General features: G+C 37.7%; 1 protein-coding gene across 1 annotated transcript; it reads right to left on the bottom strand.

Annotated features, from left to right (window-relative positions):
• Window positions 1-282: 282 nt before the first annotated feature.
• LOC145978662 (H2.0-like homeobox protein) lies at window positions 283-86,662 on the bottom strand. Its single transcript, XM_083111424.1, has 4 exons — window positions 86,365-86,662; window positions 42,789-43,019; window positions 25,660-25,871; window positions 283-951 (listed from the first exon to the last, which is right to left on the bottom strand). Exons 1-4 carry the CDS (start codon window positions 86,552-86,554, stop codon window positions 772-774), a joined length of 813 nt encoding a protein of 270 aa, XP_082967550.1. The 5' UTR covers window positions 86,555-86,662; the 3' UTR covers window positions 283-771.
• Between the last annotated feature and the right edge of the window lie 57,517 nt (window positions 86,663-144,179).

The following is a 144,179-nucleotide window of genomic DNA, read 5'->3' on the forward strand; positions in this document are numbered from 1 at the left end:
GTTCTATCCTTGGTAAATTACTTAAAATATTGGCACATTTCACGGGTGAAGTTCTTGTTATATCGGGTGTTTCAGAAATAATTGAAGGGTTACAAAAATGTATTGCAAGTATTGAACTCAAAAGAATGAAACCAGTCCAGAATAAGAGAGGAACTCAAGCAGTTTTTTTTTACCCCTACAAATGTTCAATGTGTGCACCACGGTTGACATGGCACTCGTCAATACAATAGTCTAGCTCTTGCCACAGTCGCATCAACACGAGCCTGTCGATAGTGTCTCCCTTAGGTCTGCTATATCACGCAGCATTGGTGGGACGAATACCCTGTTTTCGATGAAACATCACAAAAAGAAGTCACAAGGTGTAAGGTCCGGTGATCTAGGGAACCAAAATACTGAACAAAACACTGTGAGTGATGCGAGTGTCGCCTAGCGGCAGAAATGTGAACTCTCAGTTTAACAAAACATACACGCACGAACTGTTTTCGTTCCTCGTTCGTTCTGGACTGGTTTCATTATCATAAGCTCAGTAGTTTGCTTGCAATAAATCTTTGTAACCCGTCAATTATTTCTGAAACACCTACTACAATATGTACCCGTTGTTAGCATAATTCGTGAGGAAATAGTCATAACGTTCATCGCTTGTTTTCTTGGTTGTAAAAGCAAGAAAATACTTGAGGGCAGTTCGAATCGCTGGTGCTCACAGACACTTCACACTCTTTGGCAGTTGTTTGGTTGTTTGTCCTGACTCCACTAGTTTCAAGAAGAGCAGTTTCAGCTGCACTTCTTAAGTTCGTCGTCGTGTTCCTGTGTGGAGTCTGGCTTCCTACCTTCCGGGCTCTCTCGCAGTCGCACCTGCTTCTCGTCATTCTTTTCCACCTGTGGCTGTTGCTGCTGCTTGGCTTCTTTGCTGTGTCGCCACTTCATCCTCCTGTTTTGAAACCACACTTTCACCTGCAACGAGAACCAAAGAATGTCCTTATTCATCCTGGACGGAAGAAGATACACTTTTGACTTCATGGTCCCTGGATTCAGATGTACACAGGAAATGTGCAAGGAAACTGTTTAGCATTTAAGGCAAGAAAGAGCTCATTACTCTGAAGGAATTGGTTAGGATGACCAAGAGTTGATTGATCGGGACAAATGGAAGACATGTTGCTGCGGCAATAAACCTTCTGGTTAGAAATACCCGAGAGTTAGTTAAAGCGCATTCAAATTATTAGCAATAGATGTAATAAAATGTTACAAAAGCAATATGATGCATCATTTCACCCTAAAATATTTCCTGTTCAACATACTGAATTTTCATTTCTTCACTCATCAGGTGTTTATGCAGAAATCTTCATCTAAAGGGTGTAAGTTCGTATTTTGGGAGGGTATAAGGCTAAATTTAGAACCAAAGTAACCAGAAATTGGGCTTTTGTGAAAATTTTTAGGGGGTCGTTGTGTGTGTGTGTGTGGATAAATCACCGCCAATCATTGTTGCTGAATTTTATAACACACAGATTAATAATCATTTTCTCGTTGTACAATAAAATTAGCTGCTTTCTGTAGAAAAAATATTTATTTATTTTTTATTTTTTACGAACCATTGAAAATAATTCTTCAACTGTCTACAGTCACGAACACTTTTGGGTTGTAACGATACCGTTAAGAGTCAATGGTATTGTTACAACCCAGAAGTATCCGTGACTGTACAAGGATTTACGAAGCGAGAAGTATTGGAAACGTGTGGATTTTCCATTCTAAGAACTTCATGAACTAATTTAGTTATGTATTACAGTGTTTATTTTAGGTGACATTAACAAACATCTAAAATTACCTTTATCTAACACGCTGGCTTGAACTGAATTGTTGTTTGGACCAGTTTCTATGTAAATTTTGCAATAATAACAACAATAGTAAAATATTATTCAGAATACATAACACGAAATCAGTTTTCCTCTTTTACACGAATCTGAAGCGCGTGGTCCAATTCAGACATTTTCAGTAGATGCATATCTTGGACCCAATTATTGCACATTGATTTCGTATTATGTACGTAATTTTTCTTTTTATCTATTAAAGTGATTCAAAAGTTCTCAGATACAAACAAACCAAACGTTTATTTAAGGTAAAAAATGCATATAAACAAAATTTGTTTAGTGTTCATTATTAGGCAATAATGCTATCACTAGGTATGGTGTTGGTCTATCTCTCTCTGCCAATTGTTGAATTCTTGGCAACAGCTTTCGGCTGAAATCTGGCGGAGTGAGCCAATATTAAATCAACAACAAGAACAGCCCCGTTCGTGACCTCTTCCACTGAAGTGAAGCTCCATTCCTTGTTTGGGATGTAGGCTGAGTGTGGAGTAACTTCAAACCCCCCCCCCCCCCAAACCCCTTATCCGCTAGCTTAGCCTGAACCACTCTGGAAGTTGCGCTGAGTGTTACCGTGAAACGACAGTAACCTCTTTCGATTGATCAGTGTTAGATAGCGAGTGTGCAGAACTTCAATCATCCGATCTAAAGTGAGAATCATAGGACTTAAGACCTTCTGTAAACAAAAGCACGTGTACCCTAACAGTGTTGCAAACTTATGAAAAAAAAATAGTCCACATAGCCTACAAGGTGTAAAAACAAGGTGTAAAAACATTCCATTTGTCAACAGATGCGGAATAAGCAGTGTATCACTGAGTGATGACCTGTTGAAAGTTATTGAATGTATGTTAAAAAAAAAAAAGTTAAAAAAATGTACATCTTGCCTGGTGGCCAATTTTCAGACTGATCACCGAAGTTCCCTGGCTCGAATCCCGGCATGGGTGTTATTTGTGAGTATCCCTTCATCAATTTCATCTGACGATGACTCATTCTCGTCATCGGGATTAGCAAAAAGTGGAAGAAAAGCAACGCTAAATTAAAAAAAAAAATTAAATACAAAATTTACATCTTATCCCCCAGGAGTAAGACGGTTCCGTACCAAAGGATTAATTTTCTCTTATATTTTACTAAAAAAAACCTTGCTAGAAGAATGTGACACATTGAGATAAATTACGTTTTGAAACCGGGGTTTCTTTATTAAATTTATTTGATGTTGGAAAGTGTTATGATTTATTATTATAGATAATGAAAGTAAGCTAATACATATGATTTGATTGACTAAATTAATAATTATGCAGCAAAGGCACCAAGAGAAAATAAAACGGCAACTTAGAGAAGCATAAAAGTGGGGAAAGAAGACTGTAGAATACAGAAATATTTTGAGGCAGTCACATTTTATTGTACGCTACATATAAAATAAAATGCATATTTGGGGGTGAATTTTTAAATATTGTCACATTTTTTTTTTTCTCTTGTTGTGAGGTGTTCATTTTAAATCAACCTCCCTCACCCCACGGCCTGCCCTCCTTCACCCGCAAAAGTATTCCGGAGTGTGAGGATGTCACCATCCGGATGGTGAACACCTCTGTATTATATATAGATCGACTCCTGCGTTACACCCCCTTCGCCATCCCCGGTGGATCGTCACTGACAGTGTGAAATCACACTATCATATGCCGACAATCCACATACCACTTCCGTTTCTGTACTTGACTTAGTGAGAAGTATTGTGGTTGGCAACAACAGCCTAATAACGGATTTCTTCCGCATCATGTAGTCCGTTCTATGAAAGTACGCTAATGGAAGAAAAACGTGTAAATTACATTGGATTATACATTTTAAAATATATTTTCATTAAAGGTCTCTGTTTATAATAATAATACGTGATTATTGTATAAATTACAATCGATCACGTGAACAGCAAGAAAATAGCGCTAGTTTCGAACATGGCGACTTCCATGCCTGGAAGGTCTCCCGTGTTTTCAGAGTAGTCTTTCGGAGATACAGCCGTTTGAAAAGTGGCAGGAAGCAGGTTTATGTGACGTTGTGTCGGTGCTATCCTGAGCAAGCAGTGAAGTTGGTGTCCAAGTGTAATAGTGTGTCTGCGTCTTTGTGTTTTCGGTGTGGTGAAAGAAAGGAAAACGACCGGTCAAGTTGTGAGTCCCGCGAAAAGAACACGTTGTTGCTCGTATAAACAAGTACACCGATTTTGAGATAAGCGCAATACAATGCAAGGTGCTTTCGTATTCTTTCAATAAAAGAGCCGTCCTGTCCACTGTGGAGAAGATGTTGATAGTGATGATTGATGACGATCTCCCCAATTTTAGCAGTCGACGTTGAATCGCCTCTTGTGCCACGTTGAGTTCCTTTTTGGCAAGCAAATTTGACAGACCGTACTTTGACAGGATGATGTCTAGCGCCGAAAATGCCTCAAGTTCAAAAAGGAAGCACTGAATCAAGGTAAGAAAATACATTACTTGCATGAGACTTGCGTAAATAATGTGCGTATTATCGTCTTCTTGTTTTCTAGTGCACGAGAAACCGAGAGAAAGATAAACAATCTCTTTTTATTCGCCGGCTTATCTTTGTTTAGCTAAAACTGGCGGTATATTTGTTGCACAAAGGAGAAAACAATACTCCACATGTCAACAATGTTGGGCAATGATTTGGTGGAAATAAAACCAAAAGGCTTGAATTACTGAAACGAATCTCTCTCTCTCTCTCTCTCTCTCTCTCTCTCTCTCTCTCTTTCTTGTATAACTTTGGCGCTGTCATACTGAGAGAGGGGGGGGGGAAGGGGGATCTGTTAACCCAGTGTCAGATAAATTGAACTTTTGGCGTAGGAAAATATGTTTATTCTTGAACAAGAACAAGTATTTAATCACTTGTAGAAAATTTATTATACTTCAATGTGTAGATTATCAGTTAAAATAAGAATACGTTTTTCCATGTTACGTAAAATTAAAGGTTGCGAGTGAGCAGCATATGATGGCCGCACCATTCACGAACAGCTGGCGCGGAGTGATACGTTACTCGAAGTGAGACGGTTGTTTACAGAAGGTCGGAAGGTTCGTGATTCTTACTTTAGTTGCTGAACGTACAGGTTGTAATCCAATTCCCGCCGTCTGGATCCAGCTCCAAGGTCGTCGGACCCTCTAAATATAATCAGGTGCACACCAGGGTCTTAACCTGACCTTTCGAACCGCCGGACACCTCGTCAGGTGTTTGGATGCTGTAGCAGTTAACTGCAACGTGTGTCACCTTCCTTTCACTTCTAGAGCGGAACTGGTTCGTTCGGCTGGCGAAAGATGGTAGGATGTGAAGCACCGTACTCGGTAGACAATCTGCGAGTGCTGGACGGCGTGGACCGGTTTATATTGTTTCTAATTATAATTTAATATAATTCATCTTAAGTAATAAATTGTACCTCTCTTTTTAATTTAAATTAAAGTTTTATTCTGGCTTAAATCTCCATAATTAAATTTCCAATGACAGAAGGACTTCCAGACCACGGCTTGACCTCCAAGATGTGGTTCTTGGAAGTGTCGGAACCAATCCGCTACAGCAGATTTTCTGATCACTTCACTGCCTTCCTTGCACTCAAACCTTCTTTTTCCGATATTGGCGAAAAGTACCTCAAATTATAATATTTTCATCAACCATCCTGAAAATCAGTGATTTACCCAAGCGCTCCTAAAATTTTCTCGACTCTTAAAATTTTTCACGAAGGACCCAATTTATGATCACTTCGTCTCTAAATGTACTTTTACACTTCCCCTAAATTCGAACTTACACTCGCAGATGGGAAATTCTGGATAAACTTCTGCCGAAAACGTGATATGAAAATCACATATTTATGTCCTATTTACACCGAAGTAATAGTAGCTTATATGAATGTTGTGAAATGTTGATATATGAACCTTTGAATCAGTCCAGTAACTGTTGTCATTTTGTTGTAGATTGTGAACACTGTATTTAGTTCCTCTTCTCTTATGCACATTGCAGGGTGAGTCAAGAGTTCATTAACACCCCTTATAACATCCTAAAGGAGTTATGATGGGTACAATTGGTCATGATTGAAACAGGTTAGGCCCATGGGGAACCATAGTTGTGTGTGTCAAACCGAGGCCCGCCATTTTGTTGGCAGCCATATTGAACTCAACTCGATAATTTGAAATGGAAAGGGGGTGGGTAACATGACATATAAACTCAGGCTAGAATTTCTCGAGGCAGTGGCGAAGATTTTTCGACGAATCTTTAACCAGTAAAAAGTTATGCTCATATCTTCCACTCGTGAAATCCCTTCAATCTGTGGTCATTGTTCCCCTTTAAGTAGACGTTTCTCCTACTCAGGTGCAGCATTGTGCGTGAGCTCGGGAGGTGCGCCTGGGGTGCCTGGGCACTCCCTAATGTGCCTACATTTTTTTAAACGTAAAAAAAAACTACCTTTAAAATTATGAAAATAATACCCGTGTTAGGAAAGTAAGGAATTTCATTTGAATTTCCTTCTCCCTGGATACGTGCCTGCACATATCCTTCTCCCGAGCACATCCTTGACTGTTAATGCAACATTCTTCAACTCACAAGGCTTATTTGTTTATTTACATTTAGAAGAAGATTGCAGTCAGGGGTGTCCGCGGGGAGGGGGGGTCATGGATAGACTGGTTCCGAGTTACTTTTGCTACTATAGGAGCACCGTATTTGATCAGTTAGATGGAGAAAATGAACAATTTAGGGGCTGGGAGAGATGAAGAAAGTGTTCAGCAAAGCTAAATAGTGACTTTCAGTAAAACGATAGCAGTAGACACGCTGTCGAGATTAAATACTTTAAGGGGATAATTACATGATCTAGGGGGGGGGGGTAATGTGCTAATGGCCTTGTGGATGGGCACCCCTGCAGCAGCAGTCAAAACCGCATCCACAAGAACAAATGTAAGCCGATTTATGGAGGAGCTATGCGTCAATTTATAACGTGATAATAATATTGGTTTAATGACGACATATACTAATTCTGGTGTTGAGTAAGGTGGAAAAAGATTATTTGGACAATTTATCTTACAGTTGACCGCTGAAGCTCCATGTGGATAATAATGCAATCCATAGGCGTAGCTAGAACTTTATATTTGGGTGTGCACAAAGAAAAAAAAAGAGGTCTTGTACCTTTTTAATAGCATATTTTGCAACACAATCACTTGGCTCTTTAACTGCACTGATGTTTGTAAAGGAATATAAATTCACTAAATGCCAGTGTTGAAAATTTCTGAATATATGTAGTAGAAAAAATCAAATTGCATAGAAATTACACAAACACACACACACAAAATGTTCATAAATGTTAAAAACAAATACATCAAAATACACGTCATCTATAACAAGAGAAGTAGTTGTATTTACAATATAACCAGCACGAGAAAGTATGAACCCCCCTCAGGCAGATTTGCCTACACTTAAAACTAGCTCAACATGCCCATATGAGTTTTTGCTCAAGTGTGGAACTCTGTCTAATCCAAGATTTTTGTAAAAATGCCCTCAAAAATTTCCTGAGAAAGTATGACCCCCCTCAGATTGATTTGCCCACACTTACAAAAGTTGCATCAGCCAGATTTTTGTCCATAAACTTGTCAAAAATATGCCCTTCTTGATATTGTTTTGGATACACTTAAAACTAGGCCACCCTCACCCACATACACACCCACACCCACCCACACACATACCCACACCCACCCATATTCATACATATTTATTTCCGGTCTATTTCCGGTCCATTTCCGGCCATTTCTGTCCACTTCCGGTCCACTTCCGGTCTATTTTCGGCTATTTCTGCCCACTTCTGGTCCACTTCCGGTCCACTTCCGGTCTATTTTCGGCTATTTCTACACATTTCTGCCCACTTCCGGTCCACTTCCGGTCTATTTTCGGCCATTTCTACCCATTTCTGCCCACTTCCGGTCCACTTCCGGTCCACTTGTGGCCTATTTCTGGTTTATTTATATTGCATCATGTTTTGCAACAAATTATTATGCAATAAATTATTAGACATGTGTTGTTTTCTGATTGGTTGCTTATGACATAATGTGATGATGTGTTTTATTCTGATTGGCTTATTGTTTCAGATGTTTTCAATGCGGTCTGTGCTTAGGCTATATAAAGAAATTTTGCATTGCATATCAGCCAGTATTGTGAGAGTTGTTGAAGAGAAAGGGTGTGTTGTTGCAGTGCTGCTCATATTTTTAAACACAAAAATATTGCAGATTTGTATAAATTGAATTACAAATCTATTTGATTTAATATACAGAATTTTTGACAACCTGTCATAGGTTTATTAAGTATAGAGTTTTGATTTGAACCCCAAGAAATTTTATATAAATACCAAAGCCAAAAATATTAACACACATACACACACACACACAAATCACACTGCTGAACCCAACTGATATTTATTATTAAGCATAGAATTTTGATTTGGACCCCAGGAAATCTTATATAATAAACCAATAATAAAAATGCCAAATCAAAAACATTGTAATCAATGCAAAAAAATATATCCAGCCCCAATTGGGCTAAGCATCAAAAGATTTGTAATCCAGACAAATGCAGAACTCCCACTAAAATATGCCCCAAATGCCATAGAAAATATAGCATGGAATATTTCACATATAAACATAAAGGTACTTGCTCTGCACAGTCATCAACATTGCCCCCACAACCATCTACATCTGGTCTGAAAAGAAAGCATGAAGCACCTGTTAATGCTGGACCGGCAAAACAGCCACGCTATGAACCACCTATCCATAGCAGTTTTAATGGCCAACTTAGAGATTACCGGTTTGTATCAGAGCAAAAATGTGGTATTAAGAATTTTTTGAACAGTGTAAATCCTGATGTGCAGGCAATTCTAAATGCACAAAATGGCTCTTATAAGCTGTCCCTCAAATTGTTTACACAATATCAGAAACCAAATGGCACAAAATTTACACAGCCCCACATAACAGAAACTGTACCGGTATATTCAAATGCAAATTCAGACAAAATAATAAGCAGTTTGATAGATCAATTGAATATTAAACACTCTGAATTTGCTGGAAAAGAGTCAGGATGGAGCCTATGCGGTTCTCCACACAAGCTCTATGTTAATATTTCTGAATTCAGCCCATTACAAGGTTCTACATATTTGCCATTACCTGCCAATATTAAAAACAAAACAGCCGTGGTTAATATAAAAAATAATGATGAGAAATGCTTTTTGTGGTGTATTTTAGCTGCTTTGTATCCAGTTTCAAGGAATCCTCAGAGAATAAGTTATTATAAACAGCATGAACATGATTTTGATGAAGCAATGGAGGGTTTAGAATATCCAATGTCTGTTCAGAATATTGATAAATTTGAAAAAAGGCCAGGAATATCAATGATAAACAATTATCTATTAATGTATTTACTTGTTCTACTGGCCGTGGCAATTTTATCATGTGGCATACATACTTTACCATGGGGTCATTGTGATTTGAAAAATGGCAATCAATGCCCAATTACAGAGCATGATTTGAAATAAATAAACATGCCTATGAACTTATTTGGGTTCAAAAAACAGGCTATTATGGACCTGCCAACACCACAAGCCTCTCCTGATATAATATCTAAACTGAGTGCTTTGTTAATTATTCATCTGAACAGCATACTTACAGATGTTGATGATGAAACAGGTAAAATATTGTACATATTTAACAATAATTTAAATCATTACCAATTACCTGTAGGTGGTCAATTACAATTTATTACAACTCCTGAGGGTAATGTTAAAATTTCAGTAGGGAGAAATATTTACAGAATTAAGCACTCAAACATGATTTCTGGCACTGTTTATACTGTTTCTGCTGGTGACTGCTTATATATTGAGGTCCCTGGATCCTATGACAAGCTTATACCATTTTTTATAGAATTAAGAATTAGATATTCAATAATAAATAACCGCTAAAACAAAAATGCCTAATGATATATTTGGCCATACAAGACATGAAGATCACAGTGATGAGATTCTGATGCTTGATGTCAGAGTCAAGAAATTAAGAAGTGATTTACAAGCTTTACAAACCACACTCAATGCCAGTCTTCAATTAGAAATTACAAATTTGCAATCACAATGCATGGACCCTCTTCTTAAAATTGATTCTGAACTCAAATTGCTGCTTCAGAAATATACTGACTTGGCCACATTAGATAATTTTCAAAGTTTAGAAGAGGCTGTAGCAGCTCTTCAAGCCAAATTTAAGACCCAGGCTACCAACTCTGAGCAATTGAAACAACAATTGGAAGAGCAGATAAATAATATCCAGACACAGCTCCAAACAATTGTCAAAAGCATAAAATCACAAGAAGATTTTGATCTAGTGATTTCCACTCTAAAAGAACAGATTCAGTCACTGGAGATGCCTAATCTGGACCCCTTAAACAATGCCATAGCCGAGGTTAAAGAAAAAATTGAGACACTTGAAAATTTTATGAACAACTTGCCATCTTCTGATGCTTTGAGTGCAATAACTCGGAGTGTTGCCAATATTAAGCTGCAACTTGAAACATATGAAGATTTTGGAAAAATTCAAAGTACCATAACCCATCCTGAAGGTACAATAGCAGCAGTGCAAAGTGATTTGGCAAATGTACAAGAAACTCTAGAATCCCGCCTGCCTGGGATTGTAGATACCCTTGTTAGTGTCCAGCAACAGATCACAAAGCTTGAAAACCTCAACACTGAATCTGAGCTATCTCATTTTCATCACTTGATTGATGATATCCAAACAAAACTTGAAATTTTACAACAATCAACACCTACTCAGGCAGATATAGCCCTGCTCCAAGATGCTATGCGTGGTGTGGCTGATGCTTCTGAATTAAACAATGTGAAATTGGCACTTGAATCTTTGCAAAATACTGTGTCAAATCTGCCTACATCACAGGAACTTAAAAATATTAAGAGAGCAGTGAATCGCATATTGAAATCAGAAGATATCAAGAATATCCAGACAGAGATCAAACAACTCACTCAGACAGTGGCCATTCTACCAACCAATCAACATATTAATGAACTGCATGCCCTGTTTGAGGATATCAGAAGACAGGTCCATGATCTTACTGCTCAAAATTCAAAATTGGCAGTTGTTGAAAATTTACAGCAAATTGTAGCCAATATCAAGCAACAGCTAGGGACCATGGAATCCAATCAAGCAAATGCTTTGTCTGTTTTTGCCACCCAGCTACAAGAAATTGTGCAACAATACAAGAAACTTGCTGTGGACATAAAAATCAAGCCAGGCCATGATGATGTTGTTAGGACCATCAATGAGCACCTTGAATCTGTAACAAGCAGATTGCTTACAGCAGAAAAAGAAATAACAGGCATAATCGAGAATCCTAAACATACAGTAATTCTTGAATTGTACAGCATCCCCAACAAAGAATATGATTCACCATTTACACCAGGAGGCAAAATATATATGCTGTCCCCTGCACAATTTTATTACCAGTTTTTTGTTGGGGGCACACTTAGACCAATCAAGATCAAATATTGGCTACAACCACAGGCACACCACTACCCTACATTATCAATAACAAATGCTGATAACAAAGTGAAAATCACCAGTGTAGAATTGGAGGATTTTACAGACCCCAATACATTAGAAACAGCCTATGCTGAAGATGATGGCTCTCTGGAATTTCATATACAAATAGGGGACAAATTATATTTAGAAAATCCTGTAGTATCAGCTGCTGAACACCCTATAGTTGCAATATTCTTGTTTACATATTATGTCTAGACAAATTATTGTTGATGAATTACACAGACAAGCCAGACATAATTATAAGAGACTGCCAGTAGTCACAAAGGGCATAGATGATTTATGGCAGAGCGACTTGATTGAGATGGCAAGTGGACAGCTGAAAAACTTAGACAAAATCAACAAGGGCTACAAGTATCTACTCACTATCATAGATACATTTTCAAAATTTGCCTGGGCTGTGCCACTCAAATCCAAGACTGGAAAATGTGTTACAGAAGCCATCAGGACAATCATCAATCAGAGTGGAAGATCACCGCGCTATTTGCAAACAGATAATGGCAAAGAATTTTATAATTCTGTGTTTCAACAATTTATTAAAAGCCAGTCAATACAACATTATTCGAGTTACAGTGATCTCAAGGCCTCAATTGTAGAGAGATTCAACAGAACCTTAAAAAATCTTATGTATAAACAATTTACACTTCAAGGTAATTATAAATGGATTAATATTCTTCCAGAACTTCTACAAAAATATAACAATTCTGTCCATTCCACAATCAACATGAAACCCTCTGAAGTAACTTCATCTGATGAGCAAAAATTGATCAGCACTGTTTATTATCCTAGATACCAGCCAACAACAAGAAAAGCCAAATACAGGGTGGGTGATCAAGTAAGAATCAGCAAATATAAGCACTTATTCAAAAGAGGTTTTACAAGAAACTGGAGCACTGAATTATTTACAGTGGTTCAAGTTAAACCTGGGACCCTTAACACATATATAATAAAAGATCACCGAGGAGAAATTCTCAAAGGCAGGTTTTATGAAGAAGAACTCAGCAAAACTAAACAGCCTGGCACATATCTCATAGAGAAAATCATCCGCAGAAAAGGCAACAAGTTATTTGTCAAATGGCTAGGACTTCCAGAACACAGCTGGATCGAGGCAAACAAAGTGATAATATGAATACCTGGGATGTTATAAAGAGGCTGCCAGAACCTGAACAGCAGAATAAGAAAAATGGAAAATTGCTGCCTGATAATATTAGGTGTCTTATTGTTGGGCCATCGGCTTGTGGTAAAACTACACTAATGATTGATAATTTTTTATTGGCACCCAACTGGTTAGACTGGAAAAACAGGCACTTGTATGTCTTCTCTAAGAGCTTGGAACAATTAAAATATCAGCAGCTGATGAAGCTATATGATGGACTGGATATTGCCATTTTTGAACCAGATGTTAAGCCACTCTACGAATGTCTCGATAATTCTGTTGTTGTGTTTGATGACATTATACTGGATAATCAAAACAAGGTTAGAAATTTTTTTACACAGGGCCGGCACAAAAACATTGATTGCTTCTACCTTGCACAGACTTTTTCAAAAATACCCGAGACAATACTGATCCGAGACAACAGCAATTTTATATGTGTGTTTCATCAAGACCATACCAACCTCAAACACATACATGATGAATATGTAGGTGGGGACTTGAGCTACAATGATTTTTCCAAGATTTGCAGTAAGTGCTGGAACCAGGACAGTTATGGGTTTGTCACAATTGATATGACAAGAACACCTAATACTGGCAAATACAGAAATAAAATCAACAATTTTCTAGATATTGAAACATATATAAATAACCATGAAAAGGCCAATCATTGATGATCTTAAATTAAGAGATTATCTTGTAAAAAGATTTAAGGGATGGAAATCAGAGAACCGAGGAATTTATGAAAAACACAAACAAACAGAGCAGCCTGTTATTGATGCTATTAGTGAATTAGGTAAAAATATCAAAACTGTTACAGAGCAAAATCAAAATTTGATCACAGAGCTTGTACCTGTAGCTGCAAGAAACATATTAGATTATCCATTCACCCCACTTTCTAGTATTCATACACCTAGTCCTATTGCTCCTCGAAGAATTGAGGCTAGTCTGGATCCTATTGAATTGGGTCTTCTTGCTCAAAAATATTTAAGCACACCTAAAGACAACAAAGATGAGGTCTTTGGCTTATATGCTGACACAGAGCGTGATGGTAGCATCATACATAGAATTGGCAATTTCAGAGTAACATTTATGGGAGATGATCTGATTGTTTATTCAGAATCTCGTCTCGGAGAAAAAGGTGCTTTTGTTAAGTATCCCGGAACACCTGGATTGTGGGAACTGATGACTAGGAAAAGGCCTGGCAGCTATACAGATCAAGATTATGAACATTACAAAGAAATATTAATAAAATCAGATGCTCTATACCAGAACAATGATCCCACACAAAAAAGAGTCAAGTCTAGCAGTGGAGCAAAATACAACAATTTAATCAAGCCCATATGGTCACAGATCAAGACTGGTAGTGGAATCAAACAATACAACACCCTGCCCAAAGAATTTGTGTGGGTTGATGATGTCAGGAAACTTGTAGATAGGTTATTGGTGATAGCTGGGGAGGAAAATGCTGGCAACCACAATTTTTACAATGAAAAGGTTGGAATTATGGACATGATAAGCACCAAATTGTCTAATTTTATAGTGAATGACACTAAGGGGATTGGATATCTTATAAAAATTATTAATACTCTACCACCTAAATTTTGGAATATTTCTGAGGGTCGGGGCTTGGTTAATGACATCATAAACAAGCTGCCATTTGAACTACATATTCCAGGCTATCAGTATTGTGGTCCAGGCACAAAATTGGGCCATAGATTAAACAGAGGTGATCCTGGTGTTAACCCCCTAGATGCTGCTTGTAGAGACCATGACATAGCATACAACACACATTCTGATATTGACAAGAGACATGTTGCAGACAAGAAATTAGAAGAGGCTGCATTTGGTAGATTTGTAAGCAAAGATGCTTCTTTGAGTGAGAGAATAGCAGCATTGGGGACCACCATAGCTATGAACACCAAACAAAAACTGGGGTGGGGGTTGTGAATATGTATATATAATAAACCTACAATGAAGGCCAAGGGTGTTATGTATTAAATACCTTATGCAGGTCTTAAATCTCTTAAAACTATTGATAGTCTTTTAACCAAAAAACAGCGCAAGAAAAAAAATTCTTGTATTGCCAAGGTCCATGGTATGAAATTGTTGCTTAGTACCCCTCAATTAAAAAAATTACAACAATCTAGAAAAAAATCACATGTGGGTGGTTTCATATTTACTATCCCGGCCATCTTAGCTGCTCTCGGGGCTGTTGGGAGCTTAGCTGGGGGATCAGCTGCCATAGCAAAAACAGTAATAGATGCCAAGAAAAATAAAGCAGAATTAGATGAATTGAAGCGCCATAACCTGGCCATTGAGAAACAAGGCATGAATACGTTTAAAAAAAACAAGAGCCGCTTACAAACCAAGATATTGAAGCTTTAATCAAGCCACTGGGCATCAGAAATTTTAGAGGTGTGTACATGTCTGATTCTTTACCAGAACAACCACTCAACAAAGAGTGTGGCATAGTTAATTTGGATAAGTACAAAAATCAGGGCACTCACTGGATCTGTTATCTTAAATATTTAAAAAATGAGGCATTTGTGTTTGATACATTTGGAGGTGTTCCACCTGAAAATTTAATAAAATATCTAAATTCAGCTAATCTTTATTACAATAATGCCCGTGTTCAAAATTTCAAAGATGTTAATTGCGGACATCTGTGTTTATCTGTTCTTAGATATATGTCTCAAATAAATAAACCATCAATTGAAGATTTTCAAAAGGCCTTGTGGTATCTGAAGCATCATGGGGGTATTCCATCTCACCAGCCAAAATTCAATATTGAAACTTAGATTACATGATGACATAGTGTATCCCAAAACAATAGCTCTCAGAGCATTTTATGGCATGTACTTGATCCCTAATATTACACACCACAACAACAAAATTGCAGTTATGGATCAAAAAATTGTCATCACTCCAGGGCAATATAATCTATCCACTCTAAATGCTCAATTACCCAGAGGTATAGTTTTAACTCAAAATTCTGTCACTCACAGAGTAGAGATTGTATCTGCTACAGAAACAGTGGATCTAGGTACTATAGGAGAGCTGTTAGGCTTTGAGAACAACACAAAACTTGAACCGGCCATCAAACACACTGCTATTAATATACCTAAATTCTTAGCCATAGAGACTCTAAATATTCACTGTAATGTGGCCGAGGGTATGATCACCAAATCAAATGGCATAGGCACTCACAAACAAACTGGCATCATTGCAACATTCAAACCTAATTCTGAATTTATGGAGCCCATCATCTACACTCCATCCCCAACATTATATTTTCCTGTGTGCCATAATAGAATAGATAACATTGAGTTGATGGTCACTAATGAAAAAGAAGAATTAGTTGATTTTGCTGGAGCCACAACAACTGCAATCATAGAGATTAATATTTAAATAAAAATACATACAAAAAAAAATGGAAAATATTGAGAGTTATGAGCTACAATCATTCCCCCCAAACAGGAGGACTTTTGCAAATTTAAATCAACCCAACACAGAGATTGAGGTTGATCTTGATGTAGGGGATGGCTTTATACACCCCCACAGAGCAGATCTATACATCAAATTTGATGTTGTAAAGCTCGATGGTACAGATTATCCGGCAAATTCAAATATAAGATTGGTGGACAATTTTGTGCCACATCTGTTCTCTGAAATTGAGATCAGAAAACATGGTGTTGTTATAAACAGAGTAGATTATCCCGGCATTACCTCCACAGCTTTGGCTACACTAAAATTATCCAAAACCGAGGCTTCTTACTACAAAATAGGTGGATTTGAGGCTGGTGATAAAATTATATGTAAAAGCCACACAGTGCTGTTTCCTATGCGCCTGTTGCCAGGATTCTTCTCAGATTACAAAGATATTATGTGGAAGGGTGGTTTAAGAATTACATTTAGAAGAGCTGCCAATGATAATAATGCTTTGATGAGGTACAGTACATTAAACTCTACAGGGGGAGCTCTGCCTAATACCCTACCTGATGCGGGCAAATGCATTATTCAGACTATGGAGCTAAGAATGCCAGTTGTTGAATATGAAGCCAGTTATGCTCTTAAATACAAAGCTGATATCCTAAAAAAATCCACAGATTCCTTTACAATTTTATACATATCAATGTGTACAGAAGCCTGCCACTGGTACCTATTATGGGTTTGATGCTACAAATTCATTCTCCAGTATACAATATGACATGCCAGATTTTGTGGTGGTACTGTTTCAGACTGGAAGACACAATAATCAGGAAAAAAAATTCAAGTAAATTTGATAGCTGCAACATCAAGAACATATATCTTAAAAATGGCAGAAATGAGGTATTTCCTAGAGAAAATTATAATTTAAACATGTCCAAGGATGATTTCCTCAAATTATATGAAGCATTTACAGCATACAAAAGGGTCACTACAGGCAATACTGACATGTATTACACACCAGATGAATTCAAAGAACAGAGACCCATGTTTGTCATCAACACTTCAAAAAGGAAACAAGTTGTGGTTAATGACAGGACAAACATTAAAATTATCTGTGAATTCCACGATACACTCCCTGATGACACCATATGTAGTGTTATTCTTATAGGCGAAAAATCATATGTTTATGATGTAAGAAATGAGAGAGTCACAGAGCAATTCTAGAAGATTTCTGCATATTACATTGTTTTAGTACTAGATATGCAAGTTGAGCCTGGTGCCCAATTGAACTTAAACCGGAAGTGGACCGGAAGTAAATATGTGTGGGTGGGTGTGGGTGGCTTTTTGGCTTAATTTATGTGTAGCCAAAAAAAATATCAAGAGGGGCATATTTTTAACAAATTTATGGACAACAATCTCACAGAAGTGCCTTTTATAAGTGTAGGCAAATCAATCTGAGGGGGGTCATACTTTCACGGGAAATTCCCGAGGGCATTTTTACAAAAATCTTCGATTAGACAGGGTGCCACACTTGAGCAAAAAGCTCATATAGGCATGTTGAGCAAGTTTTAAGTGTAGGCAAATCTGCCTGAGGGGGGTTCATACTTTCTCGTGCTGGTTATATTGTAAATACAACTACTAAGAGACGTCTGTCAAACGATACAATGTTCTTAAACTCATCAATAACTTCATTTACATCAATAGACTAAGCTTTTTCCTGTTCCACAAATAGCAATAGCAGGGCTTCCAATCTATCCTGCTTCTGAGTTGCTCTTAATTTAGTTTTAACTTGGGAAAGCTTGGAGAAAGCTCTCTCACACGTGCAGCTTGTGACAATGTATAGAAGAAAGGCGCTGTAGTACAGAGTAGAAATATCTTCTTTCTCCAATGACATAAAAAATCGAAAATCTATAGACACTCGTTTCATCAGCGATAATGCACACGTTTGTACCAAGTAATGACATTTTCAACTTCTTACAAACTGCCGCTTATTTTCTCTCTTATTGAAATATCTGTCTTTAATTCTCTTTGATAAAGCAGCCCATTAGGGTGTGCCTAGGCACACCCGGCACACCCCGTAGATACGCCTATGATGCAATCTGAAATTGAAATCTTTTATTATTTTTTAGTTGCTGTCAGTGGTAGCACGATTGTCGACATTATTGTAACAGTTTTAAATAGTAACAAAGGTTTACATTGAACTGCAGTTTTGTTCTAGTTTACTCGGATTTTATAAAAACTTAAATATTGCATTTGTCTTCAAAATTGTTATTTTTCTGTCGATCTTATTTATCTTTTGTACTACTAATACACTAACTGCAATTATAATGTAACTAATTTATATTTATCTGTTTTGAGTGCAGTAAGGGAAATTGTAACTTTTCTATTTTTGTGATGTTATTTTCACGACATATTTACTCATTTATGAAAGACTATGTCGCTTGAAGTTGTGTCATGTAAATTTAAAAATCACATGTAAAATTAAAAATCACAAAGAGACATTCTGTTAACTCCACCAATTGGCATTACAATGGCTAAAATATATCAAAAACATTAATTTTCAAATCTTGATTGCATCTGAAAGTTTGAACTCTACCGTTAAACATGATATATTATAACACATGATATTAACTATAAAGTGACCAGGTAGGCATACAATATAATATTTTATGAAATAATGCTCATTAGAAAACGTGGAAAAACTGAACATACAGATTTATTTAATGAGAGGGATTCAGCTGATATTACTTGTAAAGACATAGCCTTGTATTTTATTACATTTGTTAGAGTTGGTTATTCTGTTCCAATGTTGCTTTTCAAAAATATCGTAACAATGGTAGGGAAATCTGTTCTAGAGTGATGTTAAAATTTCACCTTCATGTACGTACCTAATAGTTTCTGTGAAAAAGTAATATATGAAGTAACAACAATTAGGCTAACATTCTCTAAATAGGAAATTGAAATTCCCTTTAAGGCGCGTGACTAATCTACGCTCGAAAGCGTACAACCGCAAGAAATAATTCATCACGCGGAAAATAAACGCATGAGGCAAGAGTGGGAGTCCTAGATAAGTAATAAAATCAGGGTTTTTAAACTGTACAGCATACAATTGCGACAATATGTTGTAGGAATCGATTATATGACTTCAAAGTTATTCGAAGCATTATGTTCAAAGTACAGTTATTTTTCTGTAACCTTAATATTTAGTCCTCGTATTTAATCGTTGTGTCGGTTTATTTCATTTTGAAGCAACAGTAGCGATAAGAATGAATGATGAATCAGATGAAACTAATGAACAAACACACATAAATAAACATCCATCCCCAGACCAGGACTCGAACCATGAACCTTTGGTGGCAAGATCAGCCACCGTGGTGGCTGTTTTATCCTCGTGTAAGTACGTACATACTGTAAAATGTGAAGAAAAGAAACTGCAAATATCAGATTTCAATTACATTGTAATTTTATTTCATGTTTGGTTTGGTTCTTCGCGTGATGTCGGCTACGTTGAGATATTAATTATCTTAAATTGATACTTTTACTTTTCTTTCAACTTACTTAGTTCACTCTACTTCAGTTCTGCTATCAGTTTACTGAAGTTTAGACTGTTTTGTCTTAGGAATTCAAGCCGCTATTTTTTGTCCTTTACAAGTACCTCACATACACTGTCTTCAGACTTGCAGGTACTACAAAGTCAATTCACTCCCATTAAATGTCACTTCTCGGTTATGATAGTGTTCTACTTTCCACAAAATGAAAGGAATGCTTGTCAAAGATCTGTTTGTCTGCTTCAAGTTCAATATTGACTTAAAATTGGCCACATATCAAGATTGGGTTGCACACACAGCTGATTATTCCTAACTTAAACTAATATTTACAACCTTATTATAACAATAACAGCCTTAACTAACTATTTACAGCCCTTAACGCAACTATTCACAATACCTAACCTAACTATTTACATCTCACATCCAGGTAGATACCGCATTAAGCGGTTGAAGTCTTAATCGCGTGTAACATTATAGCACATAAACGTTGTTCACATCAGGTAGTTACAGTTTGTAGCCAGTTAAAAACATCAGAACCGAACGAAAGATATGAAGTTACGAATCACAGAATAAAATTTCGATTTCTTCTGAGTGTAAACAGCCACAATTGTGTAAGCTTTTCACGAAGCAAAGTGAGTCACGTCTTTTTCGCTTCAAGCTGCTGCTTCTTGGCAAAAATTTCCAAATCGCGTCTATTCAAGTTAGGATTTTCCAGGATAAACTCTTCTGCTGAAGTTTCTAATTCACACAACTGTTCATCAAATTTTGCAGCAATCTCATTGACAGCTGAGTGGATCTTCTGGTCAGTTCACATTCCGAACTAGCTCCAGTCCAAATCTACTTTCCTGATTTTCCTCAGACAGGAAGAGGTTTTCTCGCCCGTCTTCCTCTGCAAAGATTCCTCTAATTTTGTACTTACTTCGTTTAATTTCCACTTGAGGAAAACTTTTTTGCATTTTGAAACGGAGACTTTAGTTTCTGAATAGTCTGCTCCACTTCTTCTCCAGACCTTCGGCACGTTTCCCTTCTTCAATGTAGATTTAACAGATTTGTTGGAAACTGAACCTTTAGATTATATACAGTTTTATACAAGATATTTCTCTCTCTCTATTACATTTTACACATTCCATAATTATATGTTGTGCATCTGCACTTTCCCAGCCACATTCACAATTCTTTTTGTTCGTTATTCCAATTCTGGATAAATGTTGCCTAGTAGTCAAATGACCAGATCTCTGTCTATTAATTAAAACAATTACATTTCTTGTACCACTGACAAGATGAAACCATGGTTTGTGTGGTTTGAATTCAGCAAATGGTTTGTATGATTCTCCAACTGTTACAAGTTCATTTCGACACGAATCAAACCATTCATTCAAAATTATCTTCTTTACTCTAGGGAGAAGATCAGTATAATACACTTGCGTGCAAAGAAATAGACCCACTTCACACTTTTACCAAGTTTTATTTAGTCAATTTGACCTTTACGTCGTAGGATAACTGTTGTTATTCTTGTACTTATGTTTTAAATCAGGGGTGTGTAGTTGTAACAACCAACAGCGACTGGGAAATTATGCGTAAAATATTTTTTTTTCTGAAAAACATTTTATGTCAAAAGTATGAGGTGGGTCTATATCTTTGCACGCAAGTGTATAATAATATGTCCGTAATATTTGGAAGGCACGTTGTTTTTCATCAGCATGGGAATTGCTTGTAATGCTTCAATCAACTGAGCATGGACATGTACAAGCTTCCATGCAACGAGTTTCAACAATCGCAATCCCGACTAATGCTTTTGACAATTGAAAAGTGGAGCTGATAAATGTATTGTTATATCGGACATTTTAATGCACAATTATTCACGTCTCTGCACTGGGAGAAATGCTAGATCGATGGATTTATGGCTTCTACCGTAATTTTTAGCAGCGTCATTAGGATCGAAATTTACAATATTATCATTTCAGTGTTAGTGTTACTTCTAGTTACAGTTTACTCGAGAAATGCGATCTTTCCATATGAATGAATATATTGTCTATTTCGGTATATCTACACGAAAGCCAGAACTCAACCAAAGAGAAGAAACTGTATGTATTATTTTGTGTGGTTGAGATTTTGATATCTCGAGCTTCCTATGCCGCAGCCTCTGAACTGGCCACTTGATCATGGCCGTATATAAGGGAAGGGCTTAACAGGTTCAAAGCCCTGCCATTGGTTTAGTGAACATTTTGCACTAATTGCATAATAAAAGAAGTGGCATCTTAAAATTGGTCAAGACACTTCATTCATAGAAGCGCTCACGGGGAGAGGGGGTGCCAGGTGTATATAGGAACCTGCTAATGTGTTCTTTAAAAAAATTTCAAATGTAGAAACTAACATTAAAATAATGAAATTAGTATCCTTGTTTTAAAAAAAGTAAGGAATTCCGTTTAATTTGAGATGACTCTCCCTCTCCCTACAACAATGTGACAAGTAATAATAGTATAATCACGTAGTAAAGATGAAGTTTTCACTTTGTAAATCGCACAGAGCTCCTCCACAAATAGACCCGCACTTACCCGGTGGAGGCACATAGTGGTTCGGATCCCACTTTAACTGCAGGTCCATTCTCGATTAGCCTTACTGTGCAGTGGTGGCGATTAGGGGGGGGGCGAGGGGGGCAGTTTCCTCTCCCCGATTTTGGATTGATTTCGTGTTTTAAGTCCACTTTATTCACATTAAGGCTAATCGAGACTGGACCTACAGTTTGAAGTGGGAACCGAACCACTATGTGCCTCCACCGGGAACCGAACCCGGGACCCCTTGATTACAAGACGACGACGCTAGCCCCTCCCTGACTTTTCGCCACTTTTGCCCCCGCACTATGCTAAACCTTATCTGAAAAGGGGAAAATATACTGTCTTTGTCCCCCCCTCCCAGTTTTGTCACCTTGCCCACACCCCCGGTTTTGGAACCCAATCGCCGCCACTGTTATTGTGCATAAAGTGGACTTAAAACATCAACTCAACAACAGCAGCAACCTTCTTGTCAGTTCACAAGGCTTATTTCTCTCTTATATTTTAAACATGACATGAAGATTGCAGTAGCAATCGAAACCTCACCCACTAGAAGAACAAAAAATGATTTATTGAGGAGCTCTGTAAAACTTTAGAAAGTGACAATAATAGTGGTTTAATAACGGCAAATAGTAAAACCACTGAAGTTCAAAGTGGATAATAATACAATCTGAAAATTGATATTTTAAATATATTTTAGCCACTCTTGAGTGCTCTTATATGTAACGTCGTGATAACGTAAAAGAACAATTGGTTTTAACTATGAAGTAGACAAGTACAGTCACAGTCACTTCTGGGTGACTAACGATTCCATTGAAAGCAAATGTAGCGAGTCATTACAACCCGGAAGTGTCCATGACTGTACAATCTTCTTTCATCGTATGATGCATTTGGTGCATTTGAAAACGTGGAAAAAATGACCCTACAGATTTATTTAATGAGAGTAATTCAGCTGATATTGCTTGTAGAGAAAGAGCCTCTTATTGTATTACATTTGTCAGAGTTGGTTGATTTTCAGTTGTTTACTTTCATTATTTCATAATTGGCAGAGAGAGAACTAAATATGTGCTTACAGGTAAAAACCAAGTGTTAGGTAGTAATAAAAAAATAATTACTGATAACAACTCGTTGGAATCAGTTTCCAAATTCAAGTACTTAGGAATAATACTAACAATGAAAATTATATTAAAGAAGAAATAAAAGCAGACTTAATTCAGGAAATGTGTGTTACTTTTATCTTCATAAACATTTATCTCCTTGTATAATATCTAAAAAAACAAAAGTTAAAATATACAAAACCGTAATTTTGCCTGTATTATTTATTATATGGATGTGAAACTTGGTTCCTTACATTAAAGAGGAACATAAATTAAGAGAATTTGAAAATAAAATGCTTAGGAAAATATTTGGACTTGAAAGGAATGCGGAGACAGCCGAGTGAAGAAGGTTACATAATTTAGAACTTCACAATTTGTATTGATGTTCAGGTACAATTAGAATAATTAAATGAAGAAGACTTAGGTGGGCAGGCCTTGTGGCACGAATGGAAAGGGACAGAAGAGTTTACAGGATTCTTGTTGGGCAACCTGGTGGTAAGTGACCTGTAGGAAGGCCAGGCCAAGACGAACATTAAGATGGACCTAAAGGAGATCGGTAGGGTGGAAAAGATTGGATTGATCTTGCCCAGGATAGGAAGGGACAGATGGAAATCTTGTGTTGCTGCATCCATAAGGCTAGAGAGTTAGTTACTTAGTTAATTTCATTATTTTAGAAATATAAATATCGTCGCAATGATAGCAAAACTTGTGTAATCAATAGTCAGACACTATAATGCTAAAATTTCATGTTCATATACCTTATAGTTTTCTTGTGAAGATGGAACATGAAGTTACGACAATTAGGCTAATATTCTCCAGGCAGCCAATTGAAACAACCCTTAAGGCACCCCAAATAAATTACGAACTCGTATACGCGTTTGGGTATGACAGTATCACAAACAAAAACTATGCGTTCTCTCAGATTGCCAGTATCACGTATATTTTGTGCATATGCCATTGCCTTCAAATGTTCGCAAAGGTAAAGCCCAAACGTATCATATCCGAAGAACGTGTAGGACATTGAACAGGTCCCCGACTGGCAGTTTATCTACAGGGAAATTTATCATGAAGAAACTGTCTCACAATGTCCCTATAGTGTGGTGGTGCTCCGCCCTGTTGAAAAACTAAGAAAAGTATCTTATTCCGTAAGCAAGGAATAAAAACACCTGTTCACTTAACAAATTCACGTAGTCCTCAGCCTTGATGAAGAATGGAACAACCAATCGCGTCCTCCACACCACACCATTAACTCACCAGCGGCAATCATTCGGCTGAGATCTGTCCAACGTGGGTTACTAGATGACAAGTATAGCATATTCTGCTTATTTAACTTCATCATGAACATAAAAATTAGCCTCCTCACTGTGAAGCACTTTTCATTCCAAAGGAAGAGTTACACTGTAATTTTTCGAGACAACCATACACAATACTCCCTCTGTCCCATAATTATAGTCCGGTATGCCAAAATGGTGACTTTTTATTTATGTTCTTTTGGATAGTTGATCGGCCAATTTGTACTGATCCTTGAGTAATAACGTTGTATGATTCATTCCCGTGTTTCATTTTCTTCTTCTGTATTCACCAATGTCACAGTTTGCATATCGGACAATTATTATGGGACAACAAACAAAAGTGTACCGGACAATAATTATAGGACAGAGGGAGTATTCAACTATTCGGGGATGTCGCTGATTGAAATCACGTGCAATGGCACGTGAACTTCTCTCCTCAGACATCAGTACGTGGGGTTAGAGGCATTTTAATGTTTTTTCTGACACCTCAAAAAGAAGAAAATGGTTACAAACGTGTATTCATAACTTTTACCTTTAAATATACATCGAAAACCTTCACCACTACATTTCTCGTGAAATTCTAACCTGACTTCATTTATCATCCCTCTTTCCCTTTAAAATTTTAGAATAGAATTCAATATGGCGGCCAACAAAATGGCAAAACTCGGCTTGACACACACAACTATGGTTCCTCCTGGGTCTAACCTGTTTCTATCATGACCAGACCCAGCGTAACGTCTTTACATTTTATAAGAGGCGTTAAGGGACTTTTAACTCACCCTGTAGATTAATAAATATAATAGAATATTAACATGAAGCATGGCTTTGTGCGCTAGCTTTTATAGCTCTTTTCAGTCCTACAAGCTGGCAAGGGAAGTGGGTGCGGGGAATACGCCGCAGACCAACCAGACAACAACGGAGGCGCCGAGACACGACGTGGCGAGAATAAGTACTACGTGCACCTCGTTCTACAGGCTGCTGCGTTTCCTATTGCGCTGGATTGGTCGTTTCCCCGCTCGCCACTTCCCTTGCCAGCTTGTAGAGCGCCCGCCAAAAGACCTATAGTATTGGTTCAAATGAACTGAGTGAAATGTACTACGCAAAGCAATCATAGTCACCTGAGCGTCAGTGAGGCCTAAGGTGGCAGCGAGTTGTCTTCTGTCGGGTTTGGTGATGTACTTCTGCAGCTGGAACCTCTTCTCCAGCCCCTTCCGCTGGAGATGAGAGAACACCGCCCTGGACCACGAACGCTTCCGTTTGCCCCCCGCGGAGGTTGCCGAGTGGCTCGTGGGTACAATGTCGGGAACCAGCGTCGAGCCGCCATGGTACACTGCGATCAGAAAACCAAGACTCATTAGAGGTGCTGGGCATACCAGAATACAAAAAATGTTATATGCTAGTAAAAGACAATTATATACAGCGTGGTGCAGAAGTAAGTTGACAGTTTACAGATGCCAAGTAGGTTTAGCATTGCCATTTATTACAGCAGTGACATTATGTAAATCCATGAGCGTAATGTCTGGGCTCAATGCTACCACTCAATGAACAATACAACAAATACAAAATAAAGACTATCAACCTACTTTTGCACCACCCTGTATATTGAAAGCTGAAACACTGGAGGATCAATGTGATACAGAAGCATAAAAAATGTGTACGTATTATATGTACACACAACAAAGTATAGAGCAGCTTTTTTTGCACAGTATTGATTACTCGTACAAGTTCTCATATTTTAAATGTCTGCATAAACTGATATACACGGTGGTCATAAAGTATTTCCCTCCTTACATTTCTTTTTTTAAGAAACTTTATTTACGATGAACAACCTATAACGGAATATAGGTGATCCCGTGAGTTCACCATCATTCCGTTAAGTCTCTTGCAGTTTTGTTCAATCTTTTGAAATTAGGGAAAGACTTAGTGGCCACTTTGTACAACTCCTAGGAAGCTTGAGGTTGCAACTTTATCACAACCTAGTTCTGTCTAGTTTTATAACAAAAACTATTTGGTTTAACTCGACACCAGATTTTCAGATGGGAGAACAAATTATTGGGTTTCACAGCTTCAGACCTAATTACCACAGTGAATTTCAGTTTCAAATAAGTTTAGAAATTACTTTTATTAGAATCTACTTACGTGTATATAGGATAATGAAGACAGAACATACAGTTGTACCAAAATATATATGTGAATGTTTTTTTTTTTTACATTTTAAAGCAAATTAATAAGCCTACAAACAGATAATAAACATTAAGTGGAATTACAATTATAAGCATGGAAACACCGAAACTCCATCGTTTAGTGGGTAACCCGTTGTCAATTTGAACTATACATCAGAATATTTAATGCCATGGAAATTGTGAATTTGCTCTGCGTGGTTGCACATGTGCAGGATAAAATAATATTGTTTCCCTTGATGCTCTCTATACACTGTAAAATTTTGTGTATGTTGTGTCACAACACTGACAATATTGTATTTTTAATTTCACGATTTCTCGTGAAGACTGAATGCTAGTTAAGCAATACATATTTTATTGTTCAAGTTATTATTATTATGTCGTTAAAAACAAAATCAAATGTTGAGCCACAAATAAGCAGAGACGTTACAACGTTGAAACCAGTGTTTCGCGGCCTTGTACCTTACAATCAATACTAAAGATTTATTATAAAATTAAACTCTATTGCACAAGAGTTCTTTGGTTTGCCAAGAGACTACTCATTGGGCGCCGTATTCCGGCTTTGGTGGCAGGAGATGGTCAGCCACTTTTGCTTTCAAGTAACTCCCTAATTGTTCTCGCGATGCTGTGTCAACACAGAAATTTTGGAGCTCACACCGAAGATCGAACACGGAGCCACTCGCACCGAAGGCGAGATTTCCGATTATTCTGGTAAATACCAAGTTTTATTACAACACATGGTAAGTTGGCCGCGGTGGCTCAGTCGGTAACGCATCTGACTACCATGCTCGATCCCCGGCCGGTTCAAATCCGGGAACTTTTCTAACGTTAGAAGCGGCCCCCGGCGCCCACCCAGCGTCGAATGACATGGGTACCTGGGGGGAGCCCTGGGGGGGTAAAGGCGGTCAGGGGCGTGATGCTGATCACATCACCCCCACTCATGACCGGATCAAGAAAGTGTGGGACGTTACCCCCACACCCCCTATACGCCTTCATTGCGTGGTGCTAAGCACAGGGGAGAACTTTACCTATTTTTACATGGTAATAAAACAAAAGAAAATAATTTTCTTCTTTTTAATTTGTATTTTCTTTTCTCTAATTCGTAATTCTGTAACTCATAAAATTTTCACTAAATTTAGTTGTTATTAACTATTCAACTGAGGTTTAGTTATATAGTACCCGGCATACTTAAAAAAATATCGGACCTTAATCCCTTCACAATCTTGATGGCTTGAAGTATGTTCATGTGGGTGTCCTTACATGAATGCCTCTTCACGATTCCAGTTTCTTTCCTTTTGTTCGGAACTATAATAAAGTAATTATCTAATTGACTACAGTAAACATCCAGTTACAGCTTCAGTTTAGAAGTAGTTTTCTCAGGACAGATACGTATAATAATTGTCAAAATATATTTTGCAATTTGGCAATATTAAAGGGAAACAAGTGTGTGGTGTCTCTGCTAATGGGATTCTTACCTGCATTTTTCTCTTCCACGCTGCATTAAAGTAGAAAATAATTATATTAAAAGTTATATAAATCAACAACAACATACCTCACAGAAAATCAAAAGATCATATTCTCAGAAAAAAAATTGTTGTGAAATCTAAATTGTTAAGGAACATACTCATTGTCTGCATTCTTGCGGAAGGTTACAGTCAGATGCTACAGCGAGGTGCTGGCTATCAGAGAGCAATTGTCGCTACCCTAGCTAGTCGGAGCCACAAGTTCGTTGCCTTACGTCATCGTCGTCATTTTGTTGGCTCACCCAGTGGCGCAACCACAGGGGGGGTGGGGGGTAGGGGGCATCCCCCAACCTTGGACGGAAGTCAATTCTAGGGGGGCAAGGGGGAGGGCAAACATTCTAGTAAAAAGGTAAAGTGTCCCCCTGTGCATAGCACAACGCCATGAAGGCGTATAGGGGGTGTGAGGGTAACGCCCCACACTTTCTTGATCCGGTCGTGAGTGGGGGTGATGTGATCAGCATCACGCCCCTGACCGCCTTTACCCCCCAGGGTTTCCCCCAGGTACCCATGTTATTCGACGCTGGGTGGGCGCCGGGGCCGCTTTCACCGTTAGAAAAGTTCCCGGAATTGAACCGGCCGGGATCGAACCCGGGACCTTGAGCATGGTAGTCAGACGCGTTACCGACTGAGCCACCGCGGCCACTTCAAGTAAAAGAAAAAAACAAGGCTAGCAGAATCTAAAGCCCCTATCACAAAGAACTGGATTTCTAGTTGGAATGCCCTAGTTGGCTCTGAACTAACTTTCTAGGTAGCAATCATGGCCGCCTGGTTGACTGCTTGACTGGTTTGGAGAAATAGGACATGTTCTAATTGCTACTTGCTTTCCTCGACTGGATTCTGTGGAACAGCCAATCAGAGCAAAGTTTCGCCTTGTGAAGATAATCTGTGAGTGCGCAAAGCAGCGTTTTTGTAAATGAGTCTTATGTCAAGACTGAATAAATAAAAAAAACAACATGTGTTCCATCATCCAAGTTCTCAGTAGTAAGTGTACATCTCTTTCTTACCCTTAGGTTATCCGTGGTGTACGAGAAACATTCACCTGGGGGAGGGAGGGGGGGATCTCACAGGTCCACACTTTATTGATTGATTTGGTGTTTTATAAGTCCACTTTATGCACAGTAAGGCTAGTCGGGACTGGACCTACAGTTTAAAGTAGGATCCGAACCACTATGTGCCTCCACCGGGACCCCTTAATTACAAGGCGACGACGCTACTACTGGGCCATGAGGGAGGCCCCAACGCTTTATTTTATCACTAAAATTCAAGAAACCATTTTGTTTTTGGGTAACTGCTTTCTTCGGTCATTATGGGATGTGCAGCTATTGACTAGTTATAATAATTTCAAAAATAACATCATTAATAAAAATAATAACCAATTATTGCACTTGTGTCACATACATGTATTTCACCATTCACTAAATCTCACAAAAAAACAATAATTTTTCGTTAATGCTTTTTTATGTAGGTACAGTTATTTATTAATTTTAATAATTACAAAAATTACCATCACAACCAACCAATTGTACACTGTTACTGGTATGAGAGTCTCGAATAACGCGCCTGATAGGTCCATCAAGTGCATTTGTCCCCTTTTATGTTCTTATGAACAGAAATAATACAAAAATATTGGGAACACACTAGGGAACAATGTAATTTATTTTCAATTTTTTATAAAAATTTTCACAGTTGAAAAATCGAAAAACTTGAGGTGGTGGCCTGATAGCTCCCGTACCCCTGTAAGCTAGGGTTAAACAACCCCTGACAAATGTTACCAGTGCTTTTCCAGCTCTAATACAAAGCAGAACACTCAATGCTAATAACTTGCAGTCCCTGTAGGTAGTTGTCACGTTATGGGAAGAAAAACCTCTTGGTTTCATGCAGTGCACAGCAAGGCGTCGTCTCAAACGTCACTCGCATTTTTATGGTCAATCTTTGTGTAACGGAATTCACACCTCATGATTTTTCTACCAATTTGCTACGCGCAGGACGTTTCGAGGCAAGAACAAATACTCTTCGTCCAATGGTAATCGCTCTCTTGTCACGGTCAATTTCCCGTAAACAAGATTGAACGACCTCATAGGATTTTAGACCGAAAGGAAAAACAGGTTATATGTCGTGAAATATCGTGACGAATCGTAGCTAATTGGTTGATGACGTAAAAAAGACGAGAGGAAAACGGCTGGAATGGGGTCGAAGGTGAGCGTTCATAAATTCTGAGCTGGTTCGGGAGTCCCTGTTTACCCGATATTGCAGGGACCCTCTTTTTTGCATTGCTCGAATTCATCACACTCAGGCTTGTCGGGGCAATCGGATAAATGACGTCACGATCCATTAACAGTTGTTTAAATTCGGTGCTTTTTGTCATGGTTTTTGGTTCTTCCAGGTGGCACCTCGAGTTACACACCTGCCGAAACGTGGCTCCATTGTGCGGCAACACTTGGCGGGTTTTATATGGTCAAGTGGACACGAATTACTCGCTAATTATTCTCCGATTATAGGAGCTGTGGTGGAAACTGCATGCAACTTCGCCTACAACGGCCGTCCATGTGCACCGTTTAGTTCCAGTGCGTGGTTGAAATTCGCATGTGTGGAGGTTCTCGGCAAGAACAATCTTAATAGCAGCGAGAAAATGTTGGAGTGCCTATTTGTACATTGCAACTGATTGACTGATTGATTTGCTTTATTTCACTACACTTTTTGTGCCACTTGTGGCTAATTTGCGAAGATGGGGATGAGTGATGATATGATGAAATTAATAACTGGACACCCACATACATCCATGTTCATGCCGGGATTCGAACCGGGGGCCCCTTGACATTGCAATTGAGTTTTGCACTCAATAAAGTTAACGTTCCCCGTGCATAGCACCGTGCCATGAAGACACATTTTTAGGGGATGCGGGGTTAGGGCCCCACACATTCCCGATCTTGGCCATTTTTGGAGGTGATGTTAACACCTTATCTCTCGGGGTTGACTCCAGGTACCCACTGATTTCAAGCTGGATGAGCCACAGGGACGCTTTATGTGGGGACAAGGTCGGAAAAATTCCGACTTTAGATCACCCACTCCGGGAATCGAACCCAGGGTCTCCCGCGTGGCGGTCAGACGCCCTACCTACTTTTTAGAAATATATACGTATATATAAAGGGAATACCCTAAGTTGTAGTATCGCCCGTTATTTATGCTTTCTCAGATTTTCACATGTCAGTTTTTACTAATTTTTAAGTTTTCTCAATTTGAACAAACACAAACATCAATTTCCGAACCGGGATTCGAACTCGGGACCTCTGGCTTCGTAGCGCGCTGGGCTGACCACTCCGCCACGGAGACAGACACTGACTAGATAACCGCGGCGTTCGTATGGAAATGAACGTCACCCTGGGTGTAGCTAGTTTTGGTGAGACACACGGACTGGAAGATACCTTGATGCAAAATCATCAGGCAACATTCGACAATATGGTCTTATCCGCAATGCAAATTCGAGTGCGGGATAGATATGCATTTTTGTGTTCCTGATACGACTGTACTCTGTCCCAGGAGTCAGTGGAGCAACGCCGCGTTTAATGGTAGAGAAGGGGAGAAAGCGAATGTGCGGAGCAAAGCAGTGCGCGCTGCTGTAAACGGCTGGTAGTTGCAGTCACGTTGCCCCTGGAATCCTTTTCCCTCTCACACCATGTGCGTCGCCAGAAATTTTTGTAGAGTACAAATAACAACAATTACTATTACTATTCTTATTATCATCATTGTTATGATGTTTCTATTACAGTAATAAAGACAGTGTTTTTCACGGTCAAGTCGCCTGTGGAGCGGAGGCTAGCGCATCGGGCAGTGAGAGCGAGTTTGCCGGCATTCACACCCACATTACGAATTCTTATAGGGAAGTTAGAAGGCATTTTACAGCGGAATTCCCAGATGTTCGTGTTCCACACAGTTACAGTATTCGAAAACTTGTGAACAAATTCAGGGAAACAGGGTCTGTTCTTGATAAGAAGCGAAGGGTGAAACGGCGTGTGATGGGTGTTTTTTTATTGTCTCTTCATCAATTTCATCACTCGCCCTCATCATCGCGATAGCCAAAAGTAGCAGAAATGCGAAGTACAACAAAACAAATCAATAAATTAAAAAAGTTGTTATTTTTGTAATTGTGAAATGCTAAATTTGAGTTCATTTTGTTTTCATTCTCGAGTATGATATATCTCGCAGTTCATCATCACGATTACAATCCATATGAAGTCTAGCTGAACACGATTCCGTTGACCTCCATCAGTTGCAGTTCGTGGCCTTTCACTCCATTCTCTCACAAGATTTCTTCAGCTGAGGTTTTCTTTAAGAGCATGATTAAACTCAAGATCGCACAGTACTGATGTCTACACATTCATCCCCATAAAATGCCTTCAGTCTCAGATGAATGTCAATTTGTAGCACATTTTCTGCTGTTAGAAACTCGATCACTGCACGCTACTTCAGGCACTTCACCAACATTGCATGATTACATGCTGCCATTTTCCTCGCAATAGTTCGGCACCCCCTGGCGATAGAAGTTTGAAACCTTCAATGAAGAAGCGGGAAAGTCTTATAAGTGCAATGTGTGTTTGCTCAAAATCCACAATGCGTTTACAAGGTAACAAAGGAAGCTTAACTTTTCAGCACGCCCTCGTATATATACTTTATTGTAGATCCATTTCAGGATTGTAATGTTGTTGATTGACATTCCAAATTACAGTTTGCAGAATTTTAACACAAAATGAAATTAGGCGTGCCATATTTAATGCAAAATATTGAATTTTTCACGAGTTTTGTATCTCTTAAACCAATTGAATCTCAAACTCAAAATTTTTACTGAAGTTACTTATCATGGAGTACTGTATTGTGTACAAATTTCAGATTTTTAAACAATTGCCCACCAGAGGTATTTAACCCTGAACTTGGAATTTTTTAACAAAAAGTACATGTTTATGACCTTGTAGGAAAAAAAAATATTAAAGTCTCAAGTTTCAAATAATTTTGACATACTCTATTGGTACACAGGTACTTGCACAAAAAAATAAGTGTCAAACAAACTGCCTTCCCCCCCAAAAAAAGTCTGAAAATGTCATTTTGAACGATTAAAATACACAATTTTGACCTTAAAATTTATTATGAAGGAATAATATTTAGAAAATTGCACAGAAATATAATTGTAGCCTATAATGTGCTTAACATCACAGATTTTGTCTCATTGTCGTATGACTTACCAGAGCTGAGTAAAAAAGGTTGCCGCTGATGCTTACGAATGGAGAAAATGACGCGTGCCATGATAAAAAAAATGCCCGCCATCTTCAAATCGGTGATAGTAAAAATAAAATAACAGTGGTTCTGAACTGTCAACATATGAGACTCACACCACACAAAAAATAAACTTTTTTAAAAAATGGTCAAGCAACCATGTTGTACGTATGACTTCATATGGATTGACCCTATAGAGTTAGTAAAGATATGCAAATAATGAAATATATGTAATGCGCAGTAAGATATTCGTAATTGGAAGAAGGCCAGATTGATCTTAATGCTGGAGTCCATATCGGTGCTAAACCTTTATGGCCTAGTGACATTCGCAGAGCATTGTTTCCCAAAGAGAACGCAAACGTTCACGTGAACCTTCCACACACGCATGTGGCCTGTCCAATAAAAATGATTGAGTGATCCTCGGTCTGGCAAACGGCTGACAATCAATGAAACAGCACGAACCAGCCGTAAAAATGACTATCAGGCTAATTCTCTATCGCCTGCAAGGCGATACAACCAGTCCCGAACTCAAGTTGGAACAGTCGCCTTCGCCACCCACGGCAATTATGCCTTCTGCTTCTTATAAAATCATTACTTGGACTTGTGAATGCTTGAGAAGGCAGATCGTATTTCTGCATCAGCGTGCCTCCAGTCCTTGCGAGTGTTTACTCCACACCCTACTCCCTCTTTCAACAGAAAGCGATTCTCTGGACTGTGCTTTTGGCTGACGAACACAGCAAGTGTTTATCTCCCGCTCATTTAATTTACGAGTCTACAAAATGTACCTAGGGCCATCACAGGGCACAATAATGGATAAGCAACAATAAACAGAAGGGAAACCCTTAAGGTTTACAAGGGTTTGCACCACCCCATCTGCAACCTCACGTTTCCTCACGTTGCAGCCGAACCACCCACGCGCCCCGAAGTTTAAGACGGTGGAATGAGCGTGCTATTTCAGCAAGAGAACCTATTTTATTTGAGTGTTTATAAGTCCACTTCCTGTTGCAGAGGGTCAAAAGTATATACAGATAACATATCATTCTCTCCGTCTGTCATCACGAACATTTTCGCTTCTCTTTTGTCATCAAAGTGAGCAGCTCCTTCTTCCCATGTTTATCGCCAAAGAACAGGGGGGAGACGAAAAAGTGAGAAAAAAGAATCCAGAAGAAAGGTTTCTCTTTTGGGAGGCGCCAATAGGTTCCTTTACGTCATTTGTCGGTAGTAGCTTCGTGGTGTGTATCTAGAACAGATAAACATGTGATGGCTGCCAGTCAGGTTAAATCCATCCCAGCTGTTCTGCTAAAGCGGATATTCGAACAAAAACAAGTTGGGAGCAGATGGGATAATTACGGTGCAACGCAGTGCACCATTGAGTTATGGCCGATAAGTTTTTCTTCTTGTGATGTACTCTCATCAACACCATCTACACTCCTATCATATAAATAGTATCTTGAATAACTCAAATATACAATCTTCCGTTTTCCTACCCTGCTCTCTGTCGAGTCATATTGAGTCTGTCAGTGTAATGGTTGATCAGTTTTACACGACAATGGTTTATTTTTAGACATTATTTTTATTATAAAGAAAGTGGAATGGGCAATAATACAAATTAAGATGTATTTTAATTTAATTTCGTTCAATGGGCAATGCAATAAATATGTGATTATTGCTCTAACTAACTTAACTCTCTAGCCTTTTTAAACCCGAAGGTTCATGGCTGCAGCAACACAGGCCTTCCATGTGTCACTATCCTATATACTCTTTTCCATCCCTACCGATTTCCTTTAGGTCCATTTCAACATTATCCCTCCATCTTCGTCTTGGTCTTCCTACTGGTCTCTTACCATCAGGTTTCCCAACAAGAATCCTGTGAACTCTTCTTTCCTCTCCCATTCGTGCCACATGGCCTGCCCACCTAAGTCTTCTTCATTTAATAGTTCTAATAATATCTGGACATGAATACAAATTATGTAGTTCTAAATTATGTAACCTTCTCCACTCACCTGTCTCCTCATCCCTTTTAAGCCCAAATATTTTCCTAAGGATCTTATTTTCAAATACTCTCAATTTATGTTCCTCTTTCAATGTAAGGGACCAAGTTTCGCATCCATATAATATTACAGGCAAAATTACTGTTTTGTATATTTTAACTTTTAGTTTCTTAGATATTAAACAAGAAGACAAAAGTTTATGAAGATTTCCTGAATTAACCTGATTTTTATTTTCTTTTTAATATCATTTTCATTTGTTAGTATTACTCCTTAGTACTAGAATTTGGAAACTGTTCAAACGAGTTGTTATCAATAATTAGATTTTGATTATTACCTAACACTTGGTTTCGGCCTGTAAGCATCCAAACCTATCTCTTTAGCAGTTTTGAAAAATATTTTAGCATTATTCTTAATTGTATTTATATCATCCCCTAATAAGTCTACATCATCTGCATATGCTAACAACTGAGTCACACCATTTAATTTTAGTCCTTCGTTAGTTTCTTTTACCTTCCTAACAGCATATTCTAAGGCAAAATTAAAGAGCAATGGAGATAATGCATCTCCTTGTTTTAACCCATCATGAATTGTACATTTGTCACACATATTAATATCCACACGAATTTTACTTTCTGTTTCACTGGTGCATACTTTTATCATATTAACAAGCTTCTTAGGTATTCCAAACTCGACTAATATATTATATAATTTATTCCTTTTAACTGAATCATATGCTTTTTTAAAATCAATTAATATGGACATTTTGATTATATTCGCACTTCTTCTCAAGTATCTATCTGTGAAAAAATGTTAGGTTAATTTATATGTTGTTGAGAGTAAAGAAATTCCACGGTAATTAGTGCAATTCATTTTATCACCTTTTTTAAACACAGGAACAATTATGGATTCTTTCCACTGTTGAGGGATTTCTTCTTTATTCCATATTAAACAAATTAATTTATGAATTTGACATATTAACAAATTCCCACCATATTTAATTAACTCAGGTGGTATTAAATCAATGCCAGGTGCTTTGTTATTCTTTAGCCTTTTAATAGCATCTTTAACTTCAGTCAAGTTAGGTTCCGGAACTAAAGGTTCTGCCGTGTGTACTTCATTTACTTCTGATTTATCTCCTACATGAACATTTAAGAGGTTATTAAAGTAGTTCTTCCATCTATTTAGAATATCGCTTGGGTCAGCTAGAAAATCACCATCTTTATATTTTATCAAGTTTACTTTAGGTTGCCACCCCTTTCTAAATTCATTTACACATTTATATAAATCTCTGATATTTTTGTTTTTGCTGTTTGTTTCAATTTCGTTAATTTTGCTTTTCAAGTAATTTTCAAGTAATCTCTTTTTTTTACTTCTAAACGTGTGGTTAACTTCTCGTATTATAATTGCTTAGATTTGTATCATCAGAGTTATTTAACCAAAGTCTAGCCAGATTTCTTACTTCTATTAGGTTATAACATTAATTATCAAATCACGGCTTACTTTTTCTTGGTTTATGGTATCCTATACTTTCTTTAGCTGCTGATTCTATTGCATTACGTATGTCCTCCCAATTCTTATTTACGTCTGTTTCAATTATATTTTCATCATCATTTAAATCCTGCAAAATATCGATTCAATTTGACAGTTTAATTTGGCAATCTTTCTTAATTCTATCATCAGCAAATTATGTGATTATTGCTCACTGAATTAATTCATTCTAAAAGCATATCCTTTTTCTTTAATTTTCTTGAAAAGAATGAATATTTTAATGTTGTGTAAACGTAACATCTTAACACGGACGCAGAATAATTTCAAATAGTCTACGAGTTATAACATTTTTTGTCAAATAAGTGTACGAATTTAAAATTCCCGCCAAAATGCCTAGACGAAACCTAAAAAATGTTATAACTCGTAGACTATTTGACCAATCTACTTTGGGTAATTTTGTTTTTCTGCTAGAACATCAGGGCATGCAATCGTGCAGGAATCAAAACGCCAAAGTCAATAAGAGGGGTTGGGTGGGCGCGGTCCCCAACTTTCAATGAAAAATCATAAAAATGGGGAGTTTGCCCCCTTTTTCCCAGCTATTTTGGGAAGGGGAGGCAAACTTTAGTCTTATTTTCAAAGAATGGTCCTTTCTCAACCGAATGGAAGTCATTTCATGTTCCTGGGTGCATTACATTATCGAATATGTGAAAACACTCCCCATTTTTATGATTTTTTTTCATTAAAAGTTGGGGGCCGCGGCCCACCCAACCCCTCTTATTGGATTTGGCGTTTTGATTCCTGCACGATTGCATGCCCTGATGTTCTAGCGGAAAAACAAAATTACCCAAAGTAGATTGCTCAAATTGTCTCCGAGATATAACGATTTTCTGAAATAAGTAAACATTTAAAAATCGCAAAGGCGGCGGCGGCAAGCGAGGTTATTTGCGAAAACCGCTCGGAGGTTTAAAGGTTAAAATCATCAAGCCTTTGTAATAATTAACTCAAATTACTGTGACTGAAATTGAAATATATGTGATAAATGTATCATTTTCGGCTGATATTTATTTTCCATGGGGATAACCGCCCCTTGCCCCTCTGCGACATTCGTTCTCTGTAAACTGGCACCGTTACTGTTTATCTACCCCTCGCCTCTTGAGAACTTTGCGAGTCCTTCCTTGCGACGAAAAGGATGAGAGATGAATTGATGACATGACTGAGTGAAGAACAACATCCGCAGGACTCGAAATTTCGGTGTAACTTGATAACTAACACCACAGGCACTGTGGCGAGCTTAAAACAGCTTTAGTTATGCCTAGTTTGACCACAATAATATTGAACGAGATGGCCACTCAGGTCAGTAGATATTCAAGAATTACATGAGATGTTGGTTGCATAAACAATGTAACTAATCAACAGGACCGTCATTTAATAAAACTCAATTATATTCAGTAGCATTTCTTTACAAGGGATAAACCCCAGGGCTCGAAATGGAAATTTTCAAGAAACGGACCCTTTCTTTTTGGGAAAGGGGCTCTGATTAAAACAGCGATGAGATTATCGCGCTGTATTACAATTAATAACAGTTAATATTAAAATATTTACACGAACATCAAATAATATAAAATACCTTACACGAGTCTTCTGGAATTTTCTTCTCATTTTTAAAATCTAATTCACAACGTCCATATATATATGCTCAGTTTAGTATCAATAGCATGTCGCAACGATTTGATTTGAATTTCATTTAGGATATCCAGTCCACATTATACTGTTTGATTAATCACAGAATATATATAAAAAAATGAGGCCTCCCCGATGGAGCAATGGTAGCGTCGTCACTTTGTAATCAAGGAGCCCTGTGTTCGATACCCGGGGGAGGCACATAGTGGTTCGGATCCCACTTTAAACTGTAGATCCAGTCCCGATTAGCCTTACTGTGCATAAAGTGGACTTAAAGCACCAACTCAAACAAACAAAGAAACCAAATAAAAATGAAACAAAGAAGACTGACCATAAAAAGAGATCCCGAATTTGTGTAAAGATCTTGTGCTGGAGTATACCCACCTCAGTACAATTGAATCCACGAGACAAGACAAATAATAATAACAATTAACTAACAAAAAAGTAAAAACGAGAACCACAAGAAACAGAAAGATTTAGGTAACGTAGACGCCATCATACTCCGCTATGTCACCTCGCGGTAACAGCGCATCTCCACGTGGAGGGGAAGTTTATATAATCGCTATAATATGTACTATCAAAGAGTGTTAACAATTTCGCTCACGTTGAACGGGAATATGTAGTGAGATACCTAAAAAAATATAAGAACCGGAACGGTCGGTTGCAATTTCTGACGAGACGGAACGGGAAGGTTCCAGATGTTCACGAACCGGTCCGCTCCGGTCCTTTCGAGCCTTGAGTACCCTAAGGGTCCCAGGATGTACCCTTAACAACGGCAACCATGTAAGACATGTATGCATTCTATGCGCGTACAACGAAGCAACTCATCTCGAGACTAATAAAGGCTAATGTGAATGTTGTTGAGCAAAATACTTGCCAGTAATCTTTGAACAAAGCTACTTACAGCATCATTCGGTTTGGAAAGAAGTTTACAAGACGGAAAAAGAGGATTGGGGACTTAACTGTCTGCAAGCCGATAAATCAAGTGAATGTGTATTTATTCTTGAGCTAAGGAGAGCCCAATCCTGGGTAGAATGGTGTCTACAGACTGCACACCCCCTCCCCGGACCACCGCCAAAGCTGGGAAGCTATTTACGAACTGTCTAAATAAGCACTGCACAAGGTGGCTCAAATTTAAGCTAGTTCAGAACAAACTCACAAGATGTCAAGAGTTTTATCAATACTAGAGTGGGAGACACAGAGAACATATTGAGCGGGTGCGCATTTATTGGAAGGTGGCATTACCTCAAACTTCATTAGGCGATCAGGCCACTGCACGGCTGATTTCAGCCACGCTTCTCGCCAGCACGAGGTGCTTTGTTTTCGCAGCGAGGCACGGAGAGGTCTTGCCTCGTTCCTGTTTTATTGGTGTTTGCTCTAGCCAGGAGGCGCCAAAACAAAATAAATCAACCGCCCGCAATTTGCTTTTGATGGATGGAACAAACCTTTCAAAAATAACGTGGGTGTCGCCTCCCATACGTGCCATTACGCCACTTTGGTAACAAGGGTCGGGGCTCATTTCTAAGAGTGGACATAAAAGATATCTTGCTCTACGAAGCACAATATGACTCAAACCATGAACCCGAAGAGAGCTCTAAAACTTCTGATCACGCAATAGCTAAAAGTAATTATGATTGATTGATTGATTTGCTTCATTTTTCTTGCGCCACTTTGCTAATTTACGAACATGGGGATGAGTGATGATATGATGAAATTGATGAATGGACACTCAAAAACATCCATGTCCAGGCCAGGATTCGAACCCGTGACCCCTGGCATACCAGCGCGAAAGAGTAATCATGTTACTTTTTTCTGCTTGTAAAGTTTACTTATTATATATGTTTCCTAGTTTCTACTGCCTGTTCATTGATTGATCGAAATTAAAATTGTGGCTGCGTCACCACTTAGAAGGTGCCAAGCAACTTACCATAGCTAGAATTAATGTGTCTCGGAAGGCCAACAATCTCCTTTCCCATCTTCAAAACTCATTTAATCACTAAACTCAAACATCTACTTGGTCAGGCGTCGTATTTCGTCTTCTGACGTCAGGCAAAACACTTTCGTTGTTGGGCTAAGTGTAGTGTGTTTATGCTAAGATATTTGAACATAACAAGCCTAACTTAACCACGAAAGCATTCCGCGCGTAAGTCGGAAGATGAAATACTGCTTGACCAAGAAGGTGTTTGTGTTTGGTGCCAGGCCCGGATTTCCCAATAGGCCTCATAGGCCCGGCCCTAGAGCGGCACTTTGGTAGGGGCGGCACGATTGTTTGTTTTAAATTTATAAGGAATACCTAATTCTCGGATTGCCTCTTCTATTCTCCGGACACACGATGTAAATATAAATTAACGAAGAATATTTCTTAAGAGAGAGAGGCTAGCAGGGCTCGGAACTAGTTTACTAATTTGTTGTTTTAATTACCGACCTTGTTGTTTCGAATGTACAGTATTGTGCTGAGCCGCGTACGCGATTGCGGCAAGAACGTGGAGCCTGCCGCTTGCTTTTGAAAGACAACACCGGCTTGGCTGCGTTCCAGGAACGCCGTTCCTTGTTACTGCCGGCATTGGCCGCATATCAAAAGCATGTGATTCCCGTTGAATTGTTGAGAATTAAACTGTAGGCGCAAGCATTACTAAAAAGGTTTCGCATTGTACTATTCTACTGTTAGTTGCGCGAGAATATTATTCAAGAAGTAGGTGGTGTGTCGCCGTCGCGTCTCGCGTGTGTAAGTGTCCGACGTGCGTTTGTTGGGGTAAGTTTAAAACGTCATTATGCTCGTTATGAGTGATCAAAGAGTAAGACTCAGTGGGTCATAATACAAAAAGAGAAAAGCGGAGAAAGATGTAAGCAGGAAGCATTTCTGAAGAAGGTTCCGAAAATCAGTTCTTTTTTATAGATAAATGTAATCAGGGAAAAAGTGGGGAAAGTGCCGTTGATGAGCCTAGGGTGTGTTCTGCCCTATCACTTAAATGAAGTAAAAATAAAAGTCTTCTCTGAAAAACAAGGTAAATGTTAAAATGTAATTTATATAATTTATGTCATATCGCTTTGTTACATTTTTGTATGTAACTATCATTTAATTAATACTGCATGTAAAATAGTAATAGTAAAAATAGTAATACAGAATATAATGATTTTTTTTCATCCTTGATAAACGGTAAGGGAAGCGGCAGAGCTTGTTTGGCCTAGGGGCGGCAAAGAGGTAAATCCGGTCCTGTTTGGTGCGATGAGACCTACCCCAAAACCGAGGCTGCATACAAGTACACAACATATTAAGGACAACACACAATAATACACAAATGTAGATAGTATTTATAGTGAACTCATGCTTTTGCTCAGCTAAGAGTTCATATTACAATGAATTATATGTAATGCAGCCAAAAAAAAAATCTGTACAGTTTATGGAACATTCTTCGACAAGCTTTGTTGAATAGTGTACTTATTATATTTATAATTCACAAATACGTATGTGCAAAAATTCATCACGCATAATGTTTTTTTAAACAAAATAGTACCTATTTCTTAATTTTTATAGTTAAAGTAATTTTGTTATAATAAACGAAAATAAGTTACTCTTACCAATGCCAAGTATGCGAAACGTTCACAAAGATTGAGGTAATTAAATTAATAGTTATTCACTAAGAATAATGCTCATTCATCTTTATCTCAATTTCTATATGACCTCAACTATTATTATGCATTTCAAAATACATCTTTGTGTGAAACAAATATAACAAATGAAAAATCTCTTTCTCATTGGGCTTAAATGTAAAATGAATATATTCCGCAGGAAAATTATATTTTATATTGCAAAAGAAAACTTGTCCAATGCAGCAAATTTTGTTCTACATTTAAATATAACATTTTTGTTTCACATAATATGTTATATATTATTATATATTATACTGAATGCACCTTGAAGAGTTTAAAAGAAACACCAAAATTTAAATATATATATATATATATATATATATATATATATATATATATATATATATATATAACTCACCGGAAAATAAATGAGTTAAGCAGTAACAACTGTAATATGATAAGCATAATAATCATAGTATAAGCTAAAATAAAGAAACTGTGCTAAGACATGAAATCGAGTCAAACTTACTATTTGAATAAGGCAAGATTGGTTGTGGGGCATGGAGCGTTGTGTAGTAGCTGGAGTAGGAAGGGGAGCTGTAGATGCTGTCGGAGGTAGAGACGGGCGCCGGGAACTTGCAGCATCTTATGAGAGAGCTCATGCACTCGGAACAAGGCACGGTGGACACTGGAATGGCAGGAACGTTTATCACGCTGTCAGATGCTGGTCGGGGGGACGACGGAGCAAGCGCCGAAAATTCTGAAAAAAAAAGTGATACATGTTAGTGGGAAAATACATTACATTCACATGAACATTGTATGTAATACTTCACATGCTGTAAATCTTTACTCTCCCCTTATTCAACTTGAGTACTTTGGTTCGCTTACTAATTCACACTAAGATAACAATTGCAACAATTGTCCTGTGGGTCTTAACCCAGCTTATATTCAGAAAAGAGAAAATTGTTTTAAAATTAGATCCTTGTAAAAATATAAAAACGTTGAAGAAATACATTAATGAAGATGAAGTTTCTTTACATAAATTGTAGTTTTGACCCTCTAAATCTTAGATCTACACCACAGATTTTTTCTAAAAAAAAGTAGCGGTACTTCCACGAAGTTAATGGGCAAATGAATAAGTAATACTTACTTTAGCATAATATACTGTAACAGAGTAAAACTTACTGCTATTGTAAGTAACATAATTAGAGAAGAATAAAAATGTTGGTACTGAGTCAATTCCAGTACAAGAGACAGGATGATTCCCTGCTTTTGTATCGATAAGCCATATTTAGTGTGTTTCCATGGATGTTTATGTAATGTATGTAATTATGATTGCAGAAATAAACACATAATGTAGTTTCGTGTTAACATGACGTAAGTGCAAATACACTCATCTTCTATTAAAGATAAAGTTCTCCACTGTTCATTAGAGTACATCGAAAATTGGCTTTGTTGAATTTTGGTAACTGGTAGCGTTCAAATATGCCGTTTCACTCCTTCACATCACAAAAAATATAGATTCGATTACTTCACTTAACTACTTAACATTAACACAAAGCAAAATTCATTAGAGTGTCATATGCCAAGATAGTAAATATCCTGGTTCGGCATCTCGACAACACAACATTTTATTATGGGTTGATTCTAAGATTCCGACTTGTACCATTTTTGTAACCACATAATCATTCGTTCAGTTATCCCACTCTATAAGGAAATATATTTACTCTCTATGTACAGTCGTGGAAATAAATAATTCCCCCATAAGACTATTGGTATTAAGGCTATATGGGGGAAGTATTTTTTTTCTTTCATTATTGTACACATTTAAAAAATGATGGAAGACTGTGCCGTATGTTTTCTCACTGTACCTTGATATCAGTTGGTCCTGTTCAATGAACGATATATCTAGTTCAATTTTTGTGTTTTACTGAAATTCGGTGTTCGTAGCTTACACGACAATTATTACGATTTAGTGTTAAACTTTACACCATTCAAACGTCTTCTAACTGTAATAATGTGATATTTCTTACGTCAAATTAGTTTGTATCAGTCTCTTTAAAATATTATGGAACACGTTTTCTGATTGATCGACCCAATTTCTAGTGAATGAAATTTAATTCCTAATTTTATGCTTTCGATTTATAAAACCAAGAATAAATACGAGTATATAAAACATTCATATTTTATTAAGTACTATGAATGATGTATTGATTTAACTAAACTTTGTTGTAATGGGTCAATTAGTTCAAGAATACTGATTGAATATCTGTATATTGATGTCAAAAATCAATATGGCGTCGTGATTTAAGAAAGCGTGGGATCAGTTAGGGCATCAACGGCTGAACATAATAATTAATGTGAATTCAATATACAAAGTTGGGTACTTTAATCTAGCGTAAATATTTTTCCAAATATGACACAACCTGTGCCCTTTTGGGGGGGGGGAGATGCCGTCACTTCCCATTGGTGAATTAATTCTGAGCAATGGCCTTGCTCTAAATAGGCACTTCTAGAAAAAAGAAAAAGCGGTACAAATTAATCTAAACTGTTTTCAAATAGGTCGAACTATATATCATGCTCAACAAACTTATCTTGGATATGTAGGATATTTGACGCTATTGATAATTCATTGCACTGTACCTTTATAGCTTGCAAGTGTTCTACCGTGCGCACACACACAACCACCACCAGGCTGTGGGCACAACAGCATAAAGCCTAACACATTCTCGATCTCAGCCATACTGGAGGAAATATAGTCAGTAACACGTTCCGGTCGCTTCTTAGGTAACCGTACGTACTCATTGCTTAGAGGCTGGCTGAACCCCAGGACCTCTTTATGCAGTTACATTATCGGGAAAATTCCATTTGAGATCACCTACCCTACCGACTACAGCAGCACTCTAATACCGCTTTAAAATAACATTTTTTAAAAAAGTGAGCAAGGATAACTGTATAACTAATCCCAACGAGAACCGTAAAATCCATATAGTCACGAAGTTGAGACAATGCAGAATGTAACAGCGGATCCTCTCCATTGGCATCCGTAATTTATTAGCCAGCTTGCGGACTGGTGAGAAGAATAGAACACATTCGGAACATTCGTTCCTTGGGACGATGCATCAACAATGAAAAGTCTGTGGGGGTAGCCTTGTGGTTATCATTGGGTTATGGGTGCGATTCCCTGTTGAGAAGCATTTCATTGGTTTCCCTCGTCCAAGTTAAAACTGCATTCTAAGTTCTGATTGACCAAAAACAGAAATTTTAGTAGTCGGAAAAAAAAACCTAGGCAAGTTGCTGGAAGCGTTTATGTACTCAGTGCTTAAGAAAAACTAAATATGCTGACCAAGGCAGTAATTTATTTTATTAAAAACATAAACTAAACGTAACGTTTCAACCTTCTAGCAAGGTCTTCTTCAGACTCTGTATCAAGTACACTTTTGTACTTGATACAGAGTCTGAAGAAGACCTTGCTAGAAGGTTGAAACGTTACGTTTAGTTTATGTTTTTAATAAAATAAATTACTGCCTTGGTCAGCATATTTAGTTTTTCATAATCATGGAAACAAGGCTTAATGGTGTTATCAGTGCTTAATACATTTACTAATTTCGAAAAAGCTACTTTGGTCATGACAATACACTATTTCAATCTTCTTCCATGCCACTTTTCTACCTCTTTCGGCTAATTGTGGCCACCATGACCTGAAGAAATAGTTCTTTGAGTTTAGTTGAGTTTTTGCATAAACACACACACTCTAATCGGGACTGGACATACAGTCTGAAGTGGAATCCGAACCAGTATAGGCCTCCACCGGGAATCGGACCCCGGGATCCCTTGATTAGAAGGCAACTACTTTACCACTATGCTACCGGGGAGGCCCCAAAGTTACTATTTGAAAAAAACCAACAAAAAAACAGCCATATCTTGTTCAGGATTCAAACCGAGGGACCTTAGCTTTGTATAGTGTCAGGATAACCACTGCGCCACAGACTGACATAGATTATAATCTATGAGTTGCTAGTAGATCCCAATAATGTTTTTCTACCTAAGCTCATGAAAGTATTTGTACAAGCAGTGAAAAAGGATGAAGCAGTAGTTCCAGACTTGTGCGAAAAGTTCTCAAAGCTAAGTTCTGAGAAGATTAGGCAGGGCCAGGGAGACTTAATTGACTGTGCTCTTATGAGAAACTCTGTTGTAACTTGTCACTGAAGCTGCGTTTTCTGAACCCGCATCTCAATTTCTTCCCTGAAGACTGTGATACCCTGAGAGATGAACACGTGGAGCAGTTCCACAAGGATATGTTTGCCATCGAACAGCGATAGAAAAGCATGTGGAATGTTTCTATGATAGCAGATATCTGCTGGACATTGCAGACAGAGTCACCAAAGGTTTTAAGTAAGCGACACCTAAAGATCTGGCAAGTGTAAACAAATATGTCAATTGCCTTGCCTTCCATAAGGTACGTACAATATCATACATGTATAACAGAAATGTCGATTTATCTTATCAACTAGATTCAATGCTGAATTTTGATTGCCATTTTTGGATTCAGCAGCCCAAAATCCATAAAGAAAATCCACTTTCGATTTTGTAAAAAGACATCTCAAGACTCGAAACACGTAACGTAGTATATTTGCACTACTAATGACGTGTCAAAAATTAGAGTCACTTTAACAAAACAGTAAAACTCCAACAAAAGTGGAACGCAACTCTTGGTTTTCTAAACAAATTTTAGTAGAGTTTACTGAGAAATTCCTTGGAATAAAGTTCTCTTTATTATTTTCATCTGACTCTAGTTACTCAGTGCAGTACAAATAAGCTTACAAGTTACAAGTCACATACTGCTGCTGGAAATTGACCCAATAAATTCATGCCAGACACACAAAATGAAGAATTTTGAACCACAACAAACGGAAAGAGGTGATAGAGGGTTTTACAGCGGGGCTACGAATAAGCAAACTTCATTCTGTTGCTAAAGAAGACATCATCCATTAGATGATTTGTAGCCTCGCTTCAGTCCATCAGACGAGATCAAAGGAAAGGTGTGGAGAGCATGTGTAACACATGAGCGCCGAGTAAGGCTGAGGGTTTGTTTAGAGAGAGCAGACGTAAGGCCCACCATGCCGTGACAATGTCTTTGCCACTCACGCCGCAGCAAAATGAAGACAGCCACCAATCACAGTAACTGGGGCTTCTAGCTTAACGTTATTATAAGCAACTCGCCTCGGCTAAACATACAGTCCCGTGCAATAAATCTGATCACAAGGCGAGAAGCCGGGGAGAGATACACAACAATATTTCAACCCGGTTTCTTTAAACAGAAGCCAAGCTCTATATTTGTTATTCCTCTGCTCAGACAGCAGCCGGAGAGTTTCAAGAAGCACATCCTTCGTGAAGTGTAAGTGTATCGTGGGCCTCATCAAGATGTCCTATTTTAAACCTCGTTTACGCTTGTATCACTCCGCTCCTTGATTATACAGGTTCTTCGTGTAAGCACATTTCCCTTATCGTTGTTCACTTGTCGACAGGTTATTGTACAGTATAAGGAAATATCAGCCGATAAGATCAACTTACTTTATGTCTCTTCTTCTTCGAAGGCAAGCTTGCCTCGATATCGTCACCTTTTTACTTCCTGTTTTCGCGAAACAGATTTCGAGCTAATAGTTGTTATTCACATCAACGTTATAGTGTTACCCAACTCAGTACTACTTTTATTAATCACTAGATGATTACACGGCGTTGCCAGGGTGATTAATGAATTCTTTCTAACTATAGCATAAAATGTAACTAATTTTATTTACAGGTATTTAAAAGTATAAGTACAGTATACAAATTATAAAGTAATATATTTTACAAATTCACTATAATATAAATTTAATAACAACTTATGAACAATACTTTTAGTTCCACCTCCAAGAGCAAGAATAAATAAATTGAACGGCATTGGGAGTGTTACTATTCATCTTAGCGACCCCAAAAACTATGGATTCCACACTAATATCGGTCTTTTTACATGTAACTGCCTTCCCACCCCCACCCCTAGGGGTGCCAGAGGTGTCTTGGAGTTGAACGGCATTGGGAGTGTCACTATTCATCTTAGCGACCCCGAAAACTATGGATTCCACACTAATATCGGTCGTTTTACATGTAACCCCCTTCCCACCCCCACCCCTAGGGGTGCCAGAGGTGTCTTGGAGTTGAACGGCATTGGGAATGTCACTATTCATCTTATCAACTCCAAAAACTATGGATTCCATACTAATATCGGACTTTTTGGATTATTTTTACATGTCCCACCCCACCCCGACACCCAGGGGTGTCTCAATCCCACAGTATTTCCTTCCACATTGCAAGTGATACGTGTTCCAAGTTTGGTTGAAATCGCTCCAGGCGTTCGAGAGTTATGCTGGAACAAACATACATACACACATACATCCATTTTTATATATCATAAGATAAGATATATATATTATATTCTATTGTTGTACATATCTTAGTCTTACATACGAGGGTTGATAGAAAAAATTATGTCTAAGGTAGAAGCTGCGGTAGGTCTCCATACAGAAAAAACAATCATGTTTTACTGTTACAATAATTTAACCTTGGCGTAAGGTTTATGGAAAAATAGACATCCGCTATCATGTATACCAGAATCTAAGAAACTTACATGAAAAGAAGCTGACGGGTGGTGGTCGCGTTTGGCATATACTCGTAGCATGGTCAAGAAGAAGACTGCTGAATTCAAAACTAACAGTTAGATCCTAGAATTCCACCCAGGCTGGAATTAACTTAGGAAGTGACTTAAACTTTTAACTTAGCAAGTTACTTTTAAGTTTAGCAAATGACCACAGTGGAAGCCATTATCAGGATCTATGACGCAATTATGACAGACCGACGAGTAAATGAGTATATTGAGAACTTTTGACACGGAATTTACCCCTGAAGGATATTGGAGCATGTACGTTACAAATTATACCAGTAATATGCTGACAGCGCACACAATATATACGTATATATATCATTGGGCACGGTTTTTTTATAGTAGTATAACAATTGAAAATGTAAAATCATGCAAAACAAATTTTATATTTAAGTTCTTATTATATAGTTGACTTGTAATGTAAAAGTACAATGTTATGCAATGTACACAATCTAGATTTATTTCATCACATTATTAAATTCCTGAAAATCTTCAACTGACCATAATGTATATTCCAACAGTGGGTCTCCCAAAATTTTTGTAACTATTTGGTAACGAATTGTGTAACTGGATGCCTGTGTAAGATGGTCCTTTTTGGTATGTTGTTAGCCGCACTTTAGGAATGTGAAAGTTATTTTTTCGTCTGGTATTGTAATTGTGAGTGTCTATGTTCTTTGGATAGTTTCATTTCGTTTCGTGTATATAAGTAAGTGTTTCACTTGGAAGTGTTAGTATGTGAATTTTTAAAAAAATATGTTTACGCAGTTTTATGTGCCAAAGACACAATGCTCTTTTTTTTATTTTAAAGATCTTCCGTGATTGTGGCGAGTTTCCCCAAAATTGGATGCCCTTCGACATCATAAATCACAAAAAGGATTCGGCTCAGCATATCAATAGAGAACCTTGCCGTTTTGACAGCATATTCGGAGATTTCGCCAGCGGTTCGGATTCTGGATGAGTCAGAGAAAGAATAATCAAAGGAACGAACATTTCCTCTAAAAAAATATTTCACAATAGTTTAAAAACCTACACGCGTTGCTGCGTGTATAATTTAAGGTAAAAACGAGACTTTCTAAGTTGCGAGGCCAGTGATGCGCTCAAAACATGATCCGCCATGTTGATACATGACTGGACCATGAGAGGTTTTTCATCTGCTCTTCGAGAGTTTAGTTTACTATGGAACCATGGACGTTCGGAAGGGGGAGCAAAGGGGGGGGGGGGATCATGGTCCTTCCTCCTGGAAAATGAATGTCAATCTAAAATTATATGTTTCGCACACATAATTTCATTTCAGTCATTTCGCAGTATTTTATGTTAATTATTATAAGGGTGTTTAACACGATTACTTCAGACTGAAGGTGTGTTTTTGGGGACAACGGAAAATTTACCTTGCTTGTCGCTCCATGTATGGACCCTACGGAGTCAGTTTCACAATCAGTACAGATTTGAATCATTAAGAGAAAGCTATGCTTTGTAATGATCATTATTAGATATCCCTGCTGTTCACGTGAAATATAAATGAAACCGGTCATCCACACGTGCATGTTTTCATGAAGTCATACGACACTTCTGGGTTGTAATAATCCAATTAACTTTTAATGGAATCGTTACAACTCAAAAGTGTCCATGACTGTAGGAGATTGCATCATTTGTATACAAATTTCAATATTTATATTTTACATACAACGAAATTATGTGCATAACATTATGTCACATACTGAAATAGAACGCCTATATTTTATTCTGATTCACCTCACTAGCCGAGCGTACTGATTGGTTGGCTCACAACTTCCATCACTAGGGATGGTATCAAGACGAGACTTGGTAGTCTCGGTCTAGTTTTGTGTTGCAAATGCGTCTTGTTCTCGGCTTGGTCTCCATTCAAAAACCTGTCTCGTTCTCGTCCAGGTCTTGAAAGGTAAGTTTCGGTTCTGTCTCGAATATCGAAATATATAGAATGAGTAACATATGCACAACGTCGCCGGACAAGCTTTTACAGTGTATATTGGTCATTATGACAAATAATTATTTCAGAGGTAATCAGCTTATAAACATGTAAATAGTAGTAATGTGTAGTGATATAAGATCAATATTGAATAATATATTTCACGTATAAGACACAGAGGAAAACATAGAACAGAGAAATTGAAACAGTATTTTATAACAAATAAGGTAAAAATAAGACAATGTGTAATTCAGGGTGGGATTATCATTTAACACAGCAATAATCAACATAACAATCTTCATTGTGCCCTTGTTAGATACAGTGTGTAAGTGGGAAAGTGTGGCATAATTACTGCTGACGTGCAACTATACGAAACCATCAGCTTTGGGTCTCACACTTCACTATAATCTGCCTACAGCGTACCATTCTAACAAAACCATAAGTCAGGAAAAGCCATTACAGTCTTCCGGCCTTTCGGGGACACTTTATCTCGGTGGCCCGGGGCACTGCCCCGGCTGCCCCAGCCTAGTTACGCTCCTGTATTTTTGTATACATCTAGCCCGGACACCCTGTATTAAGTACTGTTCACTTGCAATTTAGAACAAAGTCCAGAACGTACAAAATTAGTACTTCCGGCGATTCTTCCTCAATGAAGCAGCCAAGTTCAACTCGTAGGAGTCCAATTTAAGTACACCATCCTCTTTGATCGAGTTCCACCACATTATCTTCTCGCTTCTTGAATACGTTACCGTGTGTTTGTGAGTTCATCTCAATGGCTGTTGCATACTACTCTTTCTGCTTTTTTTATTGACTATATCCAGTGGCGACCACTGTGACTTTTCATTGGCCATTCCAGATCGGCAATTATTCGAAGCCAGTGTTTAAGGGGACCCAACTGGTAAGTTTGCCAGTCGTGAATACGTGTCAACCACGAATAGACTTGAGTCCAATTTTGCTATGGTGCTTGAGAGTATGGCATTTTATGAGTTGTACAGTACGTTAGCATTGATTTGCTGTACTGAAAGTATTTCATTGTCTTGGAGTTGGTTCCATTCGCATCGCATGCATTTGCATAGTCCTGTATCGCTGGAAATGTTACTTAGAATTCGATGCAGTGATATCGAACAATTTGAAGCATTTTACTATTGCCTTGTGAGGCATGTTACACATTTTAGATCAATGATATCCTTATTTGCTTTGTAGGTTTCAAAAGAGCGATTTCATGAAATTGAAATTGGTAATTTACCAATTAATTCCAAGTAACTTTCTGTAAATCTTCGGTAAAAAAGAGAAAAAAAGCTATGAAAATTTCTGCAATATTTGTTATCAACGTCCTTCCACATTTGGTAAAAAATGTGAATAACATACGTCACTCTAGGAGTTCAATTAAACTATCATTTGAATATGATCTACGTATAAGTTGGCCTTTTTCTTAGTTGTAAATGAAACTTCGGAATATGTTTCTATCCTCACCTATATCCTATTGCTATGGATTCAAGCTCCTGCCTCTGCTAAATTTAAAAAACAAAAATAAAAATTTGTTTTAGTTTGTGATTGTGAGCCATTCCATGTGAAAGTGGACAAACAAGGTTAATTTATTTTTATTCAAAGTATCACTTATTATAATGAAATTAAGAGGAAAACTATGTAGAATTTGGAATTATGTACAAACATTACATATTGTTTCAAAGCTATTACTTCGTAGCGATCCATAGGATCTCTTAAATGTAACGTTCAACGAACTCTACAACCCCAAACATTTACCCATTCAGTTAAGTGCTTAATTTTACCTCTTGCACCTTACCACCAAGCTCACCATGAGCAGCGTTTTGCTCTACCATCAAGGATGAATGATCAGTGAGCTACAGTGCGGGAATGACACGCCTTTTTATAGTAGAAGTTGGATTTTAAGTGTGGTGTTTCCACTTATTTTAGTTTCATTATGATGCAGTATTATACCATAAGAAAACTAAATTAATTCTAATTTTGTTCTAATTGTCTCATTTATCGTTTCCATATCTTAATCTCTGATGTATCCTACTTCATTTCTGAAATGAATGATAATTTTCATAGCATTATTCCATGATCCTACATGTGCATGATGTCACAACCGTCACAAAATTTGTCACAGTCAAAAAATGTTTATAAAATAACTATTTTTAGAAACTAAAAGCATCTAAATGTCGAGTAAAGTTTGCTTTGTGAAAATAACATGAAATCGTTTCAGTAAACCTTTATATTTCACAGTTTCTTCTGAAGGACTGAGGAAGGTCGCAAAGTTATGTCTCAGACGTGTCACACCCGTCATAATCACAAAAAATGTATTTTATGTAGCTGAATATTGAGAAGGGGGGAGGGAGAAATATTGTGAAATTAAGCGTGTCCTCCCGTTTCGTCTTATTGAAAGGTACCCAATTCATAATGGGAGCGCAGAGTTTGTGATGTTGCCTACCTTGGCTAACATTGTCCTGTCAGTTAGGTTAGGTTAATAATACATTAATAATAATGACCCTTCATGTCGATAATATTCCCTGGTGGGAAATTTTTTGTGTGTAAGTCAAAACAGGACAAGGTGAAATGGGATGTCCCGTTTCGCCTTAGAAAGTTAGTGTCACATAAATCACGCGAAATTGTATTGGGGAAAGTGAAAACGCAAAAAGGCGAAACGGGCCGTAATCAAATTAAACAACTTTCATTAAGGAAAGTGAAATTTCATGAATTGATAGAGTTACATATTTGAAGGTGCTAAGAAAATATTTTAAAAATGAATGTAAATTTGTCTGAATGTCACACCCGTCATAATGGAATTGCCCTTGTTTTCAACACAAAACCTCCAAATTTACCTTTTTTCATGACCGATGGATTCATGTTAAAATGACAGCAAGTGCGTCACTGTTACGCACCGTTCACAGCCCCTATTGCTTAACATACCACATAATTTGAAATAACTAATGTCTACATTATTATTTAGATGAATTTTCACCAAGAATTGAAAAAAAAAAAAAAATGCTATCAAAATGGACCCTCTAGAGAATTGCTTAGCACAAACAAGGACAGAAGTTGGAAAACCAACAATACAGGTAACACGGCATGTTATTATCCTTGCTGTTGTTAATCCTGAATTAATGCAGTTTCCAAGGCGTTTCCTGCCTTCTCAAAAGGACTCCCCTTAGACAGACTCTGATGCTCTAAATTGATTCCGGCAACACTTTCATTATCGAAACAACCTTGACGTTTTCCAAGAGATGCTATAAACCAGGATGGAAACAACAAGCATATTTAACTGGCCATTAGGATCAACTGTGTATCACATTAGTACGTTCGATGGATTGCTGCGTAGCCTAACGTTCTTGATGCGAACGGTGTTACCTGCTATTTTGATGTTGTACTTGAACATCCCGTTGGATTTTGTCATTATGTAAAACTTCTAAGATCTGTCACAGTGGCCACTATGTCGTTATGCTGAAGCAGACAACTTTTAAGGTAAGAATTCTCTGCAACAGCATATCAATCTACATAGTACAGCAAAAAGGTTTAAAAAGGCAAAATCCTATGTGTAGACTGTGTGTCCAATGAAGGAATATTAAAAAAATGAAAATAAGTCCAAAAGCAGATAAATGTTAATTTACATTTAACATGCTTAGTAATATGATCAACTGAATCACAATATCAGAGGATCTACAATTTATGAATAACTTGACTACTTCCAATAAAAAATCCTAAACTTTGAAGTCAATGGACAAACGGCTGAAACAGAATATTGTGGAGGAGAATATAATCGTATTTCTTCTTAAAAAGCTGGTAGTGTATTCATTAAATAGAGTGTATTCATTCTAATTTTTGGATGAACCTTTTAAAAACATGTTTATGAGAATGTTTCGAGATTTCATGACTTTGGTCCTTCGAAATCTGCTGGAATTCAGAACCTTTACAGTGACAGTTTTTTCAATAATGTTTCCCGTTTCGATCAAGCAATGTTTTGAACAAGAAGGTATTTAAAATTCCATTATACAGAGTATCCCAAAATAATGTGTACACTTTTTGAACTTGAATAACAGAGAAACTATTAAAGATGGCTTGACTGGACTTTTTTTCACTTGACGCTGCATTTAGCATGTGTCAGAGCATATAGGCTTTTCTTTGTTTTTAGTCCCGAAACAAACTCCCAAGCGGTAGTCATTGGTGTACACAAAATGGCAGAAGTGATAATTCTTTCTTTCGAGAAACGTTAGAAGAGTCGAGTCCAGTTCTCCTGATTTAACACACTTAAATTACTACCTGTTGGGAACTGTGATGAATGTTGTGTACGCCACAAAGCCAGAGAGAGACACTGAGTGACATTTGACAGGCAATTGATACAACCTGCGCTTCTCTTCCCGCAGAAACCGTATCTGCTGTTTATCGATCTGTTCAGATTGCACATAATGAATTACTGTCAATGGTGCTCATTTTGAACATCTATAACTTTAAGGTTAAAGTTCATGCTTGCTGTTATTAGTGTTCCTGTTATTGACGTTCAAAGAGTGTAAACACTATTTTGAGACACACTGTATATACAGGGTGACCTGTAATTAGATGTATTACCTGAAAGAGGTTAAAGTAGAGGCAATTTGCAATAAATTTGACCATATGATACCCCGTCCGAAAATTAGTACTTTTCGAGATAATCGAATTTCTATTGTTTTTTTTTTAATGACAATTTTCCACATAAAAATGCGAATTGAGAAAAAACAGCTTAATGTATGGCACATATTTCAGAGTTTTCTGATAGCTAACAAATAAGTGGTTCGTTGAAAAACGTTTGTCCCAAATAACAATCACATGTAACTTACGGATGGGTCTAAACTTACAAGAGATGATAAAAAAAATGCACTCTTAGTTTACTTGGCGACATATTAATAACAAAAATGGTATGACACGAAGCGTACAAATTACTTAAATTACTTCCTTGTGTCATCAGCTATCCAACAAGGTACAAATGTTGCTAACATTCACATTTGTGTACAAGAAATAATACTTCATTCATCTTCATGTGAATGGAATCAATGAACAATACAATTAAAGAACATTACACGTCTTGCTCAAAGTGGGCACCTCCGTTAGGAATGCAGGCACGCAGGTTTTTACGGATATTTGGTCTCGTAACTCGTGATGTGATGGTGTCCTTGATGTGTTGACCAGCTGATAAGATTCTCTCCCTGAACTCTTCTTGCGAGTTTACCGGTGTCTTGTAAACTAAGACTTTCATGTGGCTCCAGATGTAGAAGAGAATCGGGCCGCCTCTGCCAATCCATTTCTTAGGGTAATTTTCATCCAGCCACTGTCGCACGCCCACGCAGAAGTAAGGATGGGCGTTATCAACAATCACTTGATCGAGCCATTTTTCCTGCCCCAAATCTTAAATGGCATCACTTATGAACATTTTTTGAGGAACAGGATGGCAATGTTGTTGGAGGATGTGCCTCTAGCTACAAGAAGTGACATGATTTACCAGCATGATGGCTGCCCAGCTCGATCCCCCGACCGATTTGACGCCTTGCCACTTTTACATTTGAAGCCACATGAAAGACTTAGTTTACAAGACACCGGTAAACTCGCAAGAAGAGCTCAGGGAGAGGATCATAACAGCTGGTCAACAGATCAAGGACACCATCACATCACGAGTTACGAGACCAAATGTCCGTAAATACCTGCGTGCCTGCATTCATAACGGAGGTGCCCACTTTGAGCAAGATGTGTAATGTTCTTTAATTGTATTGTTCATTTATTCCATTCACATGAAGATGAATGAAGTATTATTTCTTGTACGCAAATGTGAATGTTAGCAACATTTATACCTTGTTGGATAGCTGATGACACAAGGAAGTAATTTAAGTAATTTGTACGCTTCGTGTCATACCATTTTTGTTATTAATACGTTGCCAAGTAAACTAAAAGTGCATTTTTTTATCATCACTGCCAAGTAAACTAAGAGTGAAATTTTTTATCATCACTTGTAAGTTTAGACCCACCCGTTACTTACATGTGATTGTTATTTGGGACAAACTTTTTTTGAACGAACCACTTATTTGTTGGCTATCAGAAAACGTTGAAATATGTGCCATACAATGATGTGTTTTTCTGAATTCGCAATTTTATGTGGAAAATTGTCATTTATAAAGAAAATAATAGAAATTCGATTATCTCGAAAAGTACTAATTTTCGGACGGGGTATCGTATGGTCAAATTTATTGCAAATTGCCTCTACTTTAACCCCTTTCAGGGAATACATCTAATTACAGGTCATCCTGTATATACATATATTGTGTGTGTGTGTGTGTGTTTAGTCCTAGTAGAACATTCAAGAAGATGGACTAAATAAAGGATTCCCTGAAAATTTCTAGTGTTTGAGTTGTGTTGGCACCACAAGTAGGGGAACGACTTACAGTACCTGACATCTGACAACAGTTCGCAGGAAAAGTCAGTGTGAAAAGTTATTTTCACGGTGATATTCCGCCAGTTCTAGAGAAGCAGTAGATATAGTTGTATACGTAAGCGCGTATGTAGGATTTTAGTTCGTAATAGCTGATAAAGGATTCACGATAGCATCTGCACAAAATGCAAAAAATCAGACGAGATGTTATCATGTGGCGATCGTACAGTACCGGACAACGAAGAGTCTTCCAGTACCAGACAAGCAGAAGTTTGAAACCAATCATACAGGAAGATGTTGCTGGGCTTGTTAATACCGCCTTCTCTTCCATCTGTAGAATGCAACTTGGACAGTCAGCTATCTGCTGTCCAGTTCCTAAACCTATTTTCCAGCAAAAAAAAATAAAAAAATCAGGAAACAAGACACGAACATAAAGGTGAATAATCTACCAGAATTTGCAATTTCTAACAATCCATGATGCGAGAGGTGTTTTGATAAAGTTTTCTCGGTAACAGGCTCAACACATGTCAACATTTTCAGATTCCCAATTTCCCAGAACATTTAAAACTTCGGAGGAAAAGAGTATAATCATCGTAATCTAGAATACTCTGAAGTGCGTACTTCCACAGTTATTTTTAATGTCCTGGCTGGTTTCCGTGCTAAGAAACAATATTTAGTCTTGGAAGAGCAGATCCTGTCTTGAATGACGTCTCCCAGCGTCTGCTTTCACCGGTCGGCTGAGATCGCAACGAGATTAGGACGCAATCAGGTCGGCTAATGTTCTCTCGGTAAGCAGAAACATCTCAGTCGATAGCACGACGTGTACTAAGAAAAACAAACGCAAACCTGTGCCAGATGAGGAAAATTATCCAGAACATTGTGTTTCTTCTGTCTTCGGACATCTGCTTCCAGTGTAAACGCAGGGGAGAAAGGAATCGCCGGTTTATCACCAACCTCCTAAAAGTGAAGAGATGGGGAAATAGGCACACAGGAGTCTCCAGTAATTTTTTGTAAGGAAATTGATATAACTTGAATAGTGGAAATAATAACAATTATTATTATTATTATAAAATAATAACTATTGTAGGCTAATACAAATTAACTAATTTAATTCTGAATTATTATTATCATAATTCCATTGGGGAAATACTTCTGCTCGATCTACCACATGACTGAATATCCAGTACAAATGTCTTTCATTATTATTTACATACTTTCCCTATAGTAAGTGTACTGAAATGTTAGTTGCTCTAAGTTTTTATTAACTTTTACGTAGATCGTCCAAGAAAAGCTTCAAAAGTTAGTCGAGAACTTTAGTCATAATGCTTGGCTGTTCGATCTCTCATATCAAACCCTGTTTTTTTGGAATTTTGAAAACTGTGGAATCATTTATTAAATGGTAGAATAAGAACAAAGAAATAACCTGATTTATGCATTTTACACTATTTTTTTTCGCTTTAACGCAGTTTTTTTCTTTGGTTATTCTGTTCGAATCAGTGACGACGCCAGAAAGGGGCAGGGAGAGGGGCATCCCCGAGTCAGACACTTCGCCCGCCTGTCTGCCCCCCAACTGAAGTTAATTAAGAGAGTTCATTTATAACAGTATGAAGATTTTCACCTTTTCTAAATGGTGTATTCTGCATGATATCACTTATCCTGCTTATAATACCAACTTGACTAACAAATATTAATTTGTTTTAGTATATATATATATACGTATGTGTGTGTGTGTGTGTGTGTGACTTTCGTTCAAAATTCGAGCGCCGACCTGGGCATAGGCAATTTCTCATTCATTTATGTCCTGTAATCGACGCGATTAACCTAAATATTAACCAGCTTTAAGAACTGGAAAAAAGCGTTGAATGTGGATGTTTTTAAAACATCACGAACATTCTGAGGACCACAAAACATCATCTGTAGTACGGGCAAAGTATTCTAATAGTGGGTCGTTAGTGACAACGGTAATTAGTAAAATACATTCAAAGGTGATTCAAAATTTGGTTGGTTGGTTGATTTGGTGTTTTAAGTCCACTTTATGCACAGTAAGACTAATCGGGACTGGACCTACAGTTTAAAGTGCCTCCACCGGGCATCGAACCCGGGACCAAAGGTGATCCAAGAAAACTGACACTACATGATGGGTATGATTCAAATCTTAACACAGCTAATTTCTTCGATACTCTTGAAGTTAATTTCAAAATGAGGGGATATTATTCGGAAATGTATTGAACTTGAACCTTAAAATGTAAATTATACTTAAAATTTGATTTAAAACAAATTAATCTATGTCCGCACTTATTCTCAGCAAAATAAGCCAGGAAGTGGAAGAGGCGAAAGTATTCGCACTGATGTCAGATGAAACAAAAGACATTGCGAGAAAGGAACAGGACAGATATTTGTATCGCGGGCAGGTAAAAGAACGCTTTTTAGGATTTGCCACTCTTCAATCATCATTAAATGCAGGTTCGCTCTTTCTCGTACATATCAAAATCGAAGAACTTCTTCCCAAGAACTCCATAGATGCCTGTAATTGTGAGCACAAACATACATTGGAGTGGTAGAGTGAGAGGTGCACCAGGGTCAGAATATTTCTTGAATTATGAGATAACTGTAACCTTTTTCAGATTTTTATTCCTGTGATAACATTTCCCTGAAAGGTGAAACGCAGATTTTGCCCAAAACTCTTCAGCGTTACGAAGATGAAACGAAAGTACTCCACTTAATGGATTTTCTCGAAATCCTAGGAAAGTATAAATTGGCATTTCACAAGGTTCACACTCTAGTTGTATTCACTGTAACAATTCCAGTTTCCAATGCAGCGTATGAAAGAACCTTTTCGTCTTTGAAACCTTTGAAAACCATTGCTCGAAACAGGATGCTGAATACCAGCTGTCTCATTTGGCTGTCCTTGGTATTGAGAAGAAATGTCAAGTCCTGGACGTACAATGTATTCTCCAAAGCTTTCTAATACTTAAAAAGGTTAATTTCTTCGGACGTCGTTTATTTTGCAAGAAAATTAATCTCTTCGAAACATTTTTTTCGGTATTTATATTATTATCTTATAACTTGAATATTTATATCAGTAGTTCCATCTCAAGAAAGACGATGAATTGTAAAATTATAAATGTCTTCCAATACTGAAATAGGCCACTAGAAACAACGCAAATTGCGGCAGTTGCCACGAATAAAAAGAAGAATTAATGCATTCATTAAAGCGATTCATGTGGAGATAGACTTGTAATCAAGAAGAAAATTTAGGCAGTAAACGTCCACTCTAAATAAAGGACAAATACAAAACACCGTTTATTGAGTTTATTGAGAAATGTTCACACCTGAGGGGCATTTGTGCATGTATAAACTACAACATGTTCACATTGCACATAATATATATTGTAGATGGCTAGGGATGGGGGTGCATAACGTTTGCTTCCTGGTGTACTTCACATCCGATTTCCTCCGTCTCCTGGAATGCTCCGACTTGCATAGGAGAATTCCACAGGAAACTAAGGTTGCGAAGTACAGCGGAACTGGCTACTACAACCTTAGTGACAATGAAGTTCGACCAGTCACAAATATAGGAGTGCGTTGTGAAAGAAGGAGAACACATGCATATGCTGAACATGTTTTATTCAGCAGGCTACATGGAACAAAGGAAAACATAAATTTCCGCTGCAACGCAGCAATGTATGGTGTCCACACAAAATAAAACATTTTCGTCCATCTACACGTGACACTAAAGTTCGACCACTGTTAGAGGGGATCCTGTTTACCATGGTGTGACGCCGCCCCGTCGGCGAATAACTGTGGCAATGCGTCGGGGCATGCTGCGGACGAATCGTTCAAGGTATTCCACATCGGTGCGGTGCCATTCCTCCTGCAGGCAGGCGGTAAGAGCAGCCACTGTCGTGGGTCCCCTCTGTTGCACACGTCGCTTAAGAACACGCCACACATTATCAATGGGCGAGAGGTCGGGACTCGATGGTGGCCATGGCAGAGTTCGCACGTGATGGCGAGTCAACCATTCTCTTGTCAGCCGCGCTGTATGAGGCCTGGCATTGTCGTGTTGAAAGATGAGACGCCGCCTGTGGAACAGGTGCCTTCGCACTGTGGGAAGATGCCGCTCCAGTATGCGTGTATAGGCGTGTGCATTCACAATGCCCTCACAGACGTGTAGTGGGCCAACCCCAGATGCCGTCATGCATCCCCATACCATCCCTGACGCAGGTTTCTGTACCCGACGTGCATAACATTTTGTTTCATTCTGTTCCTCCTTCCGACAAATGACTGTTTTCCGTATTTTCCCGTACACAACATTGAAAATGAATTCGTCCGTCCACAAAACCCTGTTCCACTGCCGAAATGTCCATCCCCGGTACATTCCTGCCCACCGTAGTCGATTGCCTTTGTTCAACATGGAAAGGAAGGGTTTACGTTTCGCCTTGTACACTCGGTAACCGCATCGCTGTAGGTAACGGCGAATGGTTCTGGTTGACACTTCAATGTGAAAGCGTTCTCGAGTCCACAGTCGTAATTCGGCCACGGAAACATGATTGTTGGTCTGGATATAGCGCCTAAATATCCTTAGGTCACGCACGCTCTGCAGGCGTTTTCGACCGGGGGCCTTACCTGGCTCTGTAGTACCCTTATTTTGGTGGTGTTTGATGATGCAGTGGACGGTTGACTTGGGTAAGTCCCTATTTCCCGTTCACTGAGTCCATCCCGTTGCAACTCCACCACTCTTCTCCTCACGGTGTTGTCAATAGGTTTGCCCCTGGCCATGGTGATGATGCACTGCGGTTCCTCGGTGCACAGCACGCGCTTATATACGGCGGACTCCCTTACCGTGTCCGTGACGTCATGCTTCCGTCGAATGTGCCAATATCTGGAATTTTCCGTATGGGTCTGGTGCCTGGTCGAAGTTCAATGTCACGCGTATAGTTCCCCGTTTTCGTTCTTTACGTGACCTTGGGTGCAACATGCTGGGATCACGATTCTTGCCTGCTCACACGCCTCCTCTTACACACATGCGTCACTTCTGCGGGTCACCCATTCCACCGCCTATGCCTCTGTGCATTTAATCACGTATTCCTTTCTGGTCGAACTTCATTGTCACCAAGGTTGTATATTAGCGAAGGGTGGCCTGTAGCAGGCATCTTTTGAGTAAGAAATATCATTGTGCATCATCGAGTATAGCAGCCAGTGCCGTCGCAGGAAGCAGAGGTAAGTGCTGGCGCATCCCTCAGTCACCTACCCTTTTCCTCCTACTCTTATCTGTTTTGTCCAGTCAACAGTAAACAACATCTGACTTACTGTATTACTTATTCTCAATTCTCAGGGCCTCCCCCATGGCGCAGTGGTAGCGTCATTGCCTTGTAATCAAGGGGTCCCGGGTTCGATACCCGGTGGAGGCACAAGTGGTTCGGATCCCACTTTAAACTGTAGGTCCAGTCCCGATTAGCCTTACTGTGCATAAAGTGGACTTAAAACACCAACTCAACTCAACTCAATTATTCTCAATTCTCCCGAAATAAGTGCTCAATCGATAATGGTAAAATAAGCTAATTAAGATATCTATACATCAATTGGGCAGTATCTTTTCATAATAGTATAACATAATATAATAGTAAAATCATACAATGACAAATTATATTTTTAAGTGGACTAGTGCTGCAAAAGTACAATATTGTATAGTGTATACAATCTAAATTTAGTTTATAAAGTTATTTAATTCCTGAAATTCTTTAACTGAATATAAGGTATACGCAGTCACTGGTTCGAATACTAACTGAACTTTATTTCTGTTATTAACAATGAAAATAACAAACTTTCTGTTTTATTAACTTGAAATGAATGATGCCATTTCCCATGAGGGAGGTCGACGGACCGGTTAAACCTTCCATCTCGACGCTAGGAAAGGGTTGAAAGTACTATACACAACACCACTGTAGAATATCTCAACAACGGATAGTAGCAATATTCAGAACCAATTACAATTAGAAATCATTCAAAATTGATCTTGTTCAAATCGATTCAACGACGTATGTAGAGATGGAGGGGGGGGGGAGACCGACCCTTTGATAAAGTTATCCAAAATTAAATGTAAATACTCATAATGCGATCGAATTTACATGAAAGTACCGATTCGATTGGAATACATGACTCCTATATTGACAGTGTCTGGGAAAAATTATTTTATTTTATTTTTGCTATTTAGTGTTGCTTTTCTTCCACTTTTAGCTAATCCTGACGATAATGATAAATGATGATATGATGAAGGAACACTCACAAAGGACACTCATGCTAAGGGCGGATTCGAACACGGAACCCCCAACATCGTAGCACACTGTTCAGTGTCTGGAAAAATTAATGCATAATAATAATAATAAATAGTGTGCATAAGTGGTAGTGAAGCACTTGGTTTTTTGTCAGCTGCAAATAACTTTTTCAATAAACATGTTCTATTTTCTATATATTTTGATAGCTATTTTGTATGAAAAATGAATGGTGTTAATCAGAAAGAGAAGGGGCGATAGAGGAAAAAGAGAGAGAGAGAGAGAGAGAGAGAGAGAGAGAGAGAGAGAGAGAGAGAGAGAGAGAGAGAGAGAGAGAGAGAGAGAGAGAGAGAGAGAGAATATATGCTGACGTAGCTATCTATATTTTTACACCATCTGTTTACTTATTCACGCAGCAATAATAGGCCTAATAATATATATTTTATTACATGCTATTAGATATTTATATAACCTACATTAAACAATAATATAACATTTATTATCAATAATATACCTATTTTTATTGACTGTAAAATGTATTATTATATTTATTACATCTGAGATACTAGAATAGTGACCCCTCCCGAAATATATTGCTAGATATGGTGTTTGGTTCTTTAACCCTATTGGAAAAATGTATGGTTATTCTAATGTCACAAGTATGAAAATAACAATCTCGAAGTAATATTACAATACTGTTATCACCAGAGTTAATAAAATCTTCTCTATTAGAAGTGTCTATAAAGTTGAATCTTTACGACACAAAGGTGATATAAAAAGTTTAATGAGATCATTATTCTGTTTGGTTCTATCATGGGACACTTGTTTATGCATACTGGCTACAACATGATGGAACACAGAAATAACAGAAAATGCTACCTGGAACAGCTTCCATTGAAACACCGTGTTTGTTTAATGTGAAATACTTGCAGTTGAGTAGCGAAAAACAGAGGCAGATCAACACACACCAAGAGTTTATAGTTTTAAAAGAATCTATGGATGCACCAGATGCCACTAAGAAGTTTATGATGCTAAGATAGCATATGTATGGATATGAACTGTTTGTAAAGTTATGCGTTCCAGTTTAGAACATCTTGTCAATAAATCTATGCTTGATTATCGCCAAAGGAAACACAAGGAGTTAAGCTCCATATTGAATACCAGTATCTTAAGTTGATGAAAATAAAGCCTGCTTATGTCCGTAACAAAGATGTGATATTATGTGTCAGAATCGTAAGAAAAATCGACAGATGAAACAGATATATGAATTTTCACCTCAACCACATTATAAAATAACATAAAAATCGAAACTATAATGTGTGTTACAAATATGCAGACCTTCTAATTAATTATGGTTTAATTAATTAACAGGAATATTTCAAGTTTGATCTCTCAATTTGAAAAGAAAAGTATAATTTAGAAACTGAAAAGTTTAAATTAAGCTGTTTAGAAATTTCATGTGCAAGGTGAGTGTCAATTTCTTAACTGGACTTTAAACTAGCCTGAAAGGATCAAATCTCATTGTCAACATGATGCAAACATGTTTAACAAATTGTATTTACGCTTTCTCTATTATAATTTTCAAGCTTAAAGAATGAGCGTAGGAACCCATGTTATGTGTATTACGTTTTACTCTGTCTTTGCCAGATATTGAGTATTGTAAAGTGTGTCGCATTTTCTTAGAATCTAATTTATTGTCTTAATTTTATGAAAACCAAGATAGCATGCACATGACCAGAATAATAAAATAAGGAAAAGGAAATACAGAACAGAAGTTGGATTTGGGAGAAAAACTGACTACCACGTACATATTATTAAGACTTTTAAAACTTGTTTCGCAGTACAAGTACTCTTTAATTTTCCTGGCAGTGTTGCTTGATTGTGAGTTTTTTGAGAATTTGAAGACGAATCATTCTGTAGAAAGGTGGTATTCATATTTTTTGTTAGTAATTACGAACAATATCACCGAAAATTAAAGAAGAATCATATCTAGTTCTAGTAGCATAGAATTAGCCGGAGTGAAGAAGTGCTTCAAGTTAATACTACAAGTACCCTTGACTGCATTGATGTCTTCTGAGGCAACTCACAATTTGCTTCAGGAAGAAAATGAGGCACATTTTTTTCTGTAATAAAAACAACTGTGGCTTGCGTACTCATACGGACATGTAAATATATTTTTGGCCATTCCGCATCACAAAATGTGGTCGCCACAAAAGCGTTTCGTAAACATAGACCTTTAGCGCTTTTGTTCTATGATTAAGGGAGAATTCACACCGAATAGACAAGCGACACGCTGCAAGAGACACGTGTCGCTTGCAACCGAACAGTCAGTATTCAATTGATCCTTTCGAACCGAAACGACACGACAAGCTGCACGTGTCTCATGTCGCTTGCGTGCAACTGTGCCGTTTTCTCAATTCCTTGCATTGTGTCGCCTCAGTTTGTTGTTCGCGTATTCGCAATGAATGCCTCATCCCAATATTTTCAGAGAGCCCAACCGGAGACCTCACAACATGTTTGAAGCTCTAATTTGTTGATATAATAAAGTATCGATATGTACAATGTTTTAAGATTTAACAACATTCTTTTCGCTTTATGAAGTTTTTTGATGCAGTTTTCGGCTTTAATTTGCCTTCAACATCGTGCAGAGAGGCCATTTAGGAAGTGACTGTTTTTATTTGAATAAGCCAGCACATGGAGGCACTATAGTTTAAAATACATCAGTCAACGTGGTAAAGCAATGTAGTGGTGTTTCTCAACCGACGGGCCGCGACCGACCCGGTATCGGACCCTCGTATCAACTATACTGAGCTGCGAAAGGTTCTGCTGATAGTGGTTGACAACTATCATAATCCCAATATCATATTTGAGTTGTGAGTTTTCGTTTTTTTAGGCCATTTCATGCACAAATAGACTAATCAGGGCTGGACCTACAGTTTAATTGGGATCCGCGCCACAATGTGCCTCAACCGGGTATCGAACCCGGGATCACTTAATTACAAGAAGAAGACGTTACCGTTTCGTCATCCATATTTTTTATATTTGTCACCAATCCTACACGTACTATTATTACTCTTTTTGATTATGCCAGAATGTATTTATCAATATTTAATTTCATGGGTACATGTTAATTCAAGTATAAAATCTTAAATACTGGAAATGGTATGTACGAGGAAAATTCTTGGGATCCGGGCAATGTCTTAGGGTAACTTCGGTGAATAACGCCACCAATTGGTCATTTTGTTCCATAACTCATACATTTTTATTGTTAGGAACATGAAACTTACATGTTTAGGAGAATGAACTTTCCTCTATTGTGTAATAATAAAATATTGATTGCACTGTTATAATGAAAGCAATAAAATACGAAATTCTGTGTTAATGCAAAATGGCGTTATTTCCAGTCCTGTCGGGTAATAACACCATGTTCTTAATTACAAGTAAAACATTCACATTATCTTAATTACAAATAAAACATTCACATTTTCTTTACTAAACTGTACTAGGAAAAATAATTACTGTAGTAAGTTATTAGAAAAAGCATGTCTTTTTTTGTCTTTTCGCGATACCCAGTCCCTCAAAGTTCTGCGAGGAATTTGGAACAAACGTGCACCACATGCTATCTTCATTCCTTGTTTGACGGCTGCCTTAGCTTGCCTAAAGTCATCTACTGACCATTTGGCCTGTATATTTCCTCATTTTCTCGCCATCTGAAAGAGGAAATTAACCGAGAATAAATATCTGTACGCCTCGAAAGTAACTGAGGAAGGATAAACCTATTTTCGAAATCAACATTTCCTTAAATTTGAGTTTAAATTGAGTGGCGTTATTCCCCGACACGATGATGGCGTTATTTCCCGAAACAACAGATTGCAGTTTAACCAACTGTTCTAAACTTACGACACCGACCATGAAAACCGTACACACATAATTCTCTTATGTAATAAACGTATTGTGTACGTACAACATTGTTAACATTTAAAATCTAATCCTACAATAGAAAAACACTCATCTTTGTCGGCGCGATGAAAATGTGGACCCTTTTTTCTCGAAACGCAACTCAAACGCCTACACTGTTCAAAGTGTTTCTCTTAAATGAAGGCTCGACAATGGCAACCGTTCTGATCAGCAATGCTACCAGGCACCATTGTTTATCGCAAAACGGTGAGTCACCCCTTAACTTTACATGCGTCCATGCTTTCAGAGTTGAAACTTTAAAATGGCGTTGTTTCCCGCCTGGCGTTATTCACCGAAGTTACCCTATATATATATATATATATATATATATATATATATATATATATATATATATATATATATATATATATATATATATATATATGGTTATGGTTTCACGTAGATTAAGAACCATTTCTCTAGTGTTTAAGTCTTCGCTATATTGAGGCTGTAAAGTTAGGGTATACAGTTTGAGAACAGTGCATGATTTCTCCGTTTTCTCATGCACAACATGGCTCTCCCTAGTTTCAATAACTTGCACAAATTTTACAACGTGATTTACACAGAACAATGTCTCTTGTTACGTTCTTTTCGAGTGACTAATAAACTGATTATTGAAATTATATCTGTGTCATCATGCGAACTGAGCAAAGAAACAAGTGTCGCTTGCCCGCGTGTCGCATGCAGCTTGTCTGTTCGGTGTAAAACTCTCGTATCGTTTGTCGCGTGTTTCTTCCGTGTGAATTCTCCCTAAGGGGAACGGGTTTGTTTCTGGTGCACTATTTCGTCATAAGGATCCCAAGTAAATTTCTGTATGCATTACGGGCTAGTTTCCATATACGGAAAATTAACTTTAATGGGGAAATACTTAGCCTAATTTGTTTATTATACTTTAGAAGGTTAACATTTTTTATCAAACGGCATACAAACAGCTTAATTTTGCTAACATTATAGCGAATTTCTATAAATACGCTTTTTCTGCCTAATTTCATCATAATTATGTATCACAATTCCATAATGGAACCATAGATGGTGTAAGTGAGTTTTTAGTCCAACAACAAGAGTTTATCCCAACCATTCCGCAATCCATTTAAATTTTGTTTGTTTTACATGTTGAGAATACGTAAGGGGACAGGCAAGGAAATTGAGATTTCCGAAATAGGAAAATGTATCAAATACGGAAGATGTTTACAGCATAATGAATAGGATACCAATGACTTGAAAACAAAATGATGTCCGGTTGTATTGTTTTAATGCACAGAAATATGTATATCGGTGAAAATATCGATGGCCAAACACTCTGAACAGTCTACTTGCATCGCAAATTATGGGTTGGAGTACTGGGCAAGACGCATGTTCCTTTATGTTACTTTCATTATAAGGAATCAGAACCAACATTCCAAACTAAACTTGTCACTATTTTCCTTAATTTTTAAATTAGGCCCATTGTTTCCCGTTAGCTGTTTGTATGACAGCTATCAATCACATGGAGGTTGTTATCAAGGATAGCATAGGGAGATACTGTTTTTTCTTCTATTTATTTATTTCCTCTTCTTTTATTATTTCGTCTTCTTTTACATGGCGAAGTTAAGGCTGTGGAGCCTTTTCTTCCACTTGACCATGTTTACATAAATTTTTGAACATATAATATTGAAATATTGAAAAAAGAAATAAATATATAAAAATTAAAGGGGAATAAATAATACAAAGAAAAAATACATATACGAATGGAAATCTAACCTATAGATACGGGCACAGCCACACACTCACACATTCTTGCCCTTACACATGTACACACACGCACGTATAAGCAAATATATAACATTACACTTACTTAAAACACAGTCCAAGACGGTATACTTCGTCGATAATTCATTTTAAATATTACGTGAAATCACTTTTCTTTGACTACTTGAAATATCATATGATTCACAATTCGAAAAATCCAATAAGTTCTAATAAAACTAAAGTGAACAGTCATTTATTTTAAGGACTGCTTTCTGTGACTATGCTACTTGCCCGCTAGGTTGAAATTCAGATAGGAGTGTTATAAAACATTTAAAAAGCTCTGTTACGTGAGAAGAGATAGTCCAGTAAATTTTTAATTTAAACGAAATGGAGTATAGTATATTTGACAATGTCCTGTAAGGGTGTGAATCGACTACTTAATCCGAACATATTTTAATAGAGCAACGAGAGCGTTATACGTGCAATCATAGCTCTTTTTATTGCTCTACAGTTTGGAGCACCCCGCTGAGAACATATTGCAGTGAATCTTGGAAAATGAAGAGAAGCTCTCAGCGCTGGAGAGAAAGCCATAAAAACGTCACGGAAAGCTACACTGAACAACGATGTGAATCTTCGAGTTAACGTCTATTGACATTACTCGCTGATATCATTCTGCGTCGATTGTCTGGAGTGGAAAGGTGGCCCCAGCTGTTGTGGTAACAGATATTGGGACCAACATTCGATTTCAGCGCTCTCCATTGCCAAGCTGAGGGAAGCACTGCTGTAAACTCCAGGATATCAGCCCACTATCTCTCTCTCTCTCTCTCTCTAAAATACACATACACGCTGGGAAATGCAGAAGACCAAGAATATTATTTAGTACACAATTACATTTTTCAATTCGTCTACAAATCTAAAATACATGAATTCTAATTAATTTCTACTTTGGAACGACAATAATATTCGTGGCGTACACTCCATATACCCAGGGGTAGCGCACGCTAGCCCTGGAATTAACTTTATCATCAGAAGTAGTTGTTAAAATACTATATATTTTTGTTTGTTTAAGAGACCATTTCTTACTTTTCAGTCATCTGATGATTCTTGTATAATTTTTATTAATCAGTTAATAAAAGATTTATGAGTTGTGGTTTCAATAACAATTGGCATAAATCTGTGATTTGCCCCACAAATTACAGGGGTTGGGTGGTCGGTCAGCTGATGTGAAAAGGAGGATAAAATATCAGAAGACGAGTTATAAGTACCAAATGTTTCACTATATTCCAGTAAATTCTCTTTAAGTAACTAGGTCCTCACCGATGGCGCAGTGGTAGCGTCGTTGCCTTGTAATCTAGGGGTCCCGGGTTCGATACCCGGTGGAGGCACATAATGCACTATAAACTGTAGGTCCAGTCCAGATTAGCCTTACTGTGCACAAAGTGGTCTTAAAACATCAAACCAAATCTTTAAGTAACTTTTTCTCTATCCATGATGTCGTTAGATTGGATACGAAGAAAAATTCTCGATGATAAGTTCCTTGAGAATAAATTATTTCGACGAATATTTCTAAATATGTAGTTGGAACATGTAGGCGCCATCGCCAAAGCATTTTAGGTGCATGAAATTGTGTTAGATGACTTACTATTCGGTGATCGCAGCTGTTAAGAATTTAACAATTTCACTGTAAGCATGTCGCTAACTTAAACTACAATTTCACTGTAAGCATATCGCTAACTTAAAGTGCTTAGTTACTTGAGTCACATAAAAATTTATCTTGCAGACTATTCGGCTAGACAGGAAAGGGGGCTCGGAATATTTTATAGTAAGGTAGCCCCCTTTCTTGCTCTCTAATATATCTATGATAACTTAAAAGTAAATACCAAGGCAAGAGATAGATCATTATATTGTCGATGGAAATGATAACTTCAGACTTTAAATAGGCCTAACGTGTTTCATTAGAGGCACGCACCGAGAAAATGAGAATTTAAAATGACAATTAAAAATTGCCAAGTGCTCAGTCTAGCTGCACAAAATTAGCCTAATGTTACTTTTAAAGGAACGTCAAATTGATGTGTGAAATATACGCAAGAAAGAATTTGGAGATTCTCAGATTTGGGATTTTTGGCCTGCTTTATCGTTAACTTTTAAATAAATAGGATCTTTCCAAGAATAGGAATGAGTAAGAAAGAAAAATATTTGGGTTTGTATCACATCTAAAAAAATAATGACTTCAGTGTGAAGTGAGTGTATGTTGTCGTTGTTCTCGAACTTTTTTTAAAAAGTATTTGATCTTATTTCAGTATTGGCACATGAATTCATACAGTATCAACCACACCCAATGTGTTTTTTCGAAATTTTGGGACCAAGGTTTCTAGTCCGCCATAATGAAAAACTTCTATCAACAATAACTCTAAATCAAGCTTTGATCAGCACTCGTAGATATAGTCTTCCTCCATGATGTAACTTTAAGGGGGGTAAGTTTGGAAGGAGTAAAGCCTCGGACTTCCATGTCCAAAAGGGGTATCGACTGTGGGGAAATTACGATTTTCGATATTTTTAGGACAACATCATACTATAGCTCTTCTCCAGTCTTACGGCGGGCGCCCTACATGCTGGCGAGGCAAGTGGGGAGCGGGGAAGTGACGAATCCAGCGCAATAAGAATCACAGCAGCCTGTAGAACGAGGTGCGCGAAGCACCTTCTCCCGCGACATCGTAACTCTCTGCACCACCGCTATTGTCTGGTTGGTATTCCCCGTTCCCCACTTCCCTTGCCAGCATGTAGATCGCCCGCCGTAAGACTAAGACTAAACAAGATCTATAATTGCCTTGTGGTTTTTCTTTGGAATCTTGTCTTCATAGCGAGTCGTACCTGGGAAAGATGATGAGGAGGTGGCCCCCAGTGAAAAGTATTGATGACCTATTAAATTATTATTATTATTATTATAAAGGTATACAGTTACCGCCACTGAACGACCTATCGTCTGCAAGCTCTTGTTGCCAAATGTTTGGAGCAAATACGTGGAGACAGACTCTTCTGTTGTACGACTCATAGAGGTCAGAACCTCTTCTGTTGTACGACTCATAGAGGTCAGAACCCATCTCCCTCCTTGGGGCATCATGTTATACATAAAATTACTTTTTTTCCCACAATTTCTCATCCTTGTATCATTTTCAAATAACAGGAACATTTATAAATCGTTGCACAGCTTCTGCAGGATTTTCAACTCATCCCGTACCAAAGTTGTTGCTTGAGAATAAGAACCAACCAGTTCTTGTTTCATATTTTCATTTGCTGAACCTCACCCATACAAAATTTTTCGGTACTCCTTCGAAAGCGGAAAAAGAGTAAACGCTTAGCTAATTCTTTTCCGATCGCCATCTGAAATATCTGCTTCCTGTGTATCGGTTGCCTTCCCCAGTCAGAATTGCGAAACGAAACAAGAAACAATCAAATATTACCCGAGGTAATTCTTTGAACGCATCATCCATTTATGGAGACTGTTGCATATTTGTGAAATAAACTTGAAGATCTCTGCATATCACATGGTCTACGCATCAGATTCCATCATGAGGATCTCCAAAATCGTGACTTTCCCTCTGAAAAATACACCACTATTCCAATAATAGACGCAAAAAATTGGGGCAATTCTAATAATATTGCAACATACATATTTTTCACAAATGTATACCGAAGAAACTAGGAACTAGAATATAGAGAAATGTTGGTAGAACACTGTGAAAATGATGGATTTTCTACGCTAGCTGCTAACTAATATACGTGCAACCCATTTTGTTAAATGCAATGGGTGCATTTTTTAAAGATCCCACACTTAATTGATGTTAGATTTAAATTATTTTTAATTAGAAAAATATGATTAATTAAAAGGTAGGGGAAGCGGGGGCTAGTTGCAACAGGGGTAGGTTGCAACACTGTCAATATCTCTTCAACGTGAAGAGTTACGAGAACGAACTTGCCCTTCGCGCATGCGCATTTTGTGGAGGAAGAAATGTTCTATATTGTTGGTGCACGCGAGCTGATAACAGTTACAGGAAAGAAGAATTGCTGTTTTCAGACCAGGCGAGTAAAATTTGAAGAATTTATTTTGAAGTGACTGGCAACTAGAACAAGTAACTGTCGTTGACTATGTTGCTATTAATGATACACATGTACTTTCACCTGTAAAAGAATAACGCCCATGATTACAATGCGATTCATGTTGAAGACATTTTCGTCCTTCTGTTAAGTAAAGTGGGTGAGGGGTAAGTTGCAACAGGCATATGAAGATGATGGAAGGGAGAGTGTACAGTGTATAGAGTGTGACAGGTGGGCACATTTCAAGAAATGTGCGAAAGAAGATGCGTTTTATGTCTGTCATCATTGTTTCTCAGAATAAAGAAGGTGTTTTTTTTGTTTGTTTACTCCTTTATCTACATTTGTAAACCAAAAATATGCTAAATTTAGGTCTAGGCCTACTTGAAGTTTAAAATATTGTTACAATGCCAGCATATGTTGAACAGTTTCTAACATAATATTCATATCGTTTTTTGTATCATTTGTTAAATAAATTAAGATTTACGTACTTACTTTCATTTATGTTTCCATGTGTTGCAATATGCCCCATCCACTGTTGCAACAAAAGTTAGGTGTTTGGAAATTTTAAATTTCCAAGAAAAGTACATGAGTGTCGAGGTTCCCAAATTTTCTCTGCAACTGGAATGTATCCCGCCTTTCAACCACAAAGTTTCGTGGACGTATGTTGAAAAGCAAAAATTATACAATATTTTGAAGTTGAAAATTTTAAAAGTGTTGCAACTAGACCCCGCCTCCGCTATACACTAGAACAGCATTACAAGGATGTTACAGAATATTTATTATTATATTTAAGGCATAAATATATTTTTTAAAACGTTGCTTTTTTAAACATACTTTTGTCTAATAAATGCCCTGTATGCCACAATAATTATACAAACCATATCTCATAGTAAGGCATTGTAAAATATCCAATAGAAAAGAGGAATGAATATTGCCAAATCCGCATATCTAATTCCTTCCACAGCACAGGTTTGTATGTACACCACTACTCCAATAAATCCACGTTGAACTGGGTCAGTTGTAAACCAATTGCAACACAATTTTTTATTTCATAAATGTGTTTCTTATTTACGAAGAAGAAGAAACAATGTAACAAAATGTAGAAAAGTCTGGTTAGAACACATTGGAAATGGTGGAGTTACTACGCTAGCTGCGAACTAATATCAATGCATGCCATTCTGTTATATGCCATGGAAGCATATCATTTTCCATCGGAGTTTATAGATCGAATTTAAATTGAAATAATTTTCATACAAATATATGTTATTAATTAAAAGTTTAATTTAATACCAGCTGCTACTAACAGTTCTCTGTATGCGATACTAATAATACTCAGCATACTTAACATATAATACGGCATTGCAAATTACCAAATAGAAAAGAGAAATGAATAATTGCAAATCCCAGAGGAGTGTGATACCATTTGTGCCATGGAATCCTATTAGGATCTAGGAAGCGCTGTTTACGGCAAATTTTAAAGTAAAAACGGAGAATAGTACGCTTTGCCGCAAGCATAAAGGCGCCGAATACTGGTCTCGCTTCGAACGAAGAAATCTCTAGTTGCGACTGTTTACAGGATAATATGTACATAGATGTAAGACTTGAAGCTTGCCTGGTGATGAATGATGAAAAGATTCTCTCGGGCTACTACCCTGAAGATGAAGAGTGACGGTAGTTCTCGAAAGCTTGGAATCTTTTCCACAACTCACTTGGTCGATAGCCCGAGAGAATCTTTTCATCATGTACATAGATGTCTTTAACATTTAGTGCAAATTCAATTTTCGATTATGCAATATTTGTATTGACAATCAAGTACTCAAGTGGGTTTCCTGTAGCTTCCGCTACCCTTCTTTGGAACGTAGTATCCGCTGGTGCATAGTACCTTCTAAATATGTTTTAACCTTACTACTAACCAAGGTAATGTTGGCTACACAATTGTTTTGTTTGTTCGTAGTTGGTTACTTAATGTAGCTTTTCTACATCTTTAGGTTAGTTCTGACGACAAGCATTATTGCTCTTGCTGAAAGTAATGAAGTAACTCGAAACATAACCTTCGTAGGTGAGATCTTGATCATTTAAATATTTAAATTCAACATTTATATATTTTTTCAAAATAAATGTTATACCGGGTGTCCGAGAAGTGTTTGTATGAAAACAAAAATTAACTGTATCCGCCATATGCAACATAGACATGAAAAAATAGTACCAAAATGTTCGGAAACTATTCAAGTTTTTTTTTGTTTCAGATTTCTGTACTGTTGCAGTAGTGTAGCAGTGCCAGTGTCCAGCAAACCGGAAATGTACACAAATCAGAAAAAGGCTGAGTGTGTCCTGTGGTTTCACGAGAGCAGGTCACAAAAAACAGTGCAGAGACAGTTTCAAACATCGTGCGTATCTGGGGTAAAGAGCCCCCTCATGAGGTGAGGAAGTCGACCATGGGCAACCCGAAGGTGAACGTTTGGTGCGCGCTGCTGCATGACAGAATAATCGAACCATTCTTTTTCTGTGAGGACACCGTAACATCTGGAGTGTACGTTTGGTGCGCGCTGCTGCATGACAGAATAATCGAACCATTCTTTTTCTGTGAGGACACCGTAACATCTGGAGTGTATCTCGACATGTTGCAATTGTTTGCTGTTCCTCAATTGCTAGAATACCACCCAGATGTTATCTTTCAACAAGACGGTGCACCGCCACATTGGAGTCTGGAGGTTCGTTCCTACCTTGAACAGACATTTCCTGGAAAATGGATTGGTCGAGATGGACCGACGGCGTGGCCTGAACGATCTCCAGACATAACCCCTTTAGATTTTTTCTATGGAGTTATGTGAAAGACAATGTCTACAGAACACCTGCATCCGATCTTGCAACTCTGCAACAACGGATAACCCAAGTCATCACATCAATCCCTCCTTTGATGTTGGCTAATGCATGGCGAAAAGTTGAATTTCGACTAGATGTACTCCGTGCTACTAAGGGTGCTCATGTGGAGATTTATTGATTTCTTTCCTATTGCCAAAAAAACTTGAACATTTTGGTACCATTTTTTCATGTCTATGTTGCATATAGCGGATACAGTTAATTTTTGTTTTCATACAAAGACTTCTCGGACACCCGGTATATTTAAATTCAACATTTATATATTTTTTCTAAATAAATGTCAAATTGTTACACCTTAAATGCACCATCACCATATTTTATCCTTAGATGAAGAAAAGAAAGTGTTGAAGGGTATTATCGAGAGGGAGAGAAATATCCAATTCTTAAATATTAGTCCTAAATTGATACGTGATTAACCGCACCCCCCCCCCCCCTAATCGTCGCCGGGTATTCAATTCTTGTGTATTACTATTGTCTTAGACTGTTGCGGAAATTCTGGTGTGGGGAATTATTTGTTTTGGAGGAGGCAGTATCAACAGTAAGTCTAAAATTGGCATGGAATTTTGGTGGGCGGATTGAGTATTAAATTTAAGGAGGGAGATAAGAAGCTCTTCATAAAGTATTAAATTTTAGATTGTGAAGGGATTTCTGAGAGTTCGAATATTATAGTTTGGGGACTATACGAGGTGTGGCTAGAAAAAAACCGGACTGTTGCTACAAAATCTTTTATTGGTAATTTTGTACAATACGAACATTATCCCCTTCAAAGTACTCCCCTGAACTATCGATACACCGCTCCATACGAATCTTCCATTCCTGGAAGCAGTGCTGGAAATCATTTTCTGAAACCATGTTCATGACTACCGTCGCTTTTGTTTTCACAGGTTCTACGGTCGTAAATCTGTTTTTTTTTTTTTTTCAGTGCTGATATGACCTTTGGGAATAAAAAACAAGTCGTACGGAGTGATACCCGGCGAATAGGGTGGATGTTCTAGCACTGGGATCCCATGCTTGACCAAAAAAGCCTTGACTGACAATGCCGTATGGACAGGAGCATTGTCCTGATGAAGAATCCATGACTTACTTTTACTCGCTCACGAAGGGTCGTCAGCACCTTAATGTAATAATGTTGGTTGTTTTCCAATAGCTCGAATACTCAAGCGACGATCCTCTCGAATCAATTCACCGACATTTGCAATGTTTGATTCCGTTTTCGACATGCAAGGTTGTGTAGGACGCGAGTCGTCCGCAATCACTTCTCCTCCCTCTCTAAACCTTTGACCACTCAAACACTTGCGTGCGTGATAAACACTCATCTCCGTATACTTCCTTCAACAAACCATAAGTTTCTGTGGCGGATTTTCCGAGTTTCATAAGAAAATTCACATTGATACGCTGTTCCACTTTCACACTTAACATTTTTCCGACGGAGCACAGATGTACGGTTCACTTCGTCGACAAGCTACAGCGGAACTGAGCGCCGCGCACCCTGGGAAATCACACAGCACACTCATGCACCGCTTGACCTTGACGAGCTTGCCGTTTGTCAACAGCAACATCAATCCGGTTTTTTCTAGCCACACCTCGTATTTAGCGATATGATATCCACACGTTTTCAATGCCGAACGTGCGAAAAGAGATGACACCCCATTAAATTAATATTCTTGAGAGCCTGCAAAGAAATGGATGTTAAAAATTTATTGCTTGCTTCGCTCGCAATAATGTGTTACGAGAATGCGTGCTTGGCGCTTTACTGAGGTACAGTAAATGTGAAGTTTTATACTATTGTTGCATTTCAAGACATGAACGATATTCTCGATATTGATGAATAGCACCACTTCTTGAAATATAATGCTTAGTGTAGGTATAGCTACTGCTTATAATTTAAAGCAGGAGCATCATTTGAATGATCTACTTCTATTAGCAATATTATTGTATTATTGATTCCGTGGATGCTGTAATAGCTGTAATTAGTATACTTCATGTAGTAACACCTTGCGCGTTACCCAACAAAACAGAAAAATAAATAATAACAAATTTACATTTCTAACTTCTTGTCACATGACAATTTTACTTTAACAAGTGAAATTTGCACTGAAGATAAAAATCCACGTAATTAGTCTATGGATTACTAGAGTTATTATATTTACCCCAAGCAGAGAGGGAGAGTTCTTTGAAGGGGAAACCGCATTATATTCTCTCCCTGAGCTTGCGAATTTCTAGCTAGGGTTCTGTAATGTCTCGTGAAACAATAATTGAATCGGTCAAGCGGCTGCAGCATGTTATTAGGTTTGCCAAGGAAAGGTTGAATTTTCTATCTTTAGTTGAGTAACAATTTGTGTTAAATACTCAAATTGTGGGTTTTATAAATCTTATTCTCCACTCACAAACACTGTTTAAATGCATATTAATATAATTTCATTTATTACATTTAACCAATCAATGTGCTAGCTTTCTGTTATTTCGAAAATTGAACAATCAAAAAAATATGGACAGTTTAACATGGTATTGTATTAAAATAAACATCAATTATTAACTATTTATCCAAACTATTTTGGGGGTATTATGTTGAACAGTTTTGGGTGGGGGTAATGCATCCACAGTCTTGGAGTAATGAGCTCCCCTGTTTAGGAAGGAGGGGCAGATCAAGTATAATGTTCAAAAAAGCTAAGAAAAAAATTACCAGTACATGCAGTAGACACGCTGTCCTAATTAAATATTTATGGGAATTATAACTTGGTTTGAGGAAACAAATTACATGATTTGTGGGGACGCGCAATTATATTCCTTTTCCGGAATGTCTGGAGTAAGAGAACGCGAACTCGTCCTGGGCGCACGTTGCGGGTGTGTGCCTCGTCCAATGAACGCGCGGAGGGGAGGTATCGCGCGGGAGGGGGCGACTCGACTAGCCAATCGCACCCTTCTCCACCTAGTCTGGCCCCGCCCACAAGCTTTCGCCTCTGCGCGTCGCTACTCCAGACATTCCGGAAAAGTTGTATAGCCTTGGGGAGGCATGGGAACCCCTGCCGTAGAACATTCTAACCTAGGGCATTAAATCATATGATACGATTTAAACATAATATAGTAACACTTACTATATTTACATTTTAAGAAAACCCAAACTCATCAAGAAAAGAGCTACCGAACTAGTCACACCGAAACACTTATAGACCATTAATGGACACAAATTATTTTTCAGTTGTGTTTGTTAATATTTAAGAAATGGTATACTATATGCTTTCAATCCAATTATATTTAAGGGGGATAAAACATCCCTGGCAGGGATAAAAATTATTTTCTTTTGTCGGGGAAAATCCCCCCTCCCCCGTTAATACGCACACTGATTATTTCTATCATCATACAAATGCCATTTTCTTTGGCCGTAATTTATAGCTGTGGTCTCCTATAAGCACGCTCCCTCTGACATTTTGTCCACTCTTGATCTGTAATGATGAGTGATGGCAATTTAAAGTTAGTTTGGTAATTATTCAAGTTAGTGGTTTATTTATAATGGGGAGTGTCAATAAGTGTGCCTAAAACAAATCTATTAGGATTTTGTCTATTTGCAGCCGAAGATACGATCTAAAATATTCATTACTCTGCAGACATTACTTTTAAAATAATTATCTCATGAAACCTTATACTTGCAGAAGGATGCAAATGACGGAGGAGTATTGTATTTATTGGATCTTCGACTTGTAAAGAATGCAAAATATGTAACAACTCAAGTTATTGGCTAAATAGGATTCCAGTCCCATTATAAAACTTTGTCAGACAAACAAAATAACTAAGCATCCCCCTTAGTATCAACTCTAGGATAAAATTACTGCCTAAAATATTCCATTGTCCCATTTGTCTGATACACCATTACGAGATGATTTGATCTCAACAAAACTTAAGATCCACCATACCAACAATCAAGTGGATGAAAACAGAACTTTGGGTTTATATTCGAGATGCGCTGGGGGGAAAATTAACCCTTAGGCTTAGATATTCTACCTGTCACTAATATTTTAAAATCTAGTGTCGTTCTCGGATATATTAATACACACAGATCTCGAAATGAATAAAATCAAGTTTTATGAAACAAGGAGTTGTCGCATCAATTGACACAATTTAATTGTAATTTTTGGTTTGTTTGAAGTAATCATGTCTGATATTTCAATTGCTGCATTTTAGAGCATCACACGAAACAAAAAATGATAAAAGTACCCTTTCATGAATTTCTGTGTGTAGTTTGATGCAAGAAAAATGCACCACTAGCCGATTATGTGCTTTAATGTGTTACTAGAGTCAACATACTTGTGTCAGTTGATACGTTTTGAGTTATGTGTGTAGTTATCGTCACAAATGAATTTTGTACACTAAATTTCAACCAAGTAGTAATATCTGTTAAGATTAGCTATATAGGAGTTCCTAACTCAAATTTAGACACATATATTTATATATGTATAATTATCCGATTTCGAGACATTTATCTACAGAAGGTGCAAATCTGTAAGTGGCCTTCAAAAGGAGTCGAAACTACAGTTGAGACTCGATCTGTTAAATGTGATCTCGCCCAGATTTCAACTCAGGTTTTTTTATTACAAGTATAATTTTTGTACTTTAGTTATTTCACATGGTTTTCTACCCTTCTAGGTTAGGAGACAGGATGATAAATTGATGAATGGCGCTAACCACTCCACCATGGAGAACGTCTCTTTTATTACTGCATTGATAATCTCAACATAACCTGACAGGAAATCCAATATGTTGTTCTGTCATCATATTCGTTATGGTAAAGGTATTATTTTACACTGTATGGAAACTCCAATCCCGGTCTAGATATCAGTGTTCTTTGCGAGCGTCCCTTCATTATATCACCACCAGAGGCGGGCGCAGACACTCTGATTAGGGGAGGCAAAGCCTTGATGAAAGTTCAGTCGGGAAAGAAAATCCTCATTTTATCTCACTCTTTCAGTTTTATTTCATTGATGCGCGTATAATATATATATATATATATATATATGTGTGTGTGTGTGTGTGTGTGTGTGTAACATAATATTTAAATGATATAAATTGTCTTTGAAATGTCCTTTTCCCCCAAACCAAACTGTTATAGCAGCAACTGTCTGAAGTATAGGGAGTTTTTTTTTAGAGTGATAGAACTTTGAATTGAAATAAAACACATAAAAAAATAAGTTTGAAGCCAATTGTGTTTTTATTTGAAAGATAACTTTCTGACATTTACTTTTTGAAAATAATTTCCGGCATATGTCCACCACGACTAGCTGTGATGATCAGTCCAATCTTGAACCACTTTTTCAAGTAATTGGGGACGTATGTCGTTAATAACACGAGTTATGTTGGCTTCCAAAGCGTCAATTGTTGCTGATTTATCAACATAAACCAGAGACTTTAGATATCCCAAAGAAAATAATCCAGTGGCGTTAGGTCCCATGATCTTGTGAGGCCAATTCACTGACAGCACCGATATTTCCGAAGTGCTCTAAACGTATGGCGAACAGAAGATTGATTTTGGAAATATATTTCCACAATTTGTAAACGTTGTTGCGGCGTCAGTCTTTCCATGATCATTTGCCAATGCTCACTGATATGAAATGACAAAACAACATGTCATCAAAACAAAACAAATGACAGCTATCCCTATCGAAAGTTCTATCACTCTTAAAAAAACACCCTTACTTAGTTGCTCTTACTTCTCTCTCTGGCAATTTACAATGCATTACAGAAATCAATGAAGCTGCGAGCAAAGCGAGCAAGAAAATTTTAGAAAATGTATTTTTATTTGTATAAAATTTGAAGTCGAGGAGGCAATTTCCCCCTCTGTGCTCCCCTGCTTCCTGGCTGCATGGAAGATATAATGTAAGAAAGACGTGAAAACTAATTTTGAGTATTCTTTTGTCCTGCTACTCTTAGATTCTGATAGTCTTGCTTTCTTTTACTTCAATGTTTGTCCCCCTAGTATCGATTTCCGTCCAAGGTTGGGAAAAGGCAATACCCCCTGCCCCCTGGTGGTTACGCCACTTCTCCCCCTTCCCCCATATTTGCTTTGAACTTTCATCGGGTTGAAAATACTTCATTTTCTTTAGGAGTATAATATCGATTAATAACGGCGAAAACTAGTGTTGTCCACGGGACGAGACGGGACAGGCTTTTAAAAATTCGAGACGAGACGAGATTGATCATGTGTCCCGAGACAAACGAATATTTTCGAGACGAGACAGCATTTCCACGAGACGAGACAGGCCAAAGACTCGTCTCGTGGGCAACACTAGCGAAAACAATCCTCTACACTAAATTTCTAGGTGAAAGTATAATAATGTAGGGGCATGAAACGCCTGGAAGAGGGGCAAGAATGGCCAGTAATTTACATCTGTCATAGTAATTTACATTAATTATTATGTAATGGGGACGCAGGAATGAGATAATTTCAAATTCAAGTGTTGTTTTTTTTTAACGGGCAACACTATTATCGGGATAACATGCCCCATGTAAAGATACCTCGCTTGTCCCTTTGTGGGAAAAAAATTGTCACAGCTTGCTATGACGCCAAGGGTACCAGGTGCCTGAACACGGGTGTTCTTTGTGAGTGCCATTTCATCAATTTCATCACATCATCACTCATCCTCATCTTCGTTGTTAGCCAAAGGTGACATAAAGACGAAGTAATATTAACAAAACCAATCAATCAATCAGTTCTGCAGTAGATTGTATTGTTCAAATCTTGTGTCGAAGTCACGCTCTTCGTTCTTTGAAGCAGACGAGATATTCAGTGAACGTGGTCTTCATATAAAACAATGTACTTCTCTAACTTCAAACCAATATTTCAAGATTTTGAAAGATCATTTATTTATCTTGAATACAAATAATGTTGTCAGATATCGCCATATCTCCACGGACGCCGCCATCTTGCAAGATCTTGTGCAGACGAAACGAGTCAACTTTTCCTTAACTTGCTCCGGAAGCAAGATGGCTGTAAGCCGTCTCTGCAAGACGTGACGTCAACTTCCGCCAGCCGAACGCTAAACGTGCAAGATCTTCAAGCCGACTTGAAGTCGTCTGGCCCGCCGAACGGGGCTAATATCTGTGATTGCAACGCAACGAAATTTCAGACGAGTGTACGGAGGAGTTGCACCTGATGCTAAATCAGTTAGGCTGTGGTTTAGTAAGTTTCTAACAACCGGTTCTAAAAAAATCTGGTGGAGCTCGCCGTCGTGTGTCGGAGGAAAAGGTGAAAGAAATTCGAGAGGGATTTCAGAGAAGCCCGAGTAGATCCATCCGCCAGGCATCCAGGCAATTCAATGAGCCTCAACAACATGTTGGAGAGAGCATGGCAAGAAGTTAAATACAGACTGGATATTGTTTGTGCTACCAATGGGGCACATGTGGAGGTGTATTAGTGTGATTAGATTTATTTTACGGATTTATAATGAAGACTAAATTACTTTGATCTTGTATATTGTTGATAAATATCGCTATTAGGTAGAAATGTATTTAACATGTGCTTAAACAACAACATTTGCGTGAAAGATAGAAATAATCCTAGCCATCTTGGATTTGACAAATAATGAAAACGTTGCATAAACTGGGAAGAATAATTATTATTAGCCTTCAAAACATGAATTAAATACGCGAATAATGTAATAACATAAGTTAGAACATAAATATATACATGAATTATGAAAACAACTAAGTATAAATAATTTAATGCAAGTTATTAACTTGAAAGCATACGAATTAGATAAATTCCATAATATGACTGAAATTTGCCTAACATTGCGGTCGTTACAACTCTATATTTCATTTATGAACCTGACATATTATAGTAGTAGAGAGTGGCTACTTAACGCCAGAAAATAAATTTACGTGTGATTCCAGGATTTCAAATAAATTTTACTAACTTCAAGGATGATTTTCTTCTTGGGCAGTGCATTTTCCTGTTATTTTTAGACTTTTTCATAATATGGTGAATGTGTGTGTTTTAGCGTGTGATTATACGTAGAATATCATATCCACTTGCATGTTTTAAAAATTTTATACAATTGCTAATTGTGATAGATATATTTATCCAACACGTAAAAATGAATCTCGCTCTGTAGTAAATAAAAATACTTTTCTATTATATTATACGTATCCCAAGAAATGAGACTAAAATCTCCTACATTTTCGATACTTTGAGAATTAATATGAGCAAGGTGCAAGGACACATTGACCGTAGTGATCATTAAAGTTCATAAGTTTGATTCAAAGGATCTAGTCTGACGTTTTTTTCTGCATCTCTGACATTAGTAACAAATTAACACGCATTGTTGTTTAGAACAAACATGCCATAGCCATAGCTAATATTTCACGTTAATGCTCCTAGCACAGCAGGGTGCGAAATCGTTTAAGACTGGTGGGGGAGAAAGATATTAATAAAACCCCCGCCCCTCAAACATACATATTAATTATACGATATACACATTTATAATGTTATTAAATGTAAAAATAAATTACTATATTAAATTACAAATATATTATTATTATTATTATTATTATTATTATTATTAATTGCCCAAAAATAAATAAATGTGTTACTTTTAAATATATCAGATATTATAAAATAGCAAACTACGTCCCTTACTAACTGGTGAAATTATGAAATAGCTGAAGTGGTTTTATTGCGTGTAAGTTTTTATTAAGTTTTTGCTTCATGTTAATATAAATCAATTAGATTTCATAGTTATTATTGTTTTGCATTCTTTTTTTACTTTTATTGTGCGTATTGATTTAGATTTGTTATTTTTCTCTTGAGAGAGAAAAAGCATTGAATACTCACAACTACACTAATTTGTGTATGTATTCGATATTATTCTTAGTACAGTATATTTGAAATTAAAAGTAATTGTTTATCTTTTGTTTGTTGTAACAAAAACTCTCCTCCAGAAATTTTTTGGTGGGGGGCATTTTTGAGGCCAAGGTTTTCGCAAGGGTCCCTCAACAGTCGAGGTAATGGGGGCAGTCATTAATATGTAAATTATAAAATATATGCATTTTTCAGTTCATGGAGTTGAGAAGTTCGATGATGAAAAGTTTCCTCAAGTAATGACCAACGTTTTTCTTTTCAGTATGCAACCCTGCATGAAATATGATATGCAATATGATTAGGAAACATTTTTGACATTGTAATGGAAGTTGTTGTTCATTAAACAAGCGTTCCAAGTTGTTTATCAAGAAATGTTTTTCATAAATAAAGAAATAACATAATTCTAACACGATGCACAGGCTACAGTATTTTGCAAAATGATCTACATAAGCCAGTACAATGAATACTTTGGTGCAACAACTAGTATTTCTTGCATTCCAAGTAATTGTTGAGGGTGAGCTCGAGATTAGTATTTTAAAGTAAGTATAACATAATTTCTACCTTATTATTTCTATAGTATTCATAACAGTATTCGTATTTTCCTTAATCGTTCTGAGCCCTGAATTAAGAGTTACATATTTTTGCGCGTAAAAACCGTATGTGGTGGAAACTGTAGGGAAAAGTTATGAAACTAGATTTATATGACTGACTTCCGTGGCAGTGTGGTTGCTACAACTTCCTATGACGTCAAGGGTACAGAGTTCGCACCCTGGTCTGAACACTGGTGTTCTTTGTGAGTGCCCCATCAATTTCATTTTCGTTATTAGGCAAAAGTGACAGAAAAGCGAAGTAAAATAAACAATCAATCAATCAATCAGTTCTACAAAATAAATCTATCAATCAATCAATCAGTTCTGCAACGTGGGAGGGAACACAGAAATCGAAATGCATTAAATCAAGGTTGATGCACTTTTAATGCATCAACTGACACAGTTAAATGTATAATTTCGTTTCTTTGGGAAGATCGTGCCTGATCTTCGTAATTGCACTTTGGTGCATCGCACGGAACGGAATCTGATAAAAGTACTCTGTATTTTGACGCACCAAATTTGCAATTTATGCACGTTAATGTGTTATTGTAGGCAACGTGTTTGTGTCAATTGACACGTGTAGAGAATGCAAAACCGGTATTGCCATCACCGACCCGGTGTTCAGTAATTCTCGATATTCGAGAAGAAACGCTGGAACGTGAATTGCCACAGTACCTCTTTTCTTCGGCGAGATGTCTTCCGAGAGAATCCTGTCGACGCCAAACTTGAGGTCCCTGGAAGCGACCGGGGCCTGCTGGTCTGTCCGCGGCGAACCTGCTGGAGAATGAGGACGGGTCCCTGCGGCCACCGACTGGAAGCTGGACAACGCAGACGGATACAGGACGTAATTCCCCGACAGGAACATTACACACGAAGCACGTGCATGCAGCAAAGATGCTGGATGGTCGAACAATTCGAGCTCCTTGAGCAAATTCCGATTTCCCCACTTTTCAATCGCTCACTTTTTGTTCCTTTCCTTCATCCGAAGACGTTCCACACGCGTTTGTGGCTCTGGGCGGAAAGCGCATGGTCGACTCCACCAAGGGGCGTGGCGTCTCACGCGTGCTGACCAATCAGGCTCTCGGATCGAAGTGATGAAGCGAAGATGCCGCCTATTCGGGGATTCACATAATAATAGCACGTGCTCGGGGAATCCCTGATGTAAACAATGGTTGTTTAACTGTTCAGCGGCCATTTGAGAACCATCTTTCCTAAATATTTTGCTCAATCTCGGAAGAATATCATGAATAAGACCGATAAACTATATTTACATATTTTTTAAATGTCCATTTTCACAAAAACAGTTTAAATGAATATTACTGATATATCCAAAACTGCATTTATGCAATTTATTATTTTCATGCATAAACGCGCACACCTTTACGCAAAGGTATTTTTCATTTCAGTTAACGTAAATTGAAAATGTGTGAGTAACGAATGAACAAACATACGGTCGACATACGGTCCACCTAGGTGCACCGAAACCGAGAGGGGGGGGGGGGTGCAGGGGGACCCGAACATACACCCTGAGTTCTCGTTTGGGCCCCCACTAAAAGGGGTCCAATGTATAACTTTCAACAAAATACCATTTGTGTGATGGCCATTTCATAATTATTTGAGGGCTCTATGGGAAATTACGCAGAATTCTGCTCTGAAATGGGCGCTTTACTCTATCTCAGCATTTATTTTTCCAAATACACAGTGCCAGCCCCCGTGGTAGAGTGGTTAGCAAATCGCGCTACGACGCCAGGGGTCCTGGGTTCGAATTCCGGCCTGGGCATGGATGTTTGTGAGTGTCCATTCATCAATTTCATCATGTCATCACTCATCCCCATCTTCGCAAATTGATCAAAAGAGGTACAAAAAGCGAAGTAAAATATAGCAAATCAATCAATCAACCAAATACACAGTTCATTAAGGAAAACGCATGGTATTGTGTTTTTGTGCGAGATTAGAGGAAAAATCATGGGAATTTTGTAGTCCTCGTGTTCTTGAGTGAATAAGTCCATCGAAAAATATAAGTAGGTGCTATTGTTTTCCACACAATTCCATTGTCGGCATCTGTTATTGATGTATCGGTTACCTCACCTTATGAACTTCTGAGACGCCAAGATTTGGTTTGTTTTGGCTATCACTTGCATTCGAGACAAAAGAAGTGAATGAAAAAACGAATTATCGTCTTTATTCAGTATGTAGCAGTGAATTGTGGTGGGTGGATGATGTTGAGCTCAGGGTTGAGAAAGGAGAACGTAGAAAAGAATAACTGGAACACTGACTATTTAAAGAAATAAATCCAAAAATGTAAGTAGTAACTTCGTTTACAAACTCTAAAATAAAACTTAATTGGCTTATTAGACACATTGATCTTATTTATTATGAACTTTATTATTGTCATTATTATTACATATAAAACACTTGGCACGGACCTATCCCGAAATATACTTCTAATACGTGCCTGGTATGGGGATATATAACTACAATAAAAAAGAGGCTGTCTTTGTCCCGGGTGACAAGGAGCATGGTTTCGCATCTGCAAACGGCATTAAAATGGCCTAATCCTGTCCCTGTCTCAGAGACCTAAAAGTACTTCGTGGAAATACCAATAAGGTAACAAAATTGAATTATTATCGAACTATGACGATAAAATGAATAACGAAACATATATCAGTTATTAATTTATTATGATATTATACTCATTAGTAAGTTCGTAAAAAATCTATTATAAAAGATATGCTGTAGATATTTCATGTTCCGATCAGTACCCATGGAGCACAGTTGAGAGAACTAATAGACTAGTGCGATCAGTGGCGTGCCAGGATTTTCGAAAGGGAGGGGTTATGTATACTTTTTCTAGTCAGCCCTCATTTTGTCATATTTTCCTACCTTTGACGTTCTTTCTTTTAGGAATACTGGGCGAAAAGGGGGGGGGGGTTATAACATAACGCCACTGAGTGCGATTGCTTTTAACGCTGTATTCTTCTTGCAAGACTGTTGTTTGTGCTTTGCATTGCCTCAAGAACTATTTAGGAAGTACGATGACCCAAAAGCGTCTTAATTCTATGGCACTGTGTCAAGTTGTAATGGTCGGATTGACCATTACTGGCTTTGGTAATATGTTAATTAATTGCTGGCCAGCTACAAGGTATAGGGTTAATTAATATGTTTCCATGTGTGTATTTTTATGTTATTATTGCAAGTAAGTGTATGTGCTTAAATGGATTGATTTTTACTGGATATTAGATTCCCCTGTTTTTTAGCTTCCCGGTTGGGGGAGCTGTCTTTCAAAAGACCGTTGCGGTGGAAAATTCCAGTGCTACCGGGTTCACTTCCGCGGACTCCAACCCCGACTATAAAAAAGGCCAGTTGGGCTTTAGAGAAAAAAGTTTTTTACTACATTCACAACGACGAAGAACCTTCTTCGAGAGTTAAGTCCACTTATGGTGGCTAAACTAATTGATGGAAAATATATGTAGCAACCTCTGTTCGAAATCCCCAAGTTTCCCAATTAGCAAAAGATTTGCATTTGTAAGATATTGCCGAGTCGCATCATAATGCCTAGCGGGCTGAAGAAGGATGCTGCGTAAGGAAACGCAAGTCTGGTCGGAATATCAATTTATGTCGAGGGTAGACCACAGAGATAGTTAGGTTAACTCTGTGTTGATGAAAGTACCAATGCTTATTCCATAGGTACGCCTTTGCTTGAATTAAGGAAATTGGTTGATTATGTAGATGCACATATGGAAACACTTTGTAAATATGTAAATAATAGCAACGTATAATAAACCCATATAGCCTAATCCTACCACAAATGTTCTGATTTAACGAATTAACTCCAAGAACTTCAGTACTGTCTATTTTAAACCAAATATTTATTCACTTTCTGTACATGTTTAACGAACCAGGTACTAAAAAATATAAATTGTTATGTGAAACCCCCCTTTCGTAATTCCTGCGTTATTATAATCTGCTCGCTTAGCACCCAGGGTGAGGTGGAAGGAGAGATTGGAAAGGATTTTACAAGGAAGTAATCCAGAGGGCCGAAATTAAACTAGGGAATGGGGGGCAGCTCTTTCACAAAGTACATAAGGAAAATCTTGATAATATTGACACTAAAGGGACCATGAAATATTTCACTGCTTCGTAAAAGTCGAGTAGGTTGAAAATATGCTACTGTTTCATTTAATCAAGATTAGTAAATTTTTACTTATGCCTGTAAACATATGTGTGTTACTTCATACTGCATTACTGTGGCTAGTGTTACATATTCATACAATGTGTAACTAACGTTTATATATGTGAGCATGTGCGAAGATATTAAACTGCCATAAAGGATTGTGGGAAAAAAATTCAGTACATAAACATAATATGATAATGAAATTCTCAATCAAAAGTTGGCCTCCAACTTGGCGCATGCAGTCGTAGCGTCGTTATTTAGACAGCCCCCCCCCCCCCCCCCCATCTTCTCCGATTTTCACCAGAATGGTGCCAAACTTTCCTCTTTTCTTATAATTCATTGTTGCACATTCGACTTGATTCAATAACTCATTGTAATTATCTAACTTTCCATCTTTGTTTTTATCATCCCTTACACGTCCGTACTTTGTTAAAATTAGTTTTATTCTTTGTCACTGATGCTGCCATCTGTTATTGCCTAAGTCAAACATTTTCCGATTATTGCTCCTATGGACACGTAACAACCAGCACTAACCTGTGTTATAAGAGTTGTTCAAAGTGATGTCCACCTATATACACCCATTCCTGGCATCGTTTGATGAAATTTTGATTCACACGTAAAAGTTTTTCCTCCGTAATTCTTCCAAGTGCTGCCCTTATATTGTCTTTTACTTCCTCGATATTATGAGGGTTATTTCGGTACGGTTTTAATCTTAGTAGCTTAGTGACTGTATGTGCTGATGATTTTGACACACCCACCTCCTATAAAACACGGCGTAGAGGTTTGTTTGGAGAGCCTTCTAACGTTGCCCAAATTTCGTTGAGTATTTCTTCCGTTAAAATCCATCGTTTTTGCTTAGGGATTCTAAAATTTAACGATCCAGTTTCTCGTAATGTAAGGACAAGACGTCTAACCGTCTCTCTACATGGAGCTGAAACGACAGGTAATTTATGTGTAAATTTCCTACACACGTCTCGATGCACTAACGTTTGGCACCATTTTGGTGACAATCCAAGAAGGTGGGGGGGGGGGGGCTGTGAAATATTGCACGAATACTCTTCTTATGTTGAAAGTGGGTGGAAAATGCATAACGGAGGAAGTTAAAATTTCAAACTGTCACTAGATAAATCAAAGTCTGATAACTCTGTCGCCTCCGTCCTAAAGCGTTGAGCTCCCGATTCGCAATCTCCCAAATGAAGGTTCCATGTTTGCGGTCTTTTCATCTCTTGTTTCTTTTTTTATATCTAATCATCATTCTTCTTCATCCTCGCAATTAGCCAAAAATGGCACTAAATCGACGTAAAACTAAAGAGAATGCAAATACACACAGAACCCAAAACGTGTCAATTGATACTGACTCCAATAACACATAAATGTGCATAAACTGCACATGATGCACTTTTCGGTGTGTCAAAATACACACAGAAATGCATAAAAGGCACTTTTATCAGTGTTCCGTTTGATGCACTAAAATGCATCAATTGGGAAAATCAGGCAAGATCATTTCAAAGATAACAAAATTGATACATATGAGAATGAGAGAGAAATATTCTGTAAAATCAAGACGAGACACGGAGAGATTTAATTTCGTTGAAAATATTCGTAAACCAAGATATTCAAAATTTTACCTAATAAAAATTAATTTACTGTGCGACTTATTCAGTCATATCAAGAAGATATCTAGCCTACCTGATTATTCATGGATAGTCTACATATTTTGTTTATTATAATAGCCCACGTCATTATATCCTCTCCCCCTTCCATTGTGGGCACTCTGCACAGTCATAGGTGACTCAGAGAAGTAAATTCATCATATCGATTGATGCACTAAAGTGTGTTTTATGGCTTCTTCAAGGAATCAGATTCACATTTGATGCATTTGGGTGCATTTTTGTATGTCGTGAAAGAAACACCAAAGTGCATCATTTGATTCAAGTGAGGATTCCTTTCAGTCGAGATGTACTTCAATGCATCAGTTGATGTGTTTCGATGCACCTTGATGCGTTTTGATGCACTTTCTGTAGCTCAGACCAAACGTTTGTGTATCATCCTAAAAGATGATGCATTGAAGTGCATCTCGACTGAAAGAAATTGCAACTGTCCCCAGTGTGGAGCAGTTTGTTGCAATAATTAAATAAAATAACTGTTCAAATGTCACTTAACACATGAGTATATTAATCAATCTTTTACAGTCACCATAGTAACGAATAATAAAACAAAATAACATCAACATTGAATAAAGTAGTACAACAGAATTTTCTTCGTTCTTTTCAGATTAAAACAAAACCAAATAACAAAATATAATTGCAAAAATGTCTTTGAATTAAAGAATTGTTGCAAAATCCTCACTTGAATCAAATGCTGCACTTTGGTGTTTCTTTCACGACGTACAAAAATGCACCCAAAGGCATCAAATGTGAATCTGATTCTTTGAAGAAGCCATAAAACACACTTTACTGCATCAATCGATGCATTCTGGTGCATCAATCGATATGATGCACTTAGTTTTCTGTGTGTAGAATCTGGAATCTAAGGCGAGTGGTGCAATGTTCAAATCATGAAAAGGTAAACTTCATTTACATAGTATATATATTTATATTAGTGACATTATTATTATTATTAGTAGTAGTAGTAGTATTTCATCATTTCATCACCTCCCCCCTCAGTGGTAGCGTCGTCGCCTTGCAACCTAGGGGTCCCGAGTTCGATGCCCGGTGGGGCACATAGTGGTTCGGCGGATCCCACTTTAAACTGTAGGTCCAGTCCCGGTTAACCTTACTGTGCATAAAGTGGACTCAAAACGCCAACTCAATCAATCAATATCATCACCCATCTTCATCTTCCCGATTACACAAAAGTAGCAGAAAAGCGAAGTAAAATTAACCAAATCAATCAATTCAATATGTAATACACTGTATTAATAAAGCACTGTTTTTATCCGTTTAATTGCTTTCTGACTCAAACAGAAAAGCAGTCTATTTTTTACATTTATGTCATTTATAATAATAGTGTACAATCACAATGTTGAAAATGACACGACACAGCAACACAATCAGAAAAAGCATAAATAGAATTGAAAATACATCAAACCAAAATTGATACACTGTTGATGCATCGATTCACATTGTATAATTTTGGTTTGTTTGAAATGAACGTGTCTCATCTCAACGGATTCATTTTGGAGTATCACACGGAAGAGCAGCTAGAGTTTATGCACTTTAATGTGTTATTGAATTGATGACAGTAGTGTGTGTGATTTTTTTATTGATTTTTCTTATTTTGCTTAGCTTTCCTTCCACTTGTGACGCAAGAGTGACGATGAATTGATGAAATTGATAAAGGGGACACACAAAGAACAATCATGCTCAGGTTAGGAAATGAATCCCGTACCCCTGGCGTCGTAGCGCACTGTGCTAACCACTCCGCCACGCAGATCGGCAATGTGTTATTAGAGTAAACATATTTGTGTCAATTGACACATTGTGGGTTCTGTGTGTATTTATGTAAAACACAGCCAAAACCATTTTACACTTTGGACATACGATTCGCCACCGAAAATGAAAAGCAAGTCACTTTATTTGAATGAGCATTAGAACGGAACTTTATGTGCTAAAAAAACTCGGAAATATTTTTTTTGTGTGTCATAAATGTTGAAAATATGTGATAAAACCAGGAAAATATGTGACAAAAATAAAAAAAAAACATTTCGTAACAAAAAACAAAATATTACATGCACTTTAAACAGTTGAAATCAGTTTTTAAATGCTTACCCTTAGTGAGCTTTTTTGGGAAAAGTAGCAGTGGATTACCATAGATTTTTTCTAAATTCTCCATTGTAAATCTGTGACCGCTCCACGTCACAAGAAACAATTCTTGCATATTTGAAGCACGAAATGTCACTAACGCTGAAGTTTTCCAAAGCTTCCTCTTCCTCTACTTCACCTTCCAAATCACGTGCAATTTGCCACAAAGTTTGAAAACCTTGGTTTTTCCCCAAAAATTCTGTACATTTAGATATTAGCACTTGTGCATTAGATCCAGTGGGGGTAATATTTTCCCCCAATAGGATCGTAGGCGAGGCGCCAGAAGTCTGCCAGCGAGCGTGTTCAAAAACAAAACAAACCTAACACACTCGATATGAGAGAGGTGAGGAGAATAAACAATAAACAATAAAACTGGAAAATATGTGTTTTTATGTAAAATAAAATTTGCTGTGTTGACATATAAGGCTATGATCAGAATTATGGCAAAAACAAGGATCTCTATCTTATTTACGTAAAGTTCCGTTCCCGAGAATAAACTAACTTTCATGCATTGTTTATTACACTTATTATTGTTTTTATTGACATGAGCATTGGGGGTGCGGAACTGAAAACCAAGGGTGCCTGCTCAAACACCCCCTGGCTCAGCCTTTACACGCAGTGGAAAAAGTGAATTAATTCCAAGACCTTGGTAGACTCGCTCTTTTGCCGCCAGAAACCGTAACGAGGATACAAACGACCCAAGAGGCGGAGGAAGTTCTCACGATGAGGTGTAGATAGTAAATAAAAGGCGATTCACCTGTTGATACCGGTGTTGCACCTTTCGATACACCGCATAAATACCTGAGCTTTTATTGAGGCTTACACGTAGCTTAATAGAGACAAACACGCACCGGAACTGTCTGGCCATCACGGAGGAAGGGTCAGCCTTAACAAGCACCTCGGCTCCTCTCGTGATGGAGAGAAGGGAATGCTCTTTGTGGAGATGCTTTCCGAGCAATCAACACTTGGAAAAAAAACAGGTGATTATCAGATTGCTTTCGATACGTACTTAGGGCACAGCGTTGCCAATCCAAGATATTGTTTATTCACTGGAGAACGTCCTCAATTTTAATGGGACGGATTTAGGTGTGATATGAGTAGCCCTCGGATTTTTAGGTTCTAAAAAGTGTGCTTTTAGGTTCCTAAATAGGCTCTAAAAATCCTAAAATAGGTTCGAAAAACCCTAAAATAGGTTCTAAAAATCCTAAAATAGGTCCTAAAAATTTTAGGCTAGGCTCGAAAAATCTTGAAGTAGGTTAAAAAAAACTAAAATAGTTCAAAATTCCTGAAAAATGCTGATTAGGTATAGTCACCGGCAATGAAAATGGGACACCTATATCTTGCATAACGTTATGTGTGTTGCCTAACCCTTCGGCGATGGTAGAACTTACCATTGGAAATTTGCTTTTAAAATACACTCTTCGCCGTATACTTAGGCAAAAATCTCTTTTCATGTAATCCACAGTCAAACTCCGCAATTTTGTCTGTGAGGATCGTCTTATATTTCAACAGAAACATAGTCAGTGCTGAAAACATCAATGCTGAAATGTTAGTTTGCAAGGCGTGAATGCCACAAAGCACCGAAGTGACGCGAAAAGTGAGCAAGACCACACAGATCAGACCACTTGGAATTGTACAGGTAACAGTGGCACCAGACATTTGAGCGCTGAAAAATCTCCATGGACTTGGAGGAAGGGAAATCGACAGGGAGTACGTTTCAAACACGTCCGTCATTGAATTTCTTCGTGACCAAACAAAGCAAATGCCTCTGTGTAACATGAAAATCCTGTAAAACCTTTAAAAATATATAAAACCTAAAAAAATGGCTTGATTTAGGCGCATAACCCTAAAATAGGTTCTAAAAAGCAAAATAGTTTTTTTTAGGTCCTATAAAACTTCATCAGTCGTGTTTTTTAACGAAACGCTGACATAACTTATTATTTCTTACATACCTGTAAAGGAAAAAAATAGGTTAAAAACCTAAAATCCGACGTCTAGATATGATATTGTACCCTCCTCACCGACAAAGACATCCAACAGTCGCCAGAGTAACAGATAGTATAAGTAATTAGCCATTTCTCTCTTCCCTTAGATGCCTAAACTTAGGTGATCACCCAAAAACGTATAAAACTAAATATTAATAGTTGATTGATTTGTTTCGCTTTAGCTTTTGTAGCTTTGTGTAGCTTTCCTGCTACTTTTGGCTTGTCGCGAAGATCAGGAAGAATGGTGATATGATGAAATTTTGAGGAGAATCACAAACGCAAGTGGACATGATACAACGCAGACCTTTTTGGCTGTGGGTCCAGAAGCCAGAGCCTCGTTAACCTACAAAATGCAGTCCAGGGTGGACAATTGGGTGTCTTCAGAAAAGGCCACCCCTAAATATAAATCGTAAAACAACACACGAGTAAATTGCAATTGCCTTCAATTTATCTTTTATTAAGAAATCTAGAAAGTTACTGTAAAATCGTAAATTAACAAAGAAGAAAATGATCTAGAATGTCAATTAACATAGGAGGAAATAGAAAAGTGATAGTCCTTTTGTAGTCAATGAAAAGCCCTCTAGGAATCCAAATATATGATCTCCAAAATCAAGCGATCTTATCCTTAGAAGAAACTTAGTTCCTAGTGCAGTGGTTTTTAAACTATGCATCGCGTCTCCCTGAAGAGGTGCCGAAGTTTCGCAGGAGAGGAAAACAATTCATTTTCTGAAAGATTAAAATGTGTTAATAAGAAATTAGCAACAACATCTTATGTATTTTTGCAACTCACATTGGTTGTCCATCGGTAATGTCATCTCTCGTGTTTTTGTACTGAGACACGAACTACACTTAGCTTGTAGAAAAAAGCCATGCCAATGCTGAAAACTTTAATGTATATAAACTTTAAAGTTGTACATAAATTGCCATGCCTCTCTGATATTTTCCACAAACTGAATGTTCTGAATGTATCTCTACAAGGTACAGTACAATGGTATCCTGAACCTATCAAACAAGTTGCTGCTTTGTAAAAGAAAGATTAAAAATGAAAGCATTGGTGATTGCTTTCGTACATTGAGAAAGTTGTTAGAAGAAACAGAACTACAATTAAATGAAAAAATGCAAACATTGCTTCATGTTTATTTTTTAACATCCATTATCCAGCTCTTCTTACTATCTGTATTTTTCCCTTTCTATCTCGTGCATATCTGTCGCTGAATGCTTATAAAGATTAAAAAATTGAAACCATTAATAAACATTACATTTCCATTACTTGAATGTGGACCAACAGTAAATGAACACATCTTTCATGGTCGCATCACATGTATTTGTCTATTGTTATTAAGGGGAGGCGCGTGCAGATTTTGGGAGCGGAGGGGAGTTCCGAGAGCAAGTTTGAAAACCCCTGTGCTAGTGGTATACCGCCAGTTGCAAAAAGGGCAGATATACCTATGACTGACTAACTAACTAACTCTCTAGCCTTCTTAAACCCGAAGGTTCATGGCTGCAGCAACACAGGCGTACCATCTGTCCCTATCCTAAGCAAGATCTATATACTCTTTTCCATGCCTACCGATTTCCTTTAGGTCCATCTCAACATTATCCCTCGATCTTCGTCTTGGTCTTCCTACTGGTCTCTTACCATCAGGTTTCCCAACAAGAATCCTGTAAACTCTTCTTTCCTCCCATTCGTGCCATATGGGCTGCCCACCTGTGACTGACACTTGTTAATCCAACACTGAGGTACAATATACAAGAAAATCAATCACAGATTATTAATAAGCCAAATCTCTCGAAAATATTCAGTTAGGTTTCACGAATGCTGTTCTTTATTTTACAATCATTGCAACCATACATGATTCCCATGTTACCAACGCTAAGGGTCCCGGGTTAGAATCCCGCTCGGCCTTGGTTGTTTGTGAATGTCCATTCATCAATTTCATCATTTCATGACTCATTCCCATCGTCGCAAATTATCCAAGAGGCACAAAACGCGAAGTAAAATAAACTAAATCAAATCAAAAAATCAAACCATGTTACCAAATGGTCAGACGTCTCTCCATTGCTGCGGGCTGTCCCGGATTCGATTCACAGTGAGAGCTCCAACATGCTGGCATCGTGACGACAATTGGGGAGCTATTGTAGAGTGGCATGCTCCTGTCTCAAAGGCATAAAATAGCGACGATAGGCCTCGATGCGGTGACCACACGTTACCCAATGAACAGTACGCTGGCAGGCCCTGTTCCTCAGAAGGATGTTGCGATATGCAATTTAGTAAACACACGCAACTCCCCTCCCCACTCACACACACACACGCACAGACAGACACACACACATTTTAATATGCGATATTTCCAGATATATTAATGCTACTACATGCATATATATCATGTGTGTGTGTGTGTGTGTGTGTGTGTGTGTGAACACACATACACACGCACGATATGCTATGTTGTTTTTCTTGTTTAACGAAAATGCCAGCTCATATGTTTCGAGACTGCAGAGTGAAACATATGTGAAGGGCCTCAGCAGTGGCGTAAAAGTTACGTAATCAAGGAGTCCCGGGTTCGATACCCGGTGAAGGAACATTGCACAGGATTCGGATTCCACTTTGAACTGCCCAGGAACAGAGAGCACCACTGGCCCAACCTCTACACTCACCAGCTACGGAGTGCCCAAAGGACACGGAACCTCAAGACACATCTCATAAAGAAAAGTTTACATAATGTCAACGAGATGGGGAGTAAATAAATAAATAAATAAATAAAATTATAATAGCTTTCCAGTGCTTTGCACCACGCCATGAAGGCGTATAGGGGTTGCAAAGTTAGAACTCCACATTTTCTTGATCACGCCCATGGGCGTCCGGAATTTGGGGCAAGGGGGGCCCGTGACCCCCCCTGGAAAATGAAAGTCAACCAACAATTATATATTTCACACACATAATTTCATTTCATACACAATAATACGTATTAATTATTGCACGAAAATAATAAATTGAAATTTAAGCATTTTTTTGAGGGAACAACACTATTATTGCGGAAAATGTGCCTTGTTTGCCTTGCCTGGAAAAAAATACCTTCCTTGCCCCTCCTTGGGAAAATCACGGCCGAAGGTGAGGGTGCAGTGATGAGATGAGGAGTGTCTAGATAATAATAAGAATACTAGATATAAGACCTTTCTAACTATCAACCCATTCTTTACTCAACGCCACTACTCTAACACCTATTAATATCTTGCTAATCAATCTTGAATACCTGAAACTCGCCTTATTATTATTTTCTCACGCCCTAAGGATCCCAATTCCCTGAGATCCCAGGAAACCGATTAAACACGTTACTCCATGCATCAAACTCTAAAATATTCCCAACTACACGATCTTCCTTTCCTGACGTTTCCAGAAACCCATACTTCCTGAATTTCCAGGATATCCCCCCACTCTTTTAACTGCGGATACAGTCTCGATTAGTCTATCTGTACATAAAGTGGACTTAACGATCCAAAATGAACGGATGTGGCAACGCCGACAAGACGAGAGAAGATTGTAACAATCCTCTTCTCGCTACCAAGAAACACACCGAGCACTGAGATTGAAAACAGTCAATGACATCAAAACAACCACAGCCTGCGCACCCCCGGAAGTCATATCTCTAAATACATGCTGACGGAACAGGCTCACTTCTTTCAATCAGAATTTCAACGAGTTGTGGGTTTATCTAAAAGGACTTGATATTTATCATACGGTGGAAGAACTCCCATTGTTTGGAGAAAGAGAGGCCATCATTGTTCACTGGCCATGCTCGTATTCCGCCCTCCATTCTTTCCTTCGCCTCGTTTCGTGGTGCAAGTTTACGAGCTTGCTTGTTACCCTGCTCGGCCCTCTCTTGTTAGAGGCCGCATCAAATCTCTTTTTCGCACGAACCACCTCCTTCCTTCACCATTCGGTTTACAGCGACCGGTTTATGGCGACGACCTCCCCCCTCGTAAATACTGCGTTATTACTATTTATTACTCTTTATGGGCAGCTATTAACAAGAAGCCTGCGCCTCCAACGGAGTTCCAATGCGGGAATCGGAGATTTTTTTAAACCGTTAACAGGGTTTATTCTCCCCCCGTTGATTTGGCAGGCGGCGATGCTGGCAAGTGTTGCAACTCTCCAGAAGATGTTGTTAAAAAATTTTCATGATGATCCTACGCCATAGTCGGGCCTAGGGTGGGGCAATACGGGCACTCGCCTAGGGCCCGCACCAGATAAAAATAATTGTTTTTGTACGGTTTATTTCAAGAATATAAGACGCTAGTGCTTACAATTACGTAATCTGATTTTTCCTGCCATTATGGATTGTTTCGACCATGGGCGTAACTTGGGACCTAATTTTGAGGGGGCAGAATTAAACTGGGCCTAATTTTGAGGGGGCAGAATCAGACTTGGGGCCTAATTTTGGGGAAAAAGACTCGAAAAGTTTTCCATCCCATAAAAACGGCATCCAGGATTATTTGCTAAATAACTATGAGTTGTGACGTTTGCGAAATTATAAATATTACTCTATATTACGTTGCTCCTGAGGGTCCCTAACTTGTAAATTTTAATAAACCCGAATTTTTTTGTGGGGGGGCAAGTGCTCCCCCTTGCCCCCGCCAAGTTACGCCAATGGTTTTGACATAACTTTAAAATATCCAAAATTACTGAAATTATATTCTAAAGAAGGTGAAAGTTGTGTTCTAATATTTAAATAGAAATAGTTAATAAGCAGTATTTACTTATTTATAAAATGAAATCAATCAAGGGAAAATATTATTTTATGTGAAACAATGAGAATTCACTACAATTACATTGTCAAAATTCAATGAAAAGTAAACAAGATAGAAATATGATAGAGAATGTTATAGGACATGATTAAAAATTGTCACTTTAATAGGTTAAATAATAGTTTGATATTAAACATAACAAGTTTTGTAATTAAATATAATGAACGTCGCATCAGTTGCATATTTCTAGGAACTAAGAACAGCACAAATAGGCAGGCAAAGAAGCACTAAAATGTGGAAAATTTTCGCTATAAATAATGAAAGGATTCAAATTCAAATTTCTTATCCAGAATAGGGTGTAATGGGTAGCCTGTTCAGAAAACAAATGTCTACCTGTCTTACACGTAGTACACCCCTGTAATTGCAATGTTGCCAACGAGGTTTTGGAGCCTGGACTTACAGCCAGTATAGTCCGCTGGTTGTATGTTATCATGTGTTTTGAAATTATATGTGCTAAGTGCTCCTTTACATCTTCAGCTTTTAACCTAGGTAAGGTGATTTTTAGTCCTCAGAGACACGTTTTGATTTTAGATATGTTAAGGGACTGGCACAGTAGGTGTAATGTGACAGACGTGCAAATAGCTTCAATGTTATCCAAGATGTAATACTTTCACAACATTAACGGCTGCAATTTCATAATGCATGCTGAGGATTGTAGATTTAACGGAAACAGTATTACAAACTATTTATGCATTATTTATTCATATTCAACACAGAAGGATTTTAAAAACTTTTCACCTAACCTTAAATAATAGAAACGTTGTATTGTGTATAACAGCAATTGCTCAGCATTGATATCCATAGTCATGTCCGCGTCGGGATTCGAACCTGGAATCTTAGGTTTCGAGATTGTGGCTCGATTGCCAAACGGACTCGGTCACGGGCAGGCTATAAGACAAAAACCAGTGACGGAGTCCTTTGGAGGGACGGGAGGATGAGCTTCTTTCTAATTGCCACCTACTATGCATTGAAGATGATGTCAAGGGGCAATCGCTCTTTACTCTCATGTTTACTGAATATTTAAGTTACAGTGTTCCCTGAATCCTGAAATCTGAAAATGAAAAGGAAGAACACACTATTCGCAGTTGAAATGTTACTTGGTTCCTCTTTCAAAACGTTTTAGGCAATTATGGGCACTAATAACCGAAATGGGTATTATCAGCCGAAATAGGCAATTATTAGCACCATAGAAATTACAAGTATCTGCAGCATACAACGCTACACACAACAATCGTTAGTTGTTTTCTTAGATCTTTGTCCAAAGTTCCACACTTATTCTTATATTAAGGGTTTCTTTTAACTTCTATTCACTTCATGACTGCAGCTGACGTCAATGCTCATCAGTGAGAAAAATACATGGAAAAGGCTAATTTTTTTTGTGGGCAATAAAATTAACACGTTCTGTTTCTTTCTGGTTTTAAATTCTAGTTAAACGTTATAATTTTAATGAATACGTCAAATTAGGGGCGTAACATACAGGCACGTGGGCCTATGCCTAAGGCGGCCTGAGAAAAGTAATTATTATCGTCGTATTTCTCAACGCAAATCACGATAACTTGCCCCATTTAGTCTTTTCTTGAATAAAAAAGCAGTTTGTAGTGCACTTTCTTTTTCTCTGGACCTTGCACTGCCGATTTTAATAAGTTAACAATATAGCACCTTCAACTGCCACGAAGCAAGTGTAGGCCTTTTAATGCTTGCGTTGTTTCCTTCCTTCCTACTGCAGGTCCGTACCCATCATTTTTTTTAGCGGGAAGGGGGGGGGGGGGAGGTGGCAGATCCGAAACTGTGGAACAAAAGGAAGATCCGAAATGCTGTTGGGATTGATTGGGTTAGGTTATCTTTACGTCGATTTTCTGACACTTTTGGCTAATCGCAGCGATGAGGATGAGTGATGATACGATGAAATTGATAAAGGAACACTCACAAAGAACACTCACAAAGAACACTCATGCCCAGTCCGAGCTTCGAATCCGGGGCCCATGGCGTCGTAGCGCGCTGTGATAACAACTTAGTCACGGTGGTCGGCGAAATGTTGTTGGAGTATTAGATGTGACTACCAATGTTATGATAATATGCAGCTAGTGCTTGCGATAAGTGTACACCCAACGACAAAGGAAATATATCCATTATTATTTTCATACAGTTTGTTCTCCACAGTGTGATGACAATGGGTTGAAATATAAACGCCACTAAGCAGATGCCAACAGCGGCTTCACATACAGAATTCCACCCCTTATAAGTTGTAACAACACAAGACGTAGAGTAAAAACAGAATGAAAATAGGGATGGACAATTTGCGTACTATTATCTTTGCCATTGGCTGTCAAATTGTAGAGTTGCAATGTTATGGTCTAAATTAACGGGGAAAAAATCAATTCACCGATAGACCCCCCCCCCCCCCCGATCCGACAATCAGCAACACAGTCCCATACAGACATACATTCAATTCTCAGAAGTATTCGAATAGTACTGTGTTCCGCAAATTAACAATGTTTTCATTTTTTGAAAAAAAAAATCCTTATACCAGCATCATTGAACAGCCATGATAATTCTATCGTTAGAAAATAATACACTCCTCATAAAAAGTTTGGAATATTTCTATATTAGGTACGACAAGCTTAGAATATTATTATGTTTGGCAATAGGTAATAGGCACGGTGGTATATGTCGGCGAACAGACGAGAACATCCACAAGACAGATACCATGTGTTGTTGCATTCCAAGGCCGTGTCTATCACCTATTGTCTAACGTAACAATATTCCAAACTTTTTGTGAGGAGTGTATATTTAAAAATTAAATGATACGATTAGCAATGATTATGAAAATGAAGAATATGTCAAAATGTGATTTAACAAAAAAAAAATATAACGGTCAAATATTGAGTGACAAGTAATTAATCTAATTGCCCGTTAGTAGGAATTAATTGCAATTGGTAATATTAAAATCCGTCGCGAATACAGGTGTCTAGCGAACTGTCTTAGCCAGCACTAGCTTGCTCAACCACCGTTTTTCGCCCGAATTCGGATTTACATGCATTCTTATGGGAATAACAAGAAAAATGCAACTTCTAAACCAATGGACCGAATTGGATGAGATTTTAACCAGCGGAAGACCACATCATGAAAGTACTGATTCCAAGATTTGAGCCTAATCAGAACAGAACAACGGGAGTTATGACTTATTAAAGATTCATCGCTGGATTGAATAGAAGACGGAACCCTACTGAGTTGGCCTCTCTGAACGTGTCGAATACAAAAGGGGAAGAGTTAGCCTAATCTCTGCGCGAGGGGCTGCTACCAGGGGTTAAGGACCGGAGTGAGCATTGACCAGGATAGGAGGACAACGGTCAAAGCACCAGAAACAATAAACAAGCACCTGATCATAGAGGGTACAGCGTCACTACGTTCAAATCCGGAATAAAAGGGATGATTTGGAATAGCGAGACACAGTTTTGCACAGTTTTGCCTACAATCGCCACCGGAGTGTGAGCTACGCGCGACCGAGCTGCGAGTTGCAAGCAGACTCGAGGTCTGGATTTGTTTTCCTCGAGTGAGTGTTTCAGAGCCATGGAGTAGAGCAGAATAGAACCAGGGGGTCCTTCTCCCCCTCGCTGTCAACGCATCCGTGCACATACGTGTGGTTATGTGAGAATAACGCCAGACACGCCCACCTGTGTCAATCGTCCGAAACAACGTCCAAAGTAGTGAAAGTTAATAACATTTGATATCCATGTGAAACCGCGAATGGCTCATCGCGTATGTTCGTCTCATCGCCCAAGTCACGTATCTGTACTTACGAGCGACCGCGAAGAACTGACCTATTATTGCGCAAGTTGTCGTATGGAGTCGACAGTGAACGTGTACCGTCCGGGACGTCCCTGCGAAGTGCACGAGTGAAGCCAGGATCCGATGATGCCAGATGGAACCGCCGACTGATCCACTTTCGCCAACCAGGATAACCGTGAAGTGCAACACTGGAGCGTGGAGGCCTTCCAGAACTGTAGGACCACTTTCACCCAACCCAGGTCAGAGGGAATGCAGCGAAGGTAAGATCCAACCATGTGCGTGTGTGAGAAAGATGACGACTATCTACCGCGAATCTGCGTGAATCAAATCATTGCTTAACTTAAATCAGTGCTATGGCAACCCTAGGCATCGGTATTCCGGCGGAATAATCAATTTAAAGATGAGAGTTTATGTTAACAGCAGACAATAGTTCATTGAATATATTTATACCTTCAGAAAAGATAGAAGGGGTTCGCACAAGGAACAAATATTCACTTTATACTTAAAATCCTAAACGATAAATTGTAAAAGGCAATGTAGCCAAGACATAGCAAGAGTATGGTCAAGGTAGTAATTAATCTAACCTTTGTATTTGTCATATTGTCGCAATATGCCATAGAATGAGAGAATGAATGTGAGATCGAGTGAAAGAGGGCAAGATGTAATGTGTATTTATCTGTGCTTTAATATATGTGTATATTCAGAAACACCGTAGTATTATGTAACGTCATTTCAGGTATTTAAAACCAAATCCTCCTAGGTTTATTCTCGGTAACTCCGACTGTTAGGCACTTATCCTGACCGTATTATATTTCATGTAATGTTTAATTCGCCCAGCAGGTGAGGCGAGAGATTCTTCGTTGTTGCGTTGCTAAGCTCAGTTCAGTTGAGTTAATTGAGTTAATTAGTTATTATTAAATTAGCAGCCCGTAACAAAATATAATAAAGAAACATTTTTTCAACACGACTGCAGTTTGAAAAACGTCGGGACAGAGATAAAAAAGAATGGACTTTCCCGACAAAATCGGAATGTCTTGTAGACTTCCATCAATGGTTATTAAACAAAAATTACCCAGTGTTGCAGACTGCAGACTTCTGGAACCTGTCTCTCTCTCCCCAAATAACTTATTCATGCATGCCAGGGATCCCTGTTTGAATCCCGACCTGGGCATGGATGTTCGTGAGTGTCCATTCATCAATTTCATCATATCATCACTCATTCCCATCTTTGCAAATTAGCCAAAAGTGGCACAAAAAGCGAAGTAAAATTAAGCAAATCAATCAATCAATCGTTCATACATGCAAGGACGAAATCGAAATTGTTGCACAATCTGAAAAATCGTTGATGTTATTTCCGTAGGTTTTCATATCTTCACATTGTAATATTTCATAGTTCGAGGGATGGGGCATGGATCCGCATGACATACCACTAAGTACGAGCCTGTCCTACAGCTTGAGATTTCAGCTCCCGGAAAACAGAGAAAGACATTTTTAGAGTGAGGGAAATTATTAAATATAATTTTCATCAGTATTTTTTATTATTGTTATTATTATTATTTAAATATGATAAATTGCTGACATCTCTGAAGATTTTGTATCGATTCACATTGAGATTTTAAATTTAAAGAATGGATGGAGGCCTCGCATTCTAATCTCGTCCAGGGTCTCGCGATATGTTGCTACGCCACTGATGCTCATGAATCCCGGGTAAATATATACTTTACTCTGTCCTCTAAATTTCACATTATTTTTCCTTGGTTTTCCAATAACCATACGCTATCTCTTGTTTACATTTATTTTCATCCTGAATGCTCATAGTAGGCATTCAAGTATCCACTGTCCTCTCGTGTTTTACTAGTAAAGCCATGTCGTCCGCAAATTTTATTCTTAATCTTCCTATTATTACCCCTCACCCGTATTCTTGAGAAAGTGTTTTTCCCAATTCCTTAAAGTAGATGAATATTTTAGGTGATTGGCAGCATCCTTGTCCCCCAATTTCACTTCCCTCTGTCATTTCTTCTCCTACTCTCAGTTTAACTCATTGTTTCATGTACAGATTGATTATGAGCCTTCACTTTTCCAGTCTACAGCAATCCTTTCATTATCTCTGTAAGTTTTATCCAATTCACTCTATCTAATGCTTTCTCCAGATGCACAAAAACTACAAATACGTCCTTCTCCCTGAATGTGCCTTCATGGCACTGTACTATATGCACGGGAAACTTTACCTTACTTAAGTATCTTTCACTATATAACTTTTTAAGAAGCTTTCTCTTTGTTTAAACATGAAATTTCCCAGTGGAGGGAATACTCTTTCCCTTCAAAATATTCGGCGAAAGGGGATTTGGCGAAACGGGAATTTTCCTGTTGCCGAAAATTTTACTTAGGTGGGAAATCTGATATAAATCTCCTCTGTACCACGGGATTCGGCAAAACGGGAAGACACGATACCAAGTTCTTTGATTATAAACAAATTTCCAAAAATAAGCACACTTTAACGGGGATGCCAAATCCTGTGCAAGTGGCGTTAAAATCTATAACCGATAAATGTATCATAAACTATAATACGTTTATCTGTGAATCTATTCTTGCCTATGGCTCTGCTGCATGCATGAAATAGTAAATGCTGGAGCGAAACTCTTTTTCAAATGATGCCCGGTAGTGAGTAAGTAGAGACAAAAGGCGAATCGCCCATCATCTAAAAGAATTAAATGTCTGAACCAAGAGCGTGAGCGTGTGTGTGTGTCATTTGTTGTAACGTTAATTATTAACGCTTAAAGAGCTTTGCAGTCAGGCAGTGTTTCTCTCCTACTGCTGAAATGGCACTTATAAAGGCTTCGGGCCTAAACTCTCCTCACTTGGTGAATAAGCGTTCAGCTGTGGATAATTGCAATTTATTTCAGCTTTCTCACAGCTCACGGTTTCAACAGCAATTGATGGCCGGGCTACTGTGTTGTCTATTTGCACTAAACTAACTCAACCAAATAATTCGGCTCTTGTTGCGACAGTGGCTACATGGGATGACGAATCGGCGAATTGCAGTGTATCAAACTTGCAAACCAGAAAGGATACGTAATGAAACAGACAATGACAGAGGTTTTATATCGTACCAAAGAAATACTCGCTACTATTCTCTAGCAAAAAGATTCTCTGCGACAGCAACTAAAGATTTTTACCTTCCACGCAAGTAATTTGATTGATTGATTTGCTTTATTTTACTTCGCTTTTTGTGCCACTTTTGGCTAATTTGCGAAGATGGGGATGAGTGATGATATGATGAAATTGATGAAAGGACACTCACAATGAAGGGACACTCACTCACCTAGGTCTGGATTCGAACCCGAGACCTTTGACGTCATATCGCGCTGTGCTAACCACTCCGCCACGGAGGCCGGCACGCAAGTAACATATCTACATGTTGCTTCTCAATTGTGGTGTTGCTTCAATTCGATGCAGGTTGTAAGAGGTGACTTTTCCGTAAGCGCCCACCCACATGTTAACCTCACTTCCAAGTTGTACCAGTATAATGCTCTGTACGGTTGTGTGTTGTCTTGTGTTTTGTACCTATAGCTATGTGCTGAAATTCCTTTGCAGCGTCAGCTTTTAACCTGAATAAGTCCTGGTAGGTATAGATATGGTAAGGGGCTTGCACCCATATAATGGGACGGGTGCAAATAGCGTAAATACTGACGCACCACACAATTTTCCCTTCAATCAATTCTATGCTGACGTTATTAGTACATCATTTCCGTTATACCAAAGGTACGTGCGAGCTTAACGTAACGTTCTATTTAAGAAAAGCATTTACTTAAGAAACCCTCCAAAAATGTTGGTTAGATTAATGTCATGATCTTAGGTCTGAACGTCTGAGTTTCAAGAATTTGTTTCAAGCTGCAAAAAGTTACAAATTCATATTTTTACATGTTAAGATACATAATATTAATGGCATGTGTAAACTTGGATACTATACATTACCAAATGTAGTCTTTCTTTCAATTGTTGTATTCACATTTGTAATTTCTTGGAATCCTAGGCACCAAACAGAAGGTATTAAGCCAGTAATCATGCAAGTATCACTTCCAATGCGTGAAGATAGCACATAAAAGTCAGAAGATTAAATTGTTTTGCAAGGCAACCAACTTAACGCCTTAACAATCAAGTAATTCTGTGAGGAGTATCAAATTACTCAGTGATCTTCATTGCATAATGTAATGACCGTGGCAAACCCAAATCGTTAAACGTTTAACGATTCGTTTCTGTTATGTGTCGTGTGTCTATAGCTTGAAGGAATCCAAGAAAGACACTTTTCATTTCTAAGAAAATATGTGGGCGCTTGCAATTGAAGATTCATTGAAACAGTCACCTGGACCAGTCCTTGCAATTATCAAAATTATATTGTCTTCTTTAAGAAACACATTGTCTTATTACAAACACAGAGAAATGCTTCTAAGATCTATTAACTTGCCATATCTTTTAATACTTCGTCAAGTGGGCCTTTGTTGGATGAAGACAAATTCCAATACCTTCGTTATCGTAAAAACTTGCTTTTACAACTAACAAAAAACGTTATTTTTTTACTATAGATTTCTACATAGAAACTCTGGATGAAGATAAACAGGCAATCATCGGCAAATGGTAAATGGATTCTCGCTCATTTCTAACTTATATCCTCCAATCAGCTTTCTTACGACCTGACCCTGTGATCCAGCTGTAGCATTTGATATAAACTTAAGAAATTAATTGATTGAGTTTGTGTTTTAAGTCCACTTTATGTACAGTAAGGCTAATTGGGACTGGGCCTGCAGTTTAAAGTGGGATCCGAACCATTACGTGCCTCCACCGGGTATCGAACCTGGAACCCCTTGATTACAATGCGACGACACCACCACTGCGCCATCGGGGGCTCTAACTCAAGAGATACGAATGTAGGTAAGTTGCAAGAGTAACTTATCTTAGACTCTTCACGATTCTAAGAAATCGTTGGTTAGATTGTGTTTCTGAAAGATCATGGATATGAGGACTCCACCAATTTACAGAAATTATCTTATTACCAGATATACGAGTAGATTATTTTAGGATCTACTAGTTATTGAAGAAATAGGAGAATACCACTCGACAGTAGAAACAAAATACGTTGCTAAGTAAATTTCTAAAGTATGCCCTTTGGACCCAAATAGGTTTTGTAGAAATGATTTTTGTTATGATATGATTTTAAATTCCATGAACTTCTCCATTTTAGGTAGACATTAGTGAACGTGGGGATTAACAATATTTGAACTGGATGTAATAACTGGAGATAGTAAGATCAACTGTGTGTATATTTGTGGGTTCCTTGAAGTCATCAGTAAATATCCTCTTCACTCCATCTGCAATGTATGTTTGCTTCAAGCATCAAAAACATTTCAACCATCTAGTATTTATTACAAACTCCATTGCACCCACTGTATACATTCCCTTCGGCCTTAGTGATGTTTGTTCATGCGAAAGTAATAAAATCTGGTGCATGATTTGGCCACCTTGACAGTTAACTCATGAGAAACTTCCATTCCGACCACCCTTTCGCCAATTCGTCTTCAGCAGCGTCGATATTTCAAGAAGATACTTCATATTTACATCTAGGGTCATAATGTATATGAAAGCACACCTGTAGATCAAGTATTGTGAGAGAGTGTTCCATAAACTACCTTCCTGCTGAATGTTAAACCAACAATCGATCTGCTATGTTTGTTTTTGTGTTCCACCTACTGTTACAAGGATGGTACAGGTCAACTTCTCAACGTAGGTGATCAATTTCCACCCGACATTTATTCCTCTAGAGACTGTAATTTTACACGTGATTTGAACCGCAGGGAGAGGATCAACTTTATGGGTCAAGAATGTCAGCCTTTTGAAAATATTACTCTCCGGTGTTTGAGAAAGAGTAGCCAAGGGACCTTAGGTCATGCTGTGCGCCATTTTTTGTATCTAAAGGAAGCATGAGACCCTCCATGCAAATGTAAAAATCCTCTGGGTTTTGGATAGGATAGGTTGAAAAGGAGTATACTGTATGGGATTCGAGCATACGCTGTTGACCGTCCTTTTATTCACTGATGAAATGGTAACAAATTGAACGAATACACTGAAAAAAATGGAAAAACCAATAATGTATGGTACTTTATAAGAATCTGCTTTAAGATTATGAATGTCAGAGGCTCAATAGTGTACCGTTATTTATTATTAGCAGACAGGCAACAATGTTAACATCTTTATAAAATGTATATTTTAATCCGCTTATATGCTGACAAGTTAGTTGGGAATAATTATCATGTTACGTAGCATCAGACGAATCAGAAGAACCCTTCCGTATATTAAACTTTGTCTTATTATTTATGAATTAAATATTCTATCCGAGATTAGAGATAGAGGTTGGTTCAAGGCGCTTCATATCTCCGTAGTATTCCAACCAAACTATTAACGTTAGATATCTTTTGACTGATTGGATTAGCTTACTTTAGCATGCAATGTTAATTCGACATTGTCCATTGTCTAGTGCTTTAAACTACACTTGTTCTAACACTGCATTTCGAGAGAGCACCTCTTCTCAAGTCTTCAGGTGAAAAATGTGTTTCGCCGGTGATGGAATAGTTGGTGAGAGCACAAAATTTGTAGTAAAATCAGAGGTCTGTCGTAGGTTCGATTCCCACCACCGAGTAAACAAAATTGTTCATCTGAAGAGGAGAGAAGACGCGCTCTCTCGAAATGTAGTGTTAGAACACGTGTAGTTTAAAACAGTAGACGATGGACAATGTACAATTAACATTGCATGCTAATGTAGAACCATTGTCACTAACATTCAGAGAATTATTATGTCCTTTTACTTCTATATCTGCCATTTTTGGCTAATCGCGACGATGGGTATGAATCGTGATATGGTGAGATGGAGGAAGGGAAAATAACAAACACATATGGACTAAAGAATATTCCTATGGAGGGCTATACTGGCTGTTAGGCGCCAGAGCCTCGTTAGCCTGCAAAAATTCAGTCTAGAGTGTACTACGTGGAAGAGGTTGACACTTGGGTGTCTTCAGAGGGACCCACCGTTTTACACCCGAACATTGCAAATCCTAACCCCAAGTGATAAAAAGCAAAAAGCTACTTATGGAGATAGTATGTGTATGTGTATCATCTACCCTCTTTTCTATTGCGAATGGAATATATTTTCGACGTTAAAGGGAAAAGTATCAACTTTAAGAATTTCCCGAGAAAACATCTAAACATATATTAGTGGCTTGTTGGAAGCTAGGATTACAAGCTTGATGTGCTTTCTCAGTCAAAGAAAGCAGGGATCCTTCGCAGGTCGTGACATTACAAATGCAATTTATCTCAGGCGAGTGACATTCCTGTCTCACTTGATGAGCAGAAACCACCCGCTAGTTAGAATGTAGAGTGTGGGAGGGCAGCGGTTTATGACTGTGGACGTGTAAGTACTTCTTCTGACGGGTGTTAGCTTTACAAGCGAGATCTCCTCGTTTGGAACCCATCTCCCTTACATCCAGGCATACAATGGTTTCTCACTACAATATCCAAGGACCAATTTGACTTTTGCAGCTATTCCACCTGCATGAGTTCAAAACTTAATTCGAACAACGAGATTATCTCTTTGCGGTACGGAATAATTATGGAAATTTTCACATTTACAGGGCACTGATGCATCACTTAGTAATATGATTTTTCCTTCGAAGTCGAGTGATTCCTTCTCTCAATCACCTTGCTGTAAATATCCGACAACTGCCGCTAGGTGGCAGTTGTATGGAGGCTCTGCCCACTTCCCACCAAATGTAGAAATCCGTGAAATTTCCTTGTGTAGGTTATTTCTTATGTATGCGGTCCCTTTTTATTTTTTGTACCCAGTAAGATTTCAGAATCCTAAACTACTTGATTACCAACGTAAAAATATGTCTTCATGGGATGTGTGAATTGAATATCGTACGCAATGAGAAGTTTGTAAGTGCTGTATTGGCCAATATGTAGCAAGGCAAATTTTGCATCACTGTACGACAGGGAACGGTGTTATTTATCTAATGTCAGGAAGAAACCAGGACTTTAATTTCTTAGTTCTTTATTTATTTTTAAATATTTATTCGCTTGTATCTTGATAGTTTATCATGTCTTCATGTCAAAATTTAGGTCGTAATTATTTACAATAAGCTGATGTATAATAATATACAATGTATAATAATATTTTACAATAAATATTATCTAGCTATATTATCTGTCTTAGTGGCGTGCCCAGAATTTTCAAAAAGGGGATATGTGTACTTTTTTAGAAGCCAATCGTCATTTTGCCATGTTTTCCTGCCTTTGACATTCTTCTTTTTAGGAATAATGAGCTGAAGGGGCGGAGGTTATGACCCCCCCACTAACCCCGCCCCTAGCCTAGTATATATATATATATTATATTATATGTATATTTTAGTATTATGTGTTATATGCATAGTATATTTGTAATACATTATATTTGTAATATAACATATATTGGAATAAATATAATCATCTGCAACGTATAATAATATATATGTATAGCTATATGTATAATGTGTTGTTGAGAAAATGAATAACTGATGCAACGTATTGATGCAAGATATCACATAATAGCTTTAAGAAAAAATAAAAAGTAAATAATTGTGCTGCTTCTGTATTCAGTGAACTGTCAAGCAAAGGAATATGTCAAATTTTCAAATATTCCAAGCAAAAATATTTTCTTATTCTCCGTACAGCAATTTTGTGAAGTAGACCTTGCGTCACTATCCTGCTAAGAGTTAAGTTATTTTCTAGAGCTCCAACTTTCTTCAACAACCAACTGCACGTTTCAAACGCACTGATAAATGTCGAACATGCCGTGAGTATGAAAAAGTCAATTACTTCCACAATTGCCAATCTCTGTACTGAGGTCGACGGATTGAGCTGACTGAGATCTACGACACTATGGAGCTTTGATTTGAATCCTGGATAAGGCATGGAGTTGGTTTATTTCTCTCTTCAGTCATCCTCGTGGTTGCGATTAACCGAGAGAAGCAGAAACGCGAAGTAAAATAATCACAATAGAGAAGTATAGTCCGATTACTTTCAAAACATCTCCAGCTTCCTGTGTGAGTCCAGCAAGCGAGCCTATCAACAGTGTAGAGCGTGAGCGGGAGAGTTAGCGATAGGTGCTGGGTTGAGATGACGTCTGCTGCTCGCTTCTTGATTGGAGGCTTCGAACCTTTTGACTCGCTCACAAGCTGCAAATGCAGAACACCCAGAAATGTTACGAAAGTAATCTCACTCTAACGAGGTCTGTGATTCCTAAATTCAGAAACAATGGTCGACTGAGAGAGAGGTCCCTCTAAATTCTTACAGTTTACAAAACGGTCATCCCAGAGAAGCAAGAAAATTCGCTGTTCTGTAGGAACAAAATTTCCTACTCTAATCTTTCGTTTTGAAGGAGTAAGGGAGTGGCAATAATAAACAGTCTTTTCTGTTTTCAACGAATAAGATATAAACTTGTATATGAGTGTTTGTGTGTACACAGGTGACATTATAGAAATACAGTGGCGTAGCATGGACATTTCGGGTGGGAACGCCAAGTCCGAAGGAAGAGTCGGCCCTTTCTTGCTTAATAATTTACTTATGGTATTAGTCGCCACAGGTATTATTTGCCTGAAGTAAGCTGGGTTTTCAATAAAACATCATCATTGCATGTTTTAGCTAGAAAATTAGATGCCTCACTATGCCACAGATGTTTTGAACTCTGGTGTTCTATACCTTTTTTATATCTTTCTGCATGACGCAAGTCATTAAAAACCTACCTGAATCACAAGCGCCTCTGCACAACAGTAGACGTCATTGTTGTGGGCGATCCAACTACTGATTGATTTGGTTTATTTTACTTCGCTTTTCTACCACTTTTGGTTAATTGCGAATATGAATATGAGTGATGATATTGATGAAGGGACACTGACAAAGAACACCCGTGCTCACGCCGGGATTCGAACCAGGGACCTCTGTCGTCTTGGCGCACTGTGAAAAGCAGAGTGGATGATCCAAATATCGTACACTCTACTGACGTAACAGTGCCGATTAGTAATTCAGACCACTGTTTATTACATCTTGAGAATGCTGATAAACATTTTAAAATAATTTTCTCCAGAGACCATTCGATGTTAAGAGTTTTCAAATGAATGCTATACATTTCCATTCACACAATATTAAGTAGTTAGATAATAACGAAAAAATACAATAAAAAAATAATAGTTTTGCGGGTTAAGTAGTAGAGCAGCCACAGGCTGAATTTCTATCACGAGGACTTCACTAACTTATTTGACAAAAACTGTGTTGATCTTTTAGTTTCTAATACACATAGCTGTTCGTGCGATAAATTATGCAATGCAGTGGCCATTAAGAAGCAGTATATTTGAGATTGGTAAAGTTACGTCAGTCAATATTGCGTATTGTAGCATCACACAGCACGAGTTGCATGAGCGCGAAGAGCGAAGAACCGGGTAGGAATTCTGCGGCTGTGGTCTGCTTCAGAAGGCAGGAAGGGTCACATGAACCAATCACGGTAGACCTCTCGTACGCTGGCGTAAGAGAGCCCATTTACGCGCGTGCTGTAGAAATGGAAGCTTTCCCTCCATAAACGCAGCAAGGAATATAGGAGTCCTGTACGCCGAACCTGCTCGACGTCCGGCCGGGAAAGGCATTGAAAAGAGATGCTAGAACGAGTGTTGAGAGTGGAGCGTTGCAAGCGGATCGCGAAAAATAGCCATTATAATGCCATGAAGGTCAAACATATATGAAATTAGTCACGTTTTACTTTATAATCGCAGCATTTAAGCATTTTTGAAATTTTAAATCTGGGAACGCCGGGCGTACGGGCGTACTATAACGCTACGCCACTGTAGAAATATCGATTTACACCGTAGTCTTTGGTACAGAAGTAACATGTAGCTATATTTATCTTATCGAAGATATTTTGTTCATCAGAATCAATTCTAAAAAGAAATCCACTTTCATTCCAGATTCATCGAATAATCAATGCATTTCCGATTCATGAAAAAGATTCTTGAATATTCTCAAAAAGCATCAGGCCCGTTTTAGATGAAAACATTTTCCTTAGCACTTTTCTTAACATTTATGCCACGACCAAAATGCTACCGTGCAAAGTGAAAAATCTTATGGCATATCTCAATGATAGAATCAGTCCTATTTTCGTAGCATTTCGTTGCATAACCAATCAGAAGCGAGCTCTTGGTCACGGGTACAGATGTAATGGCGGTCGAGTGACATGTAAACAATGTATCACTTCACATTTTTAAAAATCCATAACTATTCAACCGATAGGAATAACGTTTCGTATAAAAAGGTTTTAGGTACAAAGCAATGGCGTTGGTTAAATACATAGTTTATGACGTATACGGTACATGTATGGAAGAATATGTTAGTTGTTTCAATTGTGAACACGTGCACTCACCATATATGGTGTAACTCGACGTGTTTTTCGTGCTGTATATATTATACACTGTAATCGCAAAAGCTAACAGAAATGCTACCTGAAATGCTTCTTTGGAAAGTACTATCTGCTATAAGCTTTTTGGAAGCTTTTACATAGCATTTATGCTAGCAAAAATGCTAAAGGAAATGCTTTCGTCTAAAGCGGACATTAGATTTACAAAAATATCAAAATGGTAAATTAGCAATTATTCTTTAAGTTTCTTTATCGGATAGTGAATTTCCAAATTAATATGAAAAGAATACACATTGAAAGTAAATGTCAGGGTATGTTATAACTGTAACTGAAGGCTATTATTATTAACTAACTAACTGCTAGCTCTCTAGCCTTCTTGAACCCGAAGGTTCATGGCTGCAGCAACACAGGCCTTCCATCTGTCCCTATCCTGAGCAAGATCTATATTATATACTATTTTCCATCCCTACCAATTTCCTCTAGATCCATCTCAACATTATACCTCCATCTTCGCCTTGGTCTTCCTACTGGTCTCTTACCATCAGGTTTCCCAACAAGAATCCTGTAAACTCCTCTTTTCTCTCCCTGTGCCACATGGCCTGCCCACCTAAGTCTTCATGATTTAATCTTCTAATAATATCTGGACATGAATACAAATTATGTAGTTCTAAATTATGTAACCTTCTCCACTCACCTGTCTCATCCCTTTTAGGTCCAAATGTTTTCCTAAGAATCTTATTTTCAAATTCTCTCAATTTATGTTCCTCTTTAAATGTAAGGGACCAAGTTTCGCATCCATATAATACTACAGGCAAAATTACTGTTTTGTATATTTTAACTTTTAGTTTCTTAGATATTAAACGAGAAGACAAAAGTTTATGAAAAGAAAAGTAACATGCATTTCCTGAATTAAGCTTGCTTTTTATTTCCTCTTTACTATCATTTTCATTTGTTAGTATTACTCTTAAGTACATAAATTTAGAAACTGGTTCAAACGAGTTGTTATCAATAATTAGATTTTGATTATTACCTAATAATCCAGCCCCTGTAATAGAGTTCCCCAAAAATTTAAGTTATGATATGTCTAACCAATGGAACCTAGCAGAATACATGTAGAAGGGTCAGAAAAACTTGGGTAGACATCACCATATTCTGGACTGGGTGTTTTAGACGCCATTTTCCAAAATACAATATTTTGCTTTTATTTCCGCACCTGAAACCGTTAAAGTCATAATTTTGGTGTCTAAATATATGTTTTGAAGGGTGAGGAATCGAATAAAATGGTTCCTGAAGTTGTCTGATTGTTATTTATTTCAGAAAATCTTTTTTTTTTGTTTTTTACTAAAAATGTCTACTGGACTCTATTACAGGGACAAGAGTATAATTTTGCTTTCATTTATTACACAATTAATCAAGAGGACTACTTGATTGTATGTTTAGGGTGATAAAGCAGTCAGAACTGAAATATATAGTAATTCAAAATTCTAATAATAGTTTGTTATTTACAGGTTAACTACCACTAATTAAAAATGGATGAGCAAAGACGGATACCGGTAGGAACTAAACTGGCAGATGTTCAACAGGAAGAACAAAATATATTGTTTGATGTGCAGAAGTGCATTATTTGTCAGACTGTGGACAGTAACAAGACAGTTAGCACAGTTAATGGTAGAAAAAGAAATCACGAAGCAGTCGAAATAAGAGATGACATAGTGGCTAAAAGACTGAAAAGTCTGTCGGCTGAAGAAGTGTTTGTGTATCATATAACAAACCAGTGCTATAAATAAAAAAAAATATCTTGATAAAATAGTGGCCGAATGTTCGGAAACTTCCTGCACATTATTGGAAAATATCTGTGTGGCAGTGGTGCAAAGAATGCACTTATTGAGTGCAAAGTGTTTGGTGTTAAAACTGCAGAATCAGTAATGAATGGAAGTCATTATGTCAGATCGCTCAAGGGATTACTGATACTTGAAGAAGCTATATTGAAGATAAAATGCTCGGCATTTTGGAAATGTAACCCCAAAGGAAATTATGCTATAACCATTCAACAAGCCCAGAAATTGAAAATAAGTATTTAAACTAAGAATGTGAAAACAAGCCCAACAGAGTTTAATGAACTTTTAGCAACCTTAGCAGTTTTGTACAATGACTTTCAGAAATTTTCCAATCATTGTGCCACTAAGTCAGAAACGTCCATATATTTTGATACATTCCTTTACCTGGTAAACTTGTTGAAATTTCTCATAGCGTCTGACAGAGATGGCGATTGGAATAGCCACCTTCAAGCTATTCAGAACCTTCTAACTCTATTCTGTGAATTTGACAGTATTAACTATTTAAGATATGCATCATGGTATCTGGAAAAAAAATGCGATGGTTGGAGGAACAGCATCCTGAAGTGTATCAAAAATTTCAAACAGACCATTTTGTAGTGAGGCAAACCAATCGATCATTTAGTGCAGTGTTGCCGGACATGAAATTGGAACAAACTATCCAACAATCTCGAAAGAGCTCTAAAGGAATAATTGGACAAACAAAGCAACAAAAGTATGTCACTGAATGGAAGTTGGTACATCACGAGGTACTAAGAATAAGCAAGTGTTTCCGAGAAATACTTTGTGCTAATGATACCAGTTACAGTGAGGTAAGTCTTCATCATGAATTATCAGGAAACTTAAGTTCCAAGATGTTAATGTTTGTGAATGCAGTATTTGAATTTATGAACAGTAGAGGCAATCCATATGAAACATCCAGCCAGACCCAACTTCATAATTTTATCAGTAAACAATGTGTACCTCGAGAGGATGCTAACCGCCTGATGAAAGTGAGAGAGCATGGAGAAGAGAGTTATGAACTATTCAGAAGTGAACGTTTGTTAAGAAAACTACAAAACTTTCTGGTGTCATAACGAAGGTAAAACTCCCAATAATGATGGGTGAAACAGTAGTGCCTACTCCGAAATAGCAGACAACACTTGCTTCCCAAAATAATAATATTGCTGCAGCTGATAGAAGTATACACATAGCTAAAGCACGAGCAGAAACAATGAAAAATATTTTGAAATATGATCTGCAGCCAACTACTATGTTATTAGGTGTTAATGGCTACACAACCAAACCTGTAAAGTATCTACTGTTGTCTGAACTGGAGAAAAAACTAGATCCAACTGATTACTGTTTTCAAGAAGAGGAGCTCTCGTAGTTGATTTTATGTAACAAGTTCGCCAACTCAGAACTAAGTTTATGGGAACTTTTAAATGTATATTTGATAAAGTCTGGACTAATGCAACTCAATACCACGGAACTAAACGAGTGGATTTTGTATTTGACAGCAGTCACTAAAAGAAGGTGAAAGGGAAAGACGGAGACCTGCTGATCCAATTGAAATGATAACAATCGAATGGGACACTCTAATTCCTATACAGATGGACAGATTATGGTCTTCAAGTAAAAACAAACAGCTGCTTCAATTTTCCGCTGCTACCGGTTTTATTGAACATGCAAAAACGACTAACTTCACTACAGTGATAAGTGGAACCATCACAGGAGACAATGATACCAGAGATGCCTTCATAGTTATGAACAAGGAACTTCAAACTTGCTCTGACTTTCAGACCTTGTAGAAGAAGCAGATTCCAAAATGATACTTCACACATATTCCATGATGTAGTTGTTCTCGTCCTTCGATATCTATTTGAACTATTCACGAAAGAATTGGAAGAAATGTGGATTAAAGTGGGAGTGAGTGACAAAGTGCATTATGTGCCTCTGTACACGCTGGGGAGAAAACTGGGAGCTACGCTTTGCAGCACTTTAATTAAGGCACACATCGTTACAGGTAGTGATGTTACAAGCAAGATAGGAACAAAGCCATCTTCACTGAAAGCATCACCAGAAACATTACTAATTGGATTTGCAGAAGAAAATACTCTGTCTGAAGAAGCACTTAATAAATCAGAGGAATATCTTGTTTAAGTTTTACATCCATCCTCAAAGTATAAGACATTTGATGAGCTTCGTTATTCATTACACAAACAGAAGAACATATCTGAGCTACCACCCTCACCTCTCTCAATAAGGAATGGACATTTGAGAAGATGTTATTTTGTTCTACAGGAATGCTTAAGGCGAAGAGGGACAATTACGCACCAGGCATGCATTTATTCCAATATCGTCGGAATGAGCAATGCTACTAAAAAGATCTCCGCCAGAAATGAAGAGTATGAATTTCTCCCCATGTGGCAAGTGGAAGCGGTTTCCTAAGTTGATTATTAAGCCTTATACGATTTTTGAAATATATGATGAATTAGTATTTACAGAATCCCATGTATTCCTTATGGGACATCAACTTCAACTTCAAGTTACGGCTCATCAAATGGGAGTTTCGACTTTTCCTACTACTATGACATAGTTCAACGTGTCCTTTTTCCGTCCATGTACTTTTCTACCTCATCGGATGTTTGATATTCCCGAGAGAACGAATAAAATAATGGTCCCATAAGCCTAGTGCATTTCTCCTTGCCTCCTACGGCCATCCTGGCAGTGTTGCCAAACCTGTTGTGCATAATAGAGCTAAATTTCACCATTAATATAGCTAAAGAGGACTTTCAAGGAGCTAGATTAACGAAGGCTGCATAAAGTGCCTACTAGGGTAATTTTAGTTGTCAGTGGGGTGGGAGTGCTGCTATTACCGTTAGCTTTAAAGTGATGGCAATTTATTCTTAGTTTTCACCGCCTAGATTTGGCGGCATCACCCATCTCAATAATCCAATGATGTTAATATAAAATCGAAAATAAAGGGTTCCCGGATAACAAAATTGTAATCTTCATCTTAGCCACAGCGGTATATATAAAAATACATGGGGAGGAAAGAAGAGGTGGGTGACGCAGCCTATAGCTATACGAATATCACGTCACGTGCAAAATGTACACTCATGGCAAAAGTTGGTATTTATGAGCATCATAGTGGGGCAGAGGGCGGGTGCCAGAGTTCACAGTCAAACGAGTGCACGAAAGAACCAGATCTGGCTCCAAATGAGCGAAGTTGGCAACAGTGATCAGCAGCTGCCCCAGCGAGAAAGACCTAGGGGAAATTGTCCCTCCTCGCCTTAAAACTTTCACGAAGCTACTTTCCTGATGGAACTCTGCAACCAATCAATTATGGATGGTGCAAAGATTTAAATGGCGTACTAAAGCCTGATATCTGCCTTCATGAAATGCCTTCTGAGCTACTAATACAGTGTACTTGTAAAGCATGTTCCACTAGTAGATGTAAATGTAATATGAAATATTTACCATGCACTGAGTATTGCAAATGCAAAGAATGTAAAAGATAGTGTGGGAGAAAAATAAGAAATTATCATATTATTATGCAGATTGTTGCAATAACATGTAAAAAAACATTTAAGTTCAGAGTTTTCATAATTATCATGTGTGCTTTATTGTAATTTTTTTTTAATGTGTGCTTTATTTTATTATATATTTTTTTTTCAAATCCTTTATGTTGTGTAACTGTAACTTTCCAAATAATTGTAGTCAGTTTTTATTCATATTATCCTTTATAGATGCAAAAAAAAAAACAGATTTTCTGAAATAAATGACAATCAGACAACTTCAGGAACCATTTTATTCGATTCTTCACCCTTCAAAACATATATTTAGACACCAAAATTATGACTTTTTTCAGGTGCGGAAATAAAAGCAAAATATTGTCGCTGTCGGCCATTTTGGAAAATGGAGTCTAAAACACCTAGTCCTGAATATGGTGATGTCTACCCAAGTTTTTCTAACCCTCCTACAAGTATTCTACCAGGTTCCATTGGTTAGACAAATCATAACTAAAATTTTTACGGGACTCTATTACAGGGACAGGAGTATAACACTTCGTTTCGGCCTGTAAGCATATATATATATTTAGTTTTATCTTTGTTAACTTCCAAACCTATCTCTTTAGCTGCTTTGAAAAATAGTTTAGCATTAGTTTTAATTGTATTTACATCATCCCCCAGTATTGAATTGAATTGAATTGAATTGACTTTATTGCTGGGCGAGGTTCAGCTGTTGCTGGTCTACCGCCTAACCCCAAAAGGTACAGATTAAAATACAAATAAAATAAAATTCAAGATTACAAAGAAAATGAACAAGAAAGTACAATAAAATACAAATGGAATAAAATCTCATACAATAGAACAGATAAAAACTAAAAATTAAAATGAAATTCAGTAAGTCTACATCATCTGCATATGCTAACTGCTGAGTCACACAGTTTAATTTTAGTCCTTCGTTAGTTTCATTTACCTTCCTAGCAGACTATTATTATTATAGCCGTATTATTTCTTCTATTAGGTTGAGCATTACAGCAGTGAACTAGACTATTCTTGAATAGATATAAACAAGTTCTTTCAATATAAAGTTGCTGTCCGTGTATTTCCCTGCTGTTATTTATGTGAAACATAAAAGAAATATCAAAACTTGGAATTTTTAACAATACTTTCTCCTTTTCCGTGAAACTAATTTCTATTTGTTGAATAAAAACATTGAAAAGTCAAGTGAAGATACTACAGGAAACTTGGTATAAAGGAGAAGAATAGCCCAAGTTTCGATGTGTTTAAGGTTATGGCCAATATGACAGGATCAAAATATGGAGGCAGAGGATTAATAGCACAGCATAGCACATTTGTAAGACGAGGTGCGACAAAGGCTAAACCAATCGTCATTCAAAAGAACGGTTATCAACGGGCAGGCGAACATAACACAGTCAAAAGAACTCGTGAAAACGCTGTGGGTGTTTAGGTGTTCTACGAAACGAATATAATTTACTGGCGAGAGGGATCCAGGCACCCAGTGAATGCCTTTTATGCGTGTCGTATCGTTTTCTTTATTTGCACGCTTCTCCTGGCAGGACGCCGTCTCCTTCTACAAGGAAAGTGCATCATATTTACACACCTATCAAGCCCTGGGACAGGAAGAAAAAGAAGAAACAAAGAATAAGATGAAGAGGGGGCAGACGGTCGTGGCTACTAAATATTGCGCTGGTCATTTTACAGAGGGGAAACTGTGAAATAACGAATGAGATTTTATTAACCATCTGCCAAAGTTTACGGCTCATATTAGGCTGTTTCTGAGTTGGTGTTTGCGTTTCAGAAAGCGTTGCTGTGGAAATCTTCCAGCTTTCAGACAAGTCGTTGATACCTGACTTAGAAAAGGTAAACATAAAAAATCTTTATTACTGCTCTATCTCAAAAAAAGGGATTATAAATGTTTCATGTATAACCTATGCAAGACTACCTCATGGTAATTTCTCTGCGATTTTATGTTCCGTGGCCAGTTTAAAAACCAGTGGTCATCTCCTCACTTTTAAACGCTGACCATTTGTGGGGAAGTTAACCATAATGTGTAAACATGAACAATTCAAGTGTCATTTTCATGAATGGGAACTTGCGCTTGGAAATGCATGCTCGCATTGTGCAGCAATGACATTTTAGATACAGTATGTATAGCTGATGATAGATCGTGCCTCTTCAATGCCTGCAAATTGTATATTTCAGTAAGGCCCACATTAGACGGAAGCATTTCCCTTTACATTTTTCTTAGCATAAATGCTTCCAAAAATCTCATAGCACATAGTACTTTACACGGAAACATTTCATGTGACATTTCGGTTAGCTTTTGGGATTACAATGTATAATATATACAGCACGAAAGGCACGTCGAGCTACACCATCTTTGGTGAGTACACTATGTTACATTTGAAACAACTAAAAGATTCTTCCATACGTGTCCTCTATACGTTATGAAGTATGTATTTTAGCAGCGCCATTGATTTGTACCTAATACCGTTTTATAGGACACGTTTCTTCTCTCGGTTCAATAGTTATCGGCTTTTAAATATGTGAAGTGATTACATTGTTTACATCCCACGCGACCGCCATTACATCTGCAGTCTTGACCTAGAGGTCGCTTCTGATTGGGTTTGATACGAAAAATAGTGCGGAAATAGGACGGATCCTATCCTTGAGAAATGCCATGAAATATGCCATGGGATCTTAAATGCCATAAGATTTTTAACTTTACACGGTAACATTTTGGTCAAGGCATAAATGTTAAGCAAAATGCTGAGGAAAATGCTTTCGTCTAAAGCGGACCTAAAAATGCGTGCATACGAGATATGTTAATGCTTCTTTACAAGACATTTGCTGTGGCCATCATGGTGGTGTTTCATTGACCGTATTCTAACTGTCCGTGACTGTACATGATGAAAATGGTAGTATCAATGATCACAACTAGTTATTAAGAAGATGCAGATAAAATAAATTCCAGTTAAAATAGCAGAAAATTATAGTGAAGCAATTGAAGAGAAATACATAATGTGGCGTGTCTACCTAATGTAATTTCGCAGCTTCTTCAGATTTTGATAATTTCCATAACCTCATTGCGGTTGGAGACAGGGCATTGTGAGCCTACAGCACTTCGTCATAAGTTATCGTAAAATTTGCAATATTCTAGTTTAACAGTCTGCCTAATATGGGACGCAACTCTTTTTAAGTTTAATTTGAATATTTTATCATGCACCAAGATACATAATGCTTGTACGTTACAGTTACGTGCACAGCTATATTTTTAATAATTGAATAATTAGAATTATATTAATTAGAATAACTATGAAATTACTCAAAATACTTTTCCAATATACTCCAAGAAAGAATCCTAATTGCGCCACCACGTTGAAGTAATAGAAAATATTTCCAGTTTCTCAGAAATTGAGACCATTCTGATTTAGTTTCCATCCAGAAGCTACTACGCTGATACATAGGTCGGTAACAAATGAATTTGGATGGGGCAGGTTATTTGGGATAAGAGTTAATTTCTTGTACAACTGTGCGGCTGGCTGGTGGACTAGCTAACTATTGTACGTCCGTCAGTCATCTTATGGTATATACATTATAAAATTTTCGATACTTTTTTTTTTTTACACTAAAGGGCCCCCAAAATATTTTATTTGCGGGAAGGGGATAGGCAAGAAACTACGCTACACCACTGGTTTACATCAATGTTTCGCTCACTTATGTTGCAAAGTGAATATTTGTGATTTTTTCTTCTTTTTTTTCAATATCAAGATGAACTTACATTATGAAATAGGCATTGAAAGTAAAAGCGAAGTAAAATAAACCAAATCAATAAATTAATCGAGGTGTCCTGGATTCGATAACTGGTGGAGGCATATAGTGTTTCGAATCCCACTTTAAACTCTAGGTCTAGTCGCAATTAGCCTTTCTGTATGTAAAGTGGACTTCAAAACAAACTCAACAACAATTTATTTATTCTTTCTTTCAATCTGCACTTAATTTGTTTATTAGTACTTGTAAAGGGTTTTGGCGTTTGCATACGTGTACATTGTGTTAGTGTCGTGGACTTGTTGCTCATATTTTAAGGTTCTGGTCTACTTATACTATATACAAGTTTTGGTAAGTGCGACACCCCCACCCCCACCCCCTTTTGAAATTAAGAAGTTCCTCACGTAATGTTCAGCAAAGTGGCAGAGCATTTTGACAACAGCTATGTTCACTTTCTTTTTCTTTTATTTGTTTTAATTTAACGTAGAATGTACTTTTTCTGTTTTTTTTCGTAATAATAAGCATTGATTCAGTTCTGTTTATAATTAAAAGTCAAATTAATGAACGAATTTAAATTACCGTCCGTTTTGATAACTGCTAAATTGAGAAATAGGATGGATCAGGATACACTTTAAGCTTGTGTGAAGGTGTCAACTGAGGGCGACAAGGAACCCACAGAAAATGTCACCCTGAGAGATGCTGTAGGAAGCCTAGACGCCTTAGTTTGCTGTAAATGTATATTATTGCAAGCTATAATATCATCTTATTGATTCTCATAATCCCATTCTTAAAATGGCAGTTGATTTTATCTAATTAAGCTTAATTTAATTACAAGGGACTGGAGACTCACTGAAATAACACAGTGTCTGCGAGTTCAGATTGAGGAAGGGTTCGCACGCCACTGGGCAAGAGGGATTGGAGACGACTTGTACAGAATGGGTCTGGGGAAACTGTGGGAAGAAGTGAGGGGCGGGAGGTGTGAAGCTGGACTTAAAACAGAAACATAAGGGAGAGGTTGGTGGTGCACGTTATGCGGCGAAGAGGAGACGAGGGTTCACATCCTACATGACTGTGTTTGGTCGGCGCCCCTCAGACAACGCAAATGGGAGGACAGTTGCAAAGGACAGCATTGAGCAGACAATCCAGGCTGTGTCTAGGGAGGAGAGGAATGATATAACGGATGCAAACATCAAAGCGCTGGCTTCCTATTTACATGCAGTTTGGAGGGAGCGCAGAAAATGCTGCAAGGGGTCAGTGAAAGTAAAGAGTACGGAGCAGTGGCTCAGGCATAGGCCTAGCGTGTAGTGCAGTGTTGTGAAGGTAGTGATAATGATCAATCTCAAATATTAGAAGAGGGCCATATTGCTATTTATACATGTACATATGTTGTTGTTTTTTTCTAAATGTTTCTAAATGTATGATGAATGGGGTGTATGTTTAAGGCGGGGTGTTTATGTAACAATATTGTAGGATACGGACAGCCTATGGCTTGTATCAATATCAATAAATATCATATCATATATATCATATAATTACATATCAAAAGTAGAGGGAGATTTTAAAATATTAGTATTGTTTAGTGATATTATAATTTGATGCCTATGGTATCCCCCCTCCCGTGAATTTGATGTCCTCCCGGAGAAAAGTGGCTGTATTTAACAGTGCAAATGTAGTATCCAGTGCAACAGATTTTTCTTGCTTTACAAAACGAAACCCCATAGTAGGAGCTGGTTTAATAGATGGACTGCTGTCTACGACGTATTTAAGGGGTGGGTCCAGGCGATCCGGACTCTCCCCCCGAAAGATTAAATAAGTACTAAAATTACATAATTAAATAATAAAAGATGTAAAATTAAATAATGAAAATATAATTGTTGTTTAATCGAAGGTTATTTTTTCAGCCGAACTTATTGGAAGGGTCACACGACTTTGAATTACAGTAGCAAAGAAGATTTATGCAAGATTTATTACTACTTATAATAATATGCATAAAATACTACCAGGAACATTACATTTTGTCAAATGGATCTAACATCCATTTTGTTATTCAATAAATATTCTATTCTTTATCTATTTGACATTAATTTCTTTGCCAGGGCAGTTTTTTTTTTTGTTTTTTTTTTTTTTTTCATATTTTGAAGATGTATAATACACGTAAGCTAGATAATGAATACGTGCTGTTCCTACCGTTTTTTTACCTATTCATGTAATAAAAATATAATATGAATCAATTCCAATATTTTAATTAACAATATTTAAATTAATTTACTATAATTATAATTATTTTAATTTATTATTATTATTAGTACTAGTGGTAGTAGTGGTGGTGGGGGTGGGGGTGGTAATAGTAGTAGTATTTTCAGACGCTTAGTTCGGAACACCTCCGAAATATATTTCTAGATACACGCCTGGCTGCTGCTCGAATGTGCTTCCGTGTCGCACAGAACACCATAAAGCATGCATCTGCAGATTGAACTCGGCTGCAAACAGGAGTGATAATATTTAACGATGCCCGTGGAAGATAAAATACAAACAGTGAATGTGGATTTGTTCTGTCTCTGCGGGAAACGAATATGCGAGGCGTGCCTGCAGGAGAGAGTTATATGGGAGGCTGTGGCAGCATTAGACACAACAAAAGGTGATGGAACATTCTAACAACAGCGATGCAAACGATGTATCTGAAAGATCAATGAATTTCTAGTAGCTGTTGCACTTCATCTTCTGCTTCCCAGAGAATGGGCAACAATTACAATAACAAACGCTCACAGGTTGGTGGAGCTTTTGGGGGGGGGGGACTTAACTGTGAATAAAGTGTTCACGGCAGCACGAGGAGTCCATAACACTTCCTGGAGACTCGAAGGATGCAGCAGAATTTTGATTTATCATCTTCAGGGAACGGATTTATATGTACCAAGAAAAGTATTGGATATGTAAAATATATTTATTTTAATCAAATTATGGAATGAACCAATGGACTTCCAATTGTGAAAAACTAATAAAATGCATTAATCTTACATGAAATTAATTGTAATGCAAAACTCAAACTCAAAATGTGGTATATTTTTTTCTTACTAAAACAATGAATTACCAAACTTTCTTTAAAGTGCTGGAACGTGATTCTCTTACTGTTGTCTCTAAAGAGATTTATATTGACTGAAACTGCGTTCAATATCACATGAAGTAATGGGAGTGTATTTAAAATATGCAATGGATTTCACCGCTAAAACGTCAGCTTGCATTCTCTATTGTTGACAAGAATATTAGGATAACAGATGAATTGAGACTAAAAGTGGTAAACGTTGCAAGTGCCAAAAGCGTAAGTGTTGGCAAATCGCATCGTTCCGCACATCAGTCTGTAAGAACGTGCACACTAGTGACCTCTTTACACGCCCTTTGAACTACTTAGAGGGCTACCAGCCTCTTTTCACGTTTACCACATTATAAAGCATGGCACATTTCACAGTTTAACGTGGAAAACGGTGTTTGAATTATTGTGGCACTTACAGCGTTTACCAATTTTAGTCTTCAATTGTCTATTGACTATTGTCAAGGTTGAAAATAAGCAAATAGTACAAAACGAACAGATTACAGATGAACAGAAAAAACCTTTGGTATTTTTTACAAGAAAGGAACATTTAGTAATCGCATGAATATGAAAGGAAGATGTTCGAAAATATGGAAATTATATGTAAAAATAACTAAACTATGTGCAAGAGGTTGATAGATATATATGTAAAAACATGAAAAATTAAAATATAATTTTTCGAGCTTACATACGATTCGCAAATATAACACAAAATAACATTGATTATGAAAATTTGTTAATATAATTACATAGAAATGCGTTCCCTGATCATCTCGAACATTTAAAATAAAAATTGTATTTTCCATGAGCAGAAGGGATGGCAGAGTTTTAGAATTACTTCTCGCACACGTATTACTGGCAATATGTATTCCCATATATTCTAATTATAGCAGCCTAAAGACTTAGGAGTGCCAATATTCTGAAAGCGGCATATTAACAGGAAATCGGCACATATAAAAAATATTAGTTAGTACCTACAATGAATTTTTGTACAAAATATATCGGCACGCTTTGAGAAAGCTATTCAATTCTCTATTCGAATGAACAATACCTAAGAAATGCATCAGATGTCCTATTTACTACTGAATATAGCATCCTGTTGAATGTTTCTGTTACTGACGTGTGGAATACGGCAATTGTTGTTTATTTTTCAATCATTTTGGACACTGACGCGTGAAAAGTCATTGATTGATTGAAACTGAAATAGTGTGTACTCAAACCCATCTCATCATTCGAGGACAAATTCCTTATCAAAACAAGAAATTCATACAAGGCTAATAGATTAAAAGGCTTTTTTTTTAAATAAAACTCACCATCAGGATTAAGAACATCACATTTGACAGAGGATTAAAATCCCATACCTACGATAAAGTCAGCACACATGAGAACGTAACAGGACAACACACAGCCTCACAAAGGATTATTACAGCTGTTGGTCCAAGGGCCATAGACTCATTGACCTGCAAAAATGCAGTTCCAGGGTGTGCTACGTGGGAGAGAGGTTGACATATTGTGCTTTTCAGAAAGATCACCTCTTATATCCATGTTAATTCATTCTTCAGGTCGACAGTGGCTCAATCACCTTGCCTCTCTTCGTACTGAAGATGAGGTGATGTTTATCTCTTAATATCAACACATTCACAATCAATATTATCGCAGAAAATATCCGGGTTACTTAGGAGAAGTTTTATGGTACTTATAGGTCTAAATGAATGTTTGACGGTTAGCGCGTAATTTATCTTTACGTGTGTTACGTTCCCTTACACAGTTGTAGTCCTTTCCTGTTTCTGTCTGGAGCAAGGACTCTTCAGACCTATACTGAAGCCATCTCAGGATCATGGTATCACGAACATTGAAGTATAGTTTAACTGTTTATTGGAAAATGAGTCATTCCACATCATATCAACGCAAAAAACTAGGATTTTGTCGCTCACTATCTCCGATTTCTATGAAATTTGGTATACATCCTTCCTGTATGGTTGAAAGAAACCCCATAATTTTTTCTCACTCTATCTCAAACGGTTTTCACTTTACAGCACTTTGAAATGTCATTAAATCAGTGTTGTCTGTCACTCTTGAGACCCTCGACGCAAGATACCCTTGCTTACATTTTATCTCTTTTCTCCTTAACCAATGTTCGGATTGCAACCCTACATACACAAATCTACTAAATAAGAAACAAAAACAAAAGGTTTTCATTTGACTCTAGATTTCTTTGAAATTTTACACAAAGTTCAATGAAATAATGAAGATATAAGAAAAAAATTCATCAGCACTGAAAAATTTAACAAATGCCAATAAAAAGACTAATAGTGGACTTGTAGCATAATTTTTGTGCTAAATTTTCATCATCTGGGTATGATGGAACAAAGTATGGTAATGGCATGTTCCGTATCTTTTTTCACCACATCGAATGAAAACAGCTGAAATTTTGGGTCAAAACTGACTGATAGTCAATTTTGTAGGGAAATCAATGTATAGGATTTTTTGTTTTAGTAGGTAAGTAATGAAATATTAGAGCTATATCCATTTTATTTTAGAGGAAACATGTAAGTACAGCCAAAGTTTCAACCGAAAATATTTGACACACGGCCTTACACACCTTTTCATTGATAATAGCTACTAACGGGATTACTATATTTTTTACCCCAGATTTCTATAATTTTTCTTAGCTGTTATCATAATTATCGCAACTGTCTGCGTAGGCCAAAAATGTTGCAAGTCATGAAACAAAAATGGTCGTCATTTTCAAACGAAGTCTAGTTTTAGAAAAATAATGCTTGTTTTGAACTACCCTTGTACAGCGGTTACAACGACAAACAAATGAAAAAAATTAAAAATGGTCGAGCGAGCAGTGCTGGACCGTTTGGTACCGATTGACCCTGAAATTTTAGGCAATGTCCAAAAACGTAAAGTTTTAGTTAGAAGGAATAAAAAAACAAACAAAAAATTCTAGAGAAAGAGCATATCTTGGCAATGATTTTCAACATCAAAAGCTTTTGGTTCCATCATACCCACATGATGAAAATTCAGATTTTCGTAACCTGGTTTTTCCACCACAAAAATTAGGCTACAAGTCTATTTTTAGTCTTTTTATAAGCATTTGTAAATTTTTTGAGTGCTGATGTATTTTTTTTTCTGAAATCCTCATTATTTCATTGAACTTTATGTAAAATTTTAAAGAGATCTGATCATTGGTTAAGGAGAAAAGAAATAAATTGTAAGCAAGGTATCTTGTGTCGAGGGTCTCAAGAGTGGCAGACAACACTGATTTAATGACATTTCAAAGTGCTGTAAAATGAAAACTGTTTGAGATAGAATGAGAAAAATTTAGGGGATTTCTTTCAACCATAAAGGAAGGATGTTTACCAAATTTCATCGAAATCGGAGTTGGTGGGTGACATGACCTTGTTGAAATGGCGTGGAATGACCCTTAGTTTAATACAGTAAATTTGGTTTGGGTGAGAAGTAGGGAGTAAACCTGAAGTTCTACGACGAAGTTTCAAAGGATACTGGATTTATATTACTGGATTTAGGAAAGCCTATCTTAAAACCTGTTGCACACAGCCGGTCTCCTTCTGATTACACACAGGAAGTGCGGTCCCTAATATCTGTTCCACACTGGTAGTCTCCTTCCTGTGCTAAAACTCCCTATCCTAACGAAAATCTGAGGTACAGTGGGATCTATAAGTAATACCGTGCAAATTGTCCATCACCATGTTCGTGCACTTAATTTGACCCAATAAGAGCTTCAAGAATTAAAAGAAAACTCAAAACAAGCTGTTGACAACTTCTGCACCATCATACATAAAATTCATCGCTTAAAAACACATAGAATGTAAGAGAAAGATTAATGAAAATAGTCATGGACAATTTGCTGAGCAATACTAGTGGATCCCACTGTACTTATGCCTGTGGTTTCATTCTCCACCCCCTGTTGGTTACATAATTTTCATATGATAATAAAGTTACATTCATTGAAGTTCTTTTATACATACGTTCATTAAACGTTATAAATTTTAGAAGTTGAGTTTATATGTACATTTCTTTCTTTATCTTGCTTCTCAGAAAAGGAAATTTTAATTTACAAATTTCAGCCACAGATTGTTTCAGCTATCAGTTAATTGCATCAGATTACATTCAGGTTAGTCGCTTCCTTACTTTAAGCGCTGATTAGCGGAACAATAAATACGTAATATAGCAAAGCTACATTTTTCAACTTCTTATTTAAAATAAAGCCGTAAAACGTGTAGGAAATTGCAGATAGAATTTGAATTTGAATTGTTGTTTCAAGTCCACTTTATGACAGAAAGGCTAATCAGGACTGAACCTAGTTTAAAGTGGGATCCGAACCACTGTTCCATGTGCCTCCACCGGGTATCAAATTCGGGACCCCTATTACAAGGCGACGACGTTACCACTACGCCATCGGATAGGCCCTCAGCAGATAGTACGGAATAGTTGTAAAACAAAAAATAAAAATAATAAGTTCATACATTTAATTACTATCTTACATTATTGTAAATTTAGAGGATAGTAAACCTATATAGTAGGTGTTTCCACCTTCTGTAATTGGTCATCTTGTATTTATGATAAGGTGTTAGAATTTGAACATGGGAGTAATAAGCTGAAAACAGGAACATTCGTACACCAATCAGGGTGCACTGCGATATAGGGTCAAGTGCCCATATTTCGGATACTTAATTTCAAATTAGATTTTCAGTACCTAAATGTAAACAAAATAAGCCATAAATGTGTTGATAAACATTGAACATATATTTATTAATGTTTCTGAAAGTTATATTAACATTTATAAGAAATACTTGGTATATTTTATGAAACAAAGAATTGTATGCATATTTTTAGTCTGACAAAAAGGTTGCCTAATGTCGGATAGGGTATTTCCTAATTTCGGATGGGGTTACTAATGACAAATTTCAGCTTTCAATATAGTTAAAATATTTGCTAAACTCATAAAATGAAATCAACTGACTGTCTAGAAAGGACGTGTATGTTCTTACAAATTGAAAAATATCATGAAATCAATTTGAGTTGTCTTTATCACTGACAGTATTCACACTTGAAAGTCTTCCATTTATTCTTGTCTGTTTTTGCACACCTCTCGTGGACCCATTTGAGGCACTGCATACATCTTATTCAATGGCATTTTTCATTGCTTCTTGGGACCAGTTTTTCCTTTTTTGCCCAGGCATCTGTGAAATAAATAACACATGATGGGTATTTGGAAAGAGTGCACAATTTCGGATAGTCGAATTTAGGTACCTGTGTAGCATCCGAAATTAGGAAACCCAGTCGCATATTCAATATGGCGATTCTCTGCGTTCCCCCTCTGAAATAATGTGACTGAAACTACGTAAAAATGTTTGCTGAATCTCTCAAGATTATATAAAATTTAGACAGAAGTGAGTAAATACTAACCTTCTAGTTGTAGGCCTTAAGTTTGGATGGTGAAATATTACATCAAAAATCCGGAAAAGTCAAAACTATCAGCCACACACTAAAGAAACATTGCTCAAGGTCACGCACAAGGGTGCAACTGGGGGATGAAGTAGCATGATAGTTGGCACTATCTGCACTTCGGTGCTGCTGTTCTAAGGTGGAAATTTCTTGGTATCCGAAATTAGGAACCTATCCGGAATATGGGCACTTGACCCTACCTCTAAAATATGTGTGGTATGTACAAAGAACACTAAAAAAAGTAAGAAGTTGTAGCCCCTTTACAGTCACATGTACACCTTATAAATTTCCTGAGTACAACAATGATTTCTGGAGTCCAAGGTATTTCGTGTGGATTACCACATGGAGTAATTACAGTAATTATTCCTCAATTGCAATAAAAGCACGATTCTAATTTATGTGCAAGCACAATCTAAACCTTCATAAGTTATTTCGCTACGTATTCCCATGTTCCTATTTAGAACTAGTATCTTGTGCCTGCGCCCACAGCTATGTTTGATATTTATATCACGGTGCAAGAATTTTTCGTCATATGGAATAGGTTAAAAGAAACTGTCGTGTTCCTTTTTCGATATTCTACTTCAGCTTACACCATTGCGTTTGTCTCCTGTTCAACATCCATTGTTATATTGAAATGTTCGCCCATTTGTTGTTAGCCTCTAAAAGAGCTTTCAAGATTCTTTCCAAAACGGACATACATAAAAGTCACGCATACATCGTTGATGCTGCCTTTTTGTGAATGATGAATAAGAAGCCTTGTTTACATGGTTGTGTCAAGATGGTCGCGGTCTTTGTTTTCTGGGGAATGTACTGGTTGTCCTGTCTCGTACCTAAGGCCTCTGTTCCAAGCAAGGTGTTTCATTATTTGTTTGAAGCGAACAAGCAAAAAAATATTCCTTCGAGGTGGCCCTTTCTCATTCTGTCACGGCAAAACACGAACAGAGTCGTGTTGGGCTTATCATGACTCGCAACAATCACTTACTAAAAACCTTACACCTATTACATTAACCTTAATCGTCGCTTTAAACAAGGCAGCTCCTTTTGTCAAACCAGCAAACAGCGTGATGTGTTCCTACGAAATGAATCTTGGGAAATATAATCTTGAGGTCAGTTAGGCCTAATGCGTAAATACAACTGGCACGCCATTGTGGACATGGCTGACTCCTTGCTGGTTAGGGCTTTAAAAACTCACTTTGGTTGTTATTCATTCCCGTAATAATTCACATTCCCCCCAGTAGGGGGCCAAGTCTCTTCGCTCACTCTCCCCGGGGCTCGCCTAACACTCGCTTTTAATATTGTTATTTATTGGCCGAGTGGGAAGGAGGGGTCAGAAGTCGCCTTCCATTCTGTAAATTACTGTTACCTCGCGGGGGGTAAAAGTGTTGGTGGTGAAGTGAAGGGGCGAGGTGTAAAGAACCCACGTGTCCAACAGGGTTGGGGTGCGACATTCCATCCTTCCACCACGTGCGGAAGTTCCTCACCATTTGCATCCTCGGCCCATTTCGGAAATAATTACCTGAACTCCATGGTGCAATGAGACACGTGGTTTTCTCAGAGTGATGTGGTCAGAGTTTCGACTCTATGCCTCACCATGTTGCAGTAATATAAAAAAAAAACTACGCCCCTATCGGAAATTGGGCCTGTTACTTTCATACCATTAGCCGACACATACATCCGTTGCTGTGGCGCTACAGGCGCTACGATGTAACTGGATTCGATTCTCGGCCTGGACAGGGCTGTTCTTTCTCAGAGTCCCTTCAACAATTTCATAATATCATCATTCATCCTCGTCTTTGCGATTAGTCGAAAGTGGTAGAAAAGCGAAGTATAAGGTGACCAGACGCGGAGACAGTCCCCTTTTTGAGTCTCTTTCTCGATTTTTCAAACGTACAACGGGGCGCCAAAATGTCCCTTTTTTGTGACAATAACTTATCTGCATAGAATTACTACAACAATACACCATCTCTACTATTACTATGAACTATGGCATTGTTGGGGAGAAATTATTTCACATTTCAATGTCAGTAATGTGCCACATTCCAATTTTCTTAAAATATTGGAGCTTCTTCTTTGTTTACCTGGAACTAATGCCTCCACTATACGAGTGTTTTTGTACATGATTTGTGAACAAGTGGCAAGAACGCTCTTTCAGTACAAACTTTGAAAGCTATGTTGATTAATAAGGTGAACTTGAATCAAAATTGTGTGTAAAGGTGTGTAAACTTTTACAATATGTTATTTGAAATCAATGATGTACTGAAGAAGGTCCATTTACTGGCAAAATATCAATGAATGGCATTTAATTAAAAAAGATTGCTTGGTGCACATCACCATTTCATGTAAGTTGTTTACACAGTATTTATTTAATTAATTTTCAATCATAAGTATTTATCATCTTTATTTTTTTTTTAGTTATGATCTTTATATTTATTTGTTTATGGTAGTGTTTATATTAAAATGTGTACATTTTCCCGTCCCGTTTTGTCAAGTTTTTCCTTCAGAAAAATATGAAAAGTGACTGTTTTTTTTTATTAATCTGGTTACCTTAGCGAAGTAAAATAAACCAAATCAATCAATCAAAGACAAAAGGTCCGTTGAGGATCAAGGACTGCCAAATGGCTTTTCGTTGGATGCGCACCGAGCTGCATGGATCCGTGGCTGAGTGGTCAATTTAAAGGACTTCGAAACCTAAGTTCCAGGTTACACTAGTTACACCATTAACCTAAGAGTCAGAAAAGGAAAGTAAAATAACCGATATAGGGAGAAAGAGATTGAGTCACCATCTCGCCTCCGAAGGTTTTGAAGTTGGAACCTTGAACAGAGTGTAAATGTTTTATTGTGCTTAATTCATGTAATTCAGGCGGCCGCGGTGGCTCAGTCGGTAACGCGTCTGACTACCATGCTCAAGGTCCCGGGTTCGATCCCCGGCCGGTTCAAATCCGGGAACTTTTCTAACGGTGGAAGCGGCCCCGGCGCCTACCCAGCGTCGAATAACATGGGAACCTGGGGGAAACCCTGGGGGGTAAAGGCGGTCAGGGGCGTGATGCTGATCACATCACCCCCACTCACGACCGGATCAAGAAAGTGTGCGGCGTTACCCTCACACCCCCTATACGCCTTCATGGCGTGGTGCTATGCACAGGGGAACACTTTACCTTTTACCTTTCATGTAATCTAATAGTTGCTCATCTTTATCATTACATTTAACGTAGAAGAGGTGTCATTACCTGGTGTAGTGTGGGTCAGATCGCTGCAATGATCATGAATTCGTGCGTCTTTCACACAAGGCAGATGCCGTTACTCTCATAATGATTGTTCAATTTTAGAATACGCACTATAATACTGCTTGACCAGTACAATACAATACTACAAACGTTACATTATTTTGCATTGGACACTCAACTGTGTAGATAAATTATTTTAGTACTTTTTGTATTTTTTTGTTGTTTTACGTCGCACTTCTTTCTTTTTTTGGATAATCGCGACGATGAGGATGATCGATGACTAGATTAAATTGATGAGTGAACACTCACAAATAACACCCCCAAAACGTAACGCATACAGACACAATGTATTACTATTTGAAAAATGTAATTTTTTCTTATATTATGTGTGGAAACGAAGGATTCTATGCAAACGTCCACTAACTCTCATCTCTCATCTGAAACTTATCCGATTATTCTTGCATGTGCCTAGTGCTTAGATGAAGGCTGTATGAAATTATGCAATATACACCCTTCATATGTGGTTACTCTGTTTACACAGTGATACATGCAATTCACCAAATCGCGTTAGTAATCTGATATGCAGCACTCGTAACGCGAGTGACTTCCCTTTTCGCCTAATAGTTGTTACGTACCCGGAGAGCCATATGGACGTAAAGTCATGAAGTGAGAAATAAATGGTAGCACGAGTCTGATACTGGCCGCGGTGGCTCAGTCGATAACGCGTCTGACTACCATGCTAAAGGTCCCGGGTTCGATCCCCGGCCGGTTCAAATCCGGGAACTTTTGTAACGATGGAAGCGGCCCCGGCGCCCACCCAGCGTCGAATAATATGGGTACCGGGGGGAAACCCTGGGGTGTAAAGGCGGTCAGGGGCGTGATGCTGATCACATCACCCCCACTCACGACCGGATCAAGAAAGTGTGGGCCGTTACCCCACACCCCCTATACGCCTTCATGGCGTGGTGCTATGCACAGGGGAGCACTTTACCTTTTTTTTACGAGTCTGATAGGTTAAAATTATTGTTCCTGCTTATAAATTTGTTGATAAAAGTATATTAATACGACGAATAAGAAAGTTAATAATAATTGCTAATGTAAAAAGAAAAGGAATGGACAGAAAGCTCTCACATATAGATATGTATAAAATTGTAAGAAGTTGAGAGATCGATACAAATCTGTGTCTCCTAACAGACCCTAACCTGTTAAGGCATATACGAACCGCCTTCCTCAAAAAAATTCTGGGTACGGGTCTGGAAATACCCGTTTCGCCTAAAATGGCTGCCATGTAAATCAAATTATCTCGTGTTGATATATGGGAATATATGATTTCTTCGAAAAATATTTTAAGAGGCTGATCTTTGCCAAACAAAATCCACTGATACCAGGGTGTGTATTAACATTCTGCTTCTTAAACAGAACATTTTCAAATGAAACTACAATAAATATGTATTTTTGTTATCCTTGCACAAGAGTGCATAATATGAAGCAGATATACAGTGTAAATTTTTATCAGGGGCTCTCTATGCATCCTCACAATTCATTCCCTCAACGCTCTCTTCTCATCTTTTAAACAACTGAAATAAAAATACTGGCTTTCACTGTAGTTTTCAGAAACTGGAGTAAATTCACGGAGATCAATTTCATCATATTGAGAAATTGAGACTTAAAGTTATTAATTGGTAATTAATTCTGGAAGCACTCGATTGATTGATTGATTTGCTTTATTTTACTTCGCTTTTTGTGCCACTTTTGGCTAATTTTCGAAGATGGGGGTGAGTGATGATATGATGAAATTGATGAATGGACAATTACAAACATCCATGCCCGGGCCGGGATTCGAACGGTGACGTCCACATTCAGGATGTCCTGATTTAGGATCTCGATTCCGGATGTGTTTATCACAGATTTGATGTCTCAGTGGAATTTGTCCGGATTGAGGATGTCCTTTAATGGCCTAAGGGGAAGGGAGGGAGTAAGACCGGTTTCTTGAGAATTTCGACCTTTAGGAGCAAGGGGAGATAGATCATAGTCAAAATCACCTTGAAAAGACAAAATTAGGTTAGGCTAGGAATCATATCGTTCCATTGCTACGTGCATGTGCATTTTGAAGCGGTGGAATGTCTACCCTATGAGTCGCTTTTACTCTAGGGCTCCAGTCAAGAAGACATCCTGAATTAGTACAACCTCAAATCTTTAGCAAACCGGTTCACAGAAGACATCCCCAATCGAGACAATTTTCAATGGAATTTCCACAGATCCTGAATCGAGACATCCTCAGTGTGGTATAAATCATTCGAACCCGGGACCCCTGGCGTTGTAGCGCGATGTGCTAACCACTTATTTATTTATTTATTTTTTATAAAAGGAAAGCTCCCTAAGTGGAAGCTTCCCCCATCACACTTCATTCATTCATATCAATTTCACTCAAATTTCTAGTTCAGGACTTTTCAGGACAGACAATCACAAACATCCACGTCCGAGCCGGGAGTCGAACCCCGGACCCCTGGCGTCGTAGCGAGATGTGCTAACCACTCCGCCACGGGGGCCGACTACCACTTGAAAACTCTGTTCTGTGAGATATGAGCCTAACACTGAACATGAGTAAAATATTTGCAGAAATCATTTCAACATAGAAAATTTAATTTAACAAGCTCAAAACTTTGATTCAATGCACGCACAACAGCTCAAGATTGATAAAGAATTATTTGTAACAAAGCAATCAAAATGACTCTTTAGTACTTTTACTGATTAACCTAATAATCCAATCGAAGAAACACACATCTTACTTGAGTAGTAATCGACATCAGAAGATTTGCTATCACTTGATGCGTCAAAATTTCAATCATCATATGCAGTGGCGCAGGAACGGGGGGGGGGGGGTACAGGGGTACATTGTACTCCCCCAAAATTTCCAAGGGGGTACTGTACCCTCTAAATCCGTAAATCCAATTGTACCCCTTGTACCCCCTCCCCTAGATAATTTGACAGGCGCAAGGTACTACTGTTAAAAGAACATATTTTCAATTCGCTCAATTAAAATACACTTACCACAGGAATTCGAACCATTCTAAACTTAATCTACTACATTGTGCTACTACTCGTATTAGTCAATTGACCTGTGTTCTTGGAAACCTGTTTAAGGAGATGAAGATTGTTTAAAATGTGTGTGGTACGATGGAATCAGGTAAAGTTTACTCTCAGAAAATCAAACGAATTCTCTTTTGCATAAGGGGGTACACTTTTCTAAAGAACTGGTCGCGTCGATTCAAAGATAAGACAGAAATCTTCATCGGAAGAGTATATGAATTTTTCAAGTGGAATATTTCGAAACGAAATGCTTACACAGACGAGACGAAATACGACAGACCAACTTGGGGGTTAAAATGTACTCCTGTACCTCACCCATAATATTCATAACTTTGTAAGAGGGTGCTCGGAAAACTATACTTAAACTTATATATTAAGAGATTTTTTAAAAAATAGAGATGGTACAGAGACAAGAAAAATCTCTGGTTTCTATCAAATTTTGTGATGAGACTAGAATAAATCTCTGTAAGAATAAAGCGAGACGATACTTGATGTCCGAGACTCTTGTTCGAAACTCTTGTATCATATTTGAAGAAATTGCTTAAAATAAATTTAAATTACTATGTGTCTTATCTAGACATATTAATTTTTTGAAATAAGTCGTATATTTTGTAGACTGTAATTGCAAAGTTAATCCATTAGTGAAAGTTGCGAGCCTGTGATGCCAGGTTTCATCTATTCAGGATAAAATTCCGTATTTCGACGGTTCGCAGTGTCGAAACAAGATGTAAAGCAGAAAAACGTTCTTAAGAAAAGTTTTCGTTTTCATGACATATTGTACGTACGTTGTGAAACTTTGAGTGGTGACACAATGTACGTGTTGTTTACATGGCCGTAGGCAGGAAAAATTTTCGGGGGGGGGGGGTTTCATTCATAATTATTCCCTGGGCGTCGCCAGAAATTTGAATAATAGAAATAATAATAATAATTGTACAATAATAATAAAATTTCATAATAATAAATTAATAAAACAATTTTATTCCATAATAATAATACTAATAATAATAATTATTATATTATTGTTATATCCTTGAGGGGGCTTACTCAATCCAGCAGATGAGTGAATATCCAGCATAAGTTTCTTTCTTTTTTTTTTTTTTTACGTTTCATACAGTGTGTACTGTAATGCACAATTATTTTACTTCGTCAATTAACTTTAGATACCTTCAAGAAAAAACTTTAAAAGTTAGATGGAAATTTTAGTCATAAAGTTTTTGTTGTTTGACTTTAAAATTAAATTTTTGGAATTTTGAAAAGTGTGGAACCAGTTATTCTCTTTAAAAGCTTAGCCTGGTGCATGGATTGTAACCTCAATCGCCAACGTAATGCGCTACGAAACTGGAGGTACTAGGTTTGAACTCCTATCAAGGGGGATTTATTTTCGACTTGATCGGACGGGGAATTTAAAAGCTGGAAAGGGAATTTTGGGACAAGGGAATCTTCAGTCTATATTCCTTGTGACGCAGGAACAACACTAGAAAGATGACAGCAGAAGTGATAATGGAGGGGTCGCCGGTGGGATGCGATTCCGAGAATAAATCCTGTTTCACTCAACTTTCAGAATTCCAAATGTGTCAAAATTGTAGCTCGATCGTTTCAACATTGTCTCCTTGTATTTTTGTGATGCTTCAAAAAAAAATGAAAATTTGTTACAGATTTTGGTTTCTGAACATCCATTAATGCAACATGTCAGAAGTTTCGGGGGGGGGGGGTTGAACCCTAGAAACCCCCCCTCTAAATACGGCCATGGTTGTTTATACTAAACTTTTCGTTGGTCAGGACGATATACCTCGCCTTGTAATCATGGGGTCCCACATGCACAGATCTTTCGATTCACCTTTAAACTGTAGATCCAGTCCCGATATGCCCATCTGAGCATGAAGTGAATCTACGAATAAATTTTAATAATTTCTGAGTCAAAACCGAGATAAGAATAAGCACAAACAAGAACGAGAAGGACCTCACCATACAGGAAACGAGATGAGGCTGTGACAATTCTCGATTACCCTCATGGCGATATCATTTCCAGGTGAAATGAAATGTTTCCTAGACATTAAAACAGGGCGCAATTTGTGATTTTATCAGATAGGGAGGACTTATTGTAACCTTGTATTAGGCATACTTAGAATTGGATATTAATAGCTTAAAATCTAATTTTGATATCGAATGTAACACAAACACCACAAACTCTAAAGTCAAACTGTAAGAAAATTACATTAGTGAGATGAATGCACGAGATAAATTAGACTTACTGCAGGTTCTATGGTTTGCCAGTTGGCTTGTCAAGGGCACTGTGATAATTATAGACTTGATCCAATTTCTTGCAAATTTTTCTGCATGAAAGAAATGCACTGGGGGTCTAAGGAAAGGAGATTTAGGTTTAAAACTTCTAAAGGATTTCTCTAATTCACATTTAGCTGTAGATACTGGTAAATTTTGGATTGTATTCAAAAGGTCTTTAGTGAGTTGGGAATCTTTGATTGATCGATTTGGTTTATTTCACTTCGCATTTCTGCCACTTTTGGCTAATCGCGAAGATGATGATATGATAAAATTGATGAAGGGACACTCACAATAACATATATGCCCAGGCTAGGATTCGAACCCGGGACCTCTGGTGTCGTAGTGCGCTATGCTAACTACTCCGCCACGGAGGCCAGCCAAATGGGAATGTGTTTTGGATTTTCAGAGCTTTATATGTTTCGGAATTGTTATCTGGTATTAAAATATGTTTTATAAGTAACCATAAATTCTAAGAAAAGGAAAGAAATAAAAATTAATTATGGAAATTTTACATTAAAAACAGGAAATTCCTGTGTGCTGTTTCTCATGCCTTCACATTATACATAGGTATAGGTACCTGCGTATGTATATATGTATATATAATGTGTTTATGTATGGGAGGCTGAATTTTGTACCCCACAAATGAAAAACGTTCCTGCGCCACTGATCATATGTGTGAGCTTAATCACTTTTACAGCAAGTGATTATTATTGATCTTATATCAAGAACTATATAAGATCAAACAATTACCAGTTTTCAGTGGCGGATTAACTATCTCCCTTTGTGGGAGGATGTATTTTTTAGCTGTTACACGCTAGGCTCTTAAAGGATTGTTGATGTTCAGATAGGTTCTGCAGCTGAGATTTTACCTTTCTTTCCTTCTCTCTATATATGACTCTCCTTTTTTCATTTTTCTTTCTCTCTCCCCTTTTCCTTTCTTTATTTCCCTATTTCTATTCTTATTTTTCCTTCAGTTTCTCTATCTTTATTTCTTTTTCTTTTTCTAGGTTATTTTCTCTCTCTCTCTCTCTCTCAATCTTCTTGTTTTGCTATTACTTTTCTATTTCTCTATTTTTATCTGCTGTTATATTCCCATTCTTTCATTCCTTCACTCTTTCTCTCTATATATATGACTCTTCCACAATATTTTCCCTTTGTTTATGTCTTTCTTTTCTTCCTCTTCCTCCTTTATCTACTTCCCTATATCTATCCTCCTTTTTCTCTTTTCATTCTGTTTCTCAATCCTTACTTTTCTCTTTCTTCTTCTGAATTTATTTTTCTTTCTCTCTCTTTCTTTCTTCTTGTTTTGCTCCTTCATTCTTTCACTTTTTCAAAGCAGATTAGGCGGTTAACATTTTCACTTTCTTATCTTCTTTCACCCATTCTTAGTCTGTTTGGCTCTTTTACCCTAATTTGTTTTCTCCTTTTTCCTCTCCCTCTTTTATCTATTTCGATCCCTCTTCCTCTGTCTTTTTCCTTCTGTGCTCTTTCTTCTAGTTTTGGCCTCCCCGATCTTGTAATCAAGAGGTCCCGGGTTCTATTCCCGGTGGAGGCACATAGTGGTTCAGATCCCACCTTTTAAACTGTAGGTCCAGTCCCGATTAGCCTTGCTGTGCATAAAGTTGACTTAAAACACCATATCAATCAATCTTCTTCATTACTGTTTTTTTCTGTTTTGCTATCTCCTTCATTCTTTATCTTTTTGATGTGGGTTCTTCCAGAAAAATTTTCCTTTTAAAAAAATACAACTTTGATATTTCATTGCTTACCTAGCAAAAGAAAATATATCTTAAACATTGATTTCCCTTCAAAATTGAATATCAGTCAGTTTTAGTCCTAAATTTCAACCATTTGCATTAGAGATGGTGAAAAAAGGAACAGTACAAAATGTAGCTTGGAATGTACTGGAAACAATGTTTGTTTTACCCCAGCTTTCTATTGTTTTTCTTAGCTGAGTTATCATAATTATCGCAAGTGCCTGCAAATTCCAAAAATGCAGCAACTCATGAAACAAATATGCCCGCCATTTTCAAACGAGGTCAAATTTTAGAAAAATGATGCCTGTCTTGAACTACCCTTGCACAAGGGTTACAACAACAAAAGGAAATTTTTAAAAATGGTCGAGCGACTAGTGTTGGACCATTTCTTATGGATTGACCTTGAAATTTTCCAC

This window comes from Lepisma saccharinum, chromosome 25 (genome assembly GCF_977018435.1).
Source record: "Lepisma saccharinum chromosome 25, izLepSacc3.1, whole genome shotgun sequence".
NCBI lineage: Eukaryota > Metazoa > Arthropoda > Insecta > Zygentoma > Lepismatidae > Lepisma > Lepisma saccharinum.

Coding starts and splice junctions, on each gene's coding strand:
- LOC145978662 (XM_083111424.1), bottom strand. CDS start 86,554: ATGTTCCTGTCGGGGAATTACGTCCTGTATCCGTCTGCGTTGTCCAGC. Junction 43,020..86,364: donor CATCTCGCCGAAGAAAAGAG/GTACTGTGGCAA, acceptor TTTTTTTTTCAG/AATTTTCGGCGCTTGCTCCG. Junction 952..25,659: donor TAGGCCTCACTGACGCTCAG/GTGACTATGATT, acceptor TTCTCGTTGCAG/GTGAAAGTGTGGTTTCAAAA.